Below are 119,634 nucleotides of genomic sequence, written 5' to 3'. Positions count from 1 at the left end.
CCTGTGTGGCATTCATCTGTCTATTACTTATGGCGCACCGCCCAGCCCAACAGCATGTCCTAGTTGTTATGGCCAGTTTTTTTCCAAGGTGTAGTGTCAACACAACGGCAGTACAATTCATTTTATTCAGTTCAGCTGGTGTTCTATGAACTGGAAGATCTTTATGTACCGTCAGCTCAGGTTCAAACATAGACAGGACGAAAGCGACTGGAACGCATCGTTTTTTTTTTTTTATGCGCACTTTCAACTGCAACAGTGCCTTAATTCAGCCTTAAAAACGTGCATTTGGCACTACACCGCTTTTAGAAAACAAGGTAAGGAGCAATTCCACACCGCACTTGGATGTAATTACGTCCGAGAAGTGTTCTCGCTAATTTTTTTTCTTGTTTGTTTTGGAATTTATACTTATAGTGTTTATGGTACATCTCGTGAAGGAATGATGTGCAGCTAATAAATGGTGGTGTTATATCAAACCTCAGTATAACGAACACAGATGTAGCAAAGTAAATATAAAACATTTCTTTCTGATATCAGAGTGTAGCGAATATATGCTTATAAGGAATATTGGATATAACGAAGATATTCTTGTGTCGGATCCAACTTTGTTATAACGAGGTTCAACTGTACTTAGTTTTGAATCGAACAGTGGCCAGAGGACGTCAAGCGAAAGTGTCGTGCACAGGAGTTAAATGTAAGATAGAAACAATGGGGTTCGCTCAACTGACAAGCAATCCACATCATTCTTTCAGTGTCCTGCGCCCCTGTTACATACATTTCTGACTCGCATGTTGCTTTTTCCCATCCTCTGTAGCCATTGGATGCGCAGCTACTGGAAGTGTTGAGGATCGTGAGAAGGCTTCCGGGCTTGGTGCCGAGCCACGGATCACGTCTTCCTTCTGAAGAACAGGCTGCGCTTAACCAAGTCGGGAACGAGCTCGTCACCTACATCGAGAGCGCGGAACCCGAGATGAGGGACATGATCAGCGCACGTCTCGCTCTTCAGCAGGACGCGCGTAAGCTTCAGGTATGTGCATGTGTACAGTGAGAATCAAACCATAAATTTCTCGTTGGGTTGTCATCCCACTCATTTATTATTTTTTCTCAGTTATATTTCGAGACCTTTTACCTTGGAGAATGCCTTCAATATACTTAGATCTGTTCTGCAAATTGGCATGTATGCTGTGATCAAGCACAACAGTATGTCCAAGAAGTGTACACACTTCATCCCTGCTCGTTCACCTGAATTATTTAATGATTTCTTTGATGTCAGTGTTGCAGTACAAAAATGTAGGCCCGCTGTAGGTGTGGTGCTCTGCTGCTGAGCTCAAGGTTGCAGGTTCAAATCCCTTTCACAGCTGGCCACATTCTGATGGGGGCATAATGTAAATGGGATTTTTTTCTGTGCTTTGGGTGCACATTAAAAAATACCATGTAATCGAAATTAATCCGGAGACCTACGACATCCGTCATGGCACATTATGGAGCTTCAAGACAATGAAACCCTTTGGTTTTTATTTTAAAATATTATAATAGTACATCTAATAACCGGCTGCCATTGAATTGATGTGTAGTTTTATTCGTTTTTTTTCTTTCTCTTTTTTTTTGTGAGCAGTAGTCAATTGTTCTTTCACCCTAACTGAACAACATCATGCACAGTTTCACTTAAGACTCTTTGATCACAAACATTGCATGCATCATGCTACATGTTTGATCTGAGCTGCTGCTGTCCTGTGTTTGGAGTTCCAGTGGCCTGTGTCAGCTTTTTATATACAAAGTTGACTCGAGTATACTCCTCCACAAGTTCACTTTCATTTTCCTCAATATCACTTACTGTTTCCACAGCTGAGCTCTACCGATCACCCAACGGCCAGTAAATATTCTCCGTAATTTTTTTATTTTCAGGAACAAGCTTCTCTCCTGCTTCAGAAGGTCGACCAGGAGCTGGCACCGGAGCTGGATCGCATTCGTGAAGGAGACCCTGACTGGATCAGAAAGGTAAGCTACTCACGATAGTGTGAAGCTGTCATAACGAAGCAATGTGTGCACATTCTAGAAGGTCACTGAATAGTTTTTTAGATGATGTGGGTCCATAATCTCCCCCAATCACTTTCGGAGATACTTTGACGTGACGTGGCATTGGGTGCCATGCATCACTGGAGCTACACGAGTTCTGTCGGTTGGCTTAGCCTATCAGCATTCGGCGAAAGAGACACAGTCGACTTCCGTTAATTCGACCCTGACGGGACGGACAAAACTGGTCGAATTATACAAAAGATAGAAAAAATGCCGAAACATGCCGAAACATGCAATTCACTTTGTGTGTTTGCCTTTAAAGTTAGCCTCGCCACAATACAACCACGTTATGAGGCGAAGCATACCAAGCGAGGAAAAGTGCCATAGTTGCGGGACATAGCACGTGTTCTTTAATTTACCCATGCACATGCGCCGTCTCTGGTCACAGTACAAGCACTGAGGCTCCTAATAAGTTTACTGGCAGGCCTTCAGAATTTTTAAATATACCCCCGTTCTTTTGCAGGCCCCAAACGTCCCCTCGACATTAGCAGTTTTTTTCAACTTACCACCTTCCTTTTTGCTAGCTTTCCCAAAACACCGATGATTTTTCTCCACTTCTCGGTGCACAGCGCGTGCGCGTGCTTATAATTAAGGAACGCGTACTAGGCCCCATTAACGGTCTCATATACGAGACACGCATGGTGGACGAAACGAGGGCTCAAATCACCACAGAAACGTCAGAAACAGCTCTGAATGGCCGCCAGTATGCCTATGTAGCGTCGAGGTGCTCATAATATGACTGGAGGTGGCGCGTGCATGGGTGTTTAAGAAACACATACTATGTCCCGTGACCCCTTTCCAGTCTTGGTATGCTTCATTGCATAACGTGGCTGTATTGCGGCAAAGCTGATCAGTCAAATTCGAATTATCTGGCGAAGGCCAATTTTGAGATTGAAATAACGGAAGTTTGGGCCTATAGAAATGTATAGGCACCTACCCGAACCTTTGTTCGGGATCAAATTATCTGAAAAATCTAATTAACCGGAGTCGAATTAATGGAAGTCTAGTGTATATCTCAAAGTGACTGAGAATACTGCTCCTGTTTTGTCACCACTTATACAGTTCTGGTAGTCATAAAATGACAGAAAAGGTGCAGAAACGGAGGCAGCATTCCTGTTGAATAACGTTCAGTGGTATCATTTTCGGTGCACACAAATTGAAAAACAGCCGAGGGGACATTACGTTAAAGTAATTTTTGCGCCGCCAACTGTCAAGTGCACAGATAAAACAGACAACAGAAATGCTGCAATTTCAATGGTTTCCCTCAGTTTCACAGAGTAAAATGACAAAGTAATTGACAAAGGATATGACGTGCCAATACATGCTGATAGTGCGTTAAATTCGTAGCCGCTCTGATGTTATTAAAAGAACTTGATGTTGTGCCACTACTGCTACAGTGTTTCAATATTGTCAAAGCATTTTGATGTTTTTCCTCTCAAGTGCATAGCTCATATAAGAAACCATTTTTTTTTTTCTGTGCTAATGCTTGGTTAACGCCTTTTTACAGGTGGAAGCCTGGATTGAAGCACTGTGCTCAGCGCGGGCTGAAGTGAGGGAGTTGACAAGGGCCACCGTGCCATCTACACCTGAAGACACTGACGTTGCCAGTCGCTCACCTGCAGTGGCCAGCCTTGCACAGTGCTCGCACAGGCTGCACATACTGTGGTGCCAGGTATGTGCAACGCACAAGGATATGATTTGTTTTTCTACTGCGACAGCTTTTGTAGGCTCGTTTTTCGGGCTCGAAGTTATGCATGACATTGTGAATGCAACCATTATCAGTCACTTCAGGCTGCACATGTACATGTAAGCTAGTGGGTGGCTTATCAGTGGTGGAGGAATAGCATGAACACAGGACACAGCACTGGATTCTGCATCCTTTAACTGTTGTCCTGCATTCATGCCATTTCGTTACCATAATATCAGCTGCAGAGTGAAAATTCTTTTCGTCCTGGGGTTCTCCTTTCGTGCTGGTAGCTTGTCTATGATCCAGTATTCATTTTATAACATCCGTTTATAGGCCTTGAGCCAACCTTCAATAAAAACATTTTAATCGTCATCATAAGATCTGTGCTTGAGGTGCAAGTAGCTCAATCACTATTGGCTCAAGAAAGAACTAAGAAGATCAGGGATGTTTCAGCGGTTAGACATAGCTTAGTACATAATTTATGTGCAGAGGTAAGGACAGCTTTAAGTGACGCTAAATATTAATAAAGAATAGAAGTATGGAATACTCTAGATGATTGGCAACCCACTTTTCAGCAGTATACGTGGAGTCTTTGTCGAAAGAAGCAGAGTCACAGGGAGCATGAGTGTTGCTGCTTCCCGGCTCTGTCATGTTGTACCCGCAAAAGTATCATCACTAGAAATCTCTGTCAGATGAGGGCAGGAGTTCGTCTCTCTCTCCCAAGCTTTTGAGCAACAAGATATAATGGTAGGCTGACTAAACATCCTGCAGTCAACTGCCATCATGCATATAGTGACTTCATTTCTTGCAACAAAGGAACCAGCATTTTAAGACAAAATGTGAATTCATACCTTGAGTTACTGGTAGATTGTATCTCATAAAATTTGAGTCAGATCAAATAGCGTAGCTCGACTCGTCAGTATATTGCGGATTCGGACATCTAGGCGTGTTGTGTCATGAAGTGCATGTCTTCTCAGAAAGGTGTCACTAAGTGAGCAGCTGATCCAGACTTGCCTGCTTGCATGATGTGTCTACGTCATGTGTGCACATAAACCTTGGCGGAGTACTTAAGCAAAGCCATAGATAAAGTTTTGTCAGTTCTGTTCCGTACATCGCCTTGTTGGCTCTTTGTTGCCTTGGAAGCTGCTGTGAACTCGAAATCCTTGCTGGCATTGTGCCCCACCACAATGTAGCTGTGCAGCTTTGAAACATAGAAACAGTGGATTACAAGTCTTTGAAATCGAAGGGTACACGAAACCACTGAAGTACAAGTGTTCAAAATCAAAGGTTACTAGAAACCAATAGAGTATAAGTCTAGGAAATCAAAGCTTACGCCTCTACGGAGATGTCTTGTGATAATGTGCCCCAGAGATTTCACATGGGAAGCAAAGTGCTGGTGTTCATGTCGACCCGTTAACTTCTTGCTCAGTAGTGTCAGCTCCTGGTGCGAAGGGCCCTGAGACAACAGGCCCTGCAAAACAGGCTGGCAGGCTGCAAGGCAGCTGCCAAGGCACAGGAAACCTTCCTGGAACCCCTGATCGCTCCCTGGTCTCCCACGGGCAGCCCTCAACAACTGAAGGATATTGAAGACTCCGTCAAGGTGAGCAGCCCACCATGTAGCTCTCCTTGTTTCCCCTAACAACTGTGTTTCATTTTACCATGATAAGCAGATGAGGCGTGCAAGCATTGCATTATACAGGTACTAAGCTGTGGTTGAAAACTAGGAGGTTAACAATTAAGCTTGAGAAGCTAAGGACTGCGCAATGAGCAATGGAATGAAACAGACGGGAAGACAGCAATGTGGATTGGAGAGAAGACAATGGTAGCCGATATTCTAGTTGACATTAGGAGTAAAAATAATGGAGCTGGGCAGGCCCTGTAATGCATAGGGCAGATGACCGGTGGTCTTTCAGAGTTAGAGAGTGGGTGCCAAGAGAAGAAAAGTGCAATCGAAGATGGCAGTGAACTAGGTGCTGTGACAAAATTAGGAAACTTGCAGGCATAACATGGGGTCAGCTGATGCAAGACAGGGGTAATTGGAGGTTGCTGAGAGAGGCCTTCATCCTGCGGTGGACATAAAATGGACATATGTCAAGGAACATATAAAACTCAGTGGTTGTGTTTTGCATAGGGCCACCCATCCCATTCTGCTGTGTTTCACTGCAGCTCATGCGACACTTCCTTGCTTTCTGCTGTGCAGGAGGCACTACAGGAAGTCCAGTTCCTCGACGCTCTTGGAAAGCATCTCTCCAGTCAGAGTGATCAGTCTGCTGAGGCACCAGTGGAGGGTTCCTCAACAGACACGCTCGCCGAGGCCAGACTGGCCCAGCTTAGATCTTCGGCTGCGGCACTGAAAAAGCTTGAGGACGCTACGAGAGAGCAGCTCATTTGGATGCAGGAGCATCCGCTCTGGGAGCCCAGTGCACCCACATCCCTGGAGTCATTGGAAGAAGCACTGCGATCTCTTGAGGTGTGTGTCTGCCTGTTTGCTTGTTTTTTGTCTTTCCAGCACAAAGCCAGCATTCTCTTTATAGTATTGTGAGCTGAGCAGTCCTGGTAACCTTTTTTTTCAGATAAACTTGCCAGGTCACAGCCGTAAGCACTCCACTTTTAGAAAGGTCACTAAGTAATGATGGTAATATTAATTAGTGAGTTGGTAATAATATTAATAACGGTAACACAATGGTCGGAAGAGAATGAGGAAATGTACGACGGAGAGTCGCTGTCTTGTCAAAAGCTTGTCCTTCTTTTCATACTACAGGACATTCATTCACTTTACAAGGAGCCGTGATTCCTTTGCAGGACCTGGAATGCAAGGCTCGCATGCGAGTGCCCCATGTCCACAACCTTCAGGACCTGACTAGGGAAGTCGTGCTAGGGCCTCACGTGCCTCCGGAGCAGCAGCCAGCGCGGCTGTTGCTCGTGTGGCACGAGTACTGGGTGCTGCTGTCGAGGAGAACGGCCTGGCTGCGCCGCGAGGTGGCCCGCTTGCGTCGGACCAGGGAGGCGCTGGACAAAGCCAATGCCGCAGTCACGACTGCTGAGAAGTTGCTCAAGAAGAGTCAGCCACAGGCTAAACAGCCAACAAAGACCATTGAAGTAAGCAGGGCTGCCAGGAAAAGAGCTGGCATAGTTCTTGTAAGCATAGTTTTCTACGAAAATGACTAGACGAAAATGTGGCACCAGTGTTTGCGGGAGCCACAAGCACGATAGGTCAGTCAGTGCAGGGAAGGTGGGCAGTAAATATATTTGCTTAAACATTGTCCTTCCAGCTTCAGACAACATTGCGACTTTGCGAGCTGATCATTCCCAACAACATATTGCACTATAAGTGCAATAATTCTCACTGGTTATTCATGCATGCAGAGTCTTATTGTCTGCATGTGTTTAGAGAAATATGAGTATGTTAACGTTTAAGGCAATAAAGGCAGATAAAGCATAATAAATAAAGCCACAAGAATGTCTGAAGCCATAAACGCAAAGATTAGACAAATCCATGTACTATCCGTCATTCTCTTTGGGCTTTTTGGGGGAATAACAAGCTTTTTGGGGAATAGTGAAGTACTCTCACCCATTTAGCCTTCTGACTTGCATTTGCTAGTTAGCAAGCTTACTCAGCCCTTTCATGGTGACCATATGGAACCAGAAACCCAGTACACTGCTTGCGAGAGTGGTCCTTCAAGGATTGAAGAAGAAGAAGAGAATACTTTGAATCATTACAGTGTTTGTTAGATAAAATGATGAGATGAGAAAACTGGTAGGCATCGGAAGGGTTTGGTTGACGCAGGACGGAGGTAACTGTAGGCCTCTGGGTGAAGCATTTGTCCTGTAGTAGATTTAAAATCGGTTAACACAGACTGACTACAGTTGAGAAGGGTTTTTTTTTTTTTTTTAGACTTTGATGGCACTTGATTCATTTCCAGTTGGCCAGACACGTGCATGAGGCAGAGAGGAGCCTGCAGATTGCTGCTGAAAAGCCAACGGGAGACACGGTTTCCCTTGAAAGCTTGGAAACAGACACCAGGAAACTGAGGCAGCGGCTTCAGCAAGCTGCAGGAAAGCCTGCAGAAGGCTCGTGCAAGCTGGTCAACCGTGGCCGACCATTCCGACCGAGATAACATTGAAAAGGCAGTGGAAGAGCTACTGAATGCAACGGAACAAGCAGCCGAGAACCTTCCAATGACAGACTTCCCCATGCTTCAGGTATTAACAAGCAGTTCACATCAATTTTGAAGTCAGAATAAGAAAAAAAAAAAGTAGCCATTTTGCATTTGTAGTTTCTTCACAGAGATGATGCACATAGTAGCGCATGCTAAAGTTGGTGGCCGTGCCTCTCTGCAGGCATTGCTGGTTCCATGTATTGTGAGCATGTACCCGTACACTTTATGCCTTAAAAACTGTGTTCCATCTTTTAAAACTGGAATATGTTGACATTTATTTGTTGTTTTGTGCAAGCCTTTCGTGGGAAATAATGCCAACTCTGTGGCGTGTGGCGATCTTGTTGAATTCCAACTGTTATTTAAAGATCTATTCAAGTGGAGGTTGGGATCAGATTCATTTTGGCAGTTCGCGGAATCCTAAATCCATTTGCGGAAAGCCTTTGTCTACAGAAAGACAAACCCGGTGGCTCAGCATTTCCATTTCGGCATCCCATGCCCTGGAACCATCACACTAAAGGTCGGATGTCGTCCACGCTTTCAAGCTATTGGAATGCGTGTCGGATCGGGAGGCCTTTTGCATTTTTGAAGCAGAGTGGCGATCGGCTCTTGCCGATAGCGAACAGCCGCAGTTTGCACGAGCCATCCATATGCGCAGAGAGCAAAACTGAGAGCACCCTGATTATTTCTCCTCCATGGCATGTGCTGCCCATCAGATTCAATGCCTTGTTTGACAGGATCTGCCAAAACAGCACCATTTCAAGTTTGTTGGCATTAAATACTTCCGATGACACGAGAATTGCCCGCATCCCTGTTAGGAGACATGCACTTGCGGTGATGCGGCGCGGCACAACATTCAATGTATTGAATGTGGCAGTGAATGGGAGGTCGATGTGCGCACACTACATCGCTATACTTCTGAATGGGATTTTCAAGGGGATTATAAAACTGTTTGACATAGACAATAGTTCTATATATCTGGGTTTGATATATCCAGGATTGACTCTATATACAGTTTACTACGAATACAACGACATTACAACATTCATTGCATACATAAATGTAGTTGCTCTGTACTTGTGACCAAGGCATCCATGGTAGGTGCAGAAACTTTTTTTTATTTTTGCATTGATGAGTGTACATTATCTCTTCTACCAGTAAGGGTAGAAGAGATAAGATCCACGTGATCTGGGGACTCGTGCGTTGCACGCGGGCCTGCAGTGTCCTTTCATGTGCATTTCAAACATTTGTGTTTCATTTTTCTTAGGAAAGAAAGGCGTTTTTCATGCTTTTCTTGTGTCTATGGCACACTGATTTGAGTTTGTTCGTTGCCCCCCCCCCCCCCCCCCCCCCCAGGCATGCAAGGAAGAAATGGAGGCCTGCAAGCCTGCCCTGCTGTCGGCTTTGTCATCATGCCCACCTGCCGACGAGGAAGCGCGCCGGAGGCTGTATGTCATCCTCAGCCGATGGCACATTATCATAGTGCTACTGTTGAAGCAGCTCAGGTTGGCGAAGAGGAGGACAGACGAGCACGACCGCGCCACGGCTTCACGTTGCGAGTTGAGACCCAGCATGGAAGCGACACAGGCCGCTCTCAAACAGGTCTCTAGAGAGAAGCCCACACGGCGTCTGCACATTAGGTCCTGCTTGTACGTAATTCAGGTGAGTGAGGCTCCGGCTAAACATAAGTCAAATTCTACCGATTCATCAGGAGTCATGATTTGAGTTTACAAGTACATACGAAAACACTGCAATCAGCAGCTTTCCAGTGATAACATTTGTCACATTGCTTTGAGCTGATACGATAAGTGCAGCAACACGCAGTAACTTGTAACATCTTAATTTGCCATTTCAGAGCTACATATCTAGCAGAGCTATGAATGCCATGTAAGGCTGCATTCAATCTATATGTCGATCCTCAGTATAACAAACTTGGGTACTACAAATTATCGAATATAATGACAAAAATCTAAAACACTTCTCACTGATATCAGCTTGTAAACGTATATGCCTATAACAAATATTGGATATAACAAAGTTATTTTTCTCTCAGATCGAACTTTATTATAGCAAGCTTTGACTGAATTAGGAAAAAGAAAGTTGTTGTAGCAACAATATTGCTTCGCAAACAATATTGGAGCACGCTTCGTGTAGCAAAACTCAGTTTCTGTGTTAGTGCCTTTGCCAGAGCACTCTGGAATGGACAGTCAAAGGCATACAAGATTGAAGCATTCAGCCAACAAAACCAACAGTGTTTTTTAGCAGCGTCATGCCTGGCGACACTAGGTAATGATAAGATCAAAGAAACATTAGGCACCGCTCAGATGATTACACTTCGGTTCTGCCACGAATTTTCCGAAATATTTTATCTCTGTGATTCACGTTCTCTTTGTCGTTCATTTCCCGACCCGTCTTCGTCCCTTTCAGTGGATCAGAGAAATGCTGAAGTCACAGAAGGCAGCTCTGGACAGCCTGGAGAAGAAGGGACAGGATGTTGCGGTGTTGCGCAAACAGCACGAGGCAATGGAAAAGGAAGCCAGCAAGCAAAGCCAAAGCCTCGAAGGTGCTCTCGGGGCGGTCAGCGCTTACGACAACTCCTTGGACGCAGTCGAGTCTTTCCTCACCCAGGCCGACGACTGCCTGCAGCGCTACCTGAACTGCTCCCCCGAGCTGTACGCCAGCTACCTGCCAGCACTCGAGGCAAGCGCTTTGTTACTGTGGCGTGCTCCTCTTGTACTGTGCTAGCTCACAAATCTGAGTTAGACTTGCTCAAACACTCGAATGCACTCGAACAAACTGGAATATCGCACGCTAGTAGGTAATTGTCAGAAATTACTGAATTGGCCTGAATGTCAAATTATTTAAAATCTGAGGTCTGGCGAACCCGCAAGCTTAAGCTCAGTAGCGCAATGCCATAGTACAGTCCTTAAGCTGCCATGGCGGGTGGCCGAAATCTTATGTAATTCCAAATATTAAGAGCGAGAAAGGGCTGTCTTTCTTAAGAACGCAAGCATTTTCATTTAAACATGCCACTACAATTTTGGCATGAATTCATGATAAGTATTGCTACCACAGTTAAGGGTATGTAAAAGTTAACAAACCCTGGTGAACCGCAGGGAAACAATACATTAGCAAATAACTGGTAGGAGTGCCTGTAGGCTATCCATTCATTGTCCTTCATGATTACGTGAGTAATCATGAAGGACAGTGGTCCAGTGGCTGTGTTGTTCTGCTTGCTCACAAGGTTGCAGGTGTGGTCCCCAGCTGTGGTGGGTGCATTCTGATGGGAGCAGAATACGTCTCTCTACTTGGATTTCTACATGATAAAAGAAATCCGCGTGATAAAAGTAAATCCCCTGTACCCACTACTATGTCTCCATAGCCTACTGTGCATCGAGACATAAAACAGTCGGCTCAATTCAGTGATGCAAGAAGTTTAGTGTTGGCTTTTCATTTCTCGTTCCTGAGGTGCTTGTTTCTAGAACCTAATCCACTGAGAAAGAAATCTTGTGTGATGGTCACTTTGACACACATGACGGACTCACAGCTTGTGACTCACAGTTTTGGCACTGCCTGGTTCTTCGTTGTCACTGCAATGCGACAGTACCATGGGTCAGGTTCCCATTGACTAATGAGATTCTGTCTAGGCCACTCAAAACGTTCTTGCTTGGTTCGGCTCTTTCCAAAAAAACCTCTTGCGTAGCCAAATGATACAGCTTACCATGTGTGCTTCCCTGACACTTGCCTCTCTTTGATGTTCTGCTCCAGGCTTTGGGCCAGACACTGGAGAAACAGGAGAGACCACTGCTGGGTAGTCTGGAGGCTGCTCAGGCAAACCTGACCGACAGCGATGGACGCAAGCCTGAGAAGACATCGCTGGATAAAGTTCGGCAGCTGCGGGACAGGCAAGTGTAGTACAGTGAAATCTCGATAATCCGAAATCTCTCTATTCAAATTGACGGGTAATTCTGACTGCTCTGTTGGTCCCGGAAACGTCCTATGTATTTGAATAGAGAAAAACTCGCACGAATTCGAACTCCAAGAACCGTGCATCGTTATTTAAAAAAAAAAAAAATCTCAATCCCATGGATCGCTTTTCAGACAAACCCGAGCCAAAGGCGAAGGTTCGATGCATCGTTAGGAACGATGTCGCCCCTCCTTTCCCATATTGCTAAAGAAACTCACACGAATTCGAACTCCAAGAACCGCGCATCGTTATTTAAAAAAGAAAAAAATCTCAATCCTATGTATCGCTTTTCAGACAAACCCGAGCCAAAGGCGAAGGTTCGATGCGTCGTTAGCAACGATGTCGCCCCTCCTTTCCCATATTGCTTAAGTGGAGCAGGAAGGAGACCTTAGTGTCCGCTTGATCTGCACGAGTCTGTAACAAACAACCCTGTAACACAGTCTGTAACAAACAACCCTCATTGCCTTCAATATTGACCCAGCGCACTAACGTGTGCACAAATTCCCTGCGCACTTCAATAAGTGCACCCAATCACACACACTTTTCTACAAGTATTCTACACATTTCTACAATGTTTCTTACACGTTTCCTTGAGAAATGTGCTGTATAGCATTTGTCGTATGCTGTGTTTCAGAGTAATGCGCAGTTTACTGAACATGGCAATTACATCGACATGTGAAGAGAAGCATAGACGCGGGCAGACAGTGGGTAATCAGGTGTGTCAGTGATGTTCTTATAGACACAGCAGGAAGTGTCAGTGAAGGAATGAAAATTACTGTAAAAGGAATGTTAAGGAAAATCTAAGTCATTAGCTAGCACTGAAACAAGAGATGAAAAATTAAAGAAGAGGAAGCTTTACCTGAGGAGCTCCTATCCGTGTAAATCAGAACAAATAAATCATGTTGCTCAGCATCCATTGCACTGAATTCGATTAGGTGTTGCATTTAAAAGAAAAAGTTAAAATCTGTGGACTGCATGGGCAGATTTTTATTTAGGCCATCAGTTTCTTATTGTGAAAATTGTTGAAATTTGACAAATTGAAAAAAAAAATTAAATTGGAGCATCAAGTTTTCTGTTCTGTAACTATCACAATTCTTACGGCTGCACCTATTGAGACGTCTAAAACGGACAAAATTTTTGTATTATACATAGCTCTGAAATATACCACTAATTTGTTAGTGGAAGCATTGTAAACACTAAAAAAATCCAATTTTCTTGTAATCTCATGTATCAAGTTCGTCCACTTTAAATGCCTAAACAGATGCACCTTAGAGAACTGCAATATCTGTTTTGGGTGCAGAGCTACGAAATTGTAAACACTGTGCTTTAGTTGTCCTTTTTTTCTTTTGTGACTTTTTTTTTTAGCTTACTGATATTCAGCTATCTTTTGAGGCCCTAAATAAAAGTTTGCTACAGTCAGTGCATTTCAGCTGAGTGAGAGCATTTTTGAAATTCATGTGTGTCTAACTAGGTGAAATCAGAGTTAGCACCGAGCTAAAGTTTCCTCTTAACAATGGAAAGGCTCCACCTATTTGTCTCCAGTGTAGGCTCAAGCTTTTTGAAAGCCAGTACTGATTAAGAGAAAAAAAAATGTCTAACCTAGTGATCTGTGCTTTTGTCCCTCAAACTGTACCAGGTGGTACCAACTCAAGGAGAAGACGTCTCAGCTGCACAGTGAAATGGTTCAGCTGCACTCACTCTGGTTACTGTGGCTGACGGCGGAGGAGAAGCTTGTCAACTTGGCGCTGAAGGCAGCTCACGAAGAAGACACCGGGGCAGGAGCTCGAGCTTAGCTACGCGCAGGCAGCAGCGCGAGCAGACGTTCGGTCTGCTCTGAGAGATCTCACCTCCGCAGACGTTTCCAGCCAGCTCCTGGACCCGTCGCCGCTGAAAGCAAGGATCAACGCCCTACAAGCTTCCGCACCGGCGCTCATGGAGCCGCGGTCGGCGCCGCATCGCCACTGCGATTGGTCAGCCTTGGGCTTCGCCGCACACCCAGCAAAACTCGAGCAGGATCTCAAACAGCTGGAGAAGGTGAGAAGGTCTTTCAGACTAGGATGTATGCAGAGTGCACAAGAAATATTTCGGTCTTTGTAATAAACATTTATGATAAACGAGCCTATTGAATGAACATCAGTGCTACTTTCGAATGAAGCAGAGAAGTGAGACGTCGTTAAAAGGTGATCTGCTGCAGTCAGCATGCAGTTGAGTGTGAAAGCAAGCTGAAATGACCCTGCCAGCAATGTGCATCGGAGTTGTGTAGACAACTGCAGAAGTGTGGGACAAGGTGAATACAAAGGTCATGCAGAAATGGACAAATGCTAAATCTTTCAAAGTCCATGAGACAGTCAGTAAATTGTGTGCAAATGTGGTGCAGGTGCTCCCAAGAGAACCCGGAAGTGACTGGAGTGTAGAGAAGCTGCGTGACCTGTGTGCTAAGCTAGAGGTAAGTCATACCCATTTGTTTACATGTCATGTGCTTGCAGTTGCCCCCCCCCCCCCTGCCCCTTTCCTTCAATCACCTTCTGTCATGTTTACTTGCTTTGCTGTGTGCTGACATACATACGTGTGACCCCACGCCTGGCATACACTTCAAGTACAGACACTGTCACCAATAAGACTAACTTTGCGACATCCAATACACATGCAATGCCTGAATCTTTCTGTGTGGGGTCAAATGTATACAACACCTTACACGAAAACAGCATCACATTTTCTTGCACTTATCTAGCCTTGTGGCTGCCCAGAAGAGACATGCAAATAATTGGATTGTTTTTACCCTGCACCATAGTTTAAACAAGAACAAGGCAATATCCAAGCCATAATATAAACAATTAGACGGTACAAATGCATGCACGTAAATGTGCAATTATTGGCAAAGTTTTTAGGGATTACAGGCAACTCTGTTGTCTCTGTGCCCATCTGCGGCACTTTGCAAACTGACCATGTGAGCCATCATGCACACCATTATTTGAGAGTGTTTCAGTCATGGCACTTCCTGGAATTTCTCTGTGGTGCAGAAACTGTCCCGAGATGTGATTCCACTGGGCGTCAACCTTCACTGCATCCGGACTGACGACTCCGACGACCTGCTCCGGCGTTGGAGGCTCCTCTGCCACCGGCTCATTTTTATCTGGGGCAGCGCCCGAAGACTCCTGCTGCAGAAGGCACCCCTGGAAGACAGCTGCACGGACCTGCTCCGGCTCAGCCAGAGGTCGCGGCAGACGCTCACCAGCGCAACAGGCCCTCCCTTCCTAGACCCAGCAACGTGCAGGCAGCACCTCGAAGACGTTGGCAACCTGCAACTGCGGCTGGCGACATTCAAGCCGATGCTCGCGTCCCTGCGGCAGCGCCGATCCACGCGGGACCACGCCGAGTCTTGTGACCAGCTGGACGGAGCCATGGACAGGATGGCACAGAAAGCAAGGGTACGGGCTGGAGAAGCCTGGCTCTGGCTGAAGCCCTGGATCGCGTTCTGGACTTCGCTGGACGTTGTTAACGGGCAGCTCTCAGCACTGGAGCAGTCGGAGGTGCTGCAGCTGTCGTCACTGCCTGTGCTGGACCTGCGCTTCATCTCAATACTGTTCCAGCATGAGGTAAGATGACATCGCATTATATGTCCAGACCGCATAACTTTTATTGAAATTTATTGGGGCTGAGTAATTTTTCAGTCACTGTTTCAGTTAAACATGTACCTAACAGTTTGATAGTGATTACCTTTTTTCCAACTAGTTATCCTGTGAGGCTGGTTATTCGGGCTAAAAGGCTCACGAGGCACACAGAAGGTTCTGGCTACATGACAATAGCTGGATCAACAAGAAGGACTGGCTCTGTTGTCAAAAGGAAATTGAGGAGCCTGTACAATGTGGTGATTCCCTTGAATCTAATACTTTCGTGTCAACCACCACCCACAACTGGCCTATCACCATAATAACATAGTGTGGCAGTCTTCGTCTTCTTTCTGGGGTTTTACGTGCCAGAACCAGTTCTGATTATGAGGCACGCAGTAGTGAAGGGCTCCGGACTACTTTTGACCACCTGGGGTTAGACCCCTGACAAAGTGCAAACCGCAAAAGAATTGCTGCATTATCCTGGCCAAGGTTGGCCTTACAAAAAGTGTCCGGAGATTAGACTGCTCTAGTTTTGCATTCACAGCTTGCTCTGCGAAGGACTGTAGTTACAAACTGTTATGCAGTCACTAAGTAAGGGCACCACTGGCCATGTGCACAACTTTCATGCTAACAGCAGCAAGTGCAGCAATAGCCATCGCTCTGCAACAGAATCAGCATAGTGGACTGTGACGGCACAACCCCATGGCTTTGTTGTTTTGCGACCAAGATGACTCTGCTACAATCAGGGGACGTATTCTGCGACGATCACTTTCGGCGATAGTATCGCCGTCAGGCTGATTGGCTGGTTGAGCAAAATCGGATGAGATAATTGGCTGGTTGAGCACTACGTCACGCGAAGGCGATAGTGATTCGCCGAAGTGATCGTCGCAGAATACGTCCCCAGCTCCCGGCGCGCACGGACGCTTTACCTACCGCAGATCTAGAGTGTACTCGACAGTTCTAGTACACTCTACGCAGATCGCTTTCAGATACGGCCTGCGCGGTCGCCATTTTCTCTATGCGGTCGCGCTCAGCTGCGCCATGCGCAGTCGCCGCCGCAGTCGAACGCGCGTAAGCTCGGAATGGCGGCGCGTAAGCTCGCGTGTTGGCCAATAACCAATATAGTTCCAAACTGATTTTGCAAAGCACAGCCTAAACTAACCTTGTCGCGGAGTCAAGGCCGCGTGCCCGGTATCTGCACCTCACCAATTTGATTTAATGTGGAGCGCAACACAAAGCCTGTAAACAAATTTTCGCGGTCCTGGCGCTGCTAAAAAAAAAAAAAAAGATATCGATTTTGTCACCGTCGCAATTAATTTCTTTAGGACTGCTAGATTATTCGGAAGTTTTCCCGGCATTGTTGATCTGATCTGAATACCGAAAAATTCTGTATTCCGTTAAATATCCGCTAATGTGCGGGCCTTATACACGAATGAATGCGGTATTTACGCGCTGACGGCCGCGCGCCTTGCAAAGGCAGTCAGTCCCCTCTGATCTGCGACGTCGTGGAAGTGACCGAAACAGGCTGAAACCCCGACGGCCTCGAATATGGCAACACGCGTGGTCTCCAATCCCATCTTGACTTCGCTTATCGCGTCTGCGCGAGTGAGTGAGATCCTTTTCATCTGTGCGCCGCCAAGCACTATCGACTTTTTTACGCGCTTATCTTTCAATGGGCTCCCTCCGTGCGCGCGCGCGCGCTCTCGAGCAGCTTGTTGCTTCATCGCGTGGTCGTTGGTGCTGCGAGCTACGTTTCCGTGTCCCGCTGAGGCAAACTTTATCACTAACGGGCAGGAGGTGAGCTTTATTCGCCGCGTCGACGTTTGAATGCGACATCTCGTGCGAAGTGCCTTTTATAAAACCTCGGAAGTTTCGTTTTCGATGCACGCACTACGCGGTTTCTTTCGTTCGACTCGGTTGGTTCTCGAAGCACGCGCGATCAGTGCGTGTGTCTGCTGTGTTGTGAATGTGTAAATCCACTCACCTGCGTAAGAACTCGTCAGATGCGTTCCTCTCAAACATAGGAGGCACGGCTTTAGGAGGCACGACGCCGCAAACGTTCGTATGAGTTCGGAGCACCGACGCAAAAGTACGTAAGGCGAACGCCTTCATCGAAGAACAGACGCATCGATCGTCATCTGTATATAATCGACAACTACTGATTGTTTTGAAAGCTGAAAGTTCAAACGGTACCGTGTCGTTTTACGCCAAACGCGGCGTTAAGTTAGGCCGCCATGGCTATGCTTTACGGCGAAGCACCACCGCGTTTTGCAGGGGTCGAATTCGTGGGTGTAATGGTTTTTTTTTTTCTTTTTTTTTTTTTCTTGTTCGGCTGTCTCTCATGGCAAGAAAAAAATTTTTAGTGTCATGCAGTTTTGTGTCCCGTACAGTAGAGGCAACTTTTGAAGAACGCACCTCCTGTAACTAAAACAATGATATATATTATATTATATTATATTATATTATATTATATTATATTGTACTCCAGTGAACGTAGAGTGTGTGTGTGCCCAAGGTCTGTCATTTCAATTGAGCTTGCACGCTCTTTCAAATTTCTTTGTGGTAATGACTGTCTTGTCTGGTTTTGTTTGATCATTCCTACGGTGTTTGCGCAGCTATAACTTCACCTTTTTTAAAACCAATATCAAAACTATAAACCAGAGTATTGACCCTTATCGTGGAGCAATTTGTTCACGAGAAACGAGATGGTGCTTTCGGCGGCGCGCCATACGTTGCCTCAGCGAAAGCGCACGAATACGAAACCATTACCGCTTCTGCCCTGTTTCTGTGCGATCAGCTATCGGAAAAGCTACCGGATCATGCACTGTGCTCAATTGATGCTGCAAAGTGTGGAGCAGTGAATTCAAGACGTGTGCAGTAGTTGGCTGCAAAAATGGTGACTGGCATATAAAGGAATGGAATTAGTATGTGTGACCAATTAAGTTCACGAACCGTTGCTACATACGGACAGTCTCTGTTGCCTGCCCTTCTCGATGTACGACTTTCCTTGTGGATAATAAAAATTCACTTATCCGGCAGCGTTGTATCGCTAACCTCCTGAGAAAAGACTTCAACACCGACAGTGAGTACTGCTCGTTAAACAATGACAAAGGGAGTAGCGCCACTTCTTCCTGGCATAGTAAGTTTCACGCACGTTATCTACACACATCTACCCAACTTGCACGCAAGCTTACGCACACTCTATCGCCAACGTATTAAGAATATGTGAATGGGCGCACATTTGAATCAGTGCGCCAAAGCATGGGTGACTGCGACTCCACCGACAGCACTCGAATCGTCGAAGCTGAATGTTTCGTGACAGTCCACAGGAGTAAGCGAATTACTAGCAAAAATACATCTTTGCTACAAGCTATCACAAAGTACAGAGCAGCTACGCTCCAAGCCTTGTGTGCAGCAAGCAGGTGTGCTCAGTTGCAATAGATTTACTATTGCAACTGAGCACACCTGCGAGCGATTAGGCAGAAAATAATCGGGTAGTGACTGCACCGACGAACGTCACTGAGTCAGAAATGTGACAGACAACTGCTTCAAAGTATTTGCCAAATAAAGAACGAAGAGCAAAACACACTGATCCTGATTTAATTCATAATCGGAAAGCTTGGATACCTTGGAATATATTTTTAGCCTCGTGTTTAGAACAAGCACCATATACGCTGCTCGCGCCGTTTGAGCAAAGCTTAATGAGCTTTGAAAGTGCTTTTATATGTCCTCTGAATCTGTCGCCAAAGCTTCGTGTCGACCACCCAGTCAGCGTCTGCGATATCTTCCAAAACAGAGGTTTCCTGAGCCACTCCGGGCGTCATGTACACCCATTGTAAACACACAGGCAACGGAGGCAGCTGAGGCAAGCAATGGACACGTCACCATGGGATCAAACTTGGCAGTGCCCACGGGATCGCCGCGAAAAGGGTCAATATGGAACGTGACTGTGGGACAGCAGCGAAATTGCGCCACGATGCCGCCATCTTCGAAACCAGGCACCTAGTATAAAACACGCGGTGTGTTAACCCGACTGTGTAATTGTTTGTACTATAGCTAGCAAGAGAGAGAAGGGAAGAAAATGAAAGGCAGGTATCGAGGTTAACTATGTGTCGATTCTGTACAGTTTGCTACCCTACACGTAGAAATGGGGATGGGAAAGGGAGAGAGAGAGGACAAGAGAAAATATTATAAATGAGGTGCAGTGTTTCTAGCTGTTGGGCACACAAGTCTTTTGCTTTCACTAACTGAAGAAATGCCAAGCACCTTTGTGGGCTGGTGAGCAAAGAGTTGAGGCTTCCATCGCTATATAGCACCAGCAGAATTTTCATTTCACTTATTTAACGAACATAAGTAATGATGATCGTAATCTGTGCATGTGTGTGTGCGTGTGCTTGCATCCAATCCACACTGCTGCTTATAATTGCAGCCAGGTTAGTGCTACTACCAGTGAGCTCTCATTAGCTTTTGCAAGTGAACTGCAGGCATGTCCATGTATGGTGTAGGGATGCGTTTAGATAAGTGCTCTACAGCAGCTCCCTAAGCACAACTTGCGCACACATTAAGTTGCGTTTTTTTTTTTTTTTTTTCCCCACTCTCTTCAGCGGCTGTCCAAGCAATTGGAAGAAGTGAGGTGTCGCTGGAAAGCCTTGCACAGCCACGAAGAACACCTGGCACGCATCGCACCGGCTGGACCGTGGCTGGACGAAGTCGTGAAACAATCCCGTGAGTCGCTTCGTCGCTTGGAGGCGCTTGAAGCCAGGGAAAGAGACCTCGAGAGGTGCTGCTCTCACTGGGATGCGCTGAAGCAAGAACTGCGCAATCTTGATGCAAGCATGGCCAACGCGCTGCAAGGTGTCCAAACTGCCACCTCAAGTTCACAGCAGCCCCACTCGCAGGAACTGGTGTCCAAGGTGCGTACCGAAGCATGGACATTTTAAAGGGCCACTAAAGAGAAATAAAAAACCAGTTTAGTCTGGTGAAGTGTTGTTTAAAAAAACGTGTTTTCATTACTTTGGTAGGAAATGTTGGTTATGACTCTGGAGAAAATGAACACTAAGGTTTCCTTACTTCTATTTATTTCATGCCGAAACCTCAGTGCTGGTACGTCGGCATAGCTTCGTGAAATTCAAATTACATTTCTTACATTTTGGAGTTTGGTGTTGGCAAGTTAACTATGCCCGAGCGGAAGCTGTGCTGTCAAAATCCATTACGTAAGGCGAGCTGGTTTGGGAACTTCAGGCCACCACTCTTGTTATTGCAGCCTTTCCGTCTTGTCAAACTGCATCTCACAGTAAGAGCAGCCCTTTGGTTATTGCACAGAAGTAATCAAATAATATAGCTTAGTACTTATCTTGAGTGTTCCTTTAACGTCAGGACTGCACTAAGCTAGAAAAACTCGTATAGGTTTTTCTTTGTAGCTTTGTGCATCTCATGTGTAGATGACAATATTTCCTTTCACGAAACTTCCTCCGCCTTGTGGATTTCACTGAAGCTTAGTTGCCGTAGCCGTAGCCAAGTTCGTTTGGCAATCGTTCACACGTTTTGCATTTACAACAGCCTTGTCAGAATAGTGGCACGAAACATACCTGCATCTTCACAGTGCAAAATGGTTGTCGTTTCTTAGTGCACAATAAATAAAGATTACTCAGAACTTCAGTGGATATTCCTACGACCTACAAAGGAGTTGCAGGTTGTAATTATACAGCACGCACATAAACACTCAAATTATTTAAATTTTTCTCAGAAACAACATGAGCATGGAATCATAGAAAACAAACGAAGTTGTAATGGTAGACAACTTGACAAAATCTCGTGAACAGTGATGAATGCTTTTTGGTAATGACGGAAAACTTTTCAAGTTCAAAATGTAACTAAATTGAGAGGACAGTTGTTTTGATGCTGGATTTATGGAAAGAGTTGGGCAGTCTTGGAAAAGTCTTGAAAAAAGATTTTGAAATAATGTGAAGACAGTAATCTGTGCGAGACTGACGAACTCTATAATATGCAATAATTCACGATGTATGAGATTAAACATTCCTCTGCAGCTTTGCGATATCAAATATAGCTTTGTTATTTCGCCTGAACTTAAGACATCGTCATCAGCCTACATTTATGTCCACTAACTTGACATAAGACTGGTTTAAAAACCTGTGTTCGTATAAGTTGCATGCCTTAACAATGTTTCTCAATTAATGCCTTGTGCGTTCTGCGTGATGCATTCTCAATTGTACTCGCCTGTCTGAAAATTGGTTGTCACCTAGCGCACCAATCAACAGTTCTTACTCCGAATCTCTAACCCTCTCGCAGGAGAAGTTGGATCAGCTGAACCAAGCCGTAGAAGCAACAAGCAAGTGCTTGGATAAGGTGACATTGGGCTGTGTTGCTACGGAAGCAGAGGCCGTAAAGAGTCACATAGCACATACCAGCAAAGCTGCCAAGGCATTGTCGGAATGCGGAAGGTTCTCACCGGACCAAAAGGAGCAGTCAAAGAAGTGCGTGGCAGAGTTCACCAGTTCCTGCAAGGAGTTGGACAGACGGAAGAAACAGAAGGATGACAAGGCTGCGTCGAAACCAAGTGGCGACGCTGCTGAATGGGTAAAACAACTGAGCGAGGTGAGCTTGTTTCGGCTGCATTGGGGTCTTCATGTAACTTTCATTAATGGGAACACTGCCGCAGGATTTTAGTACACTTGGCAGAAAAGGAAACCTCTGAATACACCATTGTAGTAGCCCATGTACAAAAAACGAAAGAAACTTGCCCAAATGGCGTTATACGTAGTAGCTTATTTTGTGCAACTTCTCTTTTTGAAGGCAAGTTATCTTTCGTTCAAGCAATACTAACATGACAGTTCCGATCTGTCTCTCCCCCCCCCCCCCCTCCCCACCTTTTTTTAATATTAAATGAACATTCAAACCCTATAAAAATGTTGGCGTGTGTCACAGTGTCCTAGACAATTTATTATAAATTTTAATCGTTCTTTCTATGTACAAGTTTCGGTTTTGGCACTCGGGAAATGGGACTCGAGCAGCACTCGTCCATAGATGGTTAATAAAGACTAAGAAACCGCCTCGTAGTTTTTTAAATCTTTTGCTAGTGCAGTTTTCAAGTTTCTGCGCTTACAGTTACATGCGATGCGTGCTTCTGGCAGGAATCGCAAAGGCACAAGGATGACTGCGACAGACTGCTTCGTTACGGTGAGTCCATTGGGACTTTGCTCCTGGACGAAGATATCAGGAAGGAGCTGGACAGCCAGCTCGCTGCTGTCAAGCAGTCATCCAACGACGCCGAAGGAACACTGCAGCAAAGGTGATAAGCCTAAACTGTACGTGCTTAGAAATGTTTAAGAGGTGCTCTTGCATAGTAATGCTGTAATCATATATACTTGGCAGCCTTGAAAATCAATTCAGTGCATCGTAACTGCTAGTTTGTGACTTTGGCACTTTTTTTTTTTTTTTTGAAATAGCATGAAATAAAATGTATGAGCATCATAGTGTTAAGAGCATGCTGTGACACTGTTATGATGGTATCCAAACAATGCAGAAGTTCACAAGAAGATGGAGGCTTGAAGTGATGTGTCTCACCACTGTCATGATGGTAGGGTTCTCGTGTAGTAGTATATCCATGGTATTCTCAAAAATGATAAGTTGTAGAGTGATTAGGGTTTTCCTTGAGGAGTCTGAATTATAAAATGTAAAAAAAAAACAGTTGCTCTCATAAAGCTTCAATTGATAAGACGAAATAACAGAGCTTCACTGGTTTATCGAGTTTCCAGTCCAGCTGTATACATGGGACAAAAACTACTGCTGCGAAAGTGAAATCATTGTCAAAAATTTGCTGCTATAAATTTTCAATTCACACTCTCTTGTCACCAGAAACGCAATTGGTAGCACATCTTGTGCAGTGCATGCTCCAAAAGTTGTCCCGACATTTTATGGAGCTTCTCATCTCTTTTTCAAAAACCCGATGTGAACCCTGCACTCCTCCTCTACATGGCTGTGTTGCAGGACGCATTCTTACTTTGCATTTTTTCTTTGTTGTGAATGGGCATTATTTGGTAAGTGCTAAGGTGGTTGTTACATTTCTTTTTACAGCACGTTGAGGCTTAATGGTGTGGCCGGCTTGCAGCAAGAGTTTGATGTGAGATTGGAAGAATTCCTGCTCTGGCTCGATGACATGGAAGCATCTCTCACCTCTACCATCATCCCAGCAGAAGCGCAGCGAGAGATGAAGCTTCTGAATGTGAGTGGCATCCTTTCTCCGGCCGACATTTTTGTGCTTGCTAGAGTCAAACAAGCTTTTGACACTTTTCCCAATAAGTAAAAATTGGTAGTGCATTTTGATGTTCGTGAACCTAACTTCGGCAGAGCTTGTCTTGGCTCATATGTAGACCTCTTTGTGCTGTAGATTTCATTTAAGACGAAACATGAATGGACCCTGTAAATTTGTTCCATCTCATCAAGAGTTCATCTTAGCATAAATTCACCGCATCCGTGAGACAGTAAACAAAAGTATGCAAGCTGCTCATCTTGTGTTTCGACTGTGTTTGTGAATGTGATCGTGGAATCATCATTTTTACGTTTCCTCTCACTGGAAGTTGAATGAATTATGGTGAAAAGGGGGTGGCAGACATGGTTTGCTGACCGAGTAAACTCCATTACTCCCTTTCCAAATTCAGAACGGATGTTTTATGTTTCAAGCAGCCTTTTTCAGTGTAGCTAACTTTCTTGTTCCAAATTTCTCTGTTTTCAATCACAATAAAGTAAGCCTTTAGCCACAGGATATTTTTTTTACCTCTGGCACTTCTGTTCTGTACCCGGTATTGCCAGATGTACTGCCCCTCTTTTTCTTTCTGGTTGCGGTTATCACCACCATCATAGTCACTATTATTGCGCAAAAGCTGCAACAAACGATCGCAGGAAGTTCACTGTTGGCTGACATAAACGAAACTGTTGGAAAAATATTTTTTTTTACATCTGGGAACATGTAGGCATTTTTTAAGCGGCACAGAAAGCGAGCTCTGTTTGAGTTTCTCTTGGATTTTCCTGCAAACCTTGTTTTCATTTAATTATCTTTCTACGCCTAAAGGCTAAGAAGCAAGAAGTGGCCGAACACAGTGAACCACTGAAGCAGCTACGGACCAGCCTCAGCGATTTGCTCAAGCACTACCACGACCTCATGCCAAGTGCGGACCAGGACAGAGCAGAGGAACAGCTAGCGGACACCGAAAGGCGTTGGCAAGCTTTGGCACCGCTGGTAGAGGAACGACAAAACAGGTGCGCGAAATCGTGGTTTTTCGTCTTGTTGAGTTTCTAGCAAGTAGTTCTCGGGAGAGATGACGTGGTTCCCTGAGTTCCCACATTGACAACCTAGCCAGTGAATGTCGTTGCTTTCTCATTGTAGCTCCCGATAATAAATGCAGGTTTTCAATTGGAAGACTTCTGGGCAACCCTATTAGTTTATACCTGTGAGCAAGATAAATAAGTGGGTCCTAGGGGCTCGATTTCTTGTTTGTCACCACCACACAAAGCAACAGACAGTTAATCCAGAGAGAGCATTGGGGAAGTTAATTGCTATGTCTAATTGAAACATAGAAATAATAGGGAAATGAGAAATGAAAGTGGACAGCAAAAGGACAACTTGTCCTAGATGGGATCTGAACCCACATCTTCCGCGTCATGTGTGTGGTGATTTACCAACCCCCGCCCCAGGCGTGCTGATACATAGCCCAACACACTACGAGGGGCTCAAAGAACGTTGAATTACTTTGCCAACACCACATGAGTATGGCAGAGGAGTTAGCCAAACAATAAATGATGCCACTGCTTTTTTTCTTTTCCTGCAGTTCTATTTCATAAACAGCGTCCACACTGCTGTATCAAAGGAAACCTTGCAGTGCTGCCATCACCGTTGCTGTAGTTGAAGGAGATAGCCATATTCATTGTGCAGTGTGCGTTATTGAACTTGCAGGTGTACTTAACACAGTTATGTCAACCCTCATTGACATGACATTTAGGGAGAGACAAGATGCCTGAAAACAAGCTTTCGAAAGTTTTCTGTTGATGAATGTAAATTCAAAGTGGCAGATAGCAGGGAAGATATCAAAAGCCAACGTATTGATCCTTCTGTTTGCCTACACTTCTGCTTTCTTAGACACTTTCCTGCACTAAGGGTCTCAGCACGCTCTGTGTTCACGAAGACGCAGTTTGTCTGTCGACTGCGTATGTAGATTAATACAACAACAGATAGCGCACCGCTTGCTTTGTGTACATGTGGTCTTGTAACACACACAAGATGAGAGGGACCCTTTTTTATCCAGCACACATATTTCTAGACATTGTGCCGCTTATCTACTGGCTGTGCTGTGTCACAAAGAATACAAGAACTTTTATCTGAGGCACAAACTGAAATGTTTATCACATTTCTTATCAACTGCCATGCTCAGCCAGCCCTTTGTTGTCTAGGAAGCGATGAGCGCATGCCGCGATTGGCATTTGTAAACCATCGATTAACTTGTCCCGACAGATACGTTGGCAATTGGCCAACAGTCCGGTAAGCCCTGACGTATGCTGTTGTCTGTCGATATGCATCGGCCACGCTCATCTTTTGTCTTGTCTCTGCAGATTAAGTGCTGCGAATGCCTTGTGGGAGGAAGTGAAGCAGTTGGCTGGCAAGCTCGCCAATCTGCGGACTGCCGAGGAGACCCTCGCCCGCACCTTCGGCGACGACCTGGAGAGCCTCTTCCGTACAGTGGAGGCATTGGAGGTAAGGATCCTGTCGTGCTTGTTCATTATTGGCACTTTCATTATTGTCATAATGTTTCGCTTTGTTTCTGCGTTGGCATTAGAGTGAATGTTGAACTCTTGCTGTCAGTTCTTATCAGTCTACTTCGTACGTTGTTTACACCACCAGTCAGGTGTCACAGATAAGTAGCTCAGCTTTAGCTCTTCTTAACTCGGTAGTTCCATCTAGACCTAATGTGCATGCAATATTTACCAAACGACTTCATTCAAGTCCTTGCACATGCTATTCTGTTTCCTAAATTATGTTTCATGTGTTTTGTTTGTGTTCACTCATAAATAAAAAGAGAGAGAGAAAGATGTTCTGAAAGAGAGACCTTTCTTATGTGCTTTCTGAACGCAAAATATTGGCTACGGATGCATATGCCACAATATTTATTTAGCACATGAACCTTTATATAAGTTGAAAGATGGCCCTTAATTATGACCATTTGGGGTTCTCTAACATTCACCTGAATGTAAGTACATGAATGTGTTTGCATTTTTCCCCCATTGAACTAGGGCTACTGCGAATCAGACTCGCAACCTTATGCTCACTAGCAGAACACCATTGCTACTAAACCCATCATGGTGCCTTAGTGGCTATAGTGTTGCGCTGCTAAGCACAAAGTCGCGGGTTTGTCTCCAACCGCATTTTGATGTGGGCGAAATGCAACAACTTAATCGCGTCCAGATGGCATTTTATGCAAAATGTGGCTCGTGCTAGGGCAGGTGTAATTAAATTTGTAGAATGCCTACAAGTACAGAAAGATTCAGTGCTGTCTCCTTGGTCTGAAACTTTCTGCATTTGCACACCTGTCATTGGTCTCGCTATGTAGCAATGTATCACACAGCCTTCCGTGCTCTTTCCACAGCGCCTGCTACCCGAAGTGCAAGAACTAGCGGTCCCACTGAACAACATTTGCCGCCGGTACGAGAACCTGGTTCAGGACTGTCCGGTGGACGAAGCCTTTACGCATACATCGACCAGTTGCGCAACGACTGGCTCGCAAGGAGACGCTCGGTGCGGGACTCTCTGGAACGCTACCGTGGAGCGGCACACACTTGGGAGTTGTGGGACAGCCTGCGGGAGCAGCTCGTGTTATGGCTGACCGAGAAAGATGTGGTTGTCAGCAGGCTTGAGATGGGACACAGCACAGAGGACGATGACCCCAAGGTACATCTTGCCTGTTTGTAGACAGTAGAGCTTTACTTCGTCGACCTTGAGCAGGGAGCTCAGTGCTGTGTTTCTGAACTTGTGCCTCTGGTCGCACGGGCTAGTTTAGTATGACTTCAGTGACGCACTGCTATAATGGGAATAGAAAGTTTCATGTGAAATTTAAGCAAATAACAAAGGGTCAAGCATTTGGCATATTAAATATTTCTTTCTAGCAATGTCTGCAAAATTAACACTGTGCTTCAGTTAAAGCAGAGTTTAACATGAACGTTATTGTAAATAAATTTGTTTATCGCGATCAACCATCACGAGTCAAGATAAGACAATGTCGTGTACAAGCCAGCCATTGCGCTGACGACAAGTTGACAATGAGAGTACCTGATTGCAAATGTTATAAGCGAACAAGATGTATGATACTGCAAAACACTTATTCTGAAATTACTAGAATAAAACTTTGAATCATTGTAGTCAAGGCTACGCACTTCTATGAACCAAGGCTGGTTTGCAAACACATTGGCTGGTGAGTGTGTTGTGCTGAGAGTGCTACTAAAGTTTTTCATGTGACAGTCTGCGGATGGCTTTCAGAGTAGGCTGTAATTCAATGCCAACTCTGATTTCCCTATTCAGATAGATATGCAACACAGGAATGTTATAATTGGAAAATTACTGAACCAATTGAACAGAATTTGTTGTATTTGAGAGAGAAAGCTGAATTCTACCAGCTGTAAAGAACCGAATTTGGATTTAAAGCCTTGTGGCTCTTACAATAAGTGGTCTAAGAAATTGGTAAACTTTAAAAAAGATTGAAGAGCGAATTTTACAAAACCATAACTCTGCATCAAAAACAGATATCGCAGTTCTGTAAACTGCATTCACTAGAGTGTCTGAAACAGACAAATTTGATATACAGTTAAACCTGGATATAACGAAATTGATAAATTCCCGAAAAACTTCGTTATAAAGAGGATTTCGTTATATGCAGGTTCGGCACGAAAATTCGAAAAATAAACGTTTACCGTATTTACTCGATTCTAACGCGCCCTCAATTGTAACGCTCACCCGTTTTCCGTTTTTGTCGAAGCACTCATCCTCGGAATGTCACACCAGGTACCGGATGCGTGGACACGTGTCGTTTCGCACAAGCCCGAGGCATTGGAAACGAAGAGCGAGCGTCACGATGGCGTCGTAGCGTCGTATAGTGTTACAGTAGAACCTCGCTGTTACGTTTCCGGGGGCTGCGTTTTCCCGGCTGTTACGTCGTTTTCGACCGGTCCCGGCACAGCTCCCTTAGAACTCAATGCATTGGTAACCCCGCTGTTGCGTCGCAACTGTGGGACCGTTCCCGCATCATACGTTGCGAACTGCCACCCCGCGCCGGCCCGAGCTTCCATTTTGACTTTTCATGTCGCTTGGCTTGGTGGCTTGACGATGGCATTGGCCGCCCAAAGTGCCGGGGGCGACAACTGTGACGTATTTTCGGTTTCCGCCAGCAAAAGTATGGCCCTTGAGATCCGTATTTGCTATATTAAGATGGTGCCCATGACGCGTTGTGGCCCTAAAATTGGTTTTGGCTCATAGATATTCCGTATATAAGGGTACGGCCACGCTAGCGGCAAAAAACGCGCGCGTCATGCAGCGAGCGGCAAGTTGGCGCGTCAGCGCCTTGCCGCGAGGCCACCGTGGCACGCGCGTCTCGCCGCGCGGCAGCGCGATAAGATCTCCCGCGCTCTTCGAACGGGCGAGCATGAAACACCGCGAGCGCTCGTTGTTTCATGCGAGAGACGACGATTGTCGATTGAAAACCCGGCGCGGACCGGCGGCGTTCCGGTTGTGATGGCTCCGTGTCGTCACCCTCGCCGCTCTTGATTGGTTCTTCATCTCGCGGCACGCGGCATTTGCCGCAGAACCCATTTCGCGCGGCACGCCGCGAGACCCCCGATTCCTGCCGCTTTTGCCGCGCGTTTCTGACGCGCGTTTTTGCTGCGTGTTTTTGCCGCTAGCGTGGCCGTACCCTAAAGTCCAAGGGCGATAACGCATTCGCCGCGCGCCGTATGCTGTATGTGCGAGTGAAAACGTGCGAGGGGAGCCGACGACCGCGTCGAAATCTCGCGCGCGCAAGAAAAGCAGGGAGGAAGCGCGCCTTCTTCCGTTGCGCTCGAGGCACCGGCGAGGGAGAGAGGGGGGAGGGATGGCGGGGCGGCGCGCGGTCGCGCAGGCCGTATCTTGAAAGCGATCTGCGTTGGGGCAGAGTGTAGGTGCGTCGGCAGCTCGTAGCTTTCTGCGTGCTGTGTGTTCTCGGCGCTCAGCTTGCGTTGAAGCGATAGACAACAGCACGAAGGTCACTTCGCTCGCTTCTCCAGCGGCGCTTCCACACGCCGCCAGCGTTTCACAGCGCGTGTCCGCGCTCATCGAGTCTGATGTGCCACAGCGTGTACCAGCGCGGCGGCAACATCAGCTGGAAAAGGAGAGAGTGCCGGCTTGGCGGGCTAGGCCAGCTGCAGCAAGTGGCAGGATCAGATTTGAATGAAGGGAGGGGGAAAGGTCATGACCGCGGCGGCAGGATCGCCGGGTCAGGGATGCAGGGCCGCCTCACACACGCACGCATGCACACGTGCGCTCGCTTCGCATTCCATCGCGGCGGAGAAGGTGCTTCCGGTTGCTGCTCGCGCAAAAATGTCAAAATTTGGGGTTAAATCTCTAGGTGGTCGGAGGGGGAAATTCGTTATATCGAGGGGGTCTCCCGCTGCCACTTCGTTACGTAGAGGTCTCAAATACATGTGCTTCTATGGAGTAACGGCGGGGAATCGAAAAACTTCGTTATATCCAGGAATTCGTTATATGGAGGTTCGTTATAAGCAGGTTTAACTGTACTATGAGTTTACAGATTATTTAAAATAGTTAATTATTTATGAAGTTTTTGCAAACAGCGTACTCGAAAATTGGCAATATATTTCAGAGCGTATAACACATATATGTCTGCCAAAGATGCAACTTACATAATTGTGACATTGCTTCTTCATTGCCGAGTTATACAGTTGTTAACTTGGTGCTTCAGTGTTTATAAATTTTGCGACTTTCAACAACTTTTGTAAACAAATTGACGGCCTAAATCAACAGTCTGCTCTCTACAGTTTATGTATTTTATATTTTTATCTTAAATGTTACCAGCCTCATCAAATTTGGTGCAGTCGATGCCTAGCAAACAGTTTCTCTATTCCCGTGTATTTAGACAGAAGCTTCCAAAGCAAAGCTTCCTCTGAACGGCCTAGTGACGTTCACTCAAGATGACTCTTAATTAGCCCGTGTGACAGGGGCATCATTACTTTTGCCAACTCTTCATGGAACCGTATGACATTGTGCAGGCACTACAACAGGAGCTCCTGCAAGGCAGCTCCCGGTTCACCGAGCTGAGAGCCACTGGTTCAGAGGTGGAGCGGTTTGGCCTCCTGCTGGCAGGCATTGCCACAGGCCCAGCGCTGGGAGAGCTGTACCTCTACTGGCAGGACCTGTGCCAGCGCGCGGGCGCGCTGGCCGGATCTGGGTCGCCGGATGAGGTTAGTGGCTCTGGATCCCCCAGCAGTTGTTGCAGTCCCAAGTTTGGTCCCCAGAAATTGCTGCATACTAACGTTGGGCCAATGCTAGCCCTAGATTGGCCAGCATCCGTCTTACGTTGGGCCATGTGAGCACTATCTTATTTATGTCGGCATGACCCAATGTTGGTGTGAGGTTGGTAGATAAGCAAATGGCAGTGATTGGAGGATAGGATCATGCTGGTCCTACACTTATTTATGTGGCCCTAATATTGGCTCCTTACTCAGTGCTACTTTCGGAGGGTAGGGTCTCTGTCAGAGTCGGCAGCAGAAAGAAAAGGCTTGCATGCGCTGTTTTAGAGGAATGTTGGCTTTCATACTGTCTTATTTTGTAGCATACATCATTGTCAAACTTTGAATTCATAACAGTCTATTGAATGACTGTTTTCTACACATTTATCCTATATAGAAAACTGCCATAGAGTACATATTACCACAACTCAAGTTTATTGCTTTCTTTGATTCCTTTATTTGCTGCACGTCCAAAGAGCAGAGCGACATCACATCAGGCAATCCTTTTATTTCTGACTATAGTTCTGTATTTGTTTAAAATGAAACAGTCATGGCCTATAGTGCTTCTATACTTTATTTTGTTAGCCTTTCTTTTTTCATAGGTGCAAGTGTTCAATCCTCATCAATGTGACTTGTTTTCAGGACCAGGAGCTAGCCCAACAAGACATCGAACAAACTCAACGGTTAACTGGTGAGTGGATCTGCCAGCTTTTAATGTCACTTTTTAGACACTTGCTTCTAGAAAAGCCTCCATTGCCATTGCTTAAACTTCTCTACATCTAGTTTCCAGTCACTTGCATCCTGCCTGGAAAAACCAGGCAGATGAAAGAACATCAAGTGTGACAATTGTTTTGTAAAAAAGTGCTGATAAAATGTTTGTCCTGCCATAACTGTAGCCACAGTGCTCTGCCCTCAGCCTAATGCAATGTTTCTCAAACTAGTCTCACATACCCAAGAGTTCAATGGAAACTCATCGAGATTTTGAACAGGGGACCCGTCTGGGCCCCGAAATGTCAGTGGGTAATTTGTCATGTTTTCATGTTATAGCCCCAGGAAACCCGTAGCACGGCCTCTTAATAGAGGTTTCGGCTGCGGTAGCTGCATTAAAGGAAAGCACCTGCCTCCCAGCCTTTGGGCTCAAAGGCCTTAAGGAGGCTTACGGGCTATTTCCATATTCCCGCATTTTAGCATCATGATCACCTGTCATTCGTACTGTACCTATAGACAACTCCACATATCACTGCCATAATTTTATACTATATATCGTTTTACGCTTCTACGATAGCGATTTATATTAGGCCACTTTACAGCCATGCTACATCATATTATCGCAACTAATCTATCAGCGCTTAACACAATATTATCAGTCATGGCGCTCTTTGGCCATACCTGGCCCTTGCGTCACAAAAAACCACATATCATCATCATCATCATCATCTCGAAATGTCAGGTTTTATTCCTTTTATTTTTTCATTTTGATGAGTGTTTATTCTGCCATATCACCAAACTGTAATCTGCAGACCTCCCAGGGATCGTCAGGAGAGCTTTAGCGTGCCCTTTGGGACCACTGTAGGGACATGCCATTAAAGGCCAAGTGCAACATAATATTGGGCTACATAAAATGCCTCCATTGAAAGCCACCTATACTGCATTAAAAGCCAATAACACGATAATGGCAACAGTTTGGTGAAAGTAGCCACCGGCAAAAATGTAAAATGGACGGTGAGTGGCAGTATTTGCTGTGCCATTGTTAACCGGACTTATTTCTCAAACCGCACTGAATCGTAGTGCAAGAACATGAACAAAACACAGATGTGCTCATGCTATGTGTGGGCTGCGACACGAGTCACGGACGAATAGGCACCGCGTTTGAGGAGTGAAATCGAAACAACCTGACTAATTAGTGACATTAAGACCCCAGGGTCCAATTTCTGGAGAATCGCGTGCAGCTGATCGGGTTTTGCGTAAACCCACAATTTACAAAAACAAAAAAAAGGCCTGAAAAGTGCATTAACTGATAACTAGTGCCATTTATTGCTTTACTAACAGGACTGCTTTTGTCCTGTAGGTACCATTTCCCCATCGATCATTCCTCCTGTTGCTGGCGAGCCAAGTGAATCTGAGCCAGAGAAGCTTCCCATTGCTGGAGCCGCCTCGCAGAACCTCGTGAGTAACCATCAACAGTTTCAGTAAGAAACAAGTGCATCGTGCAGAAAGAGAGCGGTTTGAGCTGTTTGAATATCATTGTGTCTGGCCCCTGTTTTGCATATTGTACTTCGAGGCATTCCTGAAAACTTAGACGGTTGTTGAGAAGCATTTGCAAACACTGAATCCTGCATTGGCTGTTGAAATATTTCTTGCTGATTATGACCACCATTCTTTTTCGGATAAGCTTGAAATCAAGTGGATAATTTGTCATCAGCAGCAGCCTAATTGAGTCCACTGAAACTGATTTAGTATAATGATATCCTATTCAACTTATTTAACTAGCCATGTAGTGACAAATAAATCAAGCCCTTAATACTACTCTCGTTATCTCAATAAAGTAGCACGCATCCAGGATCTCTGCCAGGGGGGGGTTGAACTTTTGTGGTGGGCGGGGCGGAGCAAGCACCTTGCATAATATGCAATTTCTTTGCTTTAAACAGAGGAATCCAACAGCAAATAAAATGCCTAATAATTATAATAAGGACACCAAGGATGATTCCGATGTTCATTTCTTCAGCGTTTTACTCTAAGTACTAAGTAATTTAAGGGTGAATGAATAAATACAACGCAGTGATAGAGTGTTTTTGTTAATCAGGAAAATTTGACTGCAAGCCACCTCCTGAATTGTAATGACGATGCGAACAGAGCACTGAAGGTACACGTTGGACTGGTGGGGCTGGACACGTGGGGGGGGGGGGGGTTACAACACCCGAAACCCCCCCCCGTTGGTGCGCCGCAGTCTCAATATATCAGAGAAAGCTTCCAGAGCTAAAGGCTTTCTGGAAAGTTTGGAAACTGCCTTGAAATTGATTCAGCCTTTTGCACAGTCCTGTAGTTGTAAAACATCTAAGTAGCTAAATGTGCTGTGTCATACAATGTAAAGCTCTTAACTGGGGCGCTTTCTTTTTGCAGCATCAAGTTGTAAACGTGCTTGTCAGCAACATCAGCAACGTTCAGCGTCTCAGGCGTATGCGAAGCTCGTCCGAGAGCAGTGAAGCTGACGGTACGTATTCCAAAAATTTTTTTTAGCTTGAGCATCTTATTTTTAACAGTAGTACAGACCGATTTAACTTTCATCTCTCTTTTTTCCCCATACACTGCTTCTTCTTTTTTTCAAAAATTTAGATGAGTTGACTGACTTGCTGGAAACTGTGGCTCCCGAGAAAGCCCTTGAACAAGAACAAGAAGAACAGCCCGATGTTTCAAGCGTGGAAGAGGCAGCTGTCACGTCTGGAGCAATGGCTGGCAACAGTGCCCGACCGGTTTGGACCGGACAAGATCCCAGAAGACCTCGAAGAACTGACTGCACTTGTTAACTCTCACAGTGTAAGCATTGCTTTTATCTATTTTGATTTATTTCTTTTTCATTTAATTAATTGATCCTTGTTGTGTGGCGTCCATTTCACAAGGGCTTTGTTCTTGTGCCTTTGAAAGTTGCTGATCACAGCTCTTTGATCTACCTATAAAAAAACAATATAGTGCACTCCCCTCCTCTCTCTCCTATAAAGGCAAGAGATAATACAGGTAATGTAGGGGTAACGGGGAGGGATATTGTTGGTGTCTGCACCAAAGTTCAAATAGCAGCCATGAAATTTCAGGTCAGGAAAAAAAAACAGAAACTGCACATTTTATACAATTCTTAATGGCTTGCATCAACTTTCACTGGTCGCACTGGCAGTCGCTTCAAGTTTTATAGTTCCCGTGATCCTTTATTCATCTCTGCAGCCTTTCAAACACTGGCACTGATGCCTTCGTTTCATTTCGTCCTTCTAGGACTTCCTTGACCAGAGCCGCAGGTACAAGCTCCTCCTGGATTGGCTTCAAGCGCAGAGGATCAGAGATTCTCATCTACAGAAGAGGCTCAAGGTATGACTCACTTCTGGAGCTGTGTCATGTAGCTAAACCTCATTATAAATGAAGTTGCCTCCGACGTGAAAGTACTTTTGTTACATGCTGATATCGGCGAGGAACTTCGTTACATGCAGTCATTCATTATATACATGTTTGCTGTATTGACCTTTGACTGTACGTTAGTGTACTAGCTTGCCTTTTCATAGCACGGAGCTGCTTGCTTGGCTGACTAACAACTGCAGTGTTTGCCTTGTACATCTACTGTGGGAATTGTTATGACTTTACTGTGATTACCACAACTTGCTCACAGCTCATTGTTGAAACATAGATGTGCACCTTTTAGCCCAGTAGATGCCCAAAGTTGCTGGAACTTACCTTACAGAATAAAACGTAACTTCAATTTTTAAAGAAGTCTAAAATTCATTCCTAAATTAAGGTCCACTTGTTTGCCGTCCTGTTACTTGCATATTTTCTGTGACTAATTTTATGGGCAAGGATGGATCACCTAATAGTAGGCTTACTGTGTTTGTAGCACACTTGCTAATTTGGTCATTTCAGAGCACTCCACCAGCGTGCCAAGCAGGAAAGTAACAAAGGGTGATTAAGCAACTAATAGCATCAATGGCACATTGTGAGAATAAGTGGGTTGTCATAGTGATAAGGAAAAAGCCTGATCATCATTACAAGACCATGCTTATCGTCGCACCTCAGCTTGAATGTTCTCTTTCAAGACCTCCAGAGCACTCTGAAACAACCAATCAAAGAGGAGGCCACAGGCACATCGTACAGCAACACTTTGCTTGTCTGTCAGCTCCGGCTTCGCTGATGTCGCACAGTGTCGTACTTGGTTTTGCAGGCCGCCACTGTACAGTGGGACACGGTATGCCAGAATGCATGGAACTACCAGGAGCGTCTGCGCTGGGCATTGCTGCGCTGTCCGCACTACAGCAGCGCCCTTCAGCAGCTGGCTCTGTGGATGATCGCCACCAGGAAATGGCTCAAGGGTCGGGACAAGGACGCCAACCTGCCACCACGGCTCCTGGTTGCCCGCTACCGCCAGATCCTGGTTAGTGATCGTGCCATCCCTTAACCTCTTACAGCTGACGGCGTTAGCAAAGGTCAAAAGTGTTACGGAGATTGAGGTCAAGCTCAGTTGATGTAATCGGGCGATTAAGGGTTCGTTGGAACATCCTTTAATCAACCAAAAGCACCTATTAACAAAGGAATAGAGCGGACATTGTAAAATGTGCCCTTGGAGTGTCTTTGACAATGGTCCCCAACCTCCTTATTGTATACCAGTGCTTTCACTTAATTCTGTAGCGTTCTGTCAAACCCTGCGCTGTCAGTGTGGATGGCTTGCCACTGCTGAGATACAACACAGCTGAGGACGAGCTTCTCTCATATGGAGGCAATAAATACAAATTTCAAAAGGCCGTGTTGCTTTTGACACTCAACGGTGGCCAGTTCCTTTAAGCTACTTTTACATGGCTAGCAGGTGATACAGCTTCAATTCACGTTCAAACTTGTTCATACGCAACAGTTACAGCTCATGGCATTGTGGTTCATGGTGACCTTTCCTCAGCTTCACATTTTGCTTTTCAAAACTGCCTATTGATTTTCATCTAAGAAGGCACCCAAAGCCATCCCATTACTCTAGTATGTGGTCGAATCTCCAGCTGAACCAACTTTTGGGCATGTTATCAGTTTGTAGCCGACGGACTTTCAATCAAACCCTTTTCTGTGGTTTTTCAGGTGCTGCAAGACCAGTTGCACCGGTTCCTGCCGCGGCTAACGGCACTGAACACCATCCAAGAGTCCATGCCCACGTGCGAGGGTGACTCCGATGCCAGACAGTCCCGCGAGCAAAAGAAGACCAAGGAGGCGAGCGACGTGCTTGCCCTTTTGCAGTCCCTGTTGGCACTGTGTGCAATCCGAGCCGGTGCCCTTCGCAAGGACCTGCTCCAGTCCGACCTAATACCGGTGAGGAACCACTGTACCCGTCCTCTTGACTCTTCTGGCCGGTCACCCCATCACGTCACCCCATCACGTTGGCTTAGTGGCAATGGTGTTTGGCTGATTAGCACAAGGTTGCTGGTTGCACAAACCAGCAACCTTGCACGAACTGGTTGCACGAACCACAAGAGTTCTTCAAGTCAATGTTGAAATGTGGTCAAGTGTTAAATTGTGTGTGCTGTTTGTGCTTCTCTGTGGAGTTGCTCATTGCAGATAGAATTTAAGTCAAAGGGAAGGGTAGGCATACTGAAAGCTTCAGTTAAACGATTGTGACAAAAACCATACGGTTTACTAAAAAAATTTTCTTTCTTTTCCAGCATGATCCAAGCCTTGAAGAAGAGATAATTCCATTCACAATGGAAGCCCAGCAGTCAGGGTAAGCAGCATGTCAAGATTTCCTAGCGCGAATGTTTTTTGATTAAGATAATATGAGTTTCGCGAGATACTTGTGGGGCCCTGGCTCGCCAGCTCTAGAAATGAGAAATTCACTAGCAGAAACCCATTAAAGAATCTTACCTTTCGTCGTTGCTTGGAAACAACGTAAGCCATATTGTGGTTTCATTAATTCTCAGCCATTAGAGAGTTTTAGAATAAGGCCCAAAGAAATAGCGTCGAAGCTACTGCACATGCGCGAGACGCAAACTGCGTGTGGGTTTTGCGTCGAGCACGCTATTTCACTGATTTAGCGGGAGCCCCCAAAAGCTGCCCCAAAAGCTTTGCGTCAACAAACATGGCGGCACCCATCGAAGGGACGGCTCTAACCAAGCACCACACTGGGTTCGATTCATGGTAACACTTGAAGTTCTTAAGTTAGGAGAAGTGACAGCAGTTATCGCTTTCTCTCATCTAACATGTGCAATGAAGATTGATTCATTAGACGCCGCTGATTCCGAATTCAGTTGTTGATTTCATGGCTCGTAGGCCTAACGTGGATTGGCTTGGCTGGTGAAGACACGGAAAGTTGGTTGATCAAAATTAGGCACAACAAATTGCTTGCTGCTAATAGAATAACTTTACAAAAATACGAAATCAAAATTACTCTTCTTATCATAAAATAGTATAGTTTATTTTAATGTTTATAATAGTTTTTTTTTTGACACCGTAGTGGCGCTGCAAGCGCAAGACGCTATTCGCTAACACAAAGCCCTCTTCTAAAACTCTTCACTCCTGCATGCCCTAATGCTAACACCCGCAAAGCTCTTTGGGGCCCCAAACTTTTGGGGCGCCTATTCCAAAGCTCTTATTAAGAGTGCAGCAGCAAGTACACGTCTGCCTAACTCGAGTATAATTTGTATAGATGCGCGGCTTAGGAGTTAACACACTGTTCGGCTGCTGAGCACGAGTTGGCGTGTTCAATTCCCAGTCGTGTTTGGATGGGGGCTATATGCATTTGCATGCTGGTGCAGATTTAGAGTTAAACAGATGTTAAAATAGGAATATTAAGTTAAGCTCTATAAATGACCATTCTGCAATAGAAAGAAACGTTGGCTCATTTCCATGAAGTCACGGCAGGGGCGAACTTCTTTCAATATCGGCATCACTTGTGAACTATGTTTTGCAGTGTGAATACACAAAAGGGCAAATGCGATGCATTTTTGCGGGCAGATCTCGTAATGAATTCATAGCTAGTAACTGAGTATAATGCGGTTCGGCAGGGCGATTTTCGCCGTCAAGCGCAGCTTCGTAGCAATGTGCCCTGCGTTGCCGTGAAGCTTCACCCAAAGCCAAAGTTTGCACATTACTCACATCTACACTGTCCGTTTATATGTTTCGTGGCGTTTTAATGCATGCTATGCACAAGAAAATACAGTAAATAGTACTGTGTGTGTGCCTGAGACACTCATACTTACGAACTCGACATGCAGGTTAATGCTTTTAAAATGTAAATGGCATTGGTAAAAATATATCTCTTGTGCTGCATTTAGTATATCATGCTTCTACAGTACGAAAAAAGCCACTCTTACCACTAGAGGTTTATTTGTAAGTCAGAAAAGATGCAGAAACAACTGACAGGTAGCTTTGAAGTTCCCACACCCAGTGATTGTGATGTCATGGATTTTGACTATGTGTCTTCTCAGGCCTATTGAAGTATCAGTAAAGATGGACTGCATTGTATCCTAAAGTAGCCTAAGACCAAACTTAGCAAGTTTTGTGAACCTTACTGCCACAGCGACCCAAATATGAAAAAAAAAAAAAAAAAGGTAGGGGGGAATGAAATTTGTGACATCACATGGTACCAACTTCGGGACTTCTGGCTCAAAATCTGAAATCCTAAGTTTGGCCTTCACTTTCTCTTTTAGTTACGAACCTCTTACTTAAAATTAACGAAATTGAGTTTCTAAAGACCACTTTTGCTACCTAAGCATATTTAGTGTTTGTCTTTAGTGTCACAGGAGTACACTGCTGACCTTTCCAGACAGCACCGTGTTTTCACTGTCAAGTGCAAAAATTCTGCGACTTAGGAGATAACACACTGTTCAGCTGCTGAGCACGAGTTCGCGTGTTCAATGCCCAGTCGTGTTTAGACGGGGGCTGCATGCATTTGCATGCTGGTGCAGATTTAGAGTTAAACAGATGTTAAAATAGGAATATTAAGTTAAGCTCTATAAATGACGATTCTGCAATAGAAAGAAACGTTACTCTTTCTGTGAGAGGAGGCTCCCTAAGCCAGAAAAGTCGCAAAAGCAAAGAGCAGTGACGATGCCACTTTGAAGCTCCCGCATCAGGTCCCTCCGACATCACACGTAGTGAAAGTATCTGCTTGAGCGTGGCTTACGAGATCGGACAGCGCGCACTGCCCCATCTTGGAGGCCATAGCTCAAGTCAGGTTACAATTGTTTACCAATAAATAAGGATTAAGTCCTACAGGGACCAAAAAACGTCATAGTCAAGTTTCGAGAACTTTTGCAGCCACTAAAGCCGCCCAAATACGAGGAAGTACTTTGAAATCTGTGACGTTACGTATCAGTGTTGCAGTTGGGCGCCTAAGTTTTAAAAATGTGGTAGTTTGTACCTTTTTCTGCCAAATGAGTGAAACTGGACCTGTGGAAGAACATTTTACCAATGTAACATGATGTTGCTCTTCAACACGCAACAAAATAACAGTACACTCGAACCTCGTTATAACGAAGTTGAAGGGGGAGCCGAGATTACTTTGTTATATTTGTTACTTCTTTATATCTATTATTGTTCAATTTGATGGTCTTTCGCGTCCACTTGGCTCGTCGCGGTCGAGCAGCACGTGGCACAGAACACACTGCTCCACTGAGCGATCAACGAGGCAAGCGGACTTCGCCGCGTCAGCTTGGCTCGGCCGGCTCGTGGCTTCCGAGATTGCACGGATGCCATTGCAATCTTGGAGGCCACGCCTAGCAGGCTTCCAGCACGCGCGGCGAGCCGCAGGGAAAGCGAGAAGTGAATGGACGTATTGGGCGTGACCGCCTGAGGTCAGGCCACTGTGGGCTAGGCCCAGCTGTGGATGCCTGCGCGGCGTGCCGTAGAGAGAGAGAGAAGTGAATGCACATATCTTTCACACCGCCGCGTAGCTGGGCAGCATGGTGCGACTCGCACAGGCTTGCGCGTGATCCCCGAGATTGCGCCGGGGAGATCTCGGTGGCCACGCCCAACTGCGCCTGCTTGCACGGCGCCATAGAAGTGGACGCACCAATCTTTCGCACCGCCTCGCAGCGTGGCGCGGCTCGCGCAGCCAGGCTAAGTATATTCTAGGCACTGTAGCCAGGCACGCGCAAGAGAGAGAGAGAGGTCAATGGAGAGGTGCAATAGTGAGCTGCTGCTTGTGCGCAGCTACGCGTGGCGGTGACAAAGACCAGTGTTGCCCGACGCAGGAGTTTTGAAGTGCCGCGGCAAACGAGTGCCGAACCCTGCGGAAAGCGATGTACTCGGCGTGCAACTGGTCGGGTATTTTTAACAGCGAAGCTGTTTAAGCCAGCCGTAATTCGTGGTTCGTATCGAGAAACTATGAAGAAATAAACATTCTTGCCGAGGTGGGATTCGAACCAGCGTACCTACGGTCCGAAGGCGAGCGTCGTAACCACTAGGTTATACAGCCAGGCTTGCAGAGCATGCATTTATGCGAACCATATGATTGCGTTCGAGCGTCGTCGTCCACAGGTGGCGCGTTCGCACGCTCGTGCTCTGCGAGGTGAAGAGGTTTTGCGCGCTATGAGAGCGAGTGAGAGACGCACTCACGGAGCGGGTCTCCTGGAACGCGGTGTCTCGGTGTTGCAAGCTGTGCTATGCAACGCGCAGTGACAGGCCGTAAGTCCGAGACGCGCGAAAAGAAATTATCATCATCATGAGTAATAACGTGAAAAGTTTGCGCGCACTTCTGGAAAATGCTGGGCTAGGATCGCCCAGCTTTGCTGTTTCAAGCATTGCACGGCCGAGTGCAAGGTTATGCGTTTTTTTGGTTTTGGAGACGAATCTAGTTTCTTATATCCATTGGCAGGACAATTTGACTTCGTTAAAACGAGGTTTTAATACATGGATCTCTGTGGGGATTTCAAGGGGAATTTCATTTACTTCGTTATATCCTGTTTCGTTATAATGAGGTTCGAGTGGAGTTAGTTTAACTTAATCTGGAGCCCTCCATCTAGGTGTCACTTTGAAGCATTCAGCCCAACCACTCAATCCATCAATTCATCGATCAGCCAAAAGACACTGATGCATGGTCACGCCAAGTTGGAGCCGCGTTCACAACTTCTGTAGCTCGGCCTAAAAATGAACTGGACTGAGTAAATTAAGTGTCACAGTAGCGTAGCACTGGAGTGGAAGCCTCGCGAAATTACTTCAGCATATGACGTGCCCGTGGTGGCCTTGTCTGGAATGCTGGCGTGGCGCGTGCAAGCCTAGAGGACTGCAGGGTGGGTGCCAAACTGCAAACGTTGCGTCTTAAATAAAATCAAATTAAAGGAAAGAAGTTGCTCGGAATAACACTAGCAGCAGGCTCACATCGATCAGCGTGCACACACATGCCTGCGTCGTTTAGTTTTCGCGCATTTCGCCATGCGTCAACAAAAAAGAAAAAAGTCTGTATATCATGTCCGCATTGCATACCTTTTACGACCATAGCACATCTCACACCTCTTTTGTCATAATAGTTTTAATACATGTCTTTAGGCCTCTATACAGCCGTGTTACGTCTTCCCTTCGATACTCACAATTCATGCACCATTGACAGCTAACTACCATTGCCTTGGCACTCTTTGGCCACACCTGGCCTTTGCGCCAATAACATCCAACGATCATCATCATCAAGGATTGCGCAGCCCGCCCCAAGTTGTGATTGCAGTATGATTCGCGCGCTGTTGAAGGTATTAGTATGATTCGGTAATTAAAATACCTGCACCAATTACTAAACCAGATTAGACAAGAGAAAGGCGTCTGCACCGAAGCGACACCACTGTGAAGTTCCCGCACCAGCATGCTGTGACGTTTTGGATGTGGACAGCGTCTACCCCGCCCCCCCCCCCCCCCGCCGCTACGTGGACGTCGTGCCTATATAGAGAAGGTCGTGGTTTTGGCCCATAGGACCACACAATTTAATTATTTTTTTTTACTGTGTCTGCTTGGGCCTAGCTATTTCTTATCAGCGAAAATAGACTATGTTTGCTAAAAGAGCCAAGGACTGAACTTCGTAAGTTCTGCGCCAAAACGGCCTTAATACGAGAAAATGCTTTCAAAATTCATGACCTCACTCTGACGCACTGACCCTGAGGTTTCAGCACGCAGTTTAAGAAGTGAAGCTTCAGCCTTTATTTCCTCTTCTAGTAACAAACCTGCTGCTGCGAAATAAATATGCTGCCATGGTTAAACTGATGCGGCGTTTCTCGTTAGTGTCCCTTTAAACAGAACCAGGCAGTCGAAAAGTACTCTGTCGAGGCTCTTAATAGTCAGGGTAAAATCTAGTCAATTAATGATTCGATCAATTACAAACGCTCCTGTGAAACGAGGCTTGACGTTATTCACGTAGTAGACTACTACGTGAATAACGTCGCTAAAGCCAACGTTCCGGGCTTCATAACGAGTAGATAAGAATTCACCTTGACGACAGGACATACAAGGACAAGCGCTAATTTATAATTTACAACGCTGGTCCGCGTGTCTGACCTGTCGTCCCCGTCTTAGATAAGGGGACGCAAAAGGCTCGCGTTCCGCCTAATGGCGTACTCGCATGGTATTTTCAACTCTTCATTTGTTTTCTATAGGTCCTAAAACCTCTAAACCCCAGAAAAGAAAAAAAATACTGGCAGTCTCAGAGTGCCCTAGATCATTTGATATCATAAATTTTGTACATCCACTCTGGTTTCACCGGAAAGTATGCTGTCTCGTGACGTCATGACGCAGAAAATGGTCACGTGGGAGCAGGACGTGGCGACATTTTGACACTCGGCGCGGTTCACTCGGTCGTCTGCTATGCTGCTGCATCGGCCCTCACAACAAAATGAATACTATGTGGTATACCACTAAATACCACTAAACCAGAGTGGCTGTAGAAAATTTATATTAAATTATCTATAGGCACTCTGAGATTGCCAGCATTCTTTTTACAGCGAAGCTGTTAAGGGCTCAGTCTCCGATGGTCGTGTCCGCGTGTAGAAAAAAAAAAACTCATTGGCAGTATGCTGTATGTGCGAGTGAAAGCGCGCGAGGGACGCGCGCTTTCACGGGTAGCGAACGCACGGCGGAGAGCAAACGCGACTTCTTCCGTCGCGCGAAAGGCCGTGGGAGGACGGGAGGGAGGGGAGGCGACGTTTAGCTGCGGCACCAAATGCGTATCTTGCGACCGGGCGCAAGAGGAACTGGCGACGCAATCAACCACGCGAAAGGAGGAAAGCCAGAAGGCAGCGCGGGAAGGAGGGAGTGCGGCTTTTGCTCTGCGTACTTGTACTTTGCCCGCACCGTATCTTGAAAGCGATCTGCAACACGGCTCCTACCTTTGTATGCGCTGTGCTTTCGCCGCTCAGTTTCCGTTGAAGTGATAGACCGCATGAACCTTCGCTCGCTGCTGCTGGTTTTGCCAGCGGTTGTGTGCGGTCATCGAGTGTGATAGGTACCAAAATTGGCATAGTATGACAAGAGTGTATGACGAACATAAATTTTGTTTCGCACTTTTAATATTTCAGTCTGAGAAGATTTAACATAAAAGGCAGGCGCTGCCGGTGTTTTGTTTCATGACATTTGTTTATGGGCTGCCATTCTCAAAATGCTGAGAAGCTGTATAAACTTGGACATGGAGCAGCACCAGCAACGCGCAGAACTGTTGTCGACGGCGGCGGCGTTTTGCCCGTGTTCGCACCGAACGCGCGCGGCGTTCGTGACGTGTTTATGAAGAACGTGCCAACCTTTGCCGTACACCCTATGGCGGTGTGCCGTAGCGAGCATAAGGCCATGGTCCCTGTGGTTACTAAATAAATGAAAACCACCGGATCATATATATTTCTCATTCTTTAATAGTTCAAATAACCAATTACACCATCACATCTTAATAGTCATAATTGGAAATACATAATTATATAGTACAGCTTCGCTGGTCTTCCATCTCCACCCCAGTGAAAGGGCTGACAGTCTTTTTTTTTTTTTTTGGGGGGGGGGGGGGGGGGGGCTTTAGAGGTCTAGGACCTTCAATTGACGTAAAGGAGCGAAGCAATTAAGTCCATGCAATTTCTGTGTTCTTGGGTACGGAAGTCGCCTGCGTCTCCAAATCAAACTCTCAAGCCCTGCTTATAGTTTCAAACTTCCCCTTGCAGGAACCTTAATTGGCTCCAGCGACTTATCCCTCGTTCCGACTACTATGGTGCGACTAACATCGCGCGCACATGCCACAATTCACACACGTTTGAAAGACCGGGTGGAGTCGCACAAACAGCTAGCTATTCGCTGCAGGGCGGGAAAAAGGTGGGGAAGAGCTGTTATACGTCGAATAACGCTACGCGCCCGGACGCACACGCGCGTCATTGTGTCGTCTCGTTTCCGCGCATTTTGGCGGGTGCATCGAAACGAAGAGAGAGAAAAGAGAAAACAACGATTGAACGGGGAGAAAATTGCGCGAGAACGGAAACACCGGGAGACCGACGCGCGCGCGCGGCCCTCCCGTGGTGCTCCGTACAGAGTACGGTCGCTGGTGCGTGTCTGTCGACGGCGCTTCCTTTGTGCCGCGCCCGCGGGGAATGCGGATATGCGACGATGATTGCCCGAGCGCGCGCCGCTTTGCCGTACAGTAGCGGTGACAGACGAGATCGCAACGCGACGAAAAAGAGAGAAGAGCTAGGGCTCTGTGCCTTCGGTTATGTTGGACCCGCCCCAGTTCCCGTCTTCCGTGAAAAGTTTACGAATTTGGACTCGTTCTACGATTTTACGAATGTTGCGTCACGTTTGACGGAATATAAATGCTGTTCTCGTCAAAATTTTGTCTCGTCGGGTTTTTCGGTATTCCGTAACAAATTTACATCAGGTACATATAGCCAGCAAGTTCCCAACAGTACCCAACAACCGTTTCCGACAAATTTTCTACATGCTCCATCAGATTCCAACAATCGAAGCAGCCATATTTCGCCGTGTCTGAAAATGATTTACGGTGTCTGATACGACGTGCGACGAGCCTGGGAGATGGCGGCCTCGAGCTGCTGGAGTCCATTTTGACGTTGTTGAAAATATGATGCCAGGAAAATATGATGCCAGCGGTATACTGCCACCGACGTCGTCGGTATTCCTGTATTCCGTAAACGTATTACAGTTTACGGAATACCGGGTTGCCGCAGACAGACAGATTTAGCGTGTCCCGTATTCCGCTAAACGCAGGCAGATCGGGTGGAATAGCGGGTGAGCGGGGGCGCAGCGTGAGCAACCTAGGGAGCCTACTTGCAAGCGCTGTAGCGCTTGCATGTACGCTCCCTAGAGTAACCTGCTTGGTACAGCCACCTGGTGGTGCAGAGCTCAACCAGACAAACACACCCATCACGTTTGCGCGCTTTCGCCCATCCAGCAAAACGCCTGGTCCACTCGCCTTTAGCGGAATACCGGGCGTGCTAAAACTGTATTATTGCTGTGACCAAACGGAGTAGCCAACCGTAAAATCGGTTAACCTCTCTCGGCCTTTCATCTCTCTCTTTTGCTGACCAACCACATTCTGCTTTGCTGCTGCAGTTAAAACAACGTAATAGTTCACATGCAGTTGTTGTTGTTTTTTTTTTTTTTTAACTTTTGAAGAGAACGCCAATTTAACAAAAAAGATGTCTAACGCGTTGTGGTTGGACAAAACGTCACGAGATGTCGCTACAAGCGTTTTCCCGTAAACTGTAATACGGTTACGGAATGGCTGAAAGTCTATTATTCAATCTTTAGCAAAGTGCATTGCATGACGCGTACCTCTCTTACTTCTCACCGCAGCGCGGCGGCCGAGCCGCTGTTCCTGGCCGAGCTGGACGACGACCACGGGTCGGCGCGCCCCTGGTCGTCGCTGTTCTGGGGCCGCGTGGCGCGCACCGCACTGCCCATCCAGCTGCTCCTTCTTGTACTGCTGGGCGCGGCCAGCCTGCTGCCCATGTCCGAGCAGGACTTTAGCTGCGTGCTCACCAACAACTTCGCCCGCTCGCTGGACCCCATGCTGCGGTACCCACAGGGACCGCCGCCCGTCTGAGTCGCCAGATCGTGTCATCCGTGTGACGCGCGTCCACCATCTTGTCCGCGCGGCGGACTAATTCATTGTGTCTATAGTGGATGTGTGCGGTGTGCTTAAGAGGGGAACAAAAGAAAAAGATGGAATACGTTGGCTCGAGTATTGAATTCGCGTCCTCTGAGTTGGGTGGTAAAGAAAAGCGTTAGTCAATAGTGCAGGTCATTTCGATTCCCTATGCTGCCCTGAGGGAGTTTTAGTGAAACGACCAACGGACAAGAACTTTAGCAACAATCGACGGTCAAAGACTTAGCGTGTTGCGCTACTAAGCACGAGATCGCGGGTTCGATTACATGCCGCGGCGACCGCATTCTGATGGAGGCGGAATTTTATCTCTACTATCTACAGGACGGTGTACTTGGCTTAACGGGCTGCTATCAGCAATTTTTTTCTTGGCCGGAAAAAGAATTGATGTTAGCAACCATGGTAGCGCTAAGTCGCATCGGGAAGCTGTTGTTAATTTTTGTTTTTGTAATTTGGTAAGCTCAAATTGTGTATATTAATTCTCTATTATAGAGCCGCCTCAACCGGCGTCAGCGCCGCCACATTCTTTTTTTTTTTTTTACCCTTTTGCACACCGCACACGCCGAGAATAACGCTTAACATTACTCGACCTTGTACGGTGCAATACGCTAGGGTGTTTTAGCGGACCGCTAATCCAGTGCTCGTTTTGGTTGCTGGTACGGTCGCCGAGTTTATACGCATGCGTGGACGCCTGGGAGCTGGGGTATATCGCGCGTTTTTCATGCCAGCTCCCAGCCCATGCAGATAGCCGTGAATGGATTTCCAGTTCGCAAAAGCTCCCTATATCGTCATTCGCCCGTTACATTTATGCCTTCTGATACGCTGTGATACGAGAGCAAAGGGGAGAAAAATCATTTATCGCCCTGGTGTGATGTGATAGCGCTGCGGTAGCTGGTGCCTTTTATAAGAGTAGCTATACATGTTTCATAGGCTTCTTTTTTATGGTTGCGTTTTCCCGGATGTCATCGATATACCTTAATTCTTTTTTATAGTAAAAGTGCTATTTGTGTCGTCCTCGTCACGTTATATAGTCATCTTTGTTGACGTGTATCCTAGAAGCTTTGGCAACTTTTTTTAAGCCTCTAACCACGGGCCCCGAGATCATCAGCACTCGCACGCGTAGCCCGATCTCGGAAGCCATGCTTAAATAGGTATGGCGCTTAAGACAGCTGTCGCAGCTACGAATGGTTTCTAAGCTCGCACGCTTCTTCTAACGACTCCGCTTTTTGGACATTTTCGCGCGACAAAACCCTATCGTGTCCCAGGGTAACGAATTATTACTTTTTTTTGTCAGTTTATATAACCTCTTTGTACAATAGCAACTTCGACTCACAAAAGCCAGGGGTGGACTTTCGTCATAATAATTCATTCTCTGCCAGCGATTAAAGTCCGCTGGTGTGTGTGTGTGTTCAGCAGATATATAGGATGTTGTACTTATAACTATGTACCCAAACTTTATCTGTATTTCATTTCGGTGACTGTCAATTGTGTAACTCGAGATATGCAGGTTATTGTGTGATGCACCTGTGTTGACAATCGCTGCGGTAAGAGCGGTGGTGTTTGATGAAAGAAGCGAAACTCGGAAATATATGTACGTGCTGTGTTGGTAGTTTGCTTGTTTCTCAAATCGAAATGGAACAGTGGTTGAGTGTGCTTTTACGACGCGAAAATTCACTATTATACTTTATTTTGCGTTTCGAAAGCTAGTATATTTACGTGTCGTTCGTTTGTTTTAGTACAACTATAGCGCTAAACGCTGGGTGCAGCTAAAGCGAAAAAGTGTCAAATGTGTTCCCTCCCCTTTCTGGTGCTTGTTGAGCGTCGTTGAAAGCCTGTACAGAGAGCAAATAAAGTGTCTCTGCCTTTTATATGTCGTGTTCTTTCGTGTATACGCGTATCAGTACAGATAGTGCCGCTTGTGCTCTTCGAGCATGGCTGAGCGCTGACGCGATTCTGGTCGGACCGTTGAAGAGATAAGCTGAAGGATCAACATCCTTACCATTCTTGTCCGATTTTTGTATTTATATTATAAATCATTGAGTGTACCCATAGACATTGTGCTCTTTGGCCAGAGATGCCTCTTGCGCCATTAAAACCCATCAATCATCATGAGCCGAGGGAACGCCGTCATTAATGCAAATTCACCACAACGTCGTGGTGAACGGCCGGGCGATTATTACCCTCCGGGCGCTTTGGTGAATGCAAGTGTGCAGGTGAGCAAGGTAAGTCGGGCAAAAAAAAAATTGGAGGACGCTTAAACATCGCCTTTAAGAGTGGAGCGCGATAGCATTCAAAGATCCCTGGCTGCTTGCCAAGCTTCCCGGCAACTGCAGCTTAATTTTATTGCGATAGCAATTATATGGACACTTGAACCGGATTTCTGCCGTCGTCGTCGCTGTCGCCGTGAGGTTCCCTATAGATAAAATCTTCGCCGCGCGCCGTATGCCCGAGAGGAAGCGTCCGGGGACGCGCGCTATCACGGAGAGCGAACGCACTCAATCTCCCACGCGCAAGCAAGGAAGCAGGAAGCCAGCGCCGGAGGGAGCAAGGGGGGGGGGGGGGGGGGGGGGGGGGTGGCGCACTTCTCTGCCAACAACCGCGCTCGTCGCTCGCTCGCACCGTCTCTTATCTCCACACGGCTCTGACATTTAAGCGCCGTGCATTCGCCGCTCAGTTTCCGTTGAAGCGATAGACCGCACGTACCTTCGCCCGCTGCGGCGTATGCTTGCTGCCAGCGTTTTGACAGTCGTTGTCTGCTGTCATTCAGTGTGATCTCTTCGTGTTTGTGCGCGCTCACACCACGCTTGTTCATTCAGTTCGTAATAGTCGGGCCACATTTTCCAACGCACGCTACCATGCAATGCTGCCCGGATCGGCAGTGCACAGCGCTACAGGTGTGTCCCTTCGCACGCGCTGCCCACGGGAAGCGCTTCTCATCAACACCACCGTTTCACACGCGCCTTCTCGTGGTCATCGAGTCTCTCTTCATGTCGGTCTACTTACGCCGCAGCACACCTGCTTACTTAATCAGCTCATGTTTACTACAATTCATATTGCTACCAAAGCCGCTCACCTTACTTCGTATATGACATTGCTGTGTTGCTATCGCATTCATTGCTTCGCCCTTAGGGCGAAACTGTGACATATTTTTTTTTTGTCCACTTCGCCTCCGCGCGCGGCTTCCGTAGGCTGCCGAGGAGGCGGGCGTCATCTGGATGGTGTTTTTGCAAGGAAGCCACAGCGACGCGCCGCTGTATGAATTGTAGAAATGCTGGAAAAGGGGGTTATGTGTTTGAGTTTCGGCGTAAGAGAATTGTTTTCTCGTAGATTCAAAATTACAGTCCGACGCAATCACGTCTGTAGGTTGTGGTTAAGTCGTACTGCACGATTTTTCTGACGGATTTTACTCGGAGAAATTCAATTTTATTCACTAACGCCTTGCGCATGCGCGGTCGGGGCGGTTCGGGACGATTATTTCTACTAACGACGCCGGCGCGCCCACGCCGACACCGACGCCGGATTTTCTGCGACACGGGGCCCTTATCGCTATCGTGTTAAAACGCGGCTTATCTTCTGCCTACCGTGCAAAAAAAAAAAAGACCAACTTCTGGCAATCTGCCCACCGTCAAAACAGCAGGCGACGTGAACTTGTGAATACAGCGAAGCAAGCAGACGACATCAGCCTCTGCATACCGAGTGCGTAGAAAGGTGTTTTCCAGAAACCGCAATGACGCGGCAATTCCAGCGTCAGCAAGCAATGCACAGAGTAGACAAGTCGCCGACTGCGTCCCATCTTTGTCTACGACTTCTGTGAAAAATCACTTGTAACGTCACGGGGGAGCTACCGTCTCATTGCTCAATTTATCGCGCTTAACAAAGGAGACCACAGCTTGAGGCGCGCGCTTCGGATCGACCGAAGGACTCGGCCATACTACGCGCTCCAGCCGCTCTCTTGCGAATCCATTGACCGTCGACCCTGCGCATTGTTCGCACCTCCGACGCGAGAGGCCGCTAGCGGAACGGCGCGCACGCATGCGCAGTCGGCCGAGGGGGCGCGGCGGCGGCTTAGCGGTCGCCAAGGAGAGAAGAGAAGCCACCGCGCTAGGCCTAACACGCGGGCGATGCTGCTCGCCGCGGCGGCGTCGCCCCGTCCAGGCCCGCTCGCGTTGTTCTCCTAGCGGCGGCGCGCACCGACCATGGTGGACCTCGGCGGATACGTCATTGTGATCGTGGAGACCACCGACCGCCGCATACGGCTATACGGTACGTGACCAGGAGGCCGAAAGCCTTCCCCCCAATCGTCGGCACGACGCAGTCTTTCTTTTTTTTTTTTTTTTTTTTTGCGCGCACTATACACACACGACGACGACGTCAATACGAGGGTTTTCCCCGGGACTCGCGCGCGCGCGCGTTCGACCATGACTTTTAGGCGCAACAGCGTAAATTGCCAAGCCGCTAAATTTATTTCTTTTTGTGCGCGCTCTTCGCGAAGCTTCGGTTGGGGTGTACAAGCACTCCGAGAGCAGCGCACGGGTCTGTCTCCACGGTTCCGTCTTGCTTCTCCTGCGTGAACGCCGCGCTAAAAGAGCCTTCTTTCTCCCCCCCGTTCGGCTTCCCAACATCGCACGCACGCGCGACCGTGCTCTCCCGCGCGCGCGCTCGCTGAGCTCTTCAGAGGGAAGGGAGGGAAGGGGAGGTCACGTGGCGTCTCTTAGCGGCCGCCGCTCTAGTAGGGATCGATGGGATGGCGTTCAGGTTCCTCCAACACGTGCGTCGCGCTGTGCGAGTCCCGGGGAAGGAAAGGAAAGTCATTCCCGTCTCTCCTTTATATGCGTATATTGCTATTTTGGCAGCGTCGTAGCGAAGAAAGAATACACGCGGTTCGCATGCTTCCCTTGTTGCGTCGGCCGATGTGAGGTGGCCGGCCAACGCAGTACGTGTGTGTTTCCTGCCATGTCCCTCCCTCACCGTCATACCAGGATCGCCCGCGGACCGCGCAGACCTGGAAGTTGGGGACGAGATTCTCGAGGTGAACGGACGCTCCCTAGACAACTGCACCCACAACGAGGTGATTACGCACATCCACCAATGCATCCGCTCCCGGACGGTGTGCCTTCGGGTGCGGAGGCGGCCACGGCTAGGTGAGAAACTTTTCTCTTTTTCGAGCGCCCGCGGCTATAAAGCTCGCATGCATGCACGCATGGCGCGCGTATGGCGAGGTTGAAGTCGTTGACGAAGCCCCCTTCATCACGGGTGGCCACCGCTGCCACCAGAGCGCCACAATTCGCAGTGGGGCAGAGGGTTCATCGGGCTCTGGGGCGTGCAGAGGAACGCTTCGTGGAACGCCGGCTCGTTGGCTACGGCCGCGTTGATGACGCTCTTGGAAGTGCCACCCGGTGCCGCCATAGCGCTACACTGGTCCAGGGCCCAGTAGACGAAGAACAGCTGGACGCCGCTTAGTTCCGGTAGGCCGTCGAACGACAGCGCTCCGCCGCCGCGTTCCTTGAAGATGTGCAACGCCGGCCGCAGGCCGGCCCATGCGGGCAGGGTCTCCCGCACGTCGTCACTGCGTTTCTGCAGGTCTAGACAGGACCGGGCGCGTCGGACGTGGGCCGCCGCCATTGGTGGCAGCGGCGGCAGAGCTGTGGGTTCGAGCGCCAGCAGCGACTGGAGCAGACAGCTCGCGAGCCGGGCTCCCGCGCGCGAGAACTGCAGAGCCCCGACCACGCCTCCCGGGGTGGACTCGTTGAGCAGCAGGGGCGGCAGGGCCAGTCTTCCGGACGCTGCGTCCAGCACGCACGTGCGCTCCAGGGTCCAGCGCGCGGGCCAGGACTCGCGCGACACGCGAGAGTCGAGTTCGTACGCGGCGACCGCGGCCCAAGAGCGCAGCGCCGCCTGTCCGCCCTTGGGCCGCGGTATGGCGTCTTCGAAGAGCGTCACGGCCTTCGGGTTCTGCGACCACGGGGGGCCGAACAGCTGCAGCCTAGCCCTGCGCAGGACGTCCAGGTGCGCCGCGGCGTCGCCCAGGAGCGGCGTTTCGACCATGAGGTCTATCACTTGGTGGCGGACGGCGTTCACCAGTTCGGCCGCCTGCTCCGCGAGGAACGCGGCGCCGGTCACGGCTCGCGCCGCCTCGAGCACCAGCGTCGGCGCGAAGGACAGGGCGACGCCGAAGCACTGTCGCCACCGCTCGCGGCGCCCCGTGTGCTTCGCGTAGACGTCCAGGAGCGGTCCCGGCGGGGTCAGCGGCGCCGCCCGGTACAGCAGTCTCAGTGCCAGGTAGTTGAGCGCGGCGTCCGGCGGAGACCGATGAATGATGTCGCGCAATCGCCGCACGTAGCTCGGTGACAGCAGGGTCACCGACGCGCCGCTGGGTAGTCCTCGTCGCACCTGGCCCACGAAAGCCCACAGCTCGCCCAACTGCGACGCGACGACCTTGGCCGACGTGCCGCTGCCGGCGCCGTAGTACGCGGCGCGTTCCACGCGCAGCGCGAAGCGCACGGCTCCTTCGCCCTTGGCGCCGCTCAGACCTTTGACGGAAGTGGCGAGCGCGCGGTAGGCGCTCTCCACCGCGTTCATGTCGCCGTCGTCGCTTAGCGCGTCCGGCAGTCCCAGGGCCACCGACCCGTCAGACTTGACGTGCACGGACAGGAGCGCCGCGCAGCCGGAATACATCAGAACGCGCGCCGCCGCGCGCCAGATGGCGACGGACCCGGCGCGGGAACCGGAGAACGGGAAGTCGCCCAGCGTGGCGGTGGGCAGCAGGTAGTCGGCGAGCTGTCGGTCTCCGTCCTGCTTCTCTCTGACGCACTTGTCGAGAAGCGGTCCCAGCGGTTTGCGGCCGCGGAGCCAGAGGAACGCTTGCTGCTCGAGCTGCAGGACTTGGTCCTGGTCGGCCGATCGGGCGGCCGCGTTTCGGGCCCTCCAGCTGAGGCACGCGTATCGCTCGAAGTCCTTGCAGGGCGACGCCTCCTTGAGCGCCAGGTGGCGGCTCAGGTAGGCGCCGTCTCGACGGCACGGCGCCGAAGAGCAGCGAGTCCCCGCGATGGGACGTTGCTCGGAGAGCAGGCCTCCCTGCAGCAGGTGCGAGTGACGCCGCAACTGGTGGACGTCGTTGTCGCCGTCCCGACGCGCCGAGGAGATCCGAGGCGCGACGGCGAGGAGCGCCGCCAGTGTGCCTAGCGCCGCTGACACGACCACGGGGTAGCAGAGCAGCTGGCGTCGCGTGAGGAGCAGCGGTCCTCCGGACAGCGGTCCCCTTCGCTCCCTGGTTCTCCTGGGCCTGCGATGGTCGCGGGGCGAACGACCGCGTCTTCCTCCTTCTACGAGCGGTTGCTGCGGTCGTCTCGTCGAAGGCGCCACGGTGTACGTGTTGGTCGTCTCGGAGAGGTACATGTAGCTCGTGTCGGGCGTTCCCGAGAAAGGATCCTGGTTAGTGGTCGTCGCCGGCGCACCTGTCGTCATCGTCGTCGTCAGTGCCTTGTCTCCGAGCGTGTAGGTGGAGTCGCCGACCCCGGGTGTCAGGGTGTACGTCTTCTCGGCTAGCGAGTCCGTCTTGTCGGCGGCCATGCTGTAGGTCTTGCCCGTGTCGTGCTCGGCGATGCTGCGTGTCATGGCGACGGTGCGGCACCAGGTGGCCGAGTCGCCAGCCGTGTCCACGTCGCTGCACGACGTGTGTGCCGTGAGCTCGGGCGGCAAGCCCGCGAGGACGACCTCGGTCGCGGCGGCGCGGTCGCCCGCGATGCCCTCGCCGCCGACGACATCGGTGGTGCGTTCTGTGTGCGAGCGACGATGGCCGGCGACCGAAGCCCGACGACTCCCGCGGCGGCCTGGCCCAGAGGCCATGACCTTCTTCTTCTCTCTGTTACACACGTCAGATGATGATGATGATGATCACATGAAACTGTGGCGCGTGACCCCCTAAGAGGTTTGCCAAGAATGAGCTAAATGAGTTCTGAGGCTTATCATCGAAGTTGTGGATACTCGGTATACTGCAGCTTTCTCTCGCGTATACATGAAAGGCTGAAACGTAGCAAAATGAGTGTTGCGAAACGTACTAGGATTCATCTTCAGTGTAAAGCGCCAACAAACAAGGAACTTTAGGAAGAGATTTTGATGAGAAAGGAGGAGCGGTCGGCCTGGAGAGCGTGTCTGTAGCCTGCTACTTCTCACGGGGGTAAGGGGAAGTGGGAGATAAAAGGAACGTTAGAAGCGCAAAGACCGGCTCTGAAGATGAATGCCTAACACCGTGACGCCTATCGAGGAGAGGCACCTGACCGGTCGTCTACTCCTATTTGTCTCGTTTCGTGTCATTTCTACCAAGGTGAACCTGTACCAACTATATGCCAACAACAAGTCCTATACCTGATGCATGTGCCATTTAATTGACCGATTTTCGCTTCTATTGCTTTATTTTGACACCAAAGTTGGTCCCAAAGTGCCGGACCTGGCGTCATCGGCATTATCGTCACCTCATTACGTTCGAAGCTAAATTTCCTGTCGTGTAGCAGTAAGGCTAAGTTATGATGACGTATAGCCCGTAAAAAGTAAACAAGCGTGCTGTGCTCCTTCCTTCTGGCGCCGCTGGCATTGTGACAGCCGCGGCGATCACAGAAACTGACCGAGCCAGCCAGTGTATTATGACGTCATGAGCCCTGACGTCATGAGTCACTCTGACGTCAATATCATGCCGATATTACGCCTGCGCCTCCTGAATACCGAAACTAGTCTGTAGAAACCAATATTACAGCAAATTATTTAAGACACTCTGACGTTCCGTTTCTCTATAACGTTTAGAGGGCTTCAACCTTCGTACAACGCATCGGAAGAAAGGAAAAATACAAGTCGGAAATTGAGCATACATTTAAAGCTCAGTAATTGAAACGAAGAAGAGCAGAAGGTAATAACAAGTGGGTTTATCTGTTGTTGCCCCAGGATATGGCACAAAACCAAATGGCTCTTGAGGATAAGGTAAATGCAAATACTAGGGAAATGGTTTTCGGTGTAATGCTTTTAGTTCTTCAGGTTCCAGCCACCCGAAAACGGAATGTGTGAACGCGTATAGTAAGCTTTCCGTGAGCACGAAAAGGAAAAGATAAAAAACAAACAAGAAACGAATTCTGGAGAAATCAAAGTAGCACTAGGGGGCCTAACCCACGGCACAATAAATAGTGCACCTTACACCGTGACCTCACCTAACCTTTCATGGCTCGGCCTTCCTGCCTCTTAATTTGCTTAATCATTTTGCTATAAATAAAAAGGAGAGAAAGAGGGTTGGGAGGGGGGGGGGTGAATTGATCGTTTTCTTTCTTGCCGCCATTCCACTTTTCTGCCTCCAAGCTATGTCCTCGAAGTCCCTGTTCGTCATATTGCGTTTTAGACGATAGTTGCCAATTTTATAATGATTTGGCGCTGTTCAATTTGATTACGGCGTATATTTATAGCAGCGCTCCACATGTTCATCGAGGCACATACTACAATAGGCTGCGTTCCTATAGGGCACCGTCACTGCTTCATGTTTCTTGTCGACGGTGACCAAGCCATTTTAAAAATTATTTATGTTCTTGTGATTTGTGTGACAGAGAATACTGTATCATATATCCGAAGGTATCACGAAGCTACCAAGAAAACTTATGCTGGGTTTCTAGAAAATAAACTTTTAAATCGCAGATGAAAAATTCGTCTTGGTCCGGGAATCGAACCCGGGACGAACGCCTTCCCGGTTCAGATTTTTCGGCTCGGTTTCAACGAGGCGGACATTACTTGGACGAGAAACCGAAGTACATAATCGACTAAGTAACAAAACAATCACTAATTGACGTTGTAATTCATTACTTTACGGCTCGTCTGCTATATATATATATATATATATATATATATATATATATATATATACTAGCTAAAAAAGTATTTTCAGTCGAAGTTCGTCCCTGGGGACTATTTAAAAATTTTTGTCGGCCCTTCCACTCCGTGAAGACGGTTATAACCAGCGAAGCTGATACGTATGTGCGGCCCCGGTGTTTATCACTGGGTTAATCCCGAGGCTTCATTAAAGTATTTCTCAATTATGAGGTTACACCACTGATCTCTACATCATAGTACAGGTCAGTGGGTTACACACACGTTCGACTGCGGCTGAGAGAACGACGTCACTGATGGTATGCCCGCAGTCCGCCGTTGTCGCTTGCGTTCGATGTCTCGAGTTTGCTCGGCGGCGTGGTTAGTCTACCATTCGTCCGCCCCCCATTGCCGCTTGCGATTCTTCGAAATTAAATTGCTGCAGAATTAAATCTGTCCGTTACGTACGACAGTGAATGGGTCATACCTCCTTCGGCAACGGCTCATACCCCCGTAAACGTGGCCTCCCCATTACGACGACAGAAGAGAAGGGAAATTCTGCGCTGGAATGATAAGCGGCAACGCAGCCAGCTGTGGAAGACGACGACGAATGTGGGAGCAGTGGGAGCGCAACACGAGGGGCGGCAACGCAGCCAGCTGTGGAAGACGACGAGGACGCTCGAGCCAATGCTGATGATGATAGTTGTGTGTACACGGGCAATTTCACCTAGCCATATAGGATTTAGCCTATACATATAAAGCTTCGCTTTAAAAATATATATTTATTTTAAGCCCAAATTGGCCTTCACGGCACATCCCGGGTGTGGTCTATAGTCCTGAAAGAACGGTACACCGAAATCTTCCTTTTTTTTTTTTGTAATTGCACTCAATGCACAATTTCAAGTGCACTCAATGCGCGGTACATGGGCGATATCGCATTTCGCCCCCCATCGAAATGCGGGATTTGATCGCGTGATTTCATACCGCGACCTGGTGCTTATTTGCAGCGCGATGCAATAGCTACTGTAAAGCCACTACGGAGGGTCGGTGCATACCATTATAAAGTGCTTAGCCCATTAATTAAGTTTCTGGACCGTTCCCTACACCGAAACAATCCAGAATACGAGCAATATATTTCCGAATCCTTGTCACATTGACGTACCAGGGGCGAGGTTTGCGCGCGAACTTGAATGAAGGGAGGCCTAGGCCCTAATTTTCTCAATATTTTTTTCCCCGTCAGCAGAATGTAAATATAGTTTCGAAATATTATTTTACCGGTCTAAACTGACCTAGCGTTCAGCTCAACATTTCAGCCGAACGTAAAAGTGCTATACGAGACGAAATGCTCAGCGTAAAAGCTATGTAGCTACGTATAACCACCTAACTAAGTATTCATATAGCGACACGTCATGTTCGATCTCGAATGCCACGAGCAATCGTTGCTTGAAAACAAATTATGTATTCCCTTTTAGAGGTCGCTTTCGTATGTAGCGCTTCCACGTGTCGAGGAGGTGGTTTTTCACCAGCACGCGCGGACAAATTGGGAAAGCCCGCTTCCAGGATGCTCTGAAGAGGGTTGTGCGCAGAAGCGCTCGGTGTTTATTTATTTTGTGATTGATTGATTTCAGTGCGCTATCTTAATCGAAGAAGGCAAGACGAAGCTTTACCTCGGTTTTAGCCACAGGAGCGCTTGTGATGCCGTCTGCAATTTTCTGAGCGAGACAAAAAGAATTGCACGCTATAACTTTCCCTTTCTCACCGTCCCCCCTATTTTTATTCACATATTCATTTACTCTAATATTTAGTTACTAAAAACTTCATATCTACATCAGTTAGGTATTAATGTCACAATTTCTAGTTACTGAATTTGTTTCAATTTATTTTCTTCCAATATATTATTATTATTATTATTATTATTATTATTATTATTATTATTATTATTATTATTATTATTATTATTATTATTATTATTATTATTTATTATTATTATTATTATTAGTAGTAGTAGTAGTAGTAGTAGTAGTAGTAGTAGGCGATAAAATCGTCGCCGCGCGCCGTATATGCTCTGTGTGCGCGTGAAAGCGTGCGAGGGTGAGCCGGCCGATCGCGGCTCAGTCTCCCGCACGCAAGCGAACGAAACGGGAAGGAAGCGCCGTCTTCCAGTCGCGTGCAACGCTCCCGAAGGAGGGGGACGAAGGAGCGCCGGGACGAAGGTCAATTCGGTCGCTGCTGGTGCCGCGCTTACTCGGTGCTGTATACGGCGTTTTGACAGCGTGTTTCCGCTATCATCGAGTGAGATGCGTTCATGTTTGCTTGTGCGCGCTGTTGCGCCACACCGCCCCGCCTGGTCCCTACCGACGAGGAGTCGCCAGAAGGATTTAAGCGAGAACTGGCCCATTGTTAGGGAGAGAGTCGCCTTCAGCAGCCCCGTCTGTCCGGTGCGCTCTTACTGCTACTTGTATGCTATTACCCGCTGTATCTGTACATATTGTATAAAGCTTTTCGTCTCCTCTTCGTCTGCTCCAAGAGTCCGTCTCTCGTCGTGGACCGCGAGCCGCAATGCTTGTTAATTTAGTATGTTTACAAGTTTATACGGCCGATAAAACTACTATCCTTACTTCGTATAACTGCCCACTAGTTTGCTATCGCAATCGATGCTTCGCCTTTCGGGCAGAACTGCGACTTTTTTTGGAGAGGCCATAGACGATTATTGTCAATGTAAGCGAATAGAACGAACGAACGAACGAACGAACGAACGAACGAACGAACGACGAACGAACGAACGAAAGGTTTTCCTTGCCGAGTCTGCTCATCGACCATCGATGAGCGACCGCGGACCAACCACGAAAACGGGTGAAAGAGACAAATAAATTTATTTCGCTTTAAGAACCACTCGTACTGCTAGAATAATTTTGGTAAGCAGCAAAAGGAAGCAAATACGAAAGACGGCGTGGCGGCGAAGTGGCCTTGAAGTTCCCGCACCAGTTCCCCGTGACGTCATGGATATTGATGGCCGCTGCTCGAGTTAACTGTTTATCGGTAAAGTTGGACGGCAATGTATTCTAAAGGAGCCAGAGATTGAACTTAGCGAGTTTCAAGAACTTTTATACAGCCACATGGCCCAAATATGAAACAAAAGTGTTTTGGAATCCGTGACGTCACACTGACCTACCGTTGCTCAGGTTTGGCGCGAAAAAAACAACAAAAACAAAGCTTTGACCTTGATTGTCTCGTCTCCCTTGATTGTCTCGTCTATTACTGTGAAATTTAAAAAAATGTAAATTACCTTCGCTATCTAACCTGATTTAGTGTTGCTCTTTCGTGTCCCTTTAATTTGGTGCTGAAGTTGGCCATGAAACCCTGGCGACATACTATCATGACGTCATTACAACGAGAAAAATTTTGCTGACGCGGTGCAGCAGTAAGGTTAGGTATAAGGACGTTAATTATAAATAATTAAATAAATAAATAAATAAATAAATAAATAAGACTGCTGCGTGCGTTTTTTTTTTTTTTTTCCTTTGTGTACTTCTGAGCCAACTATTGGGAAAAACCGCCTCACACAACTCACACAAAAAGCATGTTGTACCTACTCGTATATGCTCGATCTCCACGTTGTTCCACCAGCGACAGCGACAAGCGACAGTCCTCCATCATTGCTATAATTTATATATAACGGGTGTTTCAGAAAGTACGTTCGAAATTCCTTCAAAATAAGTAAGATGCGATAATTAAGGGCGATTTCCTCGGCGTAGCTTTCACCACGGAGACATAAACATTTTGAAATGACTGGAGGCAGTAATTGGACAAGTAATTAAGAAAATTCGATCAAATAACTAACTTTCTAACCGGAAGAGTCAGGCGATTGATCCTGATGGAAGCCCGGCCGTAATAGGAGGAGTTCATAACCGGTTCCAGACATGCAAAAATCTGATGCACTAATTTCTGCAGCGTAACGAATGCCCACCATTTTCACCCGCAACATCGAAAGGTAGCTGCGCAATTGTCACGACCTTTTTTGGTTAAAAAGTTTGTCTAATTTTTATAATTACTTGTCTAATTACTATCTGGAGCCACTTAAAAATGCACGTCTCTGTGGTAAAATCAATCGCAAGGGAATTATCGCATTTTCCCTATTTTAAGTGAATTCCGTTTTTTCATTCGTCTTTTTTTTTTTTTTTTTTTTTGAGACTGTATTTTCTACTTTTCAGGTGAAAATATATAGGCGTCCTGAGAAGTCTGAAATGCAACGTGGGCGCAGCTCGCCTCCAATTTGTCAATCGCGACGCGGTTTAGCCGGCGACTGTCTTCATCAGCGTTTGTGATTTTACAGCAAGCACCCAAAGTCCCAGTGAACCACAAATATCCATTGGATGTACCACAAAAGACCAAATATCCAAGACATTTAACGACGTCCAGTTTACATCTATCGTACGTTCGACTGGTACGTGGCAGTCAAAGGTCATCCAGAGGACGTCGAATGTCCTTATGATTTGGACATCTCTTGCACATTCAAAGCTCTCGTGCATTGATCGTACATAGTGCGTTATGAGTAGATGCACGCACTATGCCGCAGAAATACAAGCAAATTGTCTCTAATGCATAACAATGGGAAGCTAGGAGAGCAAAAGCATTTAATTAATTATTTCGAAATTTAGCACATTTGCTCGCACTGTTGGAGGTCTAGTAACGTTGCTGCCGGACACCGCGCGCAAAAGCCAAAACTTTCGCCATTTTTTCGCTATGCTTTCGGTCTCGGTTACGTCATTTTCTTTCTCATACAAAGATGCTTTATTTTTCAGTTATATCTATTAGTACACTGTTGAAAATACGTAACCTTTAACTTGCTGATGAAATACGACAATTTATAAAGAAAAAAAGAAGCTTGAACCAGCTTGAACTCGCAATAGCTCTTACTTCGCATCGCCACTGATATCAATTCAGCAACACGCGCCTCGATGCAAGTGCGCAGCAATGTTCCGGGCGTGAGCAGCGTGTGCTTTATTTGTGTCTTTTCGATTTTTGTGCGGTTGACCATGGCCCAAGTACGTGTATACTAGGCAGAACTGTACAGTTTCGTGCTGAAATTTCGAGCTGTGCTTCTGACTGCTATTTGTGGTACGTTTGTTCGCCTTGCGGAGCGCTTACGGGAATACTCGGGAGGCAATGTTTTGATGGTTAATTTTCGCACATGTTTGTATCGCTTGGTTTCCTGCGTTCCTCTTCAAGTGTCAGGGATATTTCTCATTTGCAATGCCTATCTCTAAGTCTCTGGCAGCATTATGTTATTGGCACTTTTGTGATCTGAGAAGCTGCCTGACCAAGTTGCCTATCAAGATGAACATTCCATCTCTGGATTCTGCTTGCGTGGAATTTATTTCACCATATATTTTTCAATGCAGCTAGAAAGTACTGGCTTTCTATCTTGAATCCGGTGGCCCCAGAAGCAAGTGCTGGCAAGCAGGCCATGCGCTTTTGGTCATTAATTAGTATGTTATACTACCTCTTACTAATCAGTTTTATTCTTTTTAATTATAATTGTGGCACTGTGCCTACTAGTCATTTTGTGCCTACTCGTTACTTGTGTTTTAATGAAGTTTAATTTTCAAGAATCTGTTTTTGATTACTTTTTTTTTTTTTTTTTTTTTAGATCTGCGTTTAACCTGTTTGTATACAAGAACATGTAATGAATAATTTCATACATGTGCGTGGCTGGGGGCCGATCATTTTTGTAATAAAGCTTTATCAGTTGTATAAATAAAAAAGTAACATTGGTATGACATTGTGAGTTTCACTGGTGTTCAGTAAGCAGTGAGTTCAGTAAGCACTAGGTAAACCTAGTGCTTACTGAACTCACTATTTTTCATTTATCCATTGCAGGATTTGTAATGATGCATAATGATCAAAATGCGGATTTACGGTTTTGTTAGCACAGTTTTCGCATTTTGATGAGCGCTAGAACTATATATATAAAAGTTGACAGTCACTTTAGCGAACACTGAAGAGGACGAAGGCAGAAAGAAGCCTGCGCACTCACGAAGCATTAATTAAATTATTTGTCATTCTCATTCGCATGCGTTACTTCTATTGTTTTCTCCTACCAAAGTTGTGGGCTCGAGTGCCTTAATTAACTTCGTCATAATTAACACCAATGGTTGCGGGCTCTACTCCCACCAAAGGTCGAGGGTTTGAGTGCCTTAATTGTATTTTAATTAACTTTGCCTTAATTAACACCAAAAGTCGTGGGTTTGACTTCCACCAAAGGTCGAGTGTTCGAGTGCCTTAATTAACTCTACCCTAATTAACTTGCCTTAAGTAACTTCGCTCTAATGAACACCCAAAGTAGTGGGTTCGACTCTACCTTCACCATGTCAATTGGAATCCAACTTGGAGATAATTTGGAGATGTGGCCGATTCGCCCATCTCTCCAAGTGGTTTTGACTCCCAACAAAGGCCGTGGGTTAGAGTGCCTCAATTAACTCTATCTTAATGAACTATGCCTTAATTTGCTTTGACCTAATTAACACCAAAGGTCGAAGGTTCAATCCCCAATTTTGGTGCCATTAAATTTTGGTGCTGCAACGCTGGACATCAGATTTTTCGACCATTGAGCCATCTAAGGATTTCACCTTAATAAGTGTTGCAATTTATATTTTCACGTTTACACGTTAACAAAACATTTCAAGCAAAGTCACCAGCTACATGCCGACAATGGGGGTAACTGTGCCATTAGTGTGCCTCAGCAGATGCACCATCGAGGACAAATTAAATGCGAACAGCGGAGTGTGTGGCCGAAGCATAACTAAAGGTATACTGTGCATGTCGTCGGCCAGTTGTTGTGCACGTGCGTGGGGATGTAGTTCTCGAGGAAGAGTGCAGCGCTGCTCGCCCTATTGCGATAAACATCACCCGTATTTTGTCCGAAAGTTGTTTTCTCATCTCTCCTCGACAGTGCCATACCCACCTGGCAGTACAGTGTTATGGTGACTAGCACCATCGCTACATCTGTAGTGTGATATAGCTGGCATGCTACCCAGCTTGCTAACGTGCATTGCTTTGCTTTTGTTACCACCATCAAAGCTGACAGTGTCTAATCGTAATTTGAATAGCACGAAAAATGTATTGCATTGGATGCGCAACAACAGTGCTAGCCACCTTAAAAGTAATCACAGATAGGAATGGCACTGCAATAGTGGGGTGAGAATACAAGCTTCAAACAAAATACAGGTGACGTAATACGCACTAGGACAAGCAGCCCCGCACTCCGCATCGAAACCACATACATGTACATGTGGTACATGTGGTTGTACATGTAACCACATGCGTGTAAAATGATCGCTGGCCGACGCCGCAGACTGTGCTTTTAGTTACGTTTTGGCCACACACTCTGCTGTTCCCATTTCATTTGTATTCAATAGTACATCTGCTGTGGCACTCGCAGGTATGCAGCTCAGTATAGCGTCAGCAGGAAATATCCACTAGATGTTCTATGGACCTCCTGCATCCCCAAAAAGAACATCTATTAGAGGTTACTTATGTCCAGCTGCGACATCCTTTCAACGTTAGAGCAACGTGATCTGGATGGGACTTAGATTATCCATGGTACGTATTTGTAATGTTGTTTGGATAAATATAGATATCTATAGGATGTGTGCAATGTCTCAAACATGATGTTCTATGGACATCTATGGTACATTAATGGTTCACTGGGGTAGTAGTGTGCAATTAATTTTAAAACAATGTCGTTGAATCTATGTGGTTCGCGTCACAAAGTCTCTCCCCCCCCCCCCCCTCATGAAAAAAAAAAGCATAAAAAATGAAGAAAAAAAAATGGTATTGTAATGCGCGCCGCACACTACGCGATCGAGAAGGCATAAACTGGGTTATCTACTTTAATGGAAATTTAACCGTTTTATAACAGATCTCCTAAGACATACGCAATTCTGTCATATTATCTGATTACTTCAATAAGACAAATTACAGGGTGATGTTGCTGACTAGCAATTAATCACTTCAAAGCGCGTAAAAAGCCGGACGGTTATGAAGTAATACCCATTCAGCAGAAATCCATTACGCTTATCTTAACACCAGTTTGTAGAAATACGTGTTCAATATCCTTGGCGAAATTAATGCCATTGATATTTAATTTAACACTTGTCATCAATGTGGAACTTGCGAGTGCATTTCGCCACAGATTTTGAGGGCGCTTGTTCACTTCTGCTGGGCTTCGATCCCACAAATGGGGTTTAGCGAAACTTCGTTAATTAGTTAACATCACTCTGCAATTTGTAGCGTCCGCCTCATCAGTAATCCAGCTGACATACGTGACAGAATTCCTATATCTACTACAGGACACATCTAATGTCTGCCTTCTTTAAAATAGATAAAACCAAGATAACACAGCCGCTCGTTTTCGTTGCCGAGGCTGGGCGGCAGGTTCTTGTTGCCAACGCTGTTCTGCAGTGTGACAATGTTTGGCAAAACAACGTTGGCCAACACCATAGCCAACATATGTTGGCCGGCTGATAGAAAAACATGTTGCCCAGTGAGGTCACGTTGGCTGCGTTTTAACGAGCACGCTAAAATAAGGCTATCCAAAGAGGTTGACGGTATATAGATAAAGCGGCGGTTTCAAAGGCGAGTTCAAGCAATTGGAATGACAAGTTCAGCAATGTAGCACTACAAGTTAATTTGCGCACGTATAAATGGGTTTCACGAGCGAAGAAGACGTAGAAATTGAGCGACAGGAACAACACCGCATTGTTTTTCTCCGCGACAACACAAGCTACCGTTTCATTACATGAACGCCGAGTTCCGCCGCCATTATATAAAACAAAGCCGGCCACTTTCTGATCGCTACCACTTAATTTTCAGAGATATATTCCTTGATGTGGCCTCACTTGCACAGTGACCTCTCTGGCACAATCGTGAACAGCAAGCGCAAGTACAGCTCCGGCTGTGGTGGAAGGGCATTCATTTTACGTGGTGGTGTACGTCCATACGTTGCTACCTCTTTGGCTAGGTGGCGCTACGAGCCATTGAACAAACCAACGTGAAATATTCGAGATCGTTTAATGCAATCAATCGCAATGGTTACTTTTAGTTGCATCAATTCGACACACATGTGACGAATTGGTGTTTGTTAACCGTCATCGGACTTGAGCGGATGAGTTTTGATGCGTAAATACGGGAAAGTAAAATACAAGAGGTAAAAATCAGGCCGCTCACCTGAGAGACACCTGCCGACAGGTGCACGAAAGTTAGGTGTGCCCCGTTGAAGCGCAGCACAAGCTGGGCGAAGCCGCGACGGTGGCCAAGGAGGGGGGTTCTGTAGGCCTCCGTGGTGCGACGTTTGTTTTTGTTGTTTCAACGCGAGCCGTGGCACAATGCGTGCGGTGTGAAGAATGTTTTGACTGAAGCTACGGCGTGGCGACGGAAAGCTCTCCCCCAATCAACTCTTCGCGCCCGAGGATTTTGTGCCCGGATCACACGGAAGATTCCGCGCCGCCGCTTCGTTCGGAATCCCTCGCAGCAAGCACTCCTCCGTTCGGTCAACATTCGTTGTGGTGGTGGTGGTGGTGGCAAGTGAGCAACAAGTGCCCAGCCCCTGGATTTGCGTGTTGCCTGCCAGCCTGCCGGCGGCCTTGCGTTGGTATGCGGACCCGTGCGGTCGGTCCGTGCTGGGCGGCTGCTCGTCGGATGTGAAACAACGCGAGTGCAGCGATCGTCACACCGCTGCTGCATTCCCCGTTCCGCGTACACAGGCCTAGGTGACAGGTCTTTCCTGGGGGCAAGTTTGCGAGAGGTAAGATCCGGATCGCGGACGGCGCGGCGCTCCGCGCGCGTCCGGCAAGCGTGCGATTGCTGCGGAAAGAACCGCGGGCGTTTTTTCTTTTCTGCGAAAGCGCCGTTGCTCAAACCCCTGTTTGAACATCGCGGTGCTGACGGGGGTCTCATCATAAACACGTTGGCCTGCTTTTTTGTTTGTTCTTTAAGCTTTCGCCGGCACGACGGCCGACTCAGTCGAGGGCGTCGTGCATGGGCATCGCCTCCGGGCAAAAGGCCCGTTTCGGTCCCAAGCCACGTATGCCGCTTGACGCTCGCGCGCGGCTTGCATAGAGGGAGACGACGCACACGGGACCCGCCGTCGGCGAGAGAGGCGCAAATTGCGCGATCAGCAAGCGCTGGCATGCGTGCAGCGTATAGTAGTGTGCGCCTCCTCGGCGGCATTAATGGTCGATCGAGTCGCGGCACAGAAGAAAAGCTGGCACAATGGGATGAGTAGCATTCTCTCCCTCGGTCGCGCGGCGTCGCGCGACAACGTCCCTGTTTTTTTTGTTTTGCTTTTTTTTTTCTTCGCCGGCCGATCTGTGTCACGCTTTTGAGCAACCCGCGTGTGTGTGGTGCGGGGACCGCCGCAATATCGCAGCGGTGCCACAGCGGCGTTCTCACCCCCCACCCCCAATACTACTCTGGCGCCCGGCATACTTCTGGGGCGTGAAACTCGTCCCCGCTTGCTGGCCCGACCGCTTTCGCCGTGGGTCCTTCCTGCTGCCTTCCTCGCTTTCCTCTCCTTGTTTATTCTTTGCGCCACGCCGGTATTTTGTAGTGGGCGTGAGCCGGATCGCGCGCAGTTGTGGGCGTCCAAGCGTGCAACAGCGCGCGCGCGAGCGAGCGCTCGACGTCGTCGTCCCCACTTCGTCGCCGTCTCCAATGCATGGGACCCACGCCGTCGTCGACGAAGCCGCCGCCGCGGAAGCGAGCGGGCGAAAAAAAACAAATAAGCGATGCGAGCGACGGTTCGGGCTGAACGCATCGCAAATCAGCGCATTCCGTGGCGTATTTTTGATTCGGCCGAAGCTGCAGTGGCGCGGCGCAACGGACGTGGCTAGAAAGGCAGCGCGGCTACCGCCGTCGTCTGCCCCTCATCCACCCCCGCCGGAACGCATATGCGCATTTTGTCGCTTGCTCGGGCGTCTGGGGACTCGACATTCCTGTCATTGACTTTATATCGCGTCGCAAGCGCCGCTGGTAAGCGCCGTGTAGCTGAGTTGTGAGGTTGAACCATAGAACACCTAGAAGAGTTTCGATTGCTTCATTCTCGATTCACCCGGTTTCGGGCTTTAAAGGTAGGGAGGATGATACTCCGAGCAAATTATTCTCAACAGCTCAGACCGGTATGTTTTGGCTAGTATGAATGGCGTATGTATTAGAGAAAAAAAGAAAACGCTGCACGGGGGGCGATAAGTGCTGTGCAGGACATAATGGGGGTGTGGTTTTTCTTTGTCAGTGACTGTTTCTTTGATTTCAACTGTGTGCTTACCTGTCACATTGGGTCATACAGACATTGTGCAATGATGGCCATTCAGTGCAGTAGGCATTGTGTAAGGCCGAACCGGCTGAGCCAGAGGCAACGGGCGCTGTCGTCACCAGTTGCCTCTGGCCTGTCGGGGCCATCGAAAGCTGGGCTGCTTTTTGATGGGTGTGCAAGGTAGGAGGAGGAGTTAGTGTGCACTTCAGTGCGTTCTAACACTCTTGAGACAGTTTTCTGGGCCCAACTATGGGTCATGGTATCTTGTCGAGCTCCGAGTGAGCGAAATGGTGGGTTCCTCATCTGGAAAGCTGGATCTGCTGCAGACAAATTTCCATAAAGCCAGCAGCAAGCGTGAAGTAATATTAAACCTGCGTAAATTTGGTGGCATACATATCTAGACGATAAATTACTGCAGGAAGCATTCGTTACCACTTATTTGTGACCACATACCACACATATATATACTACAAAAGCTTGTTGTATAGTATTTGCAGTGCCTAAATCTGACTGTTTATTTTTGTTCAGCCATGCTAAAAGAGTAAAGAGAGGCTTTGTGTGACAAATCATTTGCAAGTTGTCAGATGTGCCACCTTGCACATTTGCCCAACATCTCAGTCCTTTGACTAATAGAGAAGGGACTGCTCTGTGCTTCATAGCTTTGGTGGCTTCATTTCAAAAACAAGCCGTGATATTTCATTGGAGTCCAGTGCTCGCTGTGGTCCATATGCAGTTTTGTCAACCTGCCCTATTTGCCACGAATGCCTGTTCCTCAAGTGGAGTCCATTCTGTTCTTGATTATGGAGGACGGAGACAATTAGTCAGGCTTAAATGTTCTTGTCACAAACTCTTTCAAGTTTAACTCTTATCTTTGTTTTTCTGGTTGTCATTCAAGCAGATCAGGATAGTGGTCGCAGAGTTACAAAAACAGCTGCAAAAATGTGAGGGCCGGAGCAGTAACTTGGGTGCTCTTTACATTGCGTTTAGAATTAGTCATCCTCAGCCACATTGTTATCTTTCTAATCATGCCTGCTGCTTTGACCTCATAATAAGATGTCAAGCATATGGGCGTGTTGCCCTTGGAGCATTATTGCTAGGAATCTACTAAACCAATTCGGTTGTTTGCGCAATGTCAGAGGTGAAAAATGCAGGTTCAGTCCTTGGTAAATAAATTTAGTTAACTGTTTTTGTAGCACTAGCAAATAATACTGGGACACATAAGCATCATTAAATGAAATAAAAAATACACAGCTGAAAGTAGGCGGTCCTGCAAAGCCAGTTCTACGATTGTAAATTTTGTCTCAAGTTTTCATCAAAGGTTGCAGAGTTTGCTACCTGTTGCATGACTTTTAACCTTTACTGGGCAGCTTGATACTCGGACACGTTTCCTCAAAAATCACACTGATTCGTGCATTTTAGATATTTGTTTCTTTAAACAAAAAGGCTTTCGATGTTTGGAGATCACAAACACGTCAGATTTCTTCACCATATTCTAAAAGTTTAATACTGTAACAGAGCAATTTGATAAGCTCTATGCAAATGAGTGGTACTGGTGTTCAATCCTGCATGCGTAGTTGCAGGCATGGTCAAGTTATAGATCAACAACCAGTTCTTGCAAGGAGGCCTTTGTTTGTTTGTTTAAAGAACCAGCTACTGTATGATATGCAAAGAATAATGTCAGTGCAACTACAGAGCTCTGCCTAGTAAAAATTAGTGTACATTTAAATAACAGCATTTTGTCATGTTAGTGGAAAGATTGTTTATTCATGATAACTGTTGCCCTGTAAGAAATATTAAAAGACTGATCCCTTGGTTGCCTCTCAGCTTATGATAAATTCATAAATCTTGGAATGTAAGGGAGTGAAATTCTTTCAGATTATTTGCCGTTCAGGCTGCATTGGCTCAATATCTACAGTGGCAGCTGTGTCTGTAAATGTTTACATAACACTAATTTTAAACTCGTGTATCAGGCACATGGGCGGTGAACAGTTAACTTTATCAGAGAAGGTAATGGCAGCACCTTTCGCAACAGATGCCGAGCCAGCTGCTTCAAGCAAGTCACAAATCTATGTTGTCTTTGTTTTTTTTTGTAACTCTATTTCAAATGCGTAGAAGTAATTACTTCAATAAAGCAAGACATGTGTCGCTGTTCGGAAAGGTTCATAACTAAATTGGGTTGCGTTGCGCAAGACGAAAGAACTGGACAGAAGGCGTGTTGTTTAGAGGGGTCACAATTCCGAGGTGACGTGATAGGAGAATCATAAAAAAAGGAAAAATAGAGAGGACATGTATTGTCCTTGCTGTGTCGTGCTGCCTAATTTAGCTATGAATGTGCACTAGCTTACCAATCCCTGCTTTTTTTTTCTTTTTGACAGAAAAGTCTTGGAGTACTATTAAATTCAGAAGGTATTTTTTTTTTTTTATATCACAAAAGACATAACTTCTAGAACAAAACTTGCATGTCAAGATCTTTCGGTATGTAAAAATTATTGCAGCATGAGGGTAACATATATATGTATGAAACAATCTTGCAGGACCGCACAGATTTGTTAGGATTCCAAACCAGAGTTATTAAAGTGAGTATAGCAAGGCGGTACAATGAATAGCACAGAAAGAATTCAGTACGCAGACTCTTCGATAGCTTTAGCTTGACATTTGGTTAGCTAGCGGCACCTTTAGCTAAAGCTACACAAACACAGGGGTCACAGACGTTCAGTGGTAACACTCGGTTCCTCGTACACGATAAGTGGCATGTATGTTAGGTAAAATGAAGTGTTGCACATGTTCATGAATTCAGAGTGAAATTAGTTGCAAATTACCATTCATAAGGTGAGATGTTATATTTAACTAATATCACTGATGTACACAATCAGTAAAGTGTTTTAGAAATAGCCAGTCCAATGTTAGCAGGTGCTATTGGCTTTGTGAACTAAAGGATGCAAGCCAAAGTTGGGGCTTAAACATATGTAATGGTATGGTAAAACTTTATTATATAGCATTACATGTGTAATGCTATATAATAAAGTAATATAATAATATAATGCTATATAATATATATATATATATATATATATATATATATATATATATATATATGGCAGGTGGGATTTAGTTTGTAGAAGCCACTTGCATGCAGTATTGTGAAATCTCTCCAGCGTTAATGAGTTGGCATTATTTACAGACTTTTGGTGCAGTATTTTTTATCTTGCAAAGACACGCCCCGATACCAATACCCTCATTTTGCTGGGCGCATACCATGTGGTCTTTGAAATATGTGAATAACAGAACTACACTGATTCATTAGCAAACCCATCTCTATTAAAAATGTTTAATACTGTCTACTGAACATCAGGATACCTTGTACGTAAATTTGTCTTTACAGAGATTGTAGACATGACGTCTAAGCAATAACCTCAACTTCAACTGTAAATTAATGCTTCATTAAATTGCATAAGTTGACCCAAATGCTCTCTTGTTCTTCTAGACCCTTTTTAAAGCAATTTCATGCAAAACATTCCATTCTGCTTTTTATGTATTCAGTTTCATTAGTCAAAGTGTAACTGAAGTGTAATTGAGAGACATATTTGCCACTAAATAGACACACAGGGAGAAAGGAAGACACATCGCCGATACGCGGTATATTTGCCAGTGCATCGTCAATGTGTCTTCCTTTATTTTGTGTCTTTTTTGTGGCAAATATGTCTTTCAGCAAATGCCGTACTATGCCTAGAAGCAGTTCCTTCCAAGTGCATCTGAATGTCCAACAGTGCTGGACTTGTCTAATGAGGCTAAGTGCTGAATATGATGCTTTGATGCTTTTCATGACCATATCACATGACCCAAGCTAAAGGTCCTTTTTTGGGTGAATCGGGATGTTCTTGTTTGAGTAAACTGAAATCAGTTGGCAAACGGTGAGGAGCAGCTGCTTTCGGCAGAATAACCATCAAGCCATGGGAATCATAATTGAAGCTTGACACATTTACGTGTTAATTGTGAGAGCCTTTACCTTTGCAACTTCTTAATTGTTGCTAATTTTGCAATGAGAAGGTTTTGTAAAACTACGAACTACGCAAGAACAGCCCCAGAAAGAAAGCGCACAAAATAATGTAGTCATGCATTGTAACATGCCTGTTTTGTAAAATATTTTGGCCATGAAATCATACAGTTTTACAGTGTTTCAAATGTTCGCTTTGACCTGCATCAATGTTTTGATCTCTTGGTGCGTGGAAACAACAGTTTGCCTTGTATTGCAGAGTCTACACCTCTGCAAAAAGTTAACGCAGACAAAAGAATTTGCTGAATGCCATTGCATATAGCTTGAAGATTATGTAGGCGCACAGGAATGCCCTGGCCAACTCACAGGTTACAGAAGACCTGAAGCATGTGGCACACATTACCTACCAGTAGGTCATGAAACACAAAAACCTGGATGTCTTGAAAAGACTGCTGCTGGGAACACACTAAACTAGCACATTTTGACTAGCTGATTTAACCACTATGCATTGAATCTTGGTCCATAATGAAATGTCCCCGAGTCTTTTACGTTTGTAGTTTTTAACTTAAGGTGTCACTACATGTCAAGCTACATGTCAAGCTCACATGTCAAGCTAAACTATCCTTCCATAACATGCGACAGATGTGCCCACCTACTGTTTGGTCATGAAGCACAGGAATCGGGATGCAAACAACGTTTACTGATTCAACTAAAATGTGCGCCATGATCAGATGTCCTCGATTTATACACTTGTGTAGCTCCTAGCCTAAAGGAACACTAAAGAGACACTGAATAAGTTTTAACTGTTGGAATATTCTTTCAAAAACTCCATATTTGTTATCCTTGCAGTAAGAGATTGATTACTAGAAGAGAAAATGAAGGTGAAACTTCCACATTTTCAATTTCGCATCGAAACCTAAGCATTGGTATGTAAATGTGACTTCATGGATTAAACAGTATTTTCTCGTATTTGGGTCATCGTGGTGCAGTGAAATTTTCTCAGAAGTTTATTAAGGCTAGTCTTTGGCTTCTTTAGCATACGATGTGTAGTCCACCTTTGCCGACAAAAAATGCAGACCCCATAAAAATGTATTAGATCACAGCGAGCCATCGCGGGAACTTCGAGTCGGCTTCCGTATTTCGTTATTGCATCTTTCCTTGCTTACCAAGTCTCTTCTCACGACAAGAGAGGCTTTTGTGGTACTGTAGCAGCATAATTTGCTAATGCAGCTAAATTTATTTTTCTCTTTACTTCTGTTTGTTTAATAACTATTGATGAACATGAAGGTAATGTGCCTTTAAATGCCAACTGCAACGAAGTTTTAGACCACATAAAAAGCCTGGTTTAAGATAATTTACATGTAGAGGAGCCTCTGTGCAAAATTTTACATCTGAAATATGAGCAGGAGCATCACGAAAAGCTAGCAAAAATAGCCATTTTGATACCAAAACTGGGGGGCGGAAGGAGGGGAGGGGGCAGGCCGTGACCGCTTGACCGCTCACTGGACACGTCACCTAACGTGCGGCTCCTTGGAATGACCTCCGCTATCTCGGAGGCCACGCTGCTGCATAGCATAGATGTAGCAGCCACTGTGGAGGCCACGCTGCTGCATAGCATAGATATAGCAGCCACTGTGTAGTGCCTCGTCCAGCTCTCTCTCCACGTGAGAAGCTCAGACCACCACATGCTCTGACTGGTCCCTGTGGTTCTCCGGGCGTTAATACCGAGCCAGCACGATCGCCCGGCACCAGTGGGCTGCCTGCAGCGCTCTGAAAATCTCAGACGTGGCATGCTAGGACTTGCGTCATAGCGACCCCACCAGGAGCACACATACTCTGCTTAGGTGCTGTTTAAAGTATGCTAACAAAAGTGAAAATTCATTGCAATTGGCCTTTAAGCTGTCACTAAAGTGGTTACATGTCTCGATAAGTTATCGACTGCTTCTGTTACATTTTCACAACCTGTGACGCGGTGTGCCAAATGCTAAACCTAAATCCTGCCTTTTCTTTCTCTCTCTTTCTCCCCCCCCTCCCCTCTGCGTGCATTGCTTGAGCACAGTGCTGGACTTGTCGGAGAGCAGCAGCCATGTGCAAGAGGCCTTTGTCATTGCGGTGGAGCAGCAGGCCCGCGAGCGGCTGGAGCGTCTGTCGGCGCTGCAGCGCATCCGGCCAGTCGACATGACCAAGCTGTCGCAGGAGCTCAACGCGGAGGAGCGTTCTTCGACGCCCTCGTCTCAGCCAGCAGGCTCCAACGGACTGCTGCTGCTTGCCTCCGAGGCCAGCCCCGTCTACGTGGCCTCCGTGCCCCAGCTACAGAGGCTCCAGCGGCACGGCTCAAGGGGTGAGCGGGCATTAATTACTTGCCTAACTAACTTACGATGGCCAGCTTATCACTTTCGATGTACAGAGTTTTCGGATTCAAATGCTGATTTAAGCATCAGAAGCAACGAAAAACCCACAGTACTGTTTTTTACATGCTCAGTCAAAGTTTCAGTTGTGAATAACTCGGGAAACCAATTCCTAATTACATAATTGCTACACTAATTAACTTTTTTACTCAAGGAACATTTCACTTTTTGGTTCAAATCTACTCGTCCTGGCCACATGTAAAGGTGAAGGAGTTGTTTTAATATTCTTTGGTGTGCAATACTTTTTTAGGTCTTTGCGGGGTTCATTGCTTTACCTAGGGGATTGAAAATACAGCTTGTCGTCAGCTTGTTGTGCTTGATTCCAGCTGACTCGGAACAAATCAATTGGTTGGATTACTGTTATTTGGGGTATGGTTTAGAACCACCTAATTCAAGCTGGCACGTTGGTCTATTAAAACTTGCTTCTGAGGGCAAAGCATTTGCTAAGTAATATTGCAGTGGCCAAAAGCAAGCGAAGAAATCACATTCGCAAAGCGCTGGATAATCAGAATTCAGCTGGCTTCAGGTAATATTGTACAACGCCATTGCACTTTGAAAAATCATTGAACTGTGGGTGACCGTGTTATACAACATGTGATATATGCTGAATGACAAATCTGCGTCACACAGTTTTCATGGGCATTACATATGTATATGCGGTGTTAATTGGTGTTCTGTAAAAGAAAGCATAAAACTCCAGCCTTTGTGTCTATTTATGGATATATTGGCATTTTGGTTGGTCTGTGATCTTCCCTTAACCCTCTAACTACCAATACCGACCTGTGCTCATCCTAACTGTTTGTACCAGTATAACCAAAAATCAGCTTCATCTGCTTTGCTTGCCGAAGATGAACTACATTCGTCAACTTAGTTCTCGGTGTTCTTTGTGTTTTAGTTCTGAACACATTTTTAGATACATTTAGTTCCTTTCACTATATGCTGTTCAGATAATTACGCTTAAACTTCACACGTGTGCTGAGAAAACGTATCTTTTACAGAGCAGACGTCTTTTATCTATATTCGTGACGAATATAAGTTGGAATCAGCTAGCGCTAGGCAGGGGTAATTGGAGATCTCAGGGAGAGGCCTTCATACTGCACTGGACATAAATATAGGCTGATGATTATGATGACGACGATGATGAGAGGTAGACCGCACACGTAATAGATTTATCGAATTGGGGTATAAATGTTGAAGAATTAACTGTAATAAATAAAAATAAATAAAAATGCTAATTTTGTAGACTTTCTTGCAAACAAACTTGGGAGTTAAAGGGATAACTAGTTTTTAAATGATCCTGACAACTGATTACCCAAACAGAGGTCAAGGATGCAAATGACTTGAGTCATTGATGTGAGTTGACCCATGCTCCCCAATCACGCAGGCGAGTCGGGTTTTCCCGAGAGCAGTGCACTGACCTCGGCCAACGGGCACGCGGCGCCCGTCGTCGCAGACCAGGAGCTCGAACTGACCCAGCAGCTGCCAGAACCCATGCTCACCTCACCCAACCCGCCCGTGCCCACACCCCGAAAGTCGCTCTCCCCACCTCCCGGCATGAAGGTGCGCAGACGTTTCCCTGAGTTGCACTCGCAGGGGATCGCATTTCACTCGCATTCCTGGCTTATCACGCACTCAGGGGGCGTTATCTCTATGCCTGCACCCTTATCAGAGCAGACGCCCCAAGTTGTCTGTTCCTGGTGTCCGTGTTTGTCTGAGGGTGATGCAACTGTCGTCTACTGTGCTGATAAAATGAAGTTCCTCCAGTAAGACAAACATGACGCAGGGGGGGAATCCAGTGCGATATTGTGGGAGTTGAAAAGCAAATGTTGACGTAGCATAGCCCCGAGACTTTGTGGAAATTAGCACTGACAAGGGAGTGCATCCACACTGTAGTCACACTGTGGCTTCTAATTTTTTTTTATGGATTGCATGCCAGTGTGTCAAGGACACTGGATAATTTTCTGTTGATTTTAAATGTTTATTTCTCATTCTGCTGAACAATTGCATACATTGTTCTAATCTGTTCTTGATATATTTGGTTAGAAGTAAGGTACATTGTTACTTGAGAATTAGTTTGTACATTTTGCTGTTTTAGTTTACCACTGGCTTACCTTGCCTTATGGAATTTTCTCAGCTCTGCCGTGAGGGTGGTGTGTAATGGTTCCAAGCACTGTGAGTCGTGTGAGGGAGTCTTGCGATAATTTTGTATTTGTACCCATATTAGTTACTGGAAATTGTATTTGTTTAACACAACTCGTGACTTACCAAGGGATTCTGTCAGTAGCGGTGAAGTGGAGTCTTCTTGCAGCAGCTAGCCATTTCAGAAAATACAAACTTTGTACCTCGTTGGAGGTCACAGAAAAAGCAGTGGAGTATGGTTGCTTAGAATTTGTAGAAAGTGTGGAGGCTGCCTAAAATTGTTCAGTTCGCAATCGACTGTGTCCAGCAGTAGTGGGGTCAGCATATAGCGAAAGGCCTTTGTTCTAACTTTCTTCTGTGGCTGTCCTTTGCGACTGATTGTAGTGCTTGGTCTGTATCAGTATCCTCACTGCAGAAAACAGAGGCATATCTATAGTGATGATAAGCACCACATTAGAGGCAAACACGTAAAGAGACAAAATGAACTAGCACATACTAATCAACCAGATATGACAAAACTAGAAGTTGCAGCAACGCGTAGGTGTCAGCACTGGCTATATTTTCTTTTGGTTTCGTGGGTAAAAAAATGTACTTGCCCTTTCTTTTTTTTTTGGGGGGGGGGGGGGAGGCAGGCTCCAAAGCACATGGACGGAAACGAAAAAAGAGAAAAAAGAATGGTAGCAGCACTTTCACGAGCAATTATGTAATAGCCTTGCTATTGTCTAAAGCCTGAACAAAAGCAGAGGGAACTGGCGTGCGATTGTGAAAGTGACATTGCCACCAGCCTTTTGCCTTTCCATCATTTAATGGCTTACAGAGAGCAGTCAAACACAGTCTGTGCTCACAATCGAAGTTATAGTATGTGTTCAATATTCAAGGAGTGTCATCTGCCCATGTAGCCTGACTGAACATTCTAAATACACAACACCCCTTTGAACTAAACGTACATTCTCAACTTTGTTGAGGCCGCCAGCAAAGATTGAGAGCTCCAAGCATAGAGCCTGAGTAAAATGTTTTGCCTGGGTACTCTCCCGACCAGCAGGGTCCAGCCGAGGTGGAGACGGGGCAGTCGCACCGCGAGATGGCTGTGGATGTGCCCGAGTCTTTTGTGGCGGTGGCCAAGACCGCACCGCGCTACCCGCCGCCTCCAAGGCCTCAGGGCTCTCCCCGGCTGAACGGATCGGCAGCTCCAACAGGAGAACAGCTGGAGCGCATACGGAAGTACCAAGTGAGTTTCCATTGTGAATGCGTATGCATGAATCGTGCAGCAGTTGTTCTCGCTAGATAAATTTAAAAGGTAAATCTTTCATTTTTGGTTTGCAGCCTGTAAGAACCTGGTGATGGTAAATAAACTAAAACCTCGTTAATTTGGATTTCATGGGATCGAAAAAATTGTCCAAGTTAACCAAATGTCGAATTATTGTGGGTATGAAGAAAACATAAACAAATGCTTACTATAGTAACACGCTTTTCCGATTTTCCGAGGTTTGAATTAACGAGGTTTTACTACTGGGGTGTTAACCTACGGCTTGTTTTTTTTTTTTTTTTTTTTTTGTCGCTGTGTATTTGTATTTGTGTTCAATTTCATGTTTCGGAAATTTTGCTGTACTGATATGTTAATTAGGTTGTATATAGCTCTGAAATGCCTTATTTGAATTTTTTTGCTTGTTTCTGGTTGGCAGGTTTTTACTCAAGTGTTTGTTCATACCTTTCTGCTGAACTACTACTTTGGTTTGCAATACATTGTGAACCTGTATTCAATAAAGGAGGAAAGAAAGAAAGAAAAAGAGCTTTTTCAACAGAAGAGAGCCAAGAAAGGACAAAAACAGTGTGTGAGGGAGATAAGAATAACAGGGCTTCCAGCAAAGGGCGTGAAAAACTAGGAAAAGAAGTTGATGTGAATGGTTAAACTTGAGTAGGCTCAGTTGGTGGCATTGAGCTTCGAGTTTGTAGCATGGAAGTTTTTGAAGAAACGGGCGGCACTGTGTCATGTACTTTTTTGGCTGCCTTTCATTGAAAACTTGTGCACTGCAGAGATAGGGCACAGTGCCACCGAATAAGGCACAGTCAATTTGTTCTCATCAATATTCACGTTAAACAGAAAACCTTGCTCATAGAGAGAGAGAGAGAGAGAGAGAATTTATTCGAAAGGCAGAGAGGTCGGCCTGAGCGAGCATGCTCTGGCCTGCTACTCTGCACCAGGGAAAAAGGAAAGGGGATAAAAAAAGAGTGATGGAAAATGATGAGGACAGGAAGAAGGGGTGCATATATACAGTAACACAGTGGTTTGCTTAAAGCCTTGTGTCTAGACCGGTGGTCTTCAAGTAGTCCAGGGCAACCCTTGTTGCTATGGATGCTACTGTACAGTCACACACGGCGACAAAATATAGTACTTTCGGACAATGTTTGTCTTCCAATGCCTGCTAGCGTCGAAGCCAGTATCTTCCGCTGTGATGCGTAGAGAGGGCAGTCGCAAAACAGATGTTGGAGAGTCTCAGACACTTGGCAGCGTTCACAGTTCCGGCTGTCCGTACGGCCAATTAGATGTGCATAGCACCGAGTGAAGGTGACGCCCAGGCGAATCCGGTGAAGCATGCTTGCTTGGCATTGCTTCAATTTAGTTGGGAGGCGAAAAGTCCTCTCACAGTCTATTCACCTTGCTCATAAGCGTTTGTATAAAAGGAAAACTAAAACCCTGTTGTTAGTTGTCTTGCGCTGCGTGCTGCACAGATAAAAGAAAACGGTTACACAAACTAAGGGATGAAAGCACAAACTACCAACTGTTTTACTTGTAACCAAGAGCACCTTTACACCTGCTTATAAGTTGCTGATGTCGGAGGCTCTATGAATATTATAAACCAAAGAAGGTTTCGTAAAGTATTTGTGAAGACATTCTTTTTTTTTTTCATGTAATATGTTGCGTAAGGCAACAATAACTACACACTAACTAGCGCTGTTTAATGCACTGCTGAACGTTAGAGCTAGTGCTTATTTAATCGGTATCACAAAAGGAGCTGATAAGCAAGCAAATAGGACCAAGCCAAAGAATGAGCACCCATCTCCACCTTTTGCTGGTTTAATTAATGCACTAGTTAATTATGCAAAACAAACTAGCCCAATTTCAAGCTGTCATTCAAACGGTCTCAATAAGAAGCGTCGTGCCACGCCCTCGGTTTCTCAGGAAGAGCTGCGGCTACGCAAGGAAGAAGAGGAACGCCTAGCGCAAGAGCAGGAGTTCCTGCGGTCATCACTACGAGGCTCCAAGAAGCTTCGAGCCTTGGAGCAGAATGCCCCAGAAGGGATCCTCAATGCTGCCTTTGAGACAGACTCCTTTGGTGCCACTCTGCCTTCAGACGCCCGCCTCCTGCCTCTCAGCCCACACAAGCCTCCCAGCCGCATTTATGGTGAGGACACATTAATTTCTAGTTAGCACTGGGAATAGTGTTAGGCGTGGTCGAGATACTGCTGAACACCTTGGCCTTCAGGATCCTGACGGGCTGCTAGAAGTTGTGTAACAGCTTTAGTGTCCTTACCCCTCAGGCATGTGTGCATTGAAAAGTAGTACGGTTGCTCGGCTTGTATTAAAGACCCGCACACAGTCAGCTGCATTGTCAATATCATTGAGTCTCAATCAACTGGAAATACCAGGTCATGGGCTTATAGCGTTCCTCTCCAGAAAAGGAATGTCCCACGACTTAGTAAAATGATACATACAGTCTGCGTGAAAAGTGTGCATCGTGATGCAAATTCTGTAAAAAGGCTGAATTCTCTTGCAGTTGGTGGCTGCAACCAGTAGAACTGTACAGCACTGCATTTGCCCCCCCATACTACCCGTGAATGCTGTATATCTGAACTCCAGGCTGCGCATTGATCAGCTTTTTTGTAGATTCCACTCTGTAAACTTTTGATGTTGACAGTGCAGGGTTTCCAGAAGGTCAGTGTCTTTAGCAAATCTATACGTCAGTTTTGTTCGAATTACAAAACGACTAAAACGGCAAATGTAATGCTAGAATCATTATAAACAACGCGCAAAAGAACGAGGACATGAGCGAAGAACGACCAGAACACAGCGCTCTCACGGCCGATGCAATCCTATTTTGGCGCGAGCACCCACGTTTAAGTGGGAAATTATGCAGCCACGTCTAAAATGAATCTGCTCCAACTAGCCCAATTTACTGTCGTTCTACTGTAGCTAGAAGATTGCTGCAAAACATCTCGCATTTGCAAATGCTTGCCGCTGACGATGTTATTGCCCTTTCCCTTCTCCCCCCCCGGGTGTGCCTGCCTGCAGAAGCTCACGAGTTGGAGCAGTGCCTCAAGAGGCTGGAGCCCCTGGCAGAGCCGGGCTCGCTTTCATGCGTGGTCAACCTGTTGAAGGAACCGGGCTTCCAAGGGGCGCTGGCCGTCAGCAACAATGTCCAGCAGGCCTGGTGCTACCAGCGGCCGCCCACCCCCGTCTGCTCCAACGCTCAGGACCTGGCTCAGGAGGTGGGTGCCATTCCTGTTAGAGGAAGAGGAGGAGGAGCTAGGGTTTGCTTGGTCCAGCTTAGATTTCATTAATGGCACATTCTGGTGGTCGTACCAGAGTGTTCTCGCAGCGCTGCGAAAGTAGCGTAAAAGAGCAACTGAGGGTTGCTGCTAGCATAAGTGGGCCCCACTGATGATAAGGAAAGCAGGATTATCACTTCCACAGCCACTTATTCTCGTAATACAGCTTTAAAGTTGCTTTTCACCACCTTCGTAGCACTGCCAGAGCGCTCTCAAACAACCACCTGAATGTGCCACAACAGAACTGTTGGACAGGTTTCGGGCAGTGGCAAACCAAAGCCCTCCTCTTCCGAAGGATTTGAGAACTCCCTCGTATAGCTACTGTCTTTGACGTACAAGTTGATCAGATTTGCATACATCTGCAAAGCTTTCGTCACTGTGCTTTAAAAATGGCGTTTTATAGTTAGGTTCATTATCCATAGGTGACGCCACAGTCAGCGGCTGTTTGGCAATTACTGCGCCCCGAGTTTTGAAACAGGGGGGCGTGTGGAGAGTTTCACAACTGGTGTGCATGAAGATCACTGCTCACACTTGCAGTGTTTGCGAGGATCAGTGCTGTAAAAAGAATTGCTGGCGCCGTACACAAGTGAACACACTGTGTACGCGGCCGCCGCGGTGGCTCACTGAGGCTGTGACATCCTGCAGCAGAGCATAAGATAATAGGTTCGACCCCCAGCTTTGGTGGGCTTTAGCGGCCGCATGTGAATGAGGGTGAAATGAAAAGGCGCTCGTGTACTTAGATTTCAGTGTATGTTAAAGAACTCCAGAAAGTCAGAATTCATCCAGAGCCCTCCACTACAGCGTCTCTCATAGCTCCAGTGTTGCTTTGGAATGTTAATCAATCAATCAATGGTGCATTGCGTGGTGCCTGTGCAGGTGCTGTCCCTACTGGAAGGCTGTGCCTTGCCCGAGGCAATGCAGCTGCAAGACTTTCTGAGCCGGCTGGATGTAGATGGGTTGCTGCTGAGCCACGATCGCATTGCAGCGCGCTGTGGAGCATCGCCGCGCCTCGCCCACTCTCCACCAGGATCCGGAGGCGCCCACGAGGCACTGGACAGGGCATCTCATTATTCGGAAGACAGCATTAAGATTGTCCACATTGACAAGACTAACGAACCTCTGGTGAGATGACAAAAGTTACGAAAGTTTGGTACGGCCGTGTCGTTTTCAGTCGACGTGCACTATTGCATGGTCACAGTCTGCACAGTGACTCCTTGAAAGCATTGTTGACAAAGCATCATTACTGTTGCTCTTTAAGTATACAATTAAATAATTTTTGTTGTAGTACATGTAGGCTTCAGTAAATTTAGTTCTATGTAATTCACCTTCTTGACTGTGTCGGGGACCTAATGACCTAATCAATATCCATTTTCCCTGTTCTATCCTTCTCTGTGTTTTGACAGGTTTATTATTCTCACCTGGATTCAACGAAAGGATGCTAGCTGGATTGTTCATTACTATGCCCTCGATTTCTGCATGTCATGCTTAGTGGCGCATGCGCTGCACAGTGCAAAAGGTTTCAGCGCAAACGTTAGGGCTAGTTTTCATTTTGCATGCCCTGGCTATAGGTAGTTCAGTGCCTGTGGACAGCTTTTCCCCGTAGTTTGGACAGGTGCTGTATCTCACTGTCGGAGCTAGCTGCTCAAACCAGTTCAGCCACGTAAAGCTGAAACAGGCCCAAATGTGCCCATGTAGGACTTTCCGAGTTAGCGTTGTAGCTTGCTAAAGCTGTCACAGATAGGAGAAAAGAGTATTAAGGGGTATCAGCCTGAAGTGTTTAGAAAAAGTTGCATATTGCGCGTGATTGTCTTCACAACATGCGCGAGTGATAAAATCTTGATGTGACAGTTTGCTAACTCTTCCTTTTTCTTGCAGGGTGCAACTGTCCGTAACGAAGGGGAAAGTGTCATAATTGGACGAATTGTCAAAGGTGGTGCAGCAGAAAAGAGTGGTAAGGGAATAAGTTCTGTACTAGGCACTTATGCATGGAGTGTTTGAGTATCTTAAAGGATGGAAGATTGAGCCTTTCTGTATGAGCATAGCTACAGCTTTGACATACCGTATTTACTTGAATATAAGGCGAGGTTTTTTCCCAGAATTTTTAGCCTCGAAATCGCCCCCCCCCCCCCCCCCACCTTATAGGCGAATTTTGCCTTTAGGTGTGGCTTCACGGCAGCACGAATTGCGCCTTACAGTGTGGCTTTACGGCAGTGTGCATGTGGTGCCGTGAAGCCACACTATAAAGAGAAATGTGCGCTGCCGTGAAGCCACACTAAAGGCAAAATTCGCATATAACCCGCACTCTGCGTGTTGAAGCTCCTCCCCTCCATTTCATAGTCGCCATTTTGCAATTCCGTATTTCAGGCAATCCCCGCCGAGTCTCGATAATTCTTTGGCTACTCTGTCGGCCTTGTATTGGTGTGCATACCCAAATTTTCTTTTCTTGGGTTCCCCCAATTACACCCTCACCTTACAATCATGACCGCCTTATAATCGAATAAATACGGTAGCTAAACAAAGTGGCACAGCTAACTGTGACAAAACTCCCTCAAAAATTGTGAAGTGCGGATGCAGCACAGTAGCTCAGTTGTTAGCTTTCCTGGTTACCAAGCGCGCATTGTCACAAGGGCATGATTTCACTCCCAAGTGGCAGGTGATGTGCAAAGTTTTTTTTTTTTTCTTTACCATTTATGGAAGGTAAAGCTAGGGAGAATAATGTGTTGCCTTATGATGACTAGGCAATGACGATGTTTGGATAATGGAAAGGACTGACAGACGAAAACGGCAAATGCAGGGCTGGTATTTTTGAGCAACCACTTTTCGGGGATACGATGACTTTCGTGTTGAAGCATACGGCTAACAGCATTCCTCGCAGTGTACCAAGCTCTTCGCACACTGCCAGGAATGCTGTTGGCCGTATGCTTCAAAAAATGACGAGTCACACGAAATCTTACAAAAGTGTTCGTATACCCCAAAGGTTGTTGCTCAAAAGTACCGCCCCAGTTTTTCAGCTCTTAATCGCCATTGCAGTAAAATTAACCTATGAAAATGTTCGTCCACATTACAGAAACTCAGGTGATCTAAACTTATTTTTAGACCTCTGTATAACATTCCTTATGGCTCATATGTATTCTTTTGACATAAAACCCTATCGATTACAGCATTGCTTTGTTATGGCTCTTTTGCTTCATTAATTGTACCGGATACCTTGACCCTGGTCAAGGTATCCAGTTGGAAACGTACCGCAAGGACACAGCCTGGTTTCTAACATCTATTTTTCTCCGCTTCTTGTAGGCTTATTACACGAGGGTGATGAAATCCTGGAAGTGAACGGTATCGGCATGCGTGGCAAGTCGGTGAATGAAGTCTGTGACCTGCTGGCAACAATGACCGGCACCCTCACATTCCTGATAGTGCCATGTAACCAGGAAACCATCATGCCTCGTGCCACGGACACTGGCATGATCCATGTCAAGGTGACTTTGCAGTGTGCCTATGGGTTGATATGTGCAGAGCAACTGTGATTCACTTCCACAATTGAGGAATAAATAGGCTCTGACAGTACGTGAAGAATGGAACTTCAATTAGAATTAAGTTCACCTAAGTGAACAGGCTGCGTGTATGTTTTTGCTGTTTTGATTGCGAAAGTTCAATGTGTATTGGAGTTAACGTTACTGCTTGGAATCTCCTGAGTGTTGATATGAGATTTTTTTATTTGGCCCTTTTTTTTGCGTTAAATGAAATTTGAAACCCTTTAAGCCCTAGAAAAAAAAGTAATACTGACTAGTGTCAGAGTGCCCTAAATACGTAAAATTATGATAATTCTTGATTCTACAAACTAGTTTTGATATCATTTACCCCGGAGGTAGAAGCATCACAATGTCGTGATACATTGGCTCACTTTATACCTGCGATCACTATGGCAGCCAAAGGGAGCAGAGCCAGAAGAAACACACTCGGCGCTCTTGCTCACTTTTCATAAACAGTGTAATCATGCCTAGCCTTATTGCTGCACAAGTTAAGCAAATGTTGCTCTGTGTCATGGCATTGTGGCATTGTTGATGATGCCAGGCGTAGCATTTCAACATTATCAAATTTTTATCACCTTATAGTTATCGAACAAATACAGTACTATGTTCATTACAGGACCAAGGTCTCTCCCAGTGATCTCGTCTCCTCTGCCACCCCTGACTGCACTCCGCTTCCTTTAACACCCACACTGTTAATCTAATACTAGACCACTGGTTAGCTGGTCTGTGCTGCTCTAGCATTTGCACTCTAATCCATACTGCTTACTTCCTGTCTATTAACATGTTAATTAATGCCCAATTGTTACTCTGAGCAACACTAGCATTTTGAATTTCTAGGCATGCCATACCGGCGAAATTTGAGCGCTGACTAAACGACTACTGCGTCCCTCCCGCAGGCCCACTTTGACTACGAGCCAGAAGAAGACCTGTACATTCCGTGCCGAGAGTTGGGCATCCCGTTCCAAAAGGGTGACGTGCTGCACGTCATCAACCGGGACGACCCCAACTGGTGGCAGGCCTACCGCCAGGGCGAGGAAGACCAGACCCTGGCCGGCCTCATTCCTTCCAAGTCCTTCCAACAGCAGTGGGTTTCCTTCCATTTGCCTAGAACTCCGTTTCCTACTTGGGAGGCAATAATGCGGAAGTTACACACCTAGTGCGGTCATGGAAATGTATCACTCTGCACGTTTAGTGGACTGGCCTTTGGTCTAAAACGTCCTGTATCAAATAACTTCTTTATATGTTGAAACAATATGATTTGGAAATAATATTGCGTCCAATAATGTTATTCCTCTAAAATACCTCTTCTGATTCTGGTGCATGATGCACATGTTGGGGTTGCGATTGCAGACTGTGAGCTGTGGAATCTACACGGTAAAAACATGTCGCTCTGCTTGGTCTGTGGTGAATACGTTTGTGTACCAGGTGTTCCTTTTTTTTTCTTTTAGGCTATACAAAATTTTTAAAATGACCTGTGGCAGATAGCATAATTCTAGTCATTTAGCTGGATTACTCAAAGAGGCGTACATTACTTGCACGAAGAATCAAAATGCATAATTAGCTAATTAACAAAACATTACTAATTATGTTTTAATGAATTAGGTTACGGCTCATATATTGCAATTTATGAATTGTAGCTGGTGAGTTCAAACTTTCAGGATGACGCTAGTTTTGAGATATTCATTCCCAAATTGTGCAACAAAATACATCAGCGTTCCAGTTTTGTGCTTCAATGCATAAATCACTGGGGTGTGGGATTGTGTTTTCTACATGGTACCAATGGTGTAAAAACTAGAATAGAGCTCTGCCTCCCTGTATTCTCAGTGTATTCTTGATGTGACTATAAGTACTGCAACTGCATGTATGACTATGACAATTGGGCCTGTGCGAACAGTGGATTTTGCGCGAATAGTGATTTGGGATGAATATCTTCTAATTGAATACTGAATGGCTGTTGTGCAGAAAAGTGGTTGCGAACTGGTATGCACAGGAACTACTGCCTACCGGAATTAATGAGACCAAGAATTAGTGCAGTACAACTTGTGGACTAAATGTCAAAGATACAAAGAGGTTAATGAACAGCAAAGCATGATGCAACTGCCGTTGTGCTTGTAGGAAGTGAATGAGAATAACACAAAGGTAAATCAATGCACAAATTAAAAATGTAGACTTGGCAATGACTAGAGGAAGTGTAAACAAAAGATAGTGCTGTACCAATGCTTATATTCTGATTCGACGTATTGGTTGCACTTATTAGACTACGTGTTCATACTGTGACCGGAGACAGCATGTGCACACGTGTATAAGGAATGCTTACTAAACCCCGTTACAGTGCCCCTTTCCACTCTTAGTATGCTTCACTGCACGGCAGACATGCTTCACTGCATAAAGGAACACTAAAAGCAAACATTAAATCGGGCTAAAGTGATAGATTAATGCTTGAGAATGTCTAATGCATCAGTATTAACACAAACAAAGCTTTAGTAATTGAGAAATTGAGGTAAATGCAGGACACGATTTGAGACTCATCTGGGACATTCAAGTACTAGTCCGATGATGTAGGCACACTTCATTATAATTCTGTCACTAATAACCACTGTAATAAAAAGGTCATTGCATTGCATTATAAGACTGAAGAAAATGCTACTTGTCCAGTTCTATTCGATTTTTAGAAAAAAACTTTTTGACATTTCCCTTGACAACAACACAAGCAGTCGAAAGGTTTCGTTTTCGCTCAGTTCTGTGCCACCCGCTTTTTCGCATTTCAGTAGTTTCGTTATTGTGGAGTGCTGCGCTGGTTTTGCTGGCTGGCGAGACTCGCACAAACTGCGAGTAGCAGACAATTCCACCTCGACGTGACGTCGCGGAATGTCCGAACCGTCCACGTCACTTGACCAAGAGCAGCTGCAGTGGCAAATCCAACGCTCTGTCTTAGCTCGGTTTCTCCATGGCTGCGTGTTTGCATTTTGTGCAAATAACCGTAGTGCCGTCTGTCGGGCACTGTTTCACTCACCGATGGCAGTAATAGGCAGTGATGGCATATGCAAGATGTCACCACTCCCCACTCGGCAGCGAATTATTTAAATTGCGCTAAATGTATGGCGGACCCTTCAGACGCGACTTTCTCTTAAACTAAGTCTTTTCTTGGCACGGAACAAGCTCTGCGAAGTTTATGAAATGGTATTTTAACAGTCCACGTTGACTTAAGGCTTTAGTGTCCCTTTAACACATCTGTATTGCAGCGAAGCTGAATATAGAAAACCAAGCGTTACACTTCAAAAAGTCAAATATTGAATTGTCTTTTGATGCAGATATCGAATAGCACAGTGTATTCAAAGCTACTATATTCGGGAATTGAAATGTTCGCATGACACTAATGACAACATTAACCTGCAATGTGCTCTTTTTAGGCGTGAAGCTATGAAACAAGCTCTGGCTGGCGGTGATGCGGGGTCGAAGGAGAAGACCAAGCGAGGTATGTCTTCTCTAAATTCATTTGACGGAAGCATAGGTGCTGATTATGTTTGCGCTCTGCACAACAGGAAAATTTCTTTGTGCCAAGAAACACCACAAGAAGAAGAAGAAAAAGAGCGGTGGATCAACTGGTACATTGGGAGACGGTAAGTTGAAATTCAATATTCACACTTGTCTCTACAACATGTGTTTGAACGAAAAGAGTAAGGGGAACCAAAGGATTTAGATTTTCTCTTAATTTACAACCACATAAAGTCAACAGACAATGAACCCAGGGCTTATGTTATTCTGCCCTTACTTTGCTTGCTCATTGCATGGTGAGGTTTCGACTTTGGTAGCCTTGATGCTGTCAGTAGCATACAACGGTTTACTAGACAGTGACTTTCTCCTAAGTTCACATGCTGCGCGATCCCGGTGGTTAAAAGGATGTTCCGCATTTGCTGCCATGACTATGAGTGACACTGGCTAACACTCCCAGGGGTAAATCTAGTATACTCAAGGTACTCAATAAAAGCGGGCACGAAGACGTTAGAGCGGGCACGAAGATGGTAGAGCATTGCAGGCATAATGTGGAATATATGGGTTTGGCTCCCACCTGTGGCAAGTTGTCTTTTTGTCCACTGTTATGTCCTTTTCCCTTATTGTTTCTACATTTCGGTTGCCAAGAGCAGTTAATGCAATTCTGGGGTCTTGTGTGCCAAAACCATAATTTGATTATGAGGCATGCCGTGGTACGGGACTCCAGATCAATTTTGACCACCTGGGGTTCTTTAACGTGCACCTAAATCTAAGTGCGTGTGTGTATTTGCATTTTGCCCCCCACTAAACTTACAATCTCGAACTCAGCAACACAACGCCATGGCTGTTGAGCTACTGCAGCGGGTAACAGTCAATTTCCTTTATGCGTTTCCTAGCTTCACTGTCTGTCCGCTTCACATGGTTGTGAATGACCTGTTTGTGCTTTGTTGCAAAAGCACTGCAGTATGAGTGTTTTCTGTTTTCTTTAATAACCCATTGCCAGATGTTTCTTTCATTTTATGTTTGTGTGTTGACTTGTTGACGTGCGGTCTTCGCAGACTCAGAAGCAAACGAGCCAGTGCCAACTTACGAAGAAGTGTCGCTCTACTACCCCCGTCCCAACTGCAAGCGGCCCGTGGTGCTTGTTGGACCGTCCAACATAGGCAGGCACGAGCTCCGCCAGAAGCTAATGGAGGACACGGAACGCTTTGCAGCTGCAGTTCCACGTGAGTGTCTTGCGAAATTTATCCTAGAAGCCTAAACAAATAATGTAACATTGACATTTTGCCGAGAGGCTTAGAATTAGTAATTTAAAAGTTGTCAAGCGGTGTTAAAGTTGCAGACCACTTAAAGCTTGCCCTGTTTGTGCTTGTCCCAACGCATTACAGAAACCAAAGTTCAGTAAGCAATTTCATCTTTTTCTTTAGCCCTACATAAACATGCCTTATTAGTACTCCGTTTTCAAAATGTACTGAAGCAATGGGCATGACAAGCAGTTTTGAAACACTGCTCATCCGTACCCCCTCCCCCATTGAGTATTATGTCTAGACTGCTGCTGTAATTGCACCATTAGCTTGCGTTTTTCTATTACTAGCTTTTATCGTGGAGAAAGAGAGGACGCTTGCTGATTTCAGCGACTTGCAACTTGTTTTTGCCAGACACCAGCCGGCCGCGAAAGGATTCGGAGATAGACGGGGTAGACTACCATTTCATTAGCCGGCCCCAATTTGAAGCCGACATCCTGGCCGGCAAATTTGTGGAGCACGGCGAATACGAGCGTAACTACTACGGTACCAGCCTTGATGCCATTCGGAGTGTCGTGAACTCTGGCAAGGTCTGCGTCCTGAACCTTCACCCACAGGTGAGGCATGGCGTCTGCTTCGCAGATGTTTATATCAAATTGTGGTGACCCGCAGCCTGTACTGCTATCAACGAGTTGCGTGCACAGGCCCACATGTCCCTAAAATCGCTTGGGGTTGAGTTGTTTTGGTGATGTCTGGACTGATACCTTATGGTACTGCTGTCTCTAGAGAGGCATCATAAAAGGATTTCCGAACCATCTCTAATAATTCCAAAAGCAATTGCGTGCTACTCACCAGGCTTTTCCGGTCCCTTCATACGTCGTGATGCCAACGGGGTCTTGCATGTGATGTCACCATGGTAAATGCTGTCGACTGGTCGATCTACAAGAGACGCCGATTCCAATGCATCTGCTAGCATGCCTTTGCCATGCAGTCGCACGCCCACCTGCCCTCGTCCCGCTTGCCTGTCGTGCACAATCAACAGATTTCACCTCGCGTTGTGTGTTTGTTCCGTGGTGTGCATGCAGCCGAAGAGCGCAGCCGTGGTAAGCATATGTGGTGTGGTGCTGTTTTCAAACAAAAGTGCCGAGGTAACATTCAGTACTGATGTAGTGTCCACATATCATCTAAGAGAGGAGAAACCGCCTTTGGGGAGGGTAGCAATAGCGAGAGGGAGACCACTCATTTGTTTTCAAGTGCAGTGTAGCTTGGGGCCCTGTAATTAATTTTACTGTGGCTAAATTGGTTATATATGAGTAGAATATAAAAGTGAACTAGTCTTGGTGGCAAAGCTGCAGGGCTGGTAATTGTCTAATTTTTTTATTAGTAGGCTTTAAATTGCACCTAAGGCGGTGATGCATAGTTGGTGGTTGGTGCGTGTGACGTATGTTATGGCAAATTGCCTCTGAGATTTTCCACTGCGCCATGGGAAGCGGCTAATCTCGGAGGCCATACCGGTTGTGTCAGTTCTGGCAAGCAGTAATAGCAGGGTGGTTGTTTTTTTTTTTTTTTGAGGGTGGGAAGGAGGGGGTTCAGTTTAGAAACATCTACGTTTGCGAGCTTTTTATGATGTATCTGCTCGTATTTCAAAGGTAAAATTTTGCACGAAAGCTACTCTGTATCTATGCTATCTGTACCTAGGCTTCTTACATGGCCTAAAATGTCATTGAAGTTGACCTTTAAGGGATGCTGGTGTCAGAAGTGACAGCAAAGTGGGGACGGTCGGCCTTCCTGAACTTATTACTGCAGATAATCTGCAAGACAGCCAAGAGATTGCTGTCCCATTCCTGACTTCCCAAACAGTCACGTTAAAAGCCAATTGCAACAAAATTTGGGACCACGTTAAAAGCCCAGTTCCGAGAGTATAAATAAAAAGCTCTCTGCAAAATTTTATGTTTCAAATGTGAGCAAATGTGTCGCACAAAGCTAGGAAAAATCACTGTTATTGATACTGACACCTAGAGAAATGCCGCCGTTACTGTTAGCTGGAAGTGGCCCAAAAGCCAGAGCATTGAGAAGCAGCATCCGGATGCGACATTGAAATCAGATCACATGAGCCGTTCTGTCCGTAACATCCGCTTACCACCACGTGCCAACATCATCTGGTAAGCCGGTGGTATTTAGTGCCTGCTGATAATGAAAAAATTTTGCAATTGCCAACCCTAAAGCTTTGTCAAGGTTACTTCAGTTGTGTATGCTGTTCGTTTATAGCCAAATTAACCAAAGTGAAGTTTTGAGTTGGCCTTTAAAACGACGCTGTTGTCTTAGGGTGTCAGAAATAAAATTCGTCTGACTAATGGACGGTGCATGGCGGCAAGACAGCGTGGTGTCAGCTGCAGCATTCTCATGCTGTCTCGCTCTCTTCTTCTTTGGCAGTCTCTGAAGATGCTGAAGCACTCTGACCTCAAGCCGTACGTGGTCTTTGTGGCACCACCGTCATTGGAGAAGCTTCGGCAGCACCGCGCCCGCCAGGGCGTCCCCGTGCGAGAGGAGGAGTTGCGGGAAACCATCGAGCGGGCGCGACAAATGGAGGAGACCTACGGCCACTACTTCGACATGGTTATCGTCAATTCGGATCTGGACCGTGCCTACAGCGAGTTGCTCAAGGAGGTGGCCATTCTGGAGCGAGAGCCCCAATGGGTGCCCAGCGTTTGGCTTACAAACCAGGACAGTGCTGCAGGCTCCTAGCCACGGGCCACACCGTCGGAGACATTGTGTGCCACCTTGCACGCTCGCGATCCGAGGAATGCCCACAGTCGCCGAGACAAGGCCTTCAATCGCCGCGACTGGTCAGAGACGACGCAGAACATTTGTGGTGCCTGAAGCAATGTGTCAATAACAGCGTACGTGGCGACCTAGCACCATCTTGCCACGTGATGATTCTGAAGCATAATGCTGGCGACGAGTATTACGCTTCAGAGCCAGTTTTTTAAAGAGACATCATAGACGTCTGTGTCGCAGACCAATCGCGGTGCGTCGAAGCGAGGTTCGGCGACGACTCTTCCGAGGCCATATGGACAGTGCCCCCTTCCACACGCGCACAACAGGCTGAACAAGCCTGGTGGCATAACTATGCGGAACTTTTGGATCGGACGGTGCAGCTTGTATATTGTGAGAATTTAGACACACGAGGCCATTTTTTATGTACGATATAGGAGCAACTAGAATGTTTACTACTGCCAGAAAGCGCAGCTCCAGTCTCTCTTTTCGGTGGGACGCGACGTCGACAGCCACCGGGTGACGACCGTTCACCGTGTCCCGCAACCTCACGCCAACAGCGCAGAAGAACGGGAGCTGGGCTGGGCAGTCAGTACAAATCAGAGTTTGTGAAGCATTTTGTTTTTTAGGAGAAAAAAAAAAGTAACCATTACATTGTGCGTACTGTCTTCAGAATGCTGTAAAAGCTACAATTTTAACCAGTGTGGACGAAATTTTGGAGCAGCCAACTTGTGCTATGATAATTTTGAACTGACCATGCAGGTGTGTGTCTTGTGCATAGTTTGGACCTAACTCTTCCCTGTACCTCCCTGCAGTCGAGCCTTGTTATAATGAAGTCACATCCGATACAAAAATGCTTCTGTCATATCCGAGATCTGTTATAAGCGTACATGCTACCAGTGGAAAAAAGAATTAGTGAATTTTAGATTTATTTGATTATATCTATGTTCATCATATAAAGGTTCAACTGTACCTGTTTTTTTTTTTTACATCTGCCGACGTTGTAAAACTATGCTGTGATGCAAAGGCAGATTTCCTTGATGTCAAACACTAGGCAGCCTTATTACAACATGGAAGCACTTTATTGAAGATCTTTGTACGAAGTTGATGGGATGAGTGATGGTTTCCTGTTCTCAGCGCATGACTGGCATGGCAGTGGCCACTTTTGTATGTGTCGAGTCCTGCGTACGCCAGAGCTGGGTCACGGTCTTCAGTTGCGTGTAGAAGTTGACCCCCTGCGAGTTAAGAAGTCAGATTCAGCAACAAGATCATCACAAAACCTGCACCAAGTACTTACCGCCTTGCCGTAGAAGTTGTTGTCACCCAAAAACGAGCCTCTGGATCCAGTGAAGGAAAACATGGGCAGCGGTACAGGAATGGGCACATTCACACCAACCTGCACCGGGCAAAAATCCCAAGCTTTAGGTCCGAGTTATCAGATAGTGGTGGCTAAGTAACACATCCACAGTGGTAGCGTTTGCAAGAACCTGACGCTAGCGTGTCGAGTCAGAAATGAGGCTGACCAAGCTCGACGTAAACGTCGTAAAGCCGTCTGTAACATCTCTATTTCATATGTTTTATCGTTACGAGGCTGTACTTCTGGCGTGTAAATCACAACATCTCAGTGGTTCTGTGCAAGCCTTGGCCCGTCCGAATTTACATGCGCGTTGCAAACAGGTCGGGCTGGCTCAGCCCAACTGGCTAGCGTTTACGAGCCCACGACAGGTCAACAAGCCGACAACCCACTTCTATTGATTTCATGCATGCCCGAGTGTTCATTTAGACAAGCTTTCATGAGGTGAACTTCAATGGAAGCTTCTTCAGAGCTATAGTGCGATTCCCAGCATCGATGAAAGTTAAATGTTTTCCAAGGCAAGCACCGACATAAATTTGATTTCAATGTTTGGTAGAGATGTTGCTTAACAAACCTAAAAACCAAGAGAAAAGCTCAGGCAGTCCTCTAATGCACCAATTTCATGACATTGTTGCTGCAGGGAATACCAGTAGTAGTAATCCTTAGTGGACTGAAGGGCGACAGTAGTAAGAAGCATGTAGTGCTTGCACCATCACAAACCTCATCAAGGTTGCCTTGGAACACAAGTGCAGTAGGAAAGAGGCGAAGACTACTCGCAGGAATGGTGTGCATATGCTCTCAGCATGGGGAGATGAGTCTATTGTACGGCCACCAACATGCATGCAATGCATGTGTGCATCTAACCAACTCCAAAATTAAGAGTTGGTTAGATGAATAGTACTTTGGCATTGTCCCACTACTGGCACTTACCTGTCCCACGTCGATCTCTTGGGTATACCGTCTTGCGGTGGCACCATTCGTGGTGAATATGGCAGTGCCGTTTCCGTAAGGGTTAGAGTTGATGAGAGCGATGGCGTCGTCCATTGTGTCCACGTTGAGGGTCAGCAGCACGGGTCCGAAAATCTCCTCCCGATAGCAACGCATACTGGGCTGAAAGGATACAAGGAGGTTCCGTTGGATGCCGTGAAACCATACATAATTGCATCCGAAGGTATTTAAAGTGTCGGCTATGTCTGGAAACAATTTTAAGTTGATTAGCAAATTCCAGCGATAGCTTCCTGGTAGACCTATTGAGGTATGCTGGTGGGGATGCACTTATTGGTTGTCTCTATTGGTTAACGCTATTAGGTGATTAGGTGCTTGACGTTTCACTGCCTCCAGGATCATCTTACAATACTGCGAGGACACATTGTGGAGCATTATTGGCCCACCAAGTAACTACCTTTAATTTCATTGTCTTCGGGGTTGGCCCAGTTTACTAACTCGTGAAAAAAAGCAATGAAATTACTGTGAACCCGTGCAAAGCGGGGAGGAAGACAGCTGAGGGCGACGCATGGACTAGCGGAGGACGATGGTAACTGTCAGAGCTCTAGCATTTGTTGCACACATAAAACTTCAGTGACTTGCACTGTCTACCTGGTGCTTTCTGCTACACACAGCCTATAGCATACGCCAGGAGTTAACAATTGTTGTTGCCTGAAAAAGGCTCGAAAAAGTAGAGAAGTTACCATGAGCAGCATTGGCACACTCCTACACTACAAACCACCAAGAGAAAAGAGATATAAAAAAAAGTTGAGAAATTTTGAAGAGCCAGTGAAACCCCATACCAACTCTTGGAGCGTTTTAATGTGAGGCACTGTGCCTGCTAACACCAGTATGGCAGATCACTTCTACGGAAACTTGCTAGGTAGAGGAATTTTCATGGAAGAGATAAATTGTTATACGCCTGAAATTAGCATAAAAACACCAACGAAACCCATACAGGTATTTCAGAAAAAGCTTCACGAATTAAGAAAAATTCGTCTTTCTTGGAACACTATTATGTCAAGCCATGCACTTTGGTTGCTTCATTTTATCTGTTGCAGATTGTTCATTTAGCATTTTTATGTTGCTTACAACTTGTTTGCACACATTTGTAGAGCATTGATTGAAACATGAGCATGCGGCCTTCGGCACATTACGGCAACCTTATCTTCTCGCCAACACTGCACCTTAGGCTTTTCAAGGTGAGAAGTTTGAACGTGAACTTTTGACCCACATGCTCTTCGCTGAGGAAGCTCCACTCGTTAAAAGAAGAACAATTCACGTTTTGGGTCCTATTAAAAAAATTTAATTGTGGGGTTTTTACGTGCCAAAACCAAGATCTGATTATGAAGCACGCCGTAGTGGAGGACTCCGGAAATTTGGACCACCTGGGGTTCTTCAACTTGCACCTAAACCTAAGCACACGGGCGTTTTTGCATTTCGCCCCCATTGAAATGCGGCCGCTGTGGCCGGGATTCGATCCCGCGACCTCGTGCTCAGCAGCCCAACACCATAGCCACTAAGCAACCACGGCAGGTGCTTGGGTCCTATAAGTGCTCAAGTACTAATAAAATGTTTTAGCTTAAGAGGACGTATTGCCTCGGGGTCACCTCCGATTTCCCTATTCAAATGCATGTGGAACTCGGAAATGCTCTCATTAGACTACTGCTCTACCGATTCGACTCCTGGAAGCAGAATTCTGATTCAGGGCCTTAAATTATTTCACCATGATTGGCAGAAATCGGCAACTTCAACAAATGAAATATAAGCACACAACTTACAAATGCAATCCCTAACCCTGCACCAAGCCAGATATCACAGTTCTGCAAACTGCATCTTTAAAGCATCAGAGTTCGAGCTGTAAACTTGGTGTCTCTATTTGTTTTAATTTTGCGATAGTCGACACTCTGTTTAAAAAATTTTAAATAAACCTCTGCTCCCAACAGACAGCAGAGTTAAACGTTTTCTTTTGAGTGCAACAAACCTCGCTCGTCGAATTCGATGCAGCTGATGCTGAGCAAAGCAACTTTTCCATTCCCATGTATTCAGTCCGGAGCTCCCAAGGTAAAGCGTATTCTTAAAACTGTATCACCCAGTACATTGTCCTGTCGATGCAGCAATGCAACGTTCAATGCAGTACCGCATATGCGCCAGTAGTTGAGTGCCTATGACATCGCTGTGTTCATTGCCAACTTCACACATCCACTTCAGTCACACTAGTGACAGATGCTGCATGCTGAACGACCTGTGCATCGTGTCACCTACCTTGACATCTGAAAGGATGGTGGGTCCCACGAAGTTGCCCTTCTCGAAGCCGGGCACCTTAATGTTGCGGCCATCCAGAATAACCTTCGCACCCTCCTGCGCTCCGCTCTCGACGAGGTCACAGATGCGTTTCTTGGCCTCTGGAGAAATGACTGGGCCAAGGTCGGCGCCCGGAACATGGCCGGCGTTCACGTTGAGCTTCTTGGCACGCTCCACGAGCTCGGGGATCCAGTTCTTGGCTTCTCCGACAAAAACAGCGGTACTGAGCGCCATGCACCTCTGTCCGGCTGCACCGAAGGCAGCACCCGTCAACTGGTTGAGAGTGTACTCCTTGTTTGCGTCGGGCATGATCACACCATGGTTCTTCGCCCCCTGTAAGCAATGTGGCACAATGGTAACTGGGCACTTGCTGAATTTACTGAACTGGTGTGTTACATAAGAAACATGTAGTTTCATGCATATATTCTTGTTGCTCTGTAAAAAAAAAAAAAAAAAAAAAAAAACCCTAGTGGAAATGACCAATCCTCATTTTGCTGATTTCAACATATTTTTACATTACGCTAACTTCTAAACTTTTTATAGAACCTACATAGTTGCACGGTTAAGTGTTATCTTCGAATGTGCTCCGAGCTTTATCACAGGGAATAGGCCAATCCTTGCCAAAATTTGTGGCATCACAGGGTGTCATGTGTGCAAGACATTAATATAATACGGCGCGATCTGTCCCACTTTAAGGTAGTTTTTTTCTGCCTCTACTTGCCTCCAATTCGAGAAAAGTGTTCCCTGATCTGCAAGCACAGTCGAGTCTTATTTTTCTTAGGGTCACTCAAATGCCACCCCTCATCCAAATAATCAACCCATTTTCAGCAAAACTCGCACTCCTGAGCAAGTCCTAGTGTCACGCACTTAAGCATTTCCAAAAGCTCTGAACTCGAGAGAGCTTTTGTTTGAGCATTTATCATTAGATAGTAATTGATGCCCACAATATCTGGAACATGGTTGGAGAGATCGTATAGCACCATCCTTACATGCACATGGCCTGTTCACGTGAGTCTTAAATGCAGTACAGAGTGCATGCAGCCATGCATGCTGCCATGCATGCTTTTTTTCTTTTGACATGGTAGGAGGAGATGTTGGCACACAAATATGGCACTGGCTACTCCTGAACTTTTCTACAGTCGGCATAGTTACATATGTAGTTCTGTGTACTTTTGCACGTGGTTTTGTAGGAGAAAGAGCACAGGAACGGTTAATGCACACATACAGACTATGCACATTTGTGAAAAATCTGAACAGTGGTAAGTGTAGTGTCGTCACAAACGAACATAAGTTGTCTTTTCTGCTCATTCTGTGCATTAGACTTTGCAAGAAGCCAACCAAAAGCCTCACCATATTGCACTGCACCCTTTTGCCATTCTTCGAACCTCGTTCATAGATGAACTTGCCCTGCAAACAAAATGCATACGCTACAGTGATTCCAGGTCACCAGTGCCTATTGCACAACATGCTACTCTAGTCACTCAACTACATGCAGTTGAGAGACCAGAGAAAAAACTAAAACCTTACAGCTGTGTCAGATCCAACAAATGAGATTGCTCTGATGTCGGGATGGTCGCAGATGAATCTGACAGCTGTAACAAGATGGGTGTCACATTAGCAATAAGGAGAACACAGGCGAACATGAAATACAAACATTCGTGTGTTCCATGGAAGACATTGACCACCCCTTTTGGCACTCCGCACTGTTGGAGCAGCTCCATCAGAATCATCGTGGCTCCAGGGTCACGTTCTGAAGGCTTGATCACTATCGTGTTTCCACAGACTAGGGCCAGAGGAAACATCTGCATTGAAAGAGTTTGTCACAATCAAAAGAATGTTTTACTTTTGTTTTAATTACATACAGCACACCCTGTGCAGGTCTAAGCAAGGTATACAAAGAAAGCCTTGAGGATAATACAGACAGGTAAGCAATGTAAACATTTGGGAAGTTCGGTAAACTGTCCCACTCTGCTCTCATCCTTGCAAAGAAAACATACTTGAGCATATCAGTTCTCGCAAAGTATGGCGACAAGGATTGTTGCTTAACATGAGAGTGTCTCGTTGCTAGGGGCGACGGATACTGACAGTCGAGAGCAAGTTGATTAGTCAGGAGTAAATACACAAATTGTATCCGCTAAGACTTTCTATGCAAGGAGAGCGGCTTGATAGTGTTAGCTTTGATTATTTTGGAGGTGGAGTCTAGACAGGAATACAAGTAAATGAACCTGACAGCTCTCTGGTTAAGTTTATTGATGCTGCTGTTGTTAGGTATGCACACATGATTTCATATTGTAGACAAAAGGCAAGGGCAAGCGAGACTTACCCACAATGGGATCATGGCGGGAAAGTTGAATGGCGTGATGCCAGCGCAGACGCCAAGCGGAATGCGGTAGGAGAGCGTGTCCATGTCTTTACTGATGGACTGGCAAGGTCTCGCCCAACTGTAGAGAAGTAACTCCACAAGCATGTTCGACAACCTCTGCAAAGTAGAAGAACATTATCGCAGAAACCATTTGACAATCTTCAACATTGCATACTCACGCAAGCCTCGAAGCACATCTCCCTCAGCGTCTGCCAACGTTTTTCCCTGCTCCTCTGTGATGTTTGCAGCGATTCGTTTCTGCACAAAAAAAGATTACAAATGCCAGTTGCAGAACTCTGCATCCTTTCAATGTATCGTTTTTATCTTACCATGTTCTCCTTGATGAGATTCTGCAATTTGAACATGGACTGCTGCCTCGTCAAAATTGACGTCTGCGACCACGTCTTGAAGGCCTCCTTCGCAGCCCCGACAGCAGCTTCCATTTCATCATTCGTACACACTGGCACACGGGTTACAGGTTCGTTGGTTGCCTGGAAAATAAAAGGTAGAATAGTAACGTGTAAGTCACAATGACGCTCCCAGCGTTATCGGTTCAGTGACCTTGACCGTCTGTCACCGTCGTGCGTTAAAGGTAAAAGCCGAGTGAACGTATCCTTGCAACTCGCTTATCTGTCATAACAGTGAGAGATAAGCTAAACTCGATCGCGGCCGTGTCTGTAGACGCGGTCTAAATTTATCTTCGATGCTGTAACAATTCTGCATGGGTCGCACGACACTACAACTTAAAAATGAGTAGGGGAGTGGGTGGAAATAATTAAATGTCGTAATTACCGGGTTCATGAGATCAATCCACTCAGTCGTTTTGGACTCGACGAACTCTCCGTTGATGAACATCTTAGTTGTGGGCTACAGGAACGGAGAGTCAAGGAGGGAAGTCATAAGCTGTAAGTCGAGCGATGCCGTACTACATTGGCGGCGCCGAAATAAGTTTCTTACCACACTAGACGACGCATAGCCACGAGCGGAAAATCTCTGCAGGAGCTGCAAACGAAAACGTGCACAATCAGAGGTGTAATCTCGGCAAAGCCTCTATCACGCCATCACTGGGACAGCTGCCACATGTTCAACAACTCGACATGGTACGATACTGCTGGTCACGCCGCTTAAACAGGTGATCGCGAAATGCGGAAGATATGCGTTACCGCCGTCCTGTAGGCAAAGCAAAGTCGCGCAGCCATCTCGCCTGCTTCCCTGGTCTCTCAGAGGTTGTACGTATGTGGACGTCGCTCGGGCGCGGTTTACTGTCCTGCAACGTACGCCCGAGTTCAACAAGTTTTAACGATTTGCTGCTGTCTGCTCGGCTGGCTCGGCCTTGGGCGCATCAAGACCCATTGGCTGCGACTGGCTGGCCGGTTGGCTGCTGTCCAAAATAGCGCCCCCGTAGCCACCGCCGTGTCACTACATATCACGGAGGCATAAGCATTGATAAAGAAGTGCCGAATAGACGAGGGCATAATGTTTCTAGCGAAAATCACGATTGCAACTCTATGCATTTGAGGTCTTGCGACCATAGAGTTTCACACTATAAAACTATAGTGAGAAACTCTATGCTTGCGACAATATGAAAGGTTCCGCTAAAAAAAAAAAAAAAGAAAGAAAAAAGTGTACTAGGACTTTTTTCGCAAAGCGACGGCTACGCATAGCGCTCGCGTTTTGAACTCGTTCTAGTCAACTTGAACATAATTGACGTCTCTGAGTTCGGCCAACACAGTGCGCGTCACCTCAGCGGAAAATTCAATCTCTTGCTTGTCGCGGTACGAGATCCGTCAACCTTTCTGTTCGCCATCGCCGTCGTTTGTCTGCCCCAGCTTGGCGAACTACCATGTCCTTATTAACGCGAAATTCCTATAGTATGTTTCACTCTCATTAGTAAGTCGACCTTGAGCGAAAACGCGTCGGCGACACGAAATGTATAAAAAGGCTACGAACGCTTGACCTTTGGTGGGAGTCGAAACCATGACCTTTGGTGTTAATGAAGGCGAAGTTAATTAAGGCACGGGTAATTAAGATTGAGCTAATTAAGGCACTCGAACACACAACCTTGGGTGGGAGTCGAGCCCTCGACCTTTGGAAATAAGAGGAATGACTAAGCGAATTAGGTGGGACGACTAAGCGAGGATGGGTAAGTGAATTAAGAGGATGAGTAAGCGAATTAAGGGGGATGTGTATGTCATGTGTCCGTTTTTAATGCATCAGCACTTGGGCTTTCGCCTTCGAGTCGTCGATAACGATAGCTACGCATAGCGCTCACGTTTTGAAAGTCAAATCGGAATATGCAAAACTACGCGACTATACTATACGTTCCAGTCGATACGGACAGAATTACCTCACGTCTTCGAGTTCGATACAATTCTAGCCTGCGCTGTTCCACCAGAGGAAAATTCAATCTCTCGCTTAATTGTCGCGGTACGGGGTCTTCAACCATTCGTTCGCCATCACCGTCGTTTGTCTGCACTATGTTATTACTTATGACAACTGTGCTGGCGGTGTCCCAGCTTGGCGAACTAACCGTGTCCTTATTATTGCTGTTTAGTTTGGTTAAGCACTCAATAGACAGCCTTTAATTATCAGGTGCAAAGCACTGCCTTTGCGGTACTGCACGTGCGAGACCCCCCTCCCCCCGCTACTAGTACGCGACGTCTAAGAGGGTTATATAATACGTAAAAATAATCTCTTAGGCGGCTTTGAGGCGCGGATGCCCCAATTTGGGCGCATGAGAAGCAGTGACGTAGCCAACGAGGATGACCAGCGAAGCTGTTTAGCACACGACACAGACATGACACAGAATTTTGAACAAAATTAAGGTACGAACACATTTATTGTCTTGATCGGTGGACAAATGGTGTTTGCGGCCCGCCGGCGCCGATTGCACTCTCGCATCTGTTCTCGCTGTCATTCTCCATAGGCGCGTTAATTGTTCCTCTAGCTGGAGTCCGGACTATACGCGTCTTTCCTATTACGACGACGGGAGAGAAGAGAAATTCAAAATGGAGAACGGCAACTTGTCTTTCTGGTTTGTTTATATACCGCCACCAAGGGAGAGCGGAAGGAAAGGAAACTCGATACGCAAGCGCTTGGAACGCCGACAAAGAGAGGACGGTGCGAACGTAGACATGGCCAACGCGGGTCGCACAGCGGCAAATCTTTGAGAAACTTTTATTATCTAACTGGGAGTCTACTGGTCTTGAAAATAGTGCCTATTGATAATAACTAAGTCAAAATGCATTCCGAGGGACGCCGACAAGCCAGCTGTGTTCAAAGAAGGCAACGACGAACGCGCGAGCAGTGGCACCAGCTCGTTCGCACGGGACCTGAGTTTTTGCTTATACGCCCATGAAAAATCCAAGGAAGTTAGGGAACCCTAGCCATAAAGCTTCGCTGTAAAATAAAAGGGGTGGGGGAGGGCGCTCAGCCCCACAGTTCCCGAGGACAGTGGTGCCGTGCCGCTCACTGTTTTACGCAAAGTCTCTCGGGGAAGTAATGAAGCCGCTTGTACGTGACGTGCCGTGGTCACGCAAGTTTCATGGCTGACACGCGACGGGCGTCTATAGAAAAGGAGGAAACTAATACAGTTAACAGGGTCCTTTTATATATGCTTTATTGAAGCACCCTGCCGTTACTGCACGCGGATTCTTGTGCTCAGTCAAAGCGGGCGATATTCCTTTGTACAGCGATCACAGAGCTGAAGAACTGATAACTGGGAGAATTGACAACTGCTCATATTCGCAATTTGGGTTGCGCATATGAAACACACGGAAGAATTAAGTACGACACGAGGGCGAAATAGAGGACATTTCGCGCTCGTGTCGTCATCTCTTCCTGCGTCCGTGTGTGCAACCGAAAGTGTGAATGTGATCCCACATTTGGCGTAGACATTGGGTCTGCTCTGCGTAAGGATGACGGAAGCTGAAGGTTGGGTGAAAAAGGGGCGGATCCCTTCCGTTCCCCAGGATGCTGAAGCCCGTATACTGCCTCCTCCCACCGCTTCCCAAGCCCAGCTGAATGAAGCGCTGGTTCAGCGCATACATCACTCCCCCTGCCCCTACACGTGCCGACACCGATTTACGCGATGAATAAACGGATACGCGCATACTGGCTTCCCCTCCCCCGTCCTCCAAGAAAGGTAAGCCTACAGCTCATAATTACAATGTCGGTCAAGCCAGGTCCGATCGCTTCTCTCGACAGCGGTATAGTTCAGCTCATACACAACTCCCTCTGCTAATGCACTGGCTGACGCTGAGTAATTTTATGCGATAGGTGAACGAATATACGGAGATCAATCGTCTCTCCGAAAAAAAGGAAAAAGTGTCGCGCCAGCCAGGTCCAATCACTTCTATATCGAAGGTAGGAGTGTGCGAATAATGATTTTTGAGACCGAATCGAATACGACGCGAATATTGCCAGAAGTGAATCGAATAGAATCGAAGTACCTTTCGAATAATTAATAGCCGTTATTGCAATTAATATAAAATCATGTTCACATCTCAGTATTCTTAAAACTAGCAAGTTTCACATAGTAAGTTGTGAAGCGTTGTTTGTTAAAAGCACCAACGGAGCACTAGGAGCACTCAAGCAGAATATTCGCGTGCACAGGGCCCTTCAGTGAGATGATCGCTGTACAGCCTGTAAAGTATGTCTACCTAAGTGACGTGGCCTGCTCTACTACGCAAGTTCTCATGTTTTATCTGCTACCGCCCCGGCTGACGTGGTAGCGGGGGTGAAAATTCACCGTATCATTACTCCAATTTTGTGTTAACTTGGGCGTAGTTGACGCTCTGAAATATTCGAAAGGCATTGGGAAAATATTCGCATCTACGAACGGTGACATCGATTCGAAGACCGAATCGAATAGGACACTATTCGATTCGTTATTCGAACGTTTCGAATATTCGCACACCCCTACAATATTCGCGTCGTATTCGATTCGGTCTCAAAAATCACTATTCGCACACTCCTACCTTCGATATAGAAGTGATTGGACCTGGCTGGCGCGACCCTGAAATAAGCTATAGGCTTTCCCTTTTTTTTTTCGGGATTCGAAAGCGCTTGTTCTGCTCATACATCGATCACTACTCCTGCCAATGCATGTGCTTACGACGAATTATTTTACGCGATGAATAAACGGATATGTGCAGATTAGTCCCACACACACACACACACACACACACACACACACACACACACACACACACACACACACACACACACACACACACACACACACACACACACACACACACACACACACACACACACACACACACGCACACACACACGCACACGCACACACGCACACACACACAGGAAGCCGGGTGGGCTCAAGCCCATTCTTTGCCCCCGCTTCCGAAGCCCCTGGCACTGGATCGACGTTCGCTGCCGACAATCTTCTTTCTGCAGCTCAATCAATATATGGGACACCAATTAGAACAGGTTTGGACAGATAAAGTATTCTTTCAAAACTTTATTTTCACTCATATGGCGGGAAAAAGTTGACTAGTACAAAATAAAGGCCAAAGGTTTCTTTTTCTTTCTTTAATATCGCGGTGAAACGTCAACGCCGGTGCGTCATTGTGTAGTCTGGATATCAGAGGATTTTCATGTATCTGAGCGCAGCAAGAGTGTTTCAAGGTTGCTAAGCTGAGTCTTGGTTTCTTTAGAACGGAAATGTAGTCAATTCCTTTACTGATGAACAGTTAATTATACCCGAGTGTAAAATGTATGGATCATCATTTTATGGATATGGATTATGAATTTTATCATCATCATCATCAGCCTATCTTTATGTCCACTGCAGGACGAAGGCCTCTCCCTGCGAGCTCCAATTACCCATGTCTTACGCTAGCTGATTCCAATTTTCACCTGCAAATTTCCTAACCTCCTTTATATATATTAGTCAGCGGTAAGCCCTCCCCACGAAAGCTCGACTGACATGATCGAGAGACTTCACGTTCCATATCATCGAAGTCAAACGTGTAGAATAAAATGGGCGAGTTTCCTTTTAGCTACACCGGAAATCAAACAGCAGGCGAACGATTGCTCGGCCACCTGCACCATTTTTTTGCCCACGTTTATGCGAGTACAGTTTAATCTGCGCTGTATAAGTAAGCAGAAAACCATTCCCAAGTTATCTGATCAGCGCTGGGGACGACAATAACGTGGTTGGAACAAGCCTTTTCTGCGTGCGCGCACACGCCTGTTCCCGAGCGAAGTTGTTGCGCATGCAGTTGACGACAACAACAGGTGCACGGCCGTAACAGCCCTACGAATCTACAGCTGTAAAGACCAGAATATAAAGGATAAAAGCAAACGTCAGGCGGCTGCCATTCGTCGCCTTCAGCCGGTAAGCTTGAACACCTATAAAGATTGCAGTGCAGAAAGAAAGGCTAAATCCTTTTCATGTTTACAAACATTGAGTTCCCAGAATACTTCCGGTTAAGCCCTTTGCTGGAACAACATAAGTTACAATAGCCTATATACTTATAGAACTGGCCGCAGTTCTGCGGTAGAGTTGGAATGTTGTACAAGTGAATTTTTTGGTTAAGTAAAAAAAAAAAAGCCCGTACATGAGCTCGACCCATCGCGCACGTTAATTCTTTACATCTGAACACACCAAGAATATGTGCCTACAGTACACTATGTGACGAAATACTCGGTGTGTCTCCATCCAGTGTCAGTGGCGTAGGTTGGTGCCCACCTGGGGGGGGGGGGGGGGGGGGGGGGTCTGGTCAGGCCGCATACTAAAAGAATATTTTTTGGATGGCATGTGCCTTCCCTCCCCCCTCCCCCCAAAAAAAACATAAAAAAATTATATCTTAGTAGATAGAATCCACCTCCACCCCTTTCCCCCGACAAACATTTCTCGCTACGCCACTGCCTCCTGCCTAACGGTGCTAACGTAAGGGTTCGTAATCATCATCATCATTACGCCCCCGGCACGTGCTGGCGGCATACAAGGTGTGCTGCCGCATGGAGCGAGACCTCGTGGCGAACGAGACCGCGCACCGCGAGCCGCTGCTTCCGGCGGTCGCGGCGCTGGACCACGCTGGGCAGCCCTCGCTGCGCCGGCCTTGCTGCGGCCCCAGCAAGGCGCTGGCAACTCGACCTGCTTCTCACAATACAGGTCAGTCATACAGTGGCGCAGCTTGGAGGTGTTGTTGTAAGAGGTGCCATTCTGGACCATGGCCTCGGAGGCCATGTCTGGATGATTTCGCTGTGTTGTCAAATTCTGCAAAAGCGGCATTTTGAGTCAATCAGGGGCTGCAGCAGCAGTCGTCTGGACCAGTTAGTGCCAACAAGAGCCGATCAGAACTAACGTACAAGATGGAGTGTTCGACATTGTGGTGGAATTTGACAGTGTGCATATAATAGCACCCTGGGATGCTGTGCGTTTACTCCCCCCTTCCACTTCCCCTCCGAAAATGCTGCTGTCTGGAGAGAAAAATTCGTCTGGAGAAGTTGAGGTCACTGACGTAGTCAGATGAAAAACAGTAGAGATATTTCGCATTCAGACCGGCGCGACCTCGACAACTAACGGCATAGCCTCCGAAATTTGGCTCTCTCTCTTTTTTTTTTTTTCAGGGACTTTAGATATGCCGCCAGATCTTGGAAGCCATGCTCACCGGTGTGATCTGCGACTCGGTCTCTAGTCGTAAGGCTTGGCTAGTTGCGGTCCGTCGCGCGACTTCTGTCGATCGGCGGTGTGAATGCGCGGATTATATAAGGCGGAAAAGAGCGGCTTCTGCTCTTGATCGCTTTCTCTAAAGCGCCTCCGTTCTTTTATATCCAAAATAAAAAAAGGGGGCTGACAGGTGGAGTAGCACACGTGATATAAAGGCTTTAAACAGGAATAAGGTGCCTCAGAAAGGCAGGCATTGTTGGCACCTTATCCCTGTTTATAACCTTTATATCACGTCTGTACTTTTATAAATACTTGAAGTTAGTCAGTGACCGGAACTTATCTTGCCGTATGCTCCGTTACGTGACCTCGCGAACGTCTGGACGTGCTACGGTGACTCGCGGGCAGTGGCATTCTGCAGCTGAGTAGGAAGTCGCGAGTTAGAGTGACACTAAAGGGAAACACTAAATTAGTTTAGACTGTTAAAGCATTCTTTCACAACTATACACTTTCCCTTAATTTCGTGGTGAGAGGTTGATTACTAGAAGTGAAAATGACGCCCAAGCTTTAAAAAATTTTTCTTCTCTAAATTTCGCACCGATACCCCCGCGTTGGTACGTCAGTATGACGTCACGGATTTCAAGGTATTTTCTTGGATTTTTTCTAAACCAAGTTCTGTCCTTAATTGGCTCTTTTAGAATGCAATGTAGAACAACTTTACCGATCAAAAATTGACTGAGCTTCAGCAAACGCCTTCAAAATCCATGGCATCACGGTGACCTAATGCGGAAACTTCAAGGCGGCGTCGCCACCTGTCTCGTTTTTGCGCCTTTTCTAAGCCTTAGTAAGCCTCCTCTCACGGTAAGTGTTTTTATGGTATTGTAGAATACTAATTATTAATGCATCTTGACTTAATCCCCCCCCCCCCCCTTCTGACTGTCCCTGTAAGTAGTCTCCCGGGGCAGAAACTTGGAGGTTAACAAAGAAGCTCGAGAACAAGTTAAGGACCGCACAAAGAGCGATGGGACGAAAAATGTTAGGCCTAACGTTAAGATATTCTTGATATAAGCGCGAAGAAGACACGGATATCAAGAATATGTTACCGTACCAACTCGCCCAACTATCCATTCTTACGCAGCTAACGTTAAGAGACAGGAAGAGAGCGGTGTGGATCAGAGAACAAACAGGGATAACCGATATTGCAGTTGACATTACACGGGAAAAATGGAGCTGGGCAGGCCATGTAATGCGTAGGATGGATAATCGGTGGACCATTAGAGTTACAGAATGGATACCAAGAGAAGGGAAGCGCAGTAAAGGACGGCAAAAAACTAGTTAGGATGATGAAGTTAGGAATTGCAGGCGCAAGTTGAAATCAGCTAGCGCAAGACAGGGGTAATTGGAGATCACAGGGAGAGGCCTGATGAAGTAGTCTCCCTGTCCAGGTTCATAGCGGTGGAACGGAAGCGAAGTGCAAAAAAAAAAAAAGAAAAAAAATCACCGACGATTACGATACTCCCTAATGCGAATTTTGGGCGCAGCTGCTTATGTGTTTTCAATTCGCGATATATGGCAAAGTAATGGCTCTGAACGACAAGGTGCTCGGCGGCGGCGCTGAGCCTCGCTGCTTGGGCAGCTGGTTTAGCCGCGAGTAACGGCAGACGAAGCATTTCCACTGGTTGCGTCGCTCATTGTTCAGAAAGCGAGCGTTAACACGGGAACGCGTGGCTCGCGCGGCGCGCATTCTCTAGAGGCGGCGGTGCCGCAGGCGAAGTAGCGCATTCACAGTGGGTCCAAAGCCCACGCCCAGCGCTTCGTTTCCGCGCTGGCCGCATGCCTGGTCGCCGCCGGCACTACGCTTTCCTCCTCACCCTTTCACCATACCCTCCTCCGCTTTCCGCCTTATGGTTGCGCGGCACCCTCCTCTCCGCTTTCCTCCTCGCGTCTTTCAGCCCACTGCTGCGCTCCGCGTTCATCTTTCGATGTGCTCGTTCGCTGGGTTACGCCGCCGCCGCGCCACCAGATAATAATTTTGCAAGCCCCACGCAATGTGGGAATATCTATCTTTGCTTTTCAATATTTACATTATTACATTGTTAACAATGAAAACACTGCAATTTATTAAATATACAGGCCCCACAGTGGGGAGGGGGGGGGTTACGAAGTCAGAAACTTTCACAAAAGATTGCTTTTCTACACAACGTGTGAGGCAAAAGAGAAAAGAACAACACAGGTTCAACAAAAAATACAGCAGTTTCGAAAAACGTCAAGTTATACATGGGCAATACCACAAAAAAGGTAAAAGAAACGGGAAAGTTTAGTCACTTCAATAGGGCAAGAAAATACATCGTTTTACGTGACAAACGATGACGTTTGCCCTGACATTTGACATATTCTCTGCAGAGCGCGCAGAAGTCGGCGCTGTCCATGGCTACTTGGCTGCAGAGACGGCGCGCCCACCGGGCCAGCGGGCGTCCCGTGCTGCAGCACTTTTCGCTCCAGCTGTATCGTGCCCTGTCCAGCGAACGCCTCAACGTCTTCATCTCGCCATTCGGCACAGCCGTGGCATTGGTGAGCCCGCGGTATACCCTAATAATATTTGCAAACGCCACGCCATCGGTCGATTCCACACTTACTGCACTACATGGCATGGCTGATCCATGGCATGCCTCTAGAAGACGGGGGTGGGGGCTCTCATCAATATATTCAGCGAAAAAGAGCGCGGATTGGGGGGGGGGGGGGGGGCGTGCAGCCTTTGGGATCCACCAGCTATGACAGTACTGTGTCGCAGTGGCCACTGTTAACTGTGTTACAGGAGCGCCAGGTACTCACGGCTCTTCTGGTACGTAAACCGCTCGGTCCTACACGCGCTGAAATTTTGCACAGCGGTAGAATTTAGCGGTTAGCTTATAGTTTGATATCCTTTGTTTACACTCCCACCTTACCAGTTTCGCGCGCGATATATCCGAAGTGTGTGTCGTCTGCGGCGACGCCACTCAAAATATGTCAATTCCACTGTCACCCGCTCGCTGCTTTTGAAGGTGTGTGGTCGCTCATGTCAGTGCGACTCGGAGTGATGCAACGGTGCTGACATGCACAAAATCTGCGCGTTTTGCTGTGTTGTGACATTATTTGATGTCGCTGATGCGCGGCTAACATCATATTTCAAGCGGACGACGAACGGTCGCTGTAGCTGCTGATGTAAACAAATGCAGCGGTCGGTGCTTTAGACTGTCGACGGCATTCTTCCGGGATAAAAATGCGGAACGCAGTGCTCCACAGCATCTTATAGTGAGTATGCGAATCCCTTCCCTGATAGTAGCAAGCAGCACGTGCGTATCAAATTAGTGGTTAGGGCTACCCTTAGTCTTCATGTTGTAGCGCGATATGTTGCGCGCACGCGCTGGCTTTCGTGTTGACGGGTCGAATGAGAACGGCGATTTGTGGCTATTGAATTCGCCGGAATCGTAGTTGTCACTCTTTGACAGACTTGCAGAGGTGGTGCAGCTGACATTGTCACCCGAAAGTCCGGCGCGGTCATGAATCAGCTGAGCGCGTCTGCTCTTCGCCGCTTTCGTTCTCCCCGCGGTCGAGACCAGCATGCCTTGCGCGCATTCCCAGCTGGCCTGCCGCTCGTGACGTCACACGAAGATGTTCGCTCGGCTTCTTGGGCAGGTTTCTGTTCCGTTCTTGCACTTTCTTGCTTGTCTAAAATTATTTTCGAATATGCAGAACAAACATACTATCAGACGCGTGGCAGCGGGGTCTCGGGAGTCTAAGCATTCCATTACCTTGACATGGTAAAAAAATTGCCGGAGTTGCCGTTTGAATCTATCATTACCATCATCGCCGTCACCGCGCCTGCAGGTCACCGCTCTGGCCGGATCCCGAGGAGACACGGCCGAGCAAATCCTGGCCGCGCTGGGCGCTTCGCACGAGGAAGAGATCCTGGAAGAGCTCAGAACCGTGGGACGCATCCTGGAGCCGCTTTCGACACTGCACGTGGGCCTGGCCAACAAGATGTACCTGTCCACTTCCCTGGAGCTCGCGGACTCCTTCAAGGAAGCCATACACCAAGAGTTCGGGGGACAGGTATATATATATATATATATATACAGCACGTCGATATAGAGAGTTGTAGTTTGTCCCGCAAACTTCTTTACCGTTTTCGGATTACCGGGGAGACGTAGATGTGAGCGGTCGGGTTGGTGGCGCCACCCGGTGGTGCAGAGCTCAACCAGACAAACGCAGAGTTATTATTGCAGTAACGGAGTGTATTCTACTTCGCTGCTGGTGTCAATTTTCGGTAGTGGCATAATCGCGAACGCGTTGCCTTTCCAAGCGCATTTCTGCCGTCGCCATTGCCGTGAGGTTCCGTACAAAGTCCAACGGCGATAAAATCGTCGCTGTGTAAACGCTATCTGTGTGTGCAGAGTGAAAGCGTACGAGGGTGAGCCGGCAATCGCGGCTCAATGTAGCGCACACAAGGAAGGCAGGCAGGCCAGAAGCGCGCGATCTTCTTTCGCGCGCTAGGCACCCCCGGGGGCGAGGCGACGGAGAGGGAAAGGGGGGGGTGCGTTCTGCCCCGTCGGCTGCTGTCACAGCGCGGCCGCGCGGGCGCCGTATCTTGGAAGCGATCTGCGGTGTGGGCCAGGTGCGCGCCCGCGCGGGCCTCATCTTCAAAGCGATCTGCGATGGGGACAAAGTGCATGCGCCGAGTGCCGGTAGCTTCGTATGCGCTGTGCTTTTGACGTTTAGTTCGCGTTGAAGTGAGACGAGAGACAGCGCGAAGGTCAATTTGCACGCTGCTGCTGGCGCGCTTTCTCACTCCGGCGTTTTCACAGCCAGTTACCGTGGTCATCGAGTGAGATGTGTTTGTTTACCTGTGCGCGCTGGACGCCGTGTTTGTCTAGTTAGTAAGCGAATGTTTATAACTTTATACGGCCCATTAAACTACTATCCTTGCTTCGTAAAACTGTATTTTTCGACAAGAACACTCTTGTAACATGAACACGTGTCTAAAGGCATTGCGGTTAGACGAAGTGTCACAAGATGCGGCTGCCATGCATCGTTGTTGCTGCCGTGCACCTCTCCGGTAATTACCCGGTAAACCGCAATTAAACGGTAAGAAGTTTCCCGACAAGCTAAAGCTCTCTATTACAGCCGGCAGCGGGACACTTCATGCAGCGTTGACTAATAACTTCTTTTGCTATTAGAGATTTTTAACACTCAAGAGAAAAAAATTATGTTGAGCTGTGTCAGTAAATTAGTTTTCTGCACACTACCGAGAAAGCCATTCTCACCGCGATGGGAGGTTTGGTAAGCCAGAAAAAGCGCAAGAGCGAAAGATGTCCGTGGAGCCGCCTCCTTCAAGTTCCCGCACCAGGCCGCTGTGACGTCATGTATTTCGATGGTGCCTTCTCGGGCCTATTTAACCCTTTAGCGGTAAAGTTTGACTGCATTGCATTCTAAAAGGGTCGAAGAATGAACTTTGCAACTATAAAAAACTTAAAATGAGCCACGATTCGTTTCAAATACAACGTACGTACTATCTTGAAATCTGTGACGTCACACTGACGCACCTTGTTTTGGCGCGAAATGCATAAGATGGAACTTTAACCACCATTGTATCTTTAATAATCACCCTGTTCAGGCAAAAGTAATGAAAATGGAGCTTTGAGAAATTCATGAGATGGAATCTTGAACCATCATTTTATCTTTTATAATCACCATATTACCACAAAATTAACGAAAATAGAGCTTTGAAAATTTCTCTTTAGCGTATCTTTAACTTGTCCGTAGAAGCGCACACTAGCCTTCACGGAATGTCCCTTGGAATGTCAGTTTACCGGAGTCGTGGGCAGGCTGTAACAATGCTGGTAGCGACATCTTGTTAACGCTTTGTGCAACCACAACGCGTTACAACCCTTTTTGTTTTGTTTTAATGGGTGTTCTAGTCGAAGGAAAATAAAACAAAAAATGATCGTATGTTATCGATTATGTCCTTGGCAATTGCACTAGCGCGCAAGTAGAATATACCGTAGTTGGTCCCTACAAATAGCTCTTTTTTTGTCCTCTGGTTAAACACACTGCCCCAAGATATATAAAGAGAACAGAAGAATATACCCTATACCACACAGCAACCTTACGAGAGCGCAGGCCACTATCCTCCACCGAATTCAAAATAACACCCTTACCACTCCTCATCGCTTAGCGATCTTCACAGATGGGGAGGTTGACCCAATATGCAAAAACTGCGACAAAAATGCTATAGCAAACCAAAGACACATCCTCTGGGAATGCGAGGGCCTTCCCCCACCCAGAGACCTTCTGCCAGCTCCCTCAAAAACGACATGGGAGACCCTAATACGGTCCCCAGAAGAAAAAGCCGGCAGATCCCACGCCCTGTGGGAATCAATGTTATGCGAAGCAGTGTACGGGGAGCCTACCATGTTAACGAAACGACCATGAGAGCATCAAGATGTAGGCGGCTCTTTCATGACCTACATATGAAACGCATGTCATAACATTTATGTCATGAGTCCTCAGAATTCCCTTTAGCTACACCTAAGAGACCTTACGGCGAACGCCTTAGTTATGCCCATGACTATGACTTCTACCAGCATCTTTTACTGTTTCCTTCACTTAGTACCGACGTACAAACTCATTCCAGTGGTTTTTTAGTGTTAATCTTTTTTTTTTTGCTGAGTCATGCTCATGACTATGAATTTGACCAGTATACTGTAGTGTTTCCTTCACTTAGTACCCACGTCAGAACCCATTTCAGTGGCTTTTGAGTGTTAATGTTTTTTCGCTGAGTCATTGTCATTTTTGCTGATTAATGATCATGACTATAATTTCTCCATCATCATTGAGTGTTTCCTTCATATAGTGCCCACGTCCGAACCTATTTCAGTGATTTTTGAGTGTAATACATTTTTCGCCGATTTAGAGTCATTTTTGCCGAGTCATGCTCATGACTATGGCATCTACCATCATGCTTTAGTGTTTGCTTCACTTAGTATACACGCCAGAACCCATTTCAGTGGCTTTTGAGTGTTAACTTTTTTTGCTGAGTCATTGTCATTTTTTGCTGTGTCATGCTTATGACTATGACATATCTACCATCATGCTTTAGTGTTTGCTTCACTTAGTGCATACGTCAGAACCCATTTCAGTAGTTTTTGAGTGTTAACTTTTTTTGCTGAGTTGTCATTTTTGCTCAGTCATGCTCATGACTATGACTTCTACCAGGATCCTTTAGTGTTTCCTTCACTTAGTACCCACGTCCGAACCCATTTCAGTGGTTTCTGAGTGTTAATATTTTTCGCTGGGTCATTGTCATGACCTACATGGCACGCATGTCATGCCATTTATGTCATGACCTATCATAATGTTCGTCATACACTCCTGTTATACATACCAATTTCGGTACCTACCAAGTTAACGAAACGACCATGAGAGCACCAAGACGTAGGCGGCTGTTTCATGACCTACATGACACGTATGTCATGAAATTGATGTCATGACATACCATTCATGTTTGTCATATACTCCTGTCATAGTATGCCAATTTTGGTACATACCAAGTCAACGGAACGACCATAAGAGCACAAAGTCGTAGGCGGCTAGATAGATAGATAGATAGATAGATAGATAGATAGATAGATAGATAGCTACTGTCAAAGTAGCAAATGTTCGCCAAGAAATGCTTCGCAATTAAAAGCTACAAAAATGAATTATTGCCTGGGCGGAAGAGGTCGCCGCAGACAAGCAATAAAGTTGTTTCCTCCTCCTGCCCCAAGATGGCGCCACCAAAGCGGCTGCTCAGGGTACACGGAGATTTTTATAAATAGGGCAAGAAAGAAAATTTGTGCGAAAACACACACAAAAACGTACCTTGCTGTTTGCGGCTCGAGCTGGCTGTCCAGCAGAATGAGGCTTGTGCCTGCTGCAGGAAAACGTTCAGAGACGACTCAGCACATTGTAATGACATTCCAAGATATTCACCCAGCAATATGCCCTGCAAGGAACGCGTCCACCTACCAGAAACTCTAGAACTCAGAAGCGCTGGAAGCATTAACTGGTCAACGGTCAAGATAAGCAAGGAGACGTTTAGAGTACTGGTGAAAGAGAAGCAGCCAAAGAGATCGATAGAGTCGGGGTCGTTACAGGCGTATAGGTAACTACATAAGCAGAGTCAGAAGTTTCAATGAAGAGAGAGAGAGAAGCTCAAGGAGATATATAAGCAAAATGCTAGACTGCAATAGATGTATTAAGAGACGATTAGCTAAAACAAGTTCGGCGACTAATTGTCGCCGACACGTTTCAATGAGGATGCCAATAGAAATAATCATTTCCCCAAGTCTAGGGCGTTCCGGTCTCCCGTAAAGTTTACAGAAAGGTGCACTTATCGTTTTCAGTTGATCACAATACGATAGAAAACTGAGCAAACTGGAATGTGGGTTCGTGGTTTCAAAAGGCAGGCGTACGAAAGCCGGACACGAAGGGGAATCCTATGTGTAGTTTTGGTTGGAAAGGCCGTCATCGTTGTCCACGTGCACTCAAACTAACCGGTACTCGCTCACGTTCATACTTTTAGCTTAAATTTACTCACGAGAACTCACTCCATGTTCTTATACTACAGTCAAATTCATCGGCACCCATTCGCGTTCACACTCACAGGCAGGAACTCCTGACTTACGTAAACTCGTACTTTTGAAGCTTACCGGCGTTCACTCCCGTTTAAATCACATGCAGTCATAATCTCACTCACTCACTCAGGCCCGTGAAACGAGTGTAAGAGAGACATGCTAGTGAGTGCAATTACGACACAGTGTGCCCATCCTATACGAATTGTTTTCTCGCGCAGGTGGGCATCGTGAACTTCCAGGGCGACCCAGCACTGGCCGTGAAGGAGATCAACGCGTGGCTCTACCGGGTGACGGGCCACAAGATGTGCAACGTGGCCAGCGTCAGCGACATCAGCCTGTCCACCCGCGTGCTGATGGTGAGCACGTCGTTCCTACGCTGCCTGTGGCTCGACAAGTTCTCCGAGCTGTACACGGCGCCCATGCCGTTCTTCGCCGACGACGGCAAGATCAGCGTGCCGACCATGTGCTCGCGTCGCATCTGCAACTACTGCCACGTCGAGCGACTGGCGTGCCGAGTGCTCGAGCTGCCATGCATGATGGAGCACCTGCAGCTCCTCATCCTGTTGCCGGACCCGCAGTCGGACCTGGCCTACATCGAGGCCAATATCACGCCGCGCGACGTGCACGAGTTCGAGCGCCGGTACACGCGAAACCCGCTCGACATCACGCTGCCCAAGTTCATGCTCGACGAGCACGTCAACATGGCGCGCTACCTGGCGGCCGTCGGCGTCCGCGACCTGTTCAACAAGGAGGAGGCCGACCTCACCGGAATATCGGGTGCGCGAGCCCCGCGTTCCTATCAACGTTCTTAGATTCGCCTAGGAACGTTGGTTCCTGTAACAGTCACGTGCGATATGAAAGGAATCATTTTTAGGCTTAACTGAGCAGGACTGAATTGTCCACGTGCAGCTTCATTGTTCAGTATAGATACGAAATATATAGTATATGTACACACGAATTAATCTTGTCCTTGATTTCGCAGTGTTGTTTTTTTTGTATTTTATAGTATCAAATCAATGTTCGGCCAGGGTTGCTATCTCCTGGAGGCCGTCGAATTCCGCCATGTTGTCGAATACCGCCATGTTGTCGAATGCCGCCATGTTGACGCTTTGAGCCAATCGGATAGGGCGTATAGCCGCCCTGTAGGTCAATCATAGCTGACGAGATGGCGAATTTGACAGCCAGTCACCGACTCCTCCCCTAATTCGTTATAGTTGAGGTACTTCCCATTGAAAACATCTTGGCACGCATTCTGCACTTCCTTTTTTTTAAATTCTGTCTACTCCAATATGAGCGGCTATTTTATCCGTAAAATATAGATTTCAGCGTGCCAGCATGTTGAGAGCAGGGTACACATGGTACAATATAGGGTGCGGTCCGACGTTGGACCTGTCCCACCAGCAACAAGTTCGCATCAGGGCCCAGTACAAATGCGCAGCCAACTTCTCGACGCGTCGTTCGAGTGATTGGCGGTTTTGACGCTCGCGTTTGTCACTTTCGGCAGGTTTGGACGAAGAGCCATTAGTTCTTTCATTTTCTCCGATTATTTTTTTCAGTCCTCAAGGCGTGCTTATACCTTCCCTTGGTATATTAATAATTCATTGAATACTGTAAACCATATAAAAATTATGCGTGCACTTTGTACCGACTATCCTTTTTGGGACAATAGAAGCGGTGGTTCGATGGCTGAAACGGTAACGCCGGACGCCATATCCTGAGTGTAGGGAGAGCGGAGTCCCGTTGATGAGGGCGCCATTAACCCACTGCCTCACGATTTCTTAGCCTAATCAAACGACTATAATCCGTTAAACCCCATAGCAAGCAATCAGAAAATGATCGACTGAAGATGGCCTCCGAGATCGCGTGGAGCGTATGCCACAAACACCGATCTCGGAAGTATATAGACAAATGATTCTCTCTGCGCCTACCGCCGCCTCACGCAGACGAGAAGGAGCTCTGCGTGCACGACTTCATGAGCCGGTCGCGGTTCGAGGTGACCGACGAGGACCCCGTGCGGCTGGACCTCGGCGGCTCGAACACGCTTAAGCTGGCCGAGCGCACCGACCTGGCCAGCTTCGAGGTGAACCGGCCCTTCATGTTCCTCGTCGGTCGAGCGGCAGCGCAAGGCCATCCTGTACATCGGCTGCCTGCGAAATCCCAACATTACGTGAGCAGCCCTAGTGACAGACGGTCCAGCAGCCGCGGGCCGGACTCGGACGGTGATCTTCCGGCGACGGCGAACGACCGCGAGCACGCGCTCATCAATAGATCATCACGAGTCATTCATCACGTCCGCGGTCTCGTCACATGACACAATGACGTCACCGGCTCTAGTTGTGACGTCCTGTTCCACCAACGATGTACGTCTGCAATCTCCGTCCGTGTCCTCTGCTTCACTGGGAGTGCCGTTAGCTGGGCCAGGTTCTGATGAGGACCATTAGATAAGCGTGCGGCGCTGATCAGTGATGAAAAAACTCGTCGCCGCGTAGACGTTGGTACCGCGAAACCGTGCCTGTCGGTTACTGCGGCGGCCTCTGTGGTGCGTTCGTGTGGACCGGTCCTGTCTGCGCGATGCCTGCGTCACCGGCGGTGCTGTTCCACACTGGCGGTTGGGGGCGCTGGCTGCAGATGACGTAGAGCGCAGGACAGCGGCCGGCAGCGGTGATTTCTGCTGGTAATACAGACGTGGCCCGCACCAGGAAATTGGCGCGGTTATGAACCGAACGGTATTTGCACGCGGCGACGGCGCTTGTGCGCATCACAAATTGACTGCGCCAGTCACCGACATGGTTCACCCGGCATTTAAATTTACGTCCGTTAATATAATATGTACACGACTACGTGCGGAACGCTGTTGACGAATCTACTTGTAGTTGAGCTTTCATTTCATGTCGCTTGCGTTCACAACGCGCTACCACTTTGCTTGTACTTGGCGATGGGCGACAATGTATTTGCACTTTCTTTCTTCTCTTGTAGTATATAGATAAATGGCTGTTACGGTTGGTCTTCGGCGTTTTCACTGTGGACCTCTCAGTACCTGCGATACAGTAGTGGTGCAGGTCGAGGCATCTCTCCTATATGCCTCTCTCACTTTCTGTCGACCTCTCACGACCCGGCATTATCTTCGCGCGATAAAATATCGTTGAATAGCCCTTAAATGTGTTTAGCTGACCTGACAAGGGCCAGAAAAAAATACATCCGCGCCATTTCATACCTCGGGGCGAAATATATAAGCCTAATCGTTACAGGTAAACCAGGTAACCGACAACGGCCGCCGACACTCGACCAAAAAATCCTTCAGAGTGATCTTGAACACACAGACAGAATTCTTGACGGCCTTTCAAGATTTATGATGGGCCGCGAGAAAAAGCACCTTTTTACCTATCCCTATGTGTTTACAGGGGTAATTGGAGATCACAGGGAGAGGCCTTCGTCCTGCAGTGGACATAGGCTGATGATGATGATGTCTTCACTATGCCCATGCAGCGCGTCGTTTAACAACAATGAGCAAGACAGCGCGTGTTGCTCTTCCCGGTAGTATGGTGGCCAGCCAGCATACCGGTAACTGCCTATGATGCTGAGCCTTAGTAATGCCTGAACAGCAGCGCCAGACGGCGCGGCGGCGTATACATGCAGCTGCGGGTGCGAGTCTGAAGGCGCACTCGCCCACTTAAGAGGATGGCATGTGGATGGCATGTGGATATGGTATGCAGGGGATACCATGATCATAATTTAATTTAGCCACTTAATATAATGACCATACTATAAGCAAATCGGTGTGCTTCATGGATACCTGCATGTCAGCAGACACGTATGTTCACGTTTTGCGTAAGGAGTTATAATTAAATAATCTGCATACTCTGTCAGCATAAAGGGATGAAATGTTTTCATACCATTTCTTCGTATGTATATATCCACAAATGTATCCGCCGAGATATCGACCAAACCAGCAGCCCCCAAAAGCACAGGCATCCACGCGAAACCCGGGAAAGCTTCGTTTAAAAAGAAAACTTCATAAGTGTCCGTTGGTAAGATAGAACCTCTCGGCACAGCAGCCCGACGCTCAAACCGCTATAGGATTCATTCACACGCTTCTCTCGGACATATTCGCCAACTTGTTATCTGAGACTATTAGCTAGCGCGTGAGCGTCCCATTGCACGAGCGAGAGCACGTGCACGATCATCATTTTCGGTTAGGCCACAGACTTGCCACTGTCTT

At 46.8% G+C, this 119,634-nt stretch overlaps 5 protein-coding genes across 8 annotated transcripts; 4 read left to right on the top strand and 1 right to left on the bottom strand.

Annotated features, from left to right (window-relative positions):
• The first annotated feature begins 9,288 nt into the window (after window positions 1-9,288).
• On the top strand, window positions 9,289-30,952 carry LOC119457871 (myosin-4-like). The gene is made up of 15 exons (XM_037719631.2): window positions 9,289-9,579; window positions 10,345-10,617; window positions 11,686-11,822; window positions 13,521-13,586; window positions 13,636-13,918; window positions 14,262-14,330; window positions 14,905-15,480; window positions 20,100-20,408; window positions 21,805-22,110; window positions 22,647-22,804; window positions 23,590-23,737; window positions 24,584-24,771; window positions 26,119-26,260; window positions 27,150-27,451; window positions 30,814-30,952. The coding sequence occupies exons 1-14, from the start codon at window positions 9,289-9,291 to the stop codon at window positions 27,384-27,386; spliced, it is 3,183 nt and encodes a 1,060-aa protein (XP_037575559.2). The 3' UTR covers window positions 27,387-27,451; window positions 30,814-30,952.
• A 3,221-nt stretch (window positions 30,953-34,173) lies between these two features.
• Window positions 34,174-48,711, top strand: LOC119457873 (nesprin-2-like). The gene is made up of 7 exons (XM_037719633.2): window positions 34,174-34,264; window positions 34,387-34,587; window positions 35,035-35,127; window positions 35,969-36,178; window positions 36,865-37,092; window positions 37,443-37,501; window positions 46,534-48,711. The coding sequence occupies exons 2-7, from the start codon at window positions 34,459-34,461 to the stop codon at window positions 46,781-46,783; spliced, it is 969 nt and encodes a 322-aa protein (XP_037575561.1). The 5' UTR covers window positions 34,174-34,264; window positions 34,387-34,458; the 3' UTR covers window positions 46,784-48,711.
• A 2,213-nt stretch (window positions 48,712-50,924) lies between these two features.
• LOC119457870 (protein PALS1) lies at window positions 50,925-93,229 on the top strand. 4 transcript variants are annotated; one of them, XM_037719627.2, is made up of 16 exons: window positions 50,936-51,106; window positions 51,823-51,984; window positions 74,045-74,326; window positions 75,778-75,953; window positions 77,575-77,760; window positions 79,714-79,936; window positions 80,824-81,020; window positions 81,957-82,202; window positions 82,956-83,031; window positions 84,375-84,556; window positions 85,507-85,694; window positions 88,021-88,085; window positions 88,153-88,230; window positions 89,161-89,328; window positions 89,761-89,963; window positions 91,780-93,229. In XM_037719627.2, the coding sequence occupies exons 1-16, from the start codon at window positions 51,040-51,042 to the stop codon at window positions 92,089-92,091; spliced, it is 2,811 nt and encodes a 936-aa protein (XP_037575555.1). In that variant the 5' UTR covers window positions 50,936-51,039; the 3' UTR covers window positions 92,092-93,229. The 4 variants fall into 4 exon arrangements, with proteins under 4 accessions (XP_037575558.1, XP_037575555.1, XP_037575557.1 ...); XM_037719630.2 differs by lacking the exon at window positions 89,761-89,963 and having other exon boundaries at window positions 50,925-51,106; window positions 91,780-91,956; XM_037719629.2 differs by lacking the exons at window positions 50,936-51,106; window positions 51,823-51,984 and adding an exon at window positions 65,946-66,485.
• On the bottom strand, window positions 93,182-100,495 carry LOC119457872 (probable methylmalonate-semialdehyde dehydrogenase [acylating], mitochondrial). Its single transcript, XM_037719632.2, is given in 14 exon segments — window positions 93,182-93,356; window positions 93,419-93,517; window positions 94,406-94,585; window positions 96,725-97,096; window positions 98,114-98,170; window positions 98,291-98,355; window positions 98,418-98,565; window positions 99,087-99,191; window positions 99,193-99,242; window positions 99,305-99,383; window positions 99,455-99,616; window positions 99,918-99,992; window positions 100,083-100,127; window positions 100,289-100,495. Coding segments are annotated over 14 exon segments (1,575 nt in total). The 5' UTR covers window positions 100,325-100,495; the 3' UTR covers window positions 93,182-93,254.
• A 5,646-nt stretch (window positions 100,496-106,141) lies between these two features.
• On the top strand, window positions 106,142-118,384 carry LOC119458782 (leukocyte elastase inhibitor). The gene is made up of 5 exons (XM_037720643.2): window positions 106,142-106,266; window positions 109,165-109,332; window positions 110,629-110,853; window positions 115,634-116,192; window positions 117,359-118,384. Exons 2-5 carry the CDS (start codon window positions 109,189-109,191, stop codon window positions 117,724-117,726), a joined length of 1,296 nt encoding a protein of 431 aa, XP_037576571.1. The 5' UTR covers window positions 106,142-106,266; window positions 109,165-109,188; the 3' UTR covers window positions 117,727-118,384.
• Window positions 118,385-119,634: the final 1,250 nt, after the last annotated feature.

The sequence above is a fragment of the Dermacentor silvarum genome, chromosome 7 (assembly GCF_013339745.2).
Source record: "Dermacentor silvarum isolate Dsil-2018 chromosome 7, BIME_Dsil_1.4, whole genome shotgun sequence".
In the NCBI taxonomy this organism is placed as follows: domain Eukaryota; kingdom Metazoa; phylum Arthropoda; class Arachnida; order Ixodida; family Ixodidae; genus Dermacentor; species Dermacentor silvarum.
This window is presented reverse-complemented; position numbering and strand designations above follow the sequence as displayed.

Excerpts from the sequence above, each read along its gene's own strand:
- LOC119457870 (XM_037719627.2), top strand. The coding sequence starts at position 51,040 with ATGGTGGACCTCGGCGGATACGTCATTGTGATCGTGGAGACCACCGAC. Across the intron at positions 74,327-75,777 it reads CCAGCGGCACGGCTCAAGGG|GCGAGTCGGGTTTTCCCGAG; the intron begins GTGAGCGGGCAT and ends CCAATCACGCAG. Across the intron at positions 77,761-79,713 it reads AGCGCATACGGAAGTACCAA|GAAGAGCTGCGGCTACGCAA; the intron begins GTGAGTTTCCAT and ends TCGGTTTCTCAG.
- LOC119457871 (XM_037719631.2), top strand. The coding sequence starts at position 9,289 with ATGGAGGCCTGCAAGCCTGCCCTGCTGTCGGCTTTGTCATCATGCCCA. Across the intron at positions 10,618-11,685 it reads GCTACCTGCCAGCACTCGAG|GCTTTGGGCCAGACACTGGA; the intron begins GCAAGCGCTTTG and ends GTTCTGCTCCAG. Across the intron at positions 13,587-13,635 it reads GTTCAGCTGCACTCACTCTG|GCAGCTCACGAAGAAGACAC; the intron begins GTTACTGTGGCT and ends TTGGCGCTGAAG.
- LOC119457873 (XM_037719633.2), top strand. The coding sequence starts at position 34,459 with ATGTTTCAAGCGTGGAAGAGGCAGCTGTCACGTCTGGAGCAATGGCTG. Across the intron at positions 35,128-35,968 it reads ATCTACAGAAGAGGCTCAAG|GCCGCCACTGTACAGTGGGA; the intron begins GTATGACTCACT and ends TTGGTTTTGCAG. Across the intron at positions 37,093-37,442 it reads TCCAGTCCGACCTAATACCG|CATGATCCAAGCCTTGAAGA; the intron begins GTGAGGAACCAC and ends TTTCTTTTCCAG.
- LOC119458782 (XM_037720643.2), top strand. The coding sequence starts at position 109,189 with ATGGCTACTTGGCTGCAGAGACGGCGCGCCCACCGGGCCAGCGGGCGT. Across the intron at positions 110,854-115,633 it reads ACCAAGAGTTCGGGGGACAG|GTGGGCATCGTGAACTTCCA; the intron begins GTATATATATAT and ends TTTCTCGCGCAG. Across the intron at positions 116,193-117,358 it reads CGACCTCACCGGAATATCGG|ACGAGAAGGAGCTCTGCGTG; the intron begins GTGCGCGAGCCC and ends CGCCTCACGCAG.